At 37.7% G+C, this 144179-nt stretch overlaps 7 protein-coding genes across 13 annotated transcripts in view; 4 read left to right on the top strand and 3 right to left on the bottom strand.

Moving 5' to 3' along the window:
* Nucleotides 1–6054, top strand: part of hapln4 (hyaluronan and proteoglycan link protein 4) — a 7370-nt gene extending 1316 nt beyond the window's left edge. Inside the window, exons 2-5 of the mRNA XM_060864592.1 lie at nucleotides 1–23; nucleotides 1012–1374; nucleotides 2297–2599; nucleotides 4822–6054. The exon at nucleotides 1–23 is cut by the window's left edge and continues 95 nt beyond it. Coding sequence (XP_060720575.1) covers nucleotides 1–23; nucleotides 1012–1374; nucleotides 2297–2599; nucleotides 4822–5177 — 1045 coding nt within the window. The 3' untranslated portion in view covers nucleotides 5178–6054. The remainder of the gene's footprint in view (nucleotides 24–1011; nucleotides 1375–2296; nucleotides 2600–4821) is intronic.
* A 7546-nt stretch (nucleotides 6055–13600) lies between these two features.
* ncanb (neurocan b) lies at nucleotides 13601–106653 on the bottom strand. 2 transcript variants are annotated; one of them, XM_060880076.1, is made up of 15 exons: nucleotides 106477–106653; nucleotides 84739–84812; nucleotides 75510–75911; nucleotides 73485–73659; nucleotides 73235–73362; nucleotides 71767–72060; nucleotides 70514–71254; nucleotides 64614–65669; nucleotides 49786–49899; nucleotides 35279–35392; nucleotides 27432–27590; nucleotides 22388–22470; nucleotides 21738–21882; nucleotides 17541–17723; nucleotides 13601–17341 (listed from the first exon to the last, which is right to left on the bottom strand). In XM_060880076.1, exons 2-15 carry the CDS (start codon nucleotides 84809–84811, stop codon nucleotides 17223–17225), a joined length of 3786 nt encoding a protein of 1261 aa, XP_060736059.1. In that variant the 5' UTR covers nucleotide 84812; nucleotides 106477–106653; the 3' UTR covers nucleotides 13601–17222. The 2 variants fall into 2 exon arrangements, with proteins under 2 accessions (XP_060736059.1, XP_060736051.1); XM_060880068.1 differs by having other exon boundaries at nucleotides 49786–49902.
* Nucleotides 106654–125286: 18633 nt separating this feature from the next.
* nr2c2ap (nuclear receptor 2C2-associated protein) lies at nucleotides 125287–127793 on the top strand. Its single transcript, XM_060880138.1, has 5 exons — nucleotides 125287–125366; nucleotides 125446–125536; nucleotides 126437–126542; nucleotides 127033–127100; nucleotides 127470–127793. Exons 1-5 carry the CDS (start codon nucleotides 125314–125316, stop codon nucleotides 127590–127592), a joined length of 441 nt encoding a protein of 146 aa, XP_060736121.1. The 5' UTR covers nucleotides 125287–125313; the 3' UTR covers nucleotides 127593–127793.
* A 12-nt stretch (nucleotides 127794–127805) lies between these two features.
* Nucleotides 127806–132039, bottom strand: rfxank (regulatory factor X-associated ankyrin-containing protein). Of its 4 annotated transcripts, none has more exons than XM_060880120.1 (8): nucleotides 131900–132039; nucleotides 131489–131607; nucleotides 129351–129416; nucleotides 129165–129265; nucleotides 128960–129085; nucleotides 128805–128871; nucleotides 128227–128307; nucleotides 127806–127945 (listed from the first exon to the last, which is right to left on the bottom strand). In XM_060880120.1, the coding sequence occupies exons 2-8, from the start codon at nucleotides 131586–131588 to the stop codon at nucleotides 127902–127904; spliced, it is 585 nt and encodes a 194-aa protein (XP_060736103.1). In that variant the 5' UTR covers nucleotides 131589–131607; nucleotides 131900–132039; the 3' UTR covers nucleotides 127806–127901. The 4 variants fall into 4 exon arrangements, with proteins under 4 accessions (XP_060736103.1, XP_060736094.1, XP_060736086.1 ...); XM_060880111.1 differs by having other exon boundaries at nucleotides 131489–131610; nucleotides 131900–132035; XM_060880103.1 differs by having other exon boundaries at nucleotides 131489–131610; nucleotides 131812–131951.
* A 65-nt stretch (nucleotides 132040–132104) lies between these two features.
* borcs8 (BLOC-1 related complex subunit 8) lies at nucleotides 132105–137145 on the top strand. Of its 3 annotated transcripts, none has more exons than XM_060880152.1 (6): nucleotides 132105–132246; nucleotides 132453–132565; nucleotides 133532–133596; nucleotides 133690–133797; nucleotides 134104–134189; nucleotides 136064–137145. In XM_060880152.1, exons 1-5 carry the CDS (start codon nucleotides 132210–132212, stop codon nucleotides 134165–134167), a joined length of 387 nt encoding a protein of 128 aa, XP_060736135.1. In that variant the 5' UTR covers nucleotides 132105–132209; the 3' UTR covers nucleotides 134168–134189; nucleotides 136064–137145. The 3 variants fall into 3 exon arrangements, with proteins under 3 accessions (XP_060736135.1, XP_060736144.1, XP_060736153.1); XM_060880161.1 differs by having other exon boundaries at nucleotides 134131–134189; XM_060880170.1 differs by lacking the exon at nucleotides 134104–134189.
* tmem221 (transmembrane protein 221) lies at nucleotides 135113–137844 on the bottom strand. Its single transcript, XM_060880088.1, has 3 exons — nucleotides 137488–137844; nucleotides 136543–136628; nucleotides 135113–135943 (listed from the first exon to the last, which is right to left on the bottom strand). The coding sequence occupies exons 1-3, from the start codon at nucleotides 137754–137756 to the stop codon at nucleotides 135480–135482; spliced, it is 819 nt and encodes a 272-aa protein (XP_060736071.1). The 5' UTR covers nucleotides 137757–137844; the 3' UTR covers nucleotides 135113–135479.
* Nucleotides 137845–141424: 3580 nt separating this feature from the next.
* The window catches only part of mef2b (myocyte enhancer factor 2b), an 11502-nt gene continuing 8747 nt past the window's right edge, over nucleotides 141425–144179 (top strand). Inside the window, exon 1 of the mRNA XM_060880194.1 lies at nucleotides 141425–141562. The gene's annotated coding sequence lies outside the window, so the exon portion shown is untranslated. The remainder of the gene's footprint in view (nucleotides 141563–144179) is intronic.

Here is a 144179-nt window from a genome sequence, read left to right on the forward strand (position 1 = left end):
AAGGAAAGTAGTGCATGTGTTGGGTAAGATGCTTCTCTCTGAATAACAGCGTACACACATTGAGATTTCACTTAGACTGCATACTAAAAGTCTACAAAGGGAGGAGAAAAAAATGTCATGTCATGGTATGATATGGATTTAGTGCTGTTCAGTTTTTTTAGGGCTTGTAATCTTTAAGACCCTGGGTAGTGCATGTGTGTGTTTTTGGAAACTGAGAATAATTTTCAATCAGTTCTGCCTGTATAAATGAAGTTAGTTTGTACTGTCCTTTGCTGTCCCAATTTTCATGCTGTCATATACAGTGAAACAGCACTGAAGATCCCATCAGCGTGCCAGACTCATTCTGTGAATTACTCTGAATTGAGTCACTGGTTGCCATGACACTGCTTTTCATTTATGTCTCTTTTCCCCAAACACATCTGTGACTCTTTAGATGTCAGAAACTGAATTAATGCAGGATCACTTTACCATTAGGCTTTTGTTCAGCTAGTGTAAGTTAGTGACAACATTTCAGACAAGCATTCAATGGAGTGTTTTAATGAGCAGATGTCAGCGCTGGTTTTACTTTCACTGATCAGGACTGAAAAGCTGAGACGGTATTAAACTGATGCTTTGTTGAGCTGCCCAGACCATTCAGGCTGAGGGATGGAGAGGCCAGTAGCGTGTCTGTATGAAATCCAGCTCCCAGGCAACTCCAAAAGCTCTAAAAAATCTCCCAAAAGACAACAAGCCATAGTCCATTCAATGAACAAGACAGTGAAGCATGCAGGCTTGCTTAAATAAGATTAGCCACCAATCTTCTATTTACTAATGCTAAACTTCAACTGGACAGACAGGACTGAAAAACACTAGATCTTCATGCTATTATAACTGGTCCAAACACTAGGATGAGAATTTCACTGACTTCAATAATATAAAAATTCTCACTTTTTTCAAGAAAGAAGCAGGTCATGATGTGGATAATTTTGGAAATAACACTGAGTAACTTGGCTTCACTTTGCTCTGCTTTAGAGGACGATACTGGAGCAGTGATCGTACAGACAGCTCCGGGTAAAGTAGTTACGCATCGGGGTGCCACCATTACTCTGCCTTGCCGCTACCACCATGAGCCGGAGAATGTGGATCCGGACCGCATCCGTATCAAATGGACCAAGGTGACGGACAATTTCCAGTTTGAAGATGTGTTTGTGGCATTGGGCCTGCAGCAGCGGACGTTCGGTCTCTACCGCGGTCGTGTAGAACTGGAGCAGACAGGACCAGGCGACGCCTCCATCATCATCCACAACGTCACACTGCAGGACTACGGCCGCTATGAGTGCGAGGTCACCAACGACATGGAAGATGACACAGGATTTGTCAATCTAGACCTTGAAGGTTTGGTCCTTGTTGATGACTGGTTGATGATATACATCAGTTATGGTTGTCATGGTAACTGTAGTACTATGGGACCACAGGTTATGAGAATTTATTTGGTAATATGTACATAACTGTCAGTACCGTTTGGGCTGTTGACAGGGAAACAGAACAGTAAATGGTAGCATGATATGATACGGGCCAGTTTCTCTTATTAATCATTATTATAATATAATAATCAGATTTGAATATGTCCTGTACAACAGATACGCTATTATAATGGAACCATTTAATTTTATTCAGAAACATTCATTTATAGGATAAAGGACAACTGAACACCTGCACATTATCCATTCAGCCAATCACTGGAAAAAAGAGCAGGCAATTTCAATTTAAACTGTCCAGTTTTTATGAGTCTGTGACCTCTGTAGCCTTTGATTCCTGTTCTTGCCTGACAGAATTAAACCTGATACTGTCTGCTGTTGTAGCTCATCCACCTCAATGTAAATCTACCTTAAGGCAAAAAGATGCCTTTCTGCTCATATTAGAATTACCATAGCCTTACGGTCAGCTTGAACCAGTCTGGCCATTCTTCTCTAACATTGATTTTTGCAGAACTGCTGTTCAGTGGATGATTTTTGTTTTTTTACTCCATTCTTGTTTTTATTGAGTGTAAACTCTAGAGATTGCTGTGTATGCATATTTCCAGGAGATTTAACAGTTTTTTGAAATACTCAAATCAGTGCTATGTACAGTCACTTAACAGTTATGCACTTATCTGTGGCTCTTGACCTCATCTATCACATGATTGGCTGTCAGTGTAATTGTATGAATGTGCATTTGTACAGTTGTTCCTAATAGATCTAAGGAGAAGTAAGTAGATGTAAATGTAAATTGTAACAACTGTAAATGTGAAATCACATTTCTATTGTAAAATTCACAGGTGTTGTCTTCCCGTATTACCCTCGACTGGGTCGCTACAAACTAAACTATCATGAGGCTGAAGATGCATGCAAGCAACAGGATGCCATCTTGGCATCTCATGCCCAACTGCACAAAGCCTGGAGGGATGGATTAGACTGGTGCAATGCAGGCTGGTTGGAGGACGGCTCAGTGCAATACCCCATCTCTCATCCTCGTGAACAGTGCGGCCATAAAGACACTCCTGCCGGAGTTCGCAATTATGGCTACCGACACAAAGAGGACGAGCGCTACGATGCCTTCTGCTTCACCTCAAAACTCAATGGTGAGTGCGGATGCATCACAGGCTAAAGATGCTCTCTGTTCTGCCACTGTGATCACCTCAGGCCAGAGGACATGCACTTTTTTTGTTCATTAGTCCCTTCTGTGTCTGCTTTCTTCACTTTGAAGTCCAGGCTGCTGCAGGCAAACACTGATTAAAGATCCTGAAGGAACATCATACACCAAACGTGGCTTTGACAGAATGATGCATTTGTTACAGCAATGTTCTCCAAATCAAATTTGGGATGAAAATATGATTTATTATGGTGGCCTAAGGTACAGAGTCAAATCAGCAGAAAATAGTGTAAACACATAAGAGAGCAAAACTGGTTTCACATTTTGGATGTATTATTGGTGTGTGTGGGGGCTTTATTTTAACATTTGAAGTGCTGTAATATCAAAATGGCTACATCATCCTTTTTTTTTTTTGGTCCATTCACAATTCTAGGAGCTAACAGACTTTTCTATACAGCACCAACTTAGCTATTACTGAAATCATAGTCCAAGACTGACCAGCTGGAGGACCTTTAGAGAAAGTCTTTAGGGAAATATGGACGGATTCAGACAATATCCCAACTAATTGATAGAGCAGCCATGCTTATAAACAGAGCACTGATGACTGGGGAAGAGAAAAGCTATTTTCTTCCATTCTCTCAATTATTTGCTTCTATTAATTTCCCAGATTCCTTAATCAGCAACTTCTAATCAAACGTTGAGCTGAGCTGATGAGGATTAAAGCAGGAGTAAACATTCCTAAATGAATTAGCTTGTCCAGTGGGTAAAGATTCTGTTTATTCCTATGTTTTTGGCCTAGAAACCAAATCTCACTTATAAGCAATAGCTGACATAATTTAACTAAGTAAGACAAGCTAGTTAAGTAGTTAATATGCATATAGGGATGCATTTGAGTAGTAAATGTGTGATCACTAATATCCTTGGGAACAGACAACGCTGTAGTTATAGTCCTAATGACTCTGAGGCATATTGTGTTTGTGCATCCAAAAAAACTATGGACTATTACTTTAGCACTCTTTTAAACAAATGTCACAACATTTTATGGTTTTATGGTCTCGTGTTTATTGTTGGATTTTGTGTTGAATATACCAATACAATTCTCCCAACTGGTCAGACTCAGTGATAAAGTTTGACTCGGTGAGTTCATCAGCAACAACCTTTCAACAATGGATCTTGGATCAACAATGGATCTTGTAATCTGTGCGATTATTGGTAGATTCTCATATTTTTGGTTTCCTAAATCAAACACAGTTCAGAGATAATATTGATAATGTTTGATTCACTGATGAGGGCACGGTGGCTTAGTGGTTAGCACGTTCGCCTCACACCTCCAGGGTTGGGGGTTCGATTCCCGCCTCTTCCTTGTGTGTGTGGAGTTTGCATGTTCTCCCCGTGCCTCGGGGGTTTCCTCCGGGTACTCCGGTTTCCTCCCCCGGTCCAAAGATATGCATGGTAGGTTGATTGGCATCTCTGGAAATTGTCCGTAGTGTGTGATTGCGTGAGTGAATGAGAGTGTGTGTGTGCCCTGTGATGGGTTGGCACTCTGTCCAGGGTGTATCCTGCCTTGATGCCCGATGACACCTGAGATAGGCACAGGCTCCCTGTGACCCGAGGTAGTTCGGATATGCGGTAGAAAATGAGTGAGAGTGAGTGAGTGATTTACTGATCGTCGATCCTGTAATTTCTGACTTGTGTGTGAATTCACTATTCATGGCTCAGGGAAGGAACAGAGCTTTTTCAGACAGATTTATTGTTAAATTGTGCTGAAGATCTCAAACCAATAACCTAAACATTGCTTAGTCACCATGTAATGATTGATTCAAGTGTATTTCTAAATCAAATTCATTAAAAAGAATCCTGTAAAAAATGATGTTTTAATGATTCAGACAACTCACCATCTTCTGGTTAGCAGAACAGCACCTTAAATATTGAGCTACCCTATAAGACTGCATATATTTTAGTAGAGTCCAATTTAATGATCCCATTTTTTCCACAACATAAAAAAATTGACAAAAGTGCTAGAAAATGTGAAACATTTGATAGTCATTTCACTGAAAAGCTCTTGACTCACATAGATAAGGATGAATACTTTCACTGTGGTATAACTGGAAATTCTGTGCATTTATTTATTTATTTATTTTTCCTGTCTATCATACAGAGGAATGGATAACTATCTTCTCACACTCTAAGTCTTCTTTGTGTTTATTTTAGGCAAGGTCTACTTCCTCAAGCGCTTCAAGAAGGTGAATTATGCCGAGGCAGTGAAAGCGTGTCAGCACGATGGTGCCGCAATAGCGAAGGTTGGTCAGCTCTATGCAGCCTGGAAGTTTCAGCTGTTGGACCGATGTGATGCAGGCTGGGTGGATGATGGCAGCATACGTTACCCAATAGTCAACCCTCGTGCTCGTTGTGGTGGCTCTGATCCCGGTGTCCGAACCATCGGCTTCCCTGATAAAAAGTTCCGTCTCTTTGGGGTCTACTGCTTCCGCAAGGATTCCGGCAGCACCAAAGCTCAGCCCACACAGGCTCCAGTTCCCAGAACCACATCATTCACTGGGAGCATTTGAGGTTGCAGTTGCACTGCATTACTAGCACAGCTTTTGTAGCTTTGCCAAATTGACTGACAGATAATGCTATATTAGTAGCTATGCTAGCTGAAGGGTGTCTTTAAGCCAACATTATTTCCTTCGCTTGCCTGAAATGAGATGTCAGTCATATCTGAGGAGACAATTGCAGTCATCTGACGTGCTATGAGTCGCTAGCTAAACTCATTAGCTTCTTTTCTTTAGTGTGCTTCATATGTAGCATGGACAGCTAATGAGGATTTATTTTCTGTTGTTTATTTTGTCAACAAGAGAAATGATTCAGATGAACCCCAGACACTGCGCTAATTAGAACAGGAGTCTGTTGGAGTTCTAATTTAGTTCACGTCAAAATGTATTTTTTGCCATTAGGCAGGGAACCTCCTGGCCTGACAATGATGGCATTGAGAAAAGTGAAGAGCTCTGCTTGGCATGACATGCTCATAGTGTGGCACTTCTTTTTGCCGTTGCACTTAGTAGCAGATATAAACATGCCATTTACTAAGCAGACAATAGCCAGCTGTGGAAACAATTACCTTTTACAAGCATCATTTAGATGAGCATGCCTCAATAGCAATAACTTGATAAGCATGTCTTTGGTAGTTGAACATACAAGCGAGTGAGTTTTATGTCGCCGCTGCTTTACTACCTCATTAGTGGTTAAAATTGCACTATTCATCAGACTGTGACATGGCACAATGTTACCTTGAGTAATGCACTTTAGATTAAAAATATTTTACCTGTTCATGTATATCTCTCTGCTCTTTGTTGGCACTTAGTCATGTAGTATATAGTCAACAGCAGTTGATTGTTAGTAACCATGACGATGGCTGATTCTGTCTCCTGCAACCTCCCTCATCCATTTGGCTCTTTTTCCTGGAAATATTTCCTGGCAACTCAAAGTTGAGTGTCTAGCCGCCTGGATGACGCTTGAGAAAACATTAGCTTGAAGAGAAAAACAATAAAAGTGCATTTTCATGAAATACAAACATGAATTACATCTGTAATTTGTTAACTCTTCATAAATAAGAAACAGTTGCTGTTATATTTATCTTTTCTTTAATACTTATTCCAGACAAATGTCAGTACTGAGATCAAATGAATAAAATATACTCAAAATCATTAAGCTACAGACAATTTATAGTACAAACCTACAGGGTCCTCTGATCATACATCACTTTACAAAGCAAATAGCTTTCCATCAAAATCAAAAGCGTCATTGCTATTTAAAATCGGGGAAAATTTCTTTCTTGGGTAGGAAGATCACATACTTGACTTACACACCCGAGAGGCTTTGGCAGTATTTCAGCCATATTAACCTGTGATCCCAATTCATATTAGGAACAAAGAGAACAGCAGAAAAGCAACACTGAGTGTGAGCCAATGTGACATATTGCTCTTGAGTGTGTGCTTTTTTTTATTTCATTTGATCCTTGCCTTTTTTCCTCTCAGCATAAAGTGAAATTAGGTGACCTTTGAGTGATTGAGCAGAGCCCAAGGGTAAGTAGAGCTGAAGCAGAAGAGCCTCCATATGTGTCCCATTTCTCATTACTGACAGGAGGCTAGAAAAAAAAACTCAAACATGGTGAGATATACAAGCTCAGAGGGAGCAATACAGAAGAGTAAAATTACAAAGACATGTGGGTGATGCCTGAAACCAGTGATTGGTTTAGATACGATTGGAATATACACCAAAAAGGAAGAAACCAGAAAAGTCAGAGATAACTCATAAAGACATGGGAATAACATGTATTTTGATTTCAGGATTGAATCAGGGATGCTAGAGCTGCGATGCTCTCTACTGCACCATTCCACCCACCATTCTACAGTATATTAAAACAGCTACACAGCGACATAATGTGTTCGCATGATTCAAATTGTTTGAAAAGTTAATGATGAAGGTGAGAAGCAGGCTTTTTTGCTCTTTAAAATGTCTGAGACCAGATTGGTATTATTGCATGAATAGATCTTTTACCCTTGTTAACTTGTTAATCGCTGTTAAGCTAACTAACTAGCTAAATAGCTAGCATGCTTAATCTTAATAGGTAGCTAGAAGTTCTAAAAGTCACCAGTTAAAAACAGAAATGCTAGCTGGCCAGATAAACTTTATGACTTAAAAAAAGTGCATTTTAAAGACAAAATACTTTACAGACAAAACCCTTTTCAGCATCTAGAAAAAAAACTGTGTTCAAATAGATAACATAGTACAAAGTACACATCTATTTATTTTTTATTAGTACTTATTTTATTACTTATTATATTCCTGGTAAATACATTCAAGTGCAAAAGTTTCATGTTTTTTTGGTTGAAAAAGAGACAAATGCAATCAACTATACAATATTCTGATATCTGGCATTAATAAAACTATTAAAACATACATGACTTATATACATAACGTATTTGTAAAACACACAGTGAAGTACAATTTTTCCAAGGTGTATACAATATTTTGCACTTGAATGTAATTGTTAATTATGTGATCATTGTGATAACTAAATACAAACGATCAAGAACAATCAACACAAAATAAATTTGACTTGTGATTATGTTTGTCGTCATTGTTTGATGCGGGGGAAAAAATAAAGATGCGGAAATTGTTACAGTACCTCAGCAGGGAGTCTTCATTTATTCTGCAAAACACAAATAATTCTCATTCAACCAACGATGACACAACTGAGTTAATAATATCATACTTCATACAAACACTGAGCAGAGAATAAAGATACGAAATAAATAATGAATAAGAAGCAACCACAGAATTAGCTCAGTTGTTTAAAGAAGAATCCTTTAACTTCAGGAGTAATATGAAGTGTTTAACATCTACAAAAGTGTTTAGATAATGAATGTGCACACATCAAACTTCTTTGTAAATTCTTCCAACAGAGCGAGTTCATTCTTTGTTTACACTGTGTGTTTGTGAAGCAGGAATCCAGCTGTTTAGTTGTGATTGTTAGCTGTCAGGAGCACAAATTAAGAATAGGCGCTGCACAGCGACTGAAACTGAAGCGGAAATAAATAGTGCAGCGTTAATAAAAGTGTTCAGAGAAGAAGCATGAGGAACAAGGTAATCAAATCTCTATTTAAAAAAGAAAGAAAGAAATGTTTGTGCATGTGTGAATCCCTTTCATGCCATTTAACCATTGAAACAGTTTAACATTGTGTCCAGGGACATTTTTCTTATATGCAATAAAAAGTAAATCATTCCATCTCTTAAGATGGTTTATTTACTGCAGCAACTAAAATTTGTTGTTAAAAGAAAAAAAATAATAATTTGTGCGACAAGGTTAAATGTTTAAAAAGTGATGTTATGAGTTAATAGGACAGTGTCATAAATAAAATAAAGGAAAAAAAAAAGATTAAGTGAACTTACTTTTCTCCTTCCCAGGATCTGATGTCACTTTCTGTTTGACTTCTGCAATGTTTGAAATCTTTTACAGGGGTTAATGTTCTGGCACTAAAATGTGAAAAAGGCATTTTAAACATGAGATCGGATTATTATTGCAAAACAAAAAAGATTTTTTTAAATATTTAATAATAGTATTCCAAGCTAACATGTAGCTACAGTAGACCAGGACAGGAAGAACACTATTTTAGAGGTTTTTTAAATGTATTTTTATTTTTTCAGTAAGTTCATTCATTCATTCATCTTCTACCGCTTATCCGAACTACCTCGGGTCACGGGGAGCCTGTGCCTATCTCAGGCGTCATCGGGCATCAAGGCAGGATACACCCTGAACGGAGTGCCAACCCATCGCAGGGCACACACACTCTCATTCACTCACGCAATCACACACTAGGGACAATTTTCCAGAGATGCCAATCAACCTACCATGCATGTCTTTGGACCGGGGGAGGAAACCGGAGTACCCGGAGGAAACCCCCGAGGCACGGGGAGAACATGCAAACTCCACACACACAAGGTGGAGGCGGGAATCGAACCCCGACCCTGGAGGTGTGAGGCAAACATGCTAACCACTAAGCCACCGTGCCCCCTTTTCAGTAAGTTGTTTGTCTGAAATATTTACATAGGTTGTTGTGAAGGACACTTTATCTGTGTTTACCTGATACCCAAACTATGGAAATCAACATCTTCTATCAAATGTCATGGTGAAAAGAATAATCACTGACATTCAGTTGAAGAAGTCAGGAAGCCATGCACTAGGCATGCATTTTGTCTGAACTGCATATCCAGAAAAAAGGCTGATTTGTAACATCTGCATATGTCAACTGTAGCTATGAAGGTTAGTCATTCACCTGGAGGATTTATGGAAATCAGCAGTGAAAGGAAAAAGGAAAACAGTGCACTTGACAGATTCTCTGGTCGTCCCTGTAGCCAGTGAGGCATGATAATCCCTTCGTATGGAGGATACACTAAGCTGCTTAATGAAGGAAATTTCCGGATCATCAGCCATGGACCTAGAATAACAGTATGCAGGGAACATGTAGAACACACAAGCTTGTGCCAGCCTATAATGGAATAGCAGAACAACACTCTGGATTTATCTATTGCCTGTATATTTTGTTGTTGCTGTTCTTGCTTGTTTTGCATGCCATGAAATTTTAAAAGCTATTAGAGGCTGCAAACTCACCATCTGCACAATCATTAGCCTGTTGAAGGCAGTTGCACTTGCAGGAATTAGTGTACTTGCTCTATTCATCAGGGTTTCTGTTACAATGATAAATGGCTTTAAAAACCTGTATTAACCTTTAGGTAGCACTGAATCACATGGTGTTTATGACACACTGTTTGATTATGTTGCACAGCTGAGGAGATATGGAGTCCTCACGGGTTTTGTGATTTTATACTTAAATGCACAGCTGTCTCACCAACTAGTTGTTCATCCCTCAGTTTATTAGCCGAATGGCACTAAAGCCAAATATATGCACTTATCTACTGTATAATCTGTAAGTGTTTAAATGGCAGTAACAAGTTAAATCATAGGGCTAAAATCTGCACTTACAAAAGGTTCCCCAAGGGTTCTTTGGGTAGTTAAATGTTCTTAGCTTCCTGAACATCTCCTAATTGGACCTCTTAACCTTTGATAAAGTTGCCATAAATTTAAAAGTTAACCTTTTTTTTTTTTGAGTGTACACGGCTCTTGTAGAATAAAATACAACCAAAAAATAGAAAGCATGACAAACAAGCCTCTTTTTGAGTTGACTTTTGTAGGCTTAAATAAATGTACAATACCGCACAACAAAAGTACATTAATATGGTTTTAAGCGAAACTTCTAATCTGATCTAATCTGGGATTTTTCTAGAACTCTCTATTGTAGAGTTCTACAAAAAATCTAAACAATAAAAGAACTAACTTTTAATCTGTTAAAGAACGCATGCAACGCAGCTGTTACACAAAGTGCTGACACTGGAGACTCCTTTAATTAATGATAAATAAATATCTCCATCTACAGGCAAACACCACCAGTTCTTATTCTAATCAAGCACATAGTAATAACATTCTTAACAAACTATTATTCATTCAAAACAGTATCAACAACAATATTAAAAATCAATATTACAAGGCTTACGATATATCAAATCCCCTGTGAAAGAAAACATCTGCAAATTCTCAAAAGTTTATTTCTGAATGATTTTTTCACAAGTCACTTTCAGTGCACTAAATAGATTGAGTCCTGCTATTTTATCCAGTAGAGTGAAACATTGCAATCTCTTTTCTATCAGTGTTAACCCACCTCCACTATAATTTTTTCTACATTTAATGAGGATGGAGTGTCCTTGAAACCTGCAGAGCCGAGCACACATCAATCACCATCAGTTTCTCTCCTATAGCTCTGAAAAACTGCATGTGCTGGGTATTTGTGCCAGACACAAATATCCACAGTTAATGAAATTGTTTCCCTGTTTTCCCAAAGAGAAATGTTGCTCTGAAAACTCTGGAGTGAATGAATTTCACAAGATTCCTTTGAGATTCTGGTCCATGTTAACATGATTTCCTCACTCAGTTTTTGTATGTATTTCAGGTGCACTTGCATGCTTCATGTCCTGTTCTACCAAGCCACGAGAAAATGGTTAAAGTGTGGCCATGATGGCAAGCACATGTCCGGCAACAATACTGAAATAGGCTGCGGCATTGAAGTGATGATTGATTATTATTAACAGGCCCAATGTTTGCCAGGAAAACATTCCCCACACTATTATTCCACCTCCACCAGTCTGGACTGGGTCCATGGATTCATCCTGTTGGCACCAAATTCTGATCCTGTCGTCTATCTCAGTAAAAACTGAGATTCATCAGACCAGGTTAAATTTTAAAGTCTTCAGCTGTTCAGTTTTGGTGACCATACTGTATGTCCACTGCAGCCTCAGATTTCTGTTATTCTCTGAGAGATTTGGAACACAGTGTACTCTTCTGCTGCTGTTGTAGTGTATCTGCCTCAATGTTGGACGTGTCAAGCATTCTGAGATGCTTTCCCTCTCACACAGAGTCTTTTTCTTAGGTACAATAGCCTTTCAACATTGTCCGTTGCCATTGTCCATTGAGCTCTATCATCAACAAGGCGTTTCCATGAGCACAGCTCTAAATACTGCTGTGCTGAAAATCCCAGGAGATCAGCAGTTATGTAGAAATACTCAAATCAGCTCGACTTTCACCATCATTCCATGATCAAAATCGTTGTGATTTTTCCCAAATTTTCCCCATTCTGATGACTGATGTTATTAGATGATTGGTGAATAAGTAGGTGTACAGGTTTTCCTAATAAAATGTTCAGTAAGTGTTTTTCTTACCCTGTTTCCTATGTACGGTATGCTGGAGTACAGTGTACATGCAATTTGTATTAGTATCAAGATTGACTTTTGCCATTTTAAGATTTTGCCTCCAGCATAAACAAAATCTACGGAGAGTGGTGTATTAGTTTGTGACATCAGTGTTGACCTGGCATGAATACTGGAGCCCTGGAGTCTGATATGGAGAAATAAATATTGGTATTCAGAGCTGCTTGCTGAAAGAATTTTTCACTGAGGAGCATTTAGGTGATAATATGCTAAAATTACTTAAATGCAAAGACATTAAAATTGAAAACAAATATTATAATGAATATACAGTACATCTAACCCAATAAATTTCATCTGTACATTTAAAAACAAACTATTTCAATCTATGAAGTAAATAATCATAAATAAATATGTTCTTAACCGCTAGCTCACATCTACAGGGTTTGATCCGTAGCTCAGGTTACTGTCTGTGTAGAGTTTGCACATTTGCCCCATGCCAGTTTGGGCTGCCTATGGGTTCTCAACTTTTCTCCCACCTTAAATAAAACATGAAATTTGTCTATGCCGAATTCCCGTTAGCAGTGACTACAGTATGTGTGCGCATGGTGCCCTGAAATGAACTGCCATTCCCTCCAATGTACATAGTCCCAGACAGGATAAATAGGTACTGAAGATCAATGAATAAATGATTGGGAGCCCTCTGTGACTTCCTACATATTGTAGTCTTTTTAATGGTTTTAAGGGTTTCACTTTTAAACCTTTTGAAAAAACCTCCAAAAAAATAGTCAGCTAAACAAAAAGCTACTCCAAAGAGTTCTTTGTATTTAAAAATGGCTCTTCGGTTCAATATCCTATACTATTTAGTTCTTCAAACATTCTTTGGAAATTTTTCTAAAGATGTTCTCTGAAAAGGAAGCTCCTTGTTCCACTTTTTTTTTTTTGAAGCACTTTTATAACAGTTCCCTCAAATGGACAAACCAAAGAAACTTTTGGGTGCAAGAAGTTTAGTTAGTTTAGTTTTTTTAAAAGCCCTTAATTCTTAATCATAATGCAATGACTGCTTGAAGAATGTTTTTATTCTTTTTATTCATTACATTACTACAATTTTAGGAAGCCTTTGAGGGAACCCTTAAAGACTATTCTGCAAGTAGAATTACAATAGAGGGTTCTAAAGAATCATTTTTTTTCGAAGGTTCTAATTAGAACCTGTTTAGAAAATGTTAATGTATGACAACAAATGAATTTGTTGATTGACAACAAATCAACAAACATATTTAGAGGATTAAATAAGCTTATATGGCTACAGATCGTCCATCTATATCAAAGCTTCTATGTAGGTTCTGTTTCAGAGAGAGTTCCAAATAGAACCTATTAAAGATGCTATGCAAGAACATTTGAAAAACCGAAGAAGGGTTATTTTTTTCTAAGACTGTTGTATTCTGGTGTTCTCCATGTGGTGCTGCGCTGTTATGAAAGTGTTAAGAAACTAAGAAATCTAAAGGTTTTTACCTGGAACAATTTCCGATGATACGGAGAAAGACAACACACTGGTTTACAACACACTGTTTACAAACTTCAAGGGCTTTCCAGGACAGATGAGCAAAGGACACATTGGGGTTTAGAATTTTCCAAGAAGCAGGTAAATAATTGAAACCAAAACAACACGTAAGAGCTGTACTGATCCAGCCAAATGATTTTAATCGATCATTTGTCAGATAAAGAATGTGATACAACGACAGGACTAGAATTCATCAGAACACCTAAATACTGATCAATACACACAGAGCACATTCACACAGCCTGACTCAACGTCAGTAGCTAGAACAGAGAAATAACACTACTGAAAAAGGAAACCTGTTTCAAGAGGTTAAATGTTTCTCTCTGCTAAGTTACTTTAAAATTGTCCCCAGTTTATTCATTAAGTTTACACTGGGTGGTAGGTCAGGCTGTATGACTGTGATCCAGAACTCTAAGTAATAAACACATCCAGATTTCATTAGAAAAAACAGAAATGACCGAAAATGAAAAGTACAAAGATACAGTTTATGTACAACACAGAGGTGAGGAAAGGTGCAGCAGAGCTTTATACATCATCAGAACGGTGGCTGGTGTTTCAACTAAACTCATGCTTGAGCCAAACCTTCTCTTTTCAGAAAAAAGCTTCTAAAAACTAATTTACTAAATTGTTCTACATGTGGATTAAGACAAAACTTTGCATGGGTTAAAAAACCAATCAGAGCACCTCACTGAAAAATTTGCATGATTCCAAAGAGAACATAAGCTAATGTAAAGAGTCATTTGAGACTAAAGCTGATACTGACGAAATGAACCAAGTCTTGAAGTCAAATATGTACAATAACTAAAAGCAAAATTTAAATCTGTGCTTTGATTAACAACCTTTACACTCATCTGCGTGAGATGGGGATTAGTCAACTAGCAGTGCTGAGTCTGTGCTTGCACAGTCTCTCTGACAGTCTGAGAGATCTGTCGCAAAGCACACAATGCATATGCCAATTATAATACTGCTAAAGAGTTTGCCTATGATTCTTCTGCTTAGTATTGGGCAAATTCCAAAAATAAACATGACAAACATTTGGAATTAACTGTGCCATTTAGGTTTCACTCCTCTTCCTCATCATGTAACATCCCCCTTTATAAAATCATAGATCCAAAAACCCCAAACATAATATAATGAGAAGGAGATAAGCTCCATACACTGCTCATTCCAAGTGGCATAGTAGGCAGATGATAGATGTGCAACTCTAACGTGGAGTCTAGACCGAATAAAGGACACCCCAATTCCCCTAGCTCGCTCCTGCCCTCCTTTTAAACACCTACAATATAAATACAAAAAGGTACATGTCTTACAGTGTGCACTTTTGGACATTTTGATAGCAAATATTAAACTAAGACCTTTGAAAAAGCTGCTGTCTGTTTATGCATGGTTTAATATCATATTTCATGGGAAACAAATGTTCCTTAAATGGGGCCATGATCCAGAAACCTAACTAGTTTGTGATGCTGCCCCAGAACCATCTGGGATTTCGATGGCTCCGTAGTAATTAGTCAGAAGTGTTGCCCCAGGAAGCCTCAGCTAAATCTTAGAGCTTTGAAAAACACTCTCCAACAAACAGCTATGAGCATCCTCCATTTAGAGACTCATTTTCATAATTATGAGTCACACTTCAGCCTGCTGTTAATCATCTGACTCGCCTTTATGGTTCTATAAAGAGTTTAAAGCTATTTATATGACACAATGTGAAGGAAATGTAAATTGACAAATTTCTATAGAACCAGAATCTTAAAAATTCTGTATGTGGTATAATTCATTCTACGTAATGGCTTTGAGAATGTCAGGTTTAGAATCGTCAAATGCAAGGCTGATATTTCCCCAAAACATATCATGAACTAACATCTAAAAGTCACTGGAATGAGCCACTGTTTAAATGTCCATTACGCCATCATTTAAAAACAGATAATGAAAAGATAAGCACTAATTAAGCATGCCTGAGAATGAAAAAGCATGCTTTTTTCATCACCCTGCACACATCCTTTTCACAGACAAGCTGAATAAAGGCAGCCATGTAGACTTGAGCAAAGAGAACGCAAAGTAGAAAGTCTAATCTCTAGAGGAATTGAGTTAGGACAGAGGGGGAGAGATAAGCACAAACAGTGCTGGCATACGGGGACAACGTATGAAAGCATGGCCTTTTTCTTTTGTGGTAAGCATGAGAGAAAGACAGAGAGCCGGTGCAGATCTTATTCCAGTCAGCTGCTGCAGCCACGTTTAAAAAACAGGACACGCACCTGGTCCTTAAAAAAGAGCTGAAAAGTTTTCCAAACCACAATGAGCCTCTAGTACGCTTCGATTAGAAACACAAATGTTGAGTCTCTTGTGGCGAGTCTTTTTCCTTACATGCCTCTCTAGACAGCGTTTACTAAATGACCTTAAGTGTAGCTCAGAGTCGAATGATTCCCCTATACAACTGAACAATTAAACCAGAAGCCACTTTGGCATGCATTTGTATCTGGCATGAGATCGTCTGTGTTTACTGCTTTGTAGCGATCTCTTTAATTCAGTCCTGAACTATCTAATTCAAACTGAGGAGCTAATTACAGGTACAGAGGATTACTTAAAGAATGACACAAGTCGGTGGTTAAAATCGGGTACAGTTAAAAGTGTATGTGTTCCAGCAACCTTTCTTTCACTTTTATAACTTTCATGCTTTCATACAACTAGTCAAATAACAATTCTCTAACAATCAGTGGGGAAATCATTTGGCCTTAACTCAACCATAAATTATGAATTATCAATTCACCAAATAGTATAATTGCTATATTGGAAGTGTCTCACCTCAGAACTCAAAATCATCAGGAAATTGATTAGTGTTGTGTGATAAATTCAATAAATTGTTAAGGCAATAAAGGAATGACAGGTTAAAGGCATTGTACTATCACACGATAAATGACCTGTTGCATGAATAATTCTGGTCTGTATACTAAAAGGATCAGAATGTTGGAGCATCACATTAAAACACTCTCTCTACCAGTTAATATGATCTTAACATTTAAATGCTTTTGGTAAATTAGACACTGTCTATTCTTGGTTTATTGAATGTGTCAAATGTGCAGTTTGATTACTTATATCATGCTAATTTTGGCTAGTACCTATTTAGGAATTATTCAGTACATGTTAAAAAATGTAAATGTTGAATTGTGCAGCTACTGTAATATGACTGCCTTCTGGCCCAACTATCCTTTTATTTATTTAGTTGATCTTTGAATTAGAAAGTTGAAAAAAGATTCCTCTGTGTTGGTAAAAGATTTTAAACACTAAGTCAAAACAATGCTAAGCAATCTTTCCTAATCAAATGAACATAGATCCTCTTAATGAAATCACTACAACCTAATCAGAATTTTTGTTAAGTTGAGATACCTGCTTATGTCAGAGTACTGTACAGAAACCAAAAAGAGTTTTCCACCCCTAGGAGTATGAATGAACTCCCAGTGAGTAGGCATAGTGTAGTTATAGTAAAATAATTGACAGATTATGAGAGTGTAGCTGTCAAAAAAAAATTGAGACAAAAGAATACGATAACAAAAAAAAAAAGCAAACCCAAAAAAACAAAAAACAAACATTGTAGTCATTATAGTCTATGTGGGGTCTAACACTGACCCTCTGATCACAGGTTTGAGCGATAAAGGCTGATGAAGAAAACAGAATGTTTTAGACAGTGCAGGAACTACAGTAGGAGAACCTCACTGGGACATATAGGCATGGGTTTTGTTTTTGCTTAGAAATGGCCATGACCCTCTTGTCTACCCCGATGCCCGCCTGAGCCGTGTTTCTTGTGCTTTCTGCGCTCGTGATGAGACTTGTGATGATGGCGCCTGTAGCGATGGGATCTCCGAGCTGTAGAGAGAGATGGAAAGGGAAAGCAAATTAGCACAGAGTCGCCCAGAAGAACCTGTCTGAACTGCTGGAGCACTTATATTGTAAACTTAAAAAAGTCATATTACTGTATGTTCATGTTTTATGTACATATAAAGACATTTAACATATAAGATATACAGTAAGTTAAGCAAATGTGTAGTTACACATAGTCACTTACATTTTGTGCAGAGGATTTTGGGATGGTCCCATTTACCACTGGCACGGCACTTGGTGGTGGGAATATGGCGCTGGAGAAACCCATCTGCACACTGATAACGCACAACTGAATGGATATCATAGTGTGAACGCTTGCGGCCAATCAGGAAAGCATTGTCCAATAGGGGTGGTGGGCCACACAACACTGCAGTGACAGAAAAAAACAACAATGGTATCTAAAATGTGTGTTATTCTCTCTATTCTATCTATATGGCAATAATAAGAAATATGAAAATTAAGTTTTGAACAAAACTGTCTATATTTTCTGTCTACAACTTACACACATTGACATCTAATTTGAGACAACATACATATATTTTACCAAAATGTATTTGTTTAAGTTGCTTTTAAGCACTGCCTTGGCTATCTGCCTACCTTATTTTGGGTAAGACAGCAGTGTAACACACACAGTGGTGCTTGCAGTCAGTCTGTTAAACGTCTCAAACCTTCCCAGCTATAGGTGATTTCCTCGCATATGATTTTGTTCAAGTTATTGGACTGTTATGTACCATGGTGAATTTAGTGGATTTAATGGAGTGGAATGGATGGTGCTGATTATGCTGATACGTGACTGCACACTTTCCATCATCAACTTATAATTCCTTGATAAACTTCTTATAATCAGTACATGTCTTGCATATCAAATTAAATGCAAATGAAATCACCGAATAGCAGTGCTCTTAGATAGTCTGTGTGTTTGTGGAGATGGAATGGAATATTTAATAGCAAATTTTTTCTATTTTAACTTTTTGTGGTAACCAAAATTTTTAAAAAAATGTTTTAAATTTTGTAGTTTAAATTCCATATAGGGGAAAATGACAAAGGTTTTTTACCAGGTTATCATTATCTTTAATGTGTAGTGTTTATGAACACTACGTGTTTGTAGAAATTGTTAAATACTGCAGAATTTCATTGTAGTAGTCAGAAAATAAAAATAAATAAAGAGAGAAAAAAAGAAATAAACATATAACAATAATAAGAATGAAAAAAGAATAAAAATAAATAAATTAATATATAGAATTAAAGTTTAAAATGAATTGAAAAATATTAATTTAAAATTTAAAATGCTATATATATATATATATATATATATAATATATATATATATATATATATATATATATATATATATATATATATATATCCCTATCCTAATGAGCAAGCAGGAGGCAATGGCGGCAAGGAAAAACTCCCTGAGATGATAAGAGGAAGAAACCAGACTCAGAAGGGAACCGATCCTCATTTGAGTGACACTCTACAGTAAATAATGTAAATGTAAATAATGTCCTTTCTACAACAGTTTATAATAGTGCAACCGAGAGTTCCTGAGGAACTAATGGGTCATCGTAAACTCTGAGTTCAGCGCAGACCTGATTGCCGATAAAGACCAGACCATACAGCTGACTGACACAACAAAGGTATTCATAAGGAATGTGATTCAGGGGCCAGTGACATTATGAAACAAAAATGATGTGCCATATTTCCGGAACAATATTACCTCACCATATTTTCAAAAATTCAAGGACGTTGCAGTTGATTATAATTATTTTTTAAATTATTTTTATAATTTATAGTTATGAATTGTTTATGTTTATGAATGTACAGGATGCAGAAATCCTTTATTTGATACTGAATTTATTGAGAATCATTTTTGATACTGATGAACAACAAAATAAAAAAGGTTCACTTTGATTTCAGCTCTGTAAAATCTTGTAGTTCATTTCTCTTTCCTTAGATGGCAGTCTTGTTGCTTACACTCTGTGTCTCTGTTTACTGAGTCGGCAAAATTAAACTGACCCACGTCTGCCGTGGCGAGAAATGAAGCACCACAGGGAACTCATTTGCAGACAGAACACGTGTTCACTGGTAATTTCCTGACAAATATCCAAACATCTCCTCCAAACATCTTTACAACATTTCCAAGCAAAACACTGAAAATCTACTAAAATCTATGACCGTTAATGCTTTATGTCTATACCGTACAGTATGAACTATTATTGTTTCATGTCTCAGCTGTTTCTTTTGATATAATCTTCCCTTATCAAGCACAGCAACTCTAGATCAACACTAAATGAACACATAAGCTTATATGTTATCCGTCCAGATAATCAGATAGTATGAGATAAAAAACTGATCTGAGATGTTTCATGCCAGTGACTGTTGTCATGCATCATCCAGCAGCTCCTCTAGGTTCTCAAGATTCCACCGCCTGCATTTGTGAACACACTACAAGAGCTTTGTGCCTCTGTGGAGAAGCATGCAGCCAAATGCCATGTAGAAAAACCCTACTGCTGCAGAAAATACATAAGATTGAATCAATATCATTGAGAATGGGCGAGATCAAGTGTCGTTTTTCAGATTCTGCCATTTAGCAAAAACATTACTCTGTTTATCATCCTACCTGGGATGTTATTGCTGGACAAATAACACATTTACACAGAGCTTATTGTGCTAGGATGGTGAATGGTGTCATTCTCCAACTGCTGCTCCTGAATTAAGCTGTAATTTCACAGTTAAAATTAAAATTATAGCAGCAGCTCCAGGGAGATTTTTGGAAAATAATGCTGTAGGGTGCTTTTCAAATGCCTCCAGATCCAAGCAAAACACTTCAGGATATTTCCTGCTGCCTTTATAGTGCTGTCAAATCTTGGAAGGTGATTTAATATTATAGTCACATGTAGGACATTGCCTTACTGACTCAGGTTTTAGTACTGCCTAAGGGCAGACAGAGCTTCTTAACTGCAGCAAAAATCTTGTAGACTGGGTGTTCTGTAAGCTTTATAAGAACACACATTACAATGAACATCATCTGTCTTTTAAGAGAAACTATACTCCAAAAAGTGACATCCTAGCAATTGAAACTATATTGAATATAGCCAAATAAAATAAACCAATAAACAATTTTCCCCCACAAATTTCAAGCATGAAATACTTCATGAAATAGAATCTAGAACGGCCTTATTGATGTATAATTATTTGCTTCACTCACAGAAACACCGGAACAAACTCTTTCATTTAAGCATGAAATTTCTGTTTGAATACAATATACTCATTCTGGTTCATTTATTTCAGAATGGCACATAGCACCTTGACCCTGTGGTGCATGCTAATTTTTACAAATCCCACCACCTGATGCACAATGGCAAACCTGTCATATGATCTGCCTATTGGTATAACAGCAATAATAATAATAATAATAATAATAATAATAATAATAATAATAATAATAATAATAATAATAGCATAACTCAAATGTCATTGTGCATTAAGAGAACTCACAGCCAAAATGTTAGCTAGGACTTTCAGCCTTTTTGTCACAAAAACCTTTTGGTTACATGATGTTATTTATCCCAGGTATTCAGGTCCTGTTTTTTTTTCTATAGTCACACAGTAGAGCTAAAAAATGTTGTGTTGCATTTCAGCCTTGTTAATTTAACCTTTGTGCAAACATACATACTGTACCATGGGCCAGCGACCAGCACATAGGAGCTTTCACTTACCTGGTGGGCTAGCAAATGATTTATAATTTGTCCACTGCTGCATTATTCAGCCATCAGGAAAAAGGGAGCCAGGACTAGTGTAGCAATGCATGAGTGCCATTTGTAAAAAATGTTGTAAGCATCCAGAGTAACCATTCACAGTCCAGCCATGCAGCCAAATATGGCTATTCTGCAGGCTCTGTCTGCTTCATATGCAAATCTTCAGACAAAATGAGTATAATTGGCCCACAAAGGAGTGAACTGAAGTGCCTGTGATACTACAGGAGGACCACAAAAGACTTCATCCTATATTAACGTTTTTAAAAAAGCCCCTCCTGACAAAGCCTATGTCATTCCTTTGCTGATTCCCAGACTGACTTTTATCTGAAGAGGCACAGCTGAAGGTAAAATAAAAAGCACAGGCCACACTCTCCAAGAGGCAGATGAAAGATCAAAGGTGATCGAAGATATAATATATAGTAAGAAAAGACAGGAGTTTGAACTGATGTAAGGAAGTAGCATTAATATAAGTAGACAGCAATGCTGCAAGTATTGCAAAAGTACCTTGAAGGCTCATGGCAGTGTATTAATGTAAGTAAAACATAAATTCGGAAATAAAACACAACACACATATGAGCTACAGCACTTCTTTCCACTCTCTCTCCTTCTCTCTCACACACCTGTGCCTTTCTTGCAGATGTAGGGCAGCTTGTAGTTGCAGGGCACGTCATTCCATTTGCCATTCTCATGGGCGATCATCACCACACAGTCCTCTCCTCCCGCGAAGAAATTATCAGGCTGGTTCTCCCTCCAGTTCTCATATTGCTGCAGGAGGCACAGGGATATTTCAGACACAAACACAATCCCTTGACTTTGCTAGATGTTTAACACATCCTGCCACATACTGAGCATTTTTACAAATTCATGACCAGATACAGCAAATGGATTTAAGGTCTTGGACATAAGCAGGATTTATGGCATTACAAAGTTTGGACAGTGAAATATGTTCTGGCATAACTTGTCTCAAAACATGCACTAACTGAGAGCTGTGCTATTTAAAAAGCCTCTAAATTGCACAAGAACAGAAAAATCCCACCATAGGCAGTTTTTGATTAAACACTGCAGCTGTCTCATGTCTTGACCCAACCTCCTGCTTTCTTTTAAAAAGATTCTGCAGTGTAGCTGTCGTGCTTTTTTCAGTCAGCAGACTACTCATCAAAAAAGGCAGCTGAACAAAAAAAAAAAAAACCCTGACAAAGGAATATGTCAATCAAACAAATTAGATGGAAACATCTACTGGCAGACAAGTGAGCGCATAGTCTCGCCTCACCAGGTCCATGTTATCAGTCCAATGGAAATCTTCCTCCACTGTTCTGTCATTCAGACCAATCCAAGTGTTTTCATGGCTCATACCTGTAATAAAAGTTCAAAATATCAAAAACAAGATCAAACAAAACAACACACAAAGTTAACCAAAAACAGTTTCTCATTTGTTTTTAAATCTTTTTAAAACCCAGTTTCCTCCCAATTAAGTCCTAACCAATTCCCACCCTAGCTTAATCTCTGCTATTGATTGGCTCTGGGAGGTTGAGGGTTTTCTTCCTCTAACACATGTTCAAACAGCAGTGCAAAATAATCGAGAAGCTAAACACGCTTAAGGGGGCTATTATATGTGAGATTGGATAGTATCACTCTGATCAACAAGATAGCAAACAGGGCCAAATTATATCATCTTGGAGGTATCAGGATTCAATCTTGTAATCTCTGAATGAGAAGAAACTGCTGTGAACTCAAGAGCTGAAAACATACCATTTTATGCTGTACTCTATGATAACCCACAAACCCAAACCGCTTCACAAACAGTATCCAGCAATGACTTTTTATTCCCCTACAAAATGTTTGCACTTGCAGACATCATTCAAGACTTAAAGCATGCGTTTCTGCCTGCTCATAACACTGACACTGGCTGGCAATAATACACGAGTTTTACATGCTGATGTTACAATAAGCCAGGTGACCTAGTCTCCTTAAAGTGAATAAGGATACTGCAGAAGAAAGAATAGAATTTCAGTCACAGTGTGGGAGATGAACATCATTATAAGGACCATTCATCTTACTAATGGCTGAGCTTCTTTTATTGAAGGTGTAGATGCTTGTGTTTTCTAGATGATTAAACACATCTTTGGGCTCCCAAATGGTGCAACAGAAAAGCATTTGTCTAGTGCTGGAGAGTTAGCAGATCAAAAAGATGTGGCTGGCCTTACACATCTCAAAAGAAGCAAGTGATAGCCCACTCCTTCACTGGGAGGTAGCTTTATAAAAGCAAAAGTCTAAATTAGCAACAGATTTATGGTCAATCTGCTGAGAAGACAAGAAGTTTTCAAAACTGTTGATCAGAAAGTATCTCTACAGTGTCATAAAATGTCTAAACTTTTATAAACATATATATTGTTCATCCCACTACATTATTGACAGAACATTGTAAGAGTATTAATACACATTATACATATGAATATACATCAGTTTACACCGAAAGCATAGTCATGCACAAATATTTTACCCAGCAATTAAATGCCCAGCAGCTGAGACATGCTGCAAATTTGTTTAAATGTTTTTTTTATGAGCACATAAACTCCAGACATCCACCCAATTCTAGTAAAAAATAACAATACTCTTTAAAAACCAATTTATTTACAAAACCGTCAGCAGTATAAATGCTTTTAGGATACCAACACCATTTGCAATTCTGCATGATCACTTCCTTTTTCACTGTCTTCCATTGATGTTTTATATTTAGCCACTATCTAAAGATAATCTCTAATGCCTTATTAACTATACATTTGCCTGCATATATGGAATAATAAATGATGGACTTTTTTTGGCGTTGTGCTGAAGCTCTCATACAAGGGGCTTTAACTGGAGAATTTCCAGTGATAAAAACACAAACTCTGAATCTTCTGTTAGTTTTGGAAATACATATATATTGTTTAGATGCTCTTTCAGTTGCTGGCCTAGACTACAATTTAGCTTATAACTTGCCTTTTATTATTATTGTTATTATTATTTTGTGTATTTCATTGGCCAGGACTTCAGGTAAACTCTGTTGGATTCCATAAGAATTCCACTTTCCACTTTTGGATTCTACTTTCTACCTTAAGTGAATTAAGTTGCTAGCTATGAATATCACCCAAAAACAGCTAACTTGATTTTATGAATTGTAAAAGGTTTGCATTGACATGTTAGCATTTTTCTAAAACATGTATAAAGTTGTCCGGGGATTGGGTCGCCGAGGCTCCCGCCTTCGACTGCCACCCAATCCACATTGCACCAGCCCCTTACGGTTTCTCCTGCAGGTGGTGGGCCCACTGCAGGTGGTGGGCCCACTGGCTCTAGGGACATGGAATGTCACCTCGCTGGGGGGGAAGGAGCCTGAGCTGGTGCGGGAGGTCGAGAGATACCGACTAGATATAGTTGGGCTCACCTCCACGCACGGCTTGGGCTCTGGAACCCAACTCCTTGAGAGAGGCTGGGCTCTCTACTACTCTGGAGTTGCCCGCGGTGAGAGGCGGCGGGCTGGTGTGGGCTTGCTTATAGCCCCCCAGCTCAGCAGCCATGTGTTGGAGTTCACCCCGGTGAACGAGAGGGTCGTTTCCCTACGCCTTCGGGTCGGGGAGAGGTCTCTCACTGTTATTTGTGCTTACGGGCCAAATGGCAGTGTAGAGTACCCGACCTTCTTGGAGTCTCTGGGAGGGGTGCTGGAAAGTGCTCCGACCGGGGACTCCGTCATTCTACTGGGGGACTTCAACGCTCACGTGGGCAGCGACAGTGACACCTGGAGGGGCGTGATTGGGAGGAACGGCCCCCCCGACCTGAACCCGAGTGGTGTTCTGTTATTGGACTTCTGTGCTAGTCACAGTTTGTCCATAATGAACACCATGTTCAAGCATAAGGGTGTCCATCAGTACACATGGCATCAGGACACCCTAGGTCGGAGGTCGATGATCGACTTTGTGGTTGTTTCATCTGACCTCCGGCCGTATGTCTTGGACACTCGGGTAAAGAGAGGGGCGGAGCTGTCAACTGATCACCACCTGGTGGTGAGTTGGATCCGATGGCCGGGGAGGAAGTTGGACAGACTTGGCAGACCCAAACGTACTGTGAGGGTCCGCTGGGAACGTTTGGCAGAGTCTCCGGTCAGAGAGATCTTCAACTCCCACCTCCGGCAGAGCTTCAACCAGATCCCGAGGGAGGTTGGAGACGTTGAGTCTGAGTGGACCATGTTCTCCACCTCCATTGTCGACGCGGCCACGCGGAGCTGTGGCCGTAAGGTCTCTGGTGCCTGTCGTGGCGGCAATCCCCGAACCCGGTGGTGGACACCGGAAGTAAGGGATGCCGTCAAGCTGAAGAAGGAGTCCTATCGAGCCTGGTTGGCTTGGGGGACTCCGGAGGCAGCTGATAGGTACCGGAGGGCCAAGCGAGCTTCAGCCCAGGTGGTTGCAGAGGCAAAAACTCGGGTCTGGGAAGAGTTCGGTGAGGCCATGGAGAAGGACTATAGGTTGGCCTCGAAGAAATTCTGGCAAACCGTCCGGCGCCTCAGGAAGGGGAAGCAGTGCCCTGCTCACACTGTTTACAGTGAGAGTGGGAATCTGCTGACTTCGACTGGGGACATTCTCGGACGGTGGAAGGAGTACTTCGAGGATCTCCTCAACCCCACCGACATGTCTTCCACTGAGGAAGCAGAGGCAGAGGGCTCAGTTGAGGACTCATCGATCCCCCAAGCTGAGGTCACTGAGGTGGTTGAGAAGCTCCTCAGTGGCAAGGCACCGGGGGTGGATGAGATCCGCCCTGAGTACCTCAAGTCTCTGGATGTTGTGGGGCTGTCTTGGTTGACACGCCTCTGCAACATCGCGTGGCGGCTGGGGACAGTGCCTCTGGACTGGCAGACTGGGGTGGTGGTCCCTCTGTTTAAGAAGGGGGACCGGAGGGTGTGTTCCAACTACAGGGGGATCACACTCCTCAGCCTCCCCGGAAAAGTCTATGCCAGGGTACTGGAGAGGAGAATTCGGCCGATAGTCGAACCTCGGATTCAGGAGGAACAATGTGGGTTTCGTCCCGGTCGTGGAACACTGGACCATCTCTATACCCTCACCAGGTTGCTGGAGGGTTCATGGGAGTTTGCCCAACCAGTCCACATGTGCTTTGTGGATCTGGAGAAGGCATTCGACTGTGTCCCTCGTGGTGATCTGTGGGGGGTGCTCTGGGAGTATGGGGTCCGGGGCCCTTTGCTAAGGGCTGTTCGGTCACTATATGACCGGAGCAGGAGTTTGGTTCGCATTGCCGGCAGTAAGTCAGACTTGTTCCCGGTGCATGTTGGACTCCGGCAGGGCTGCCCTTTGTCACCGGTCCTGTTCATTATTTATATGGACAGGATTTCTAGGCGCAGTCAGGGGCCGGAGGGAGTCCGGTTTGGGGACCACGGGATTTCGTCTCTGCTTTTTGCAGATGATGTTGTCCTGTTGGCTTCTTCAAATCAGGACCTTCAGCGTGCACTGGGACGGTTTGCAGCCGAGTGTGAAGCGGCAGGGATGAGAATCAGCACCTCCAAGTCCGAGGCCATGGTTCTCAGCCGGAAAAGGGTGGCTTGTCCCCTTCGGGTTGGTGGAAAGCTCCTGCCTCAAGTGGAGGAGTTTAAGTATCTTGGGGTCTTGTTCACGAGTGAGGGAAGGATGGAGCGGGAGATCGACAGGCGGATCGGTGTATCTTCTGCAGTGATGCGGTCGATATACCGGTCTGTTGTGGTGAAGAAAGAGCTGAGCCGCAAGGCGAAGCTCTCTATTTACCAGTCGATCTACGTTCCTACCCTTACCTATGGTCATGAGCTTTGGGTCATGACCGAAAGGACAAGATCCCGGATACAGGCGGCCGAAATGAGTTTCCTCCGCAGGGTGGCTGGGCGCTCCCTTAGAGATAGGGTGAGGAGCTCGGTCACTCGGGAGGAGCTCAGAGTAGAGCCGCTGCTCCTCCACATCGAGAGGAGTCAGCTGAGGTGGCTCGGGCATCTGTTCCGGATGCCTCCTGGACGCCTCCCTGGGGAGGTGTTCCGGGCATGTCCAACCGGAAGGAGGCCCCGGGGAAGACCTAGGACACGCTGGAGGGACTATGTCTCTCGGCTGGCCTGGGAACGCCTCGGTATTCCCCCGGAGGAGCTGGAGGAAGTGTCTGGGGAGAGGGAAGTCTGGGTGTCCCTGCTCAGACTGCTGCCCCCGCGACCCGGCCCCGGATAAGCGGTAGAAGATGGATGGATGGATGTATAAAGTTCTAAGGATGTCATGCAAAAGCATTCCACAATTTCTTAAATGAACAGAGTGACTAACTGTTGATAAAATCCTGCTCTTCTCTGGTGTGAATGCTAGCCAGATGGCCATTGTGCTCTCTGCAATCTTTCTCAGCATCTTCCCAGTTGAGTCGGTGAGTAAAGTATCTGTAACAATGACCGTGGAACTTCCTCCAGTTATGATCACAACCCTCAGTGTCTGCAGGATGGGACACAGAGAGAGAGAGAGAGAGAGAAAGAGAGAGAGAGAGAGAGAGAGAGAGAGAGGGAGAGAGAGGGAGAAGAAGAAGGAAGAGTTTAGTTAGTGTCACTCAAAAGCCAAAGTTTCTCTTCATTCTTGTGCCATTAACTCGACTGTCAATCAACTACACTAAAAAGACATGTCTAACTGTTTCATTTCCTCTTTTTGCCATCTATGTTCTCTCTCTAATCCGTGTCTGTACACTTTATGAGTGCACAGATTAGCATTAGCACAAAAGACAGCAATCCAGAGAAATGTCTTCCACTGCTGTGCTCAATGGTTAATTAAGCCCTGTCACATCCTTGTCTGAGCGTCTGAGCAGACTCTCTCCAAACCTCTAGGGCTTTGAGCATCTGTGCAGAAGAGGAAGCATAATCTGCACAGTTTTGTGTGTATTCACACTTGAGAGCATATATGTGGATAAACACATACTGTGTGTCTGTGTAGGCTTTATATGCAAGCCTGCTTCAATAGACAGCTCATCATTTTAGGAAGCTCGGAGCACTGCACCACAGCTTTCTTCTAGCATATCTAAAGCGACACCTGCAAATTGGCCAGTGCAAATTGGGCCGTATGGGCTGTGATTAGCTTGCATGGCTGTAGATACCCGGGCTGAGAGGAAGGTGTTATGAGCCAGAGAACTGTAGAGTAAAAAGGTGAAAGAGACAGGTATTACAATGCGCCTTCATCAGATGATGTAATTTTCTCTGCAGTATTAGTTCTTGTTCTTATTCATAACATATCTGAATACTTCCAAAGAACATTTATACAGTGTGGACATGACAAGGAAGATAAGCTGCCCTTGTTTTACTTCACTAAAGTGTTCAGTAGTGTTCTGCTTGACTTCATTCTCTATTCTTTCTACCATAATGTACAAAAAAAAAAATTATTCTGCAGCGTTAGAATGGGGTCACATGGCATGCTTGCCTCACACTGTTGGGGTTTGTGGTTCAATAAGCCCTGCATTTATTTTGTTTACTTTACCAGTAAACCAGATATGACCAGATATAAAATATACATCATATTTCTGTAGCATGTTAGCTCTATCCCTAGGATGCACAATAGAAAACTGTTTTCATAATACACAGCATTTTGATTCACTTCCTGTAGCTGGGTTGATTGCTGTTCTAATTCACCTTTTTCTCCCTAAATATTATTAAAAACCTGTTAATAATTGTAGTGTAGTGACTAAGAGTCAAGACAGTACCAGTATGCCCTTGCTCATCAGGAGCCTAACAATAACAGAAGGTCTTGTCTCTTGCATTAGGATTTTGGTGGTTAGGAAAAGGTGGCATCACATGCATCCCTCTCTCTTCTCTAGTCCATCACAAACAGTTCACAGCACATCATTTGGTTTATTATTGTCCCGTGGGAGCATGTCCAAATCAGCTGGCTCCAATGGAGCCCAGTCCATTTTCTCTTGCAGCAGGTAGAATACAGATATAAACTACCATAGGCATACAGTGTGAGTCAGTGAGGGAGGGAGTGCAGAGTGCTCCACACTTTTCTCCCTAACTGCCAGGCTTTTCCCAAAGTTATATGGAATTTTACATAGGACTATTCAACATCTCAATTCTCTTTCACTATATATATATATATGTATATATATATATATATATATATATATATATATATATATACGTATATATATATATATATATATATACGTATATATATATATATACGTATATATATATATATATATATACGTATATATATATATATACGTATATATATATCTATATATATAATTAATATTTGCACTGAAAAAGAGCCCTCAAAACAGATCCGAGAATTCCCATGTTCATTTTTTGTCATTAATCAAAGTTTTGAAAACTCACCCAATTAAAAATCAGCACCCCTGCTGACTCGTTACTGTATTTTGTGATTAATATTCATCCACCCGAATGAGCAGTAGTTAAATATAAAATGGGGAAATGCTTCCAAGTGAGTGATTGGGTCATTTATCTCCATCACAAGGTGATATTTTAATGTTTAAGCGTTCAAGACCTGTGATGATAAAAGGCTTAGCAAGGGGGAGGAGGGGTGATTTTAAGGACTTGTCTGTTGATGGCACTCCGTGGAGATTGGTGGCTCACTGCCATCTGTAAGGGAGACAGTCAGCTTTGCTAGCGCTCTGAACATGTTTTTTGTTGCATGCCAAGATAAACAAAAACACATCATTAGCATATTTGTTAGGGATAAAAGGGAACAGGGAAGGCGCTCCAGTCTGTATGATGTACTAATGTCTGTGGATTCTCACATCTCTCTGTAAATAGATATGGTGAAGAAAACTTGTGCCAGGTACATTAAAAAAGTCTGGAGTGCCTGGGGCCATTCGATGTATACAGTAAGAGCAATGGAGGGACATCAGAGCTAGAAGAGAGAGAAAGAGAGTTGGACACATGGGAGAAGTGGCAGAGTTTATAAACAGCACTTGGAAGAGGCAGTGAAGAAGATATAATCTCATGATTTTGTTTAGCATTGGAGGTAGGGTTGCTGTTTAATTATTATGCTCAATTTAAAGGTCTTGGCAAGATGGATGCAAGTCAACCAATTTGTAGAAATGGTATACCTGCACTTCTGCTTTAGTAACTTGGTTACTGTAAAATCTATTAACATCTTGAAGAGTGAAATAAGTGGGAATGGCCAAGTTCACTCCCCAACTCCATAGAGATACTGTGGCGGGATGTTTAGAAAGCTGTGCATTAACAAATGCCCTCAAACATCTTTGAGATCAAAAGAAGCAATGTTGTAAAGAAGAGTGTCCCAGGATTTCCCCAAAACAATGTGAGAGACTGATAAACTCCATCAGAAAATGTTTACTTCTAATGTTACTGTTGCTAAAGGTGGTTCTACATGTTCATAATTATAGGGTGCACTTCTTTATTTCCCCACATGGTTTCTCGTAGGTGTGTATGTGATGCTACATAATAAATCATTCCAGTAGTTGGAATGCTCACACCACTGATGTTTTTGGTCTGAGAAGGTTGCAGTTCTTTTCCAGTGTCCCTCTGCTCCCAGCTGCTGCTCTGCCAAATACGCCTGGTCTTAAACACTCAGCAGTACTCACGCCCAAACCCACCAACAGAAAGCATCCATGTGTGATGAGCCTCTCCCTTGATTAAGTGCAAGATGTGCTCATCTTCCCTCAGTGCACTTGGCACAGATTATACTTTAGCATATGGGCAAGAAGCAAGTCTCTAGTGCAACATTACGACTATGCAAAAGTAATTAGTTCTAGTTCTATTTATGGTGTGAAAAGTTTTAAAACTGATTTGCACTTGTATAAGAAAATGTTCAGGGACAAGGTAATGCTTATAAATGATAAAACAATCATCACCTGCCAAATTCTACTAAATTCACTATGGGGGTTTGTGCTGCTTAATCATCAGTTTATTGACAGACACATTGACAAATAATTATTTAGTTTTAAAATGAAATGAGAAACACTGTGTAAACACGGGCAGTGAATGTGTTCAAGCACCAGCTGTGAGGTTTCTGAGAACAAGCTTATTGATGTGTTTTTAACTCTTACATAGGCTGCCGGATGTGAGAGAGATGGAGCAGTGAGCAGTGAGATGCTAGGTACGGTTGTCTTTTCATTTGCTTGAATGCACCAATAAGTTGTAGCTCTGAAAATGGCCACTTAAAAATTTAAGAGACTAATAAACTGAATAGTAATTCTGAGCCTTACTTCTGCATCCATTCCAGAAGAGTTGCCATACATATTCATAAAAAAACCCAAAAAACACCACATTAATAAACCAATAAAAAAAAGAAATGAACAAAAGTATAAAATAATTGATCTTCTGGTATATTATAAAGCATTGCATTTAACATTTTTTTCTTTTGATAAGGTGTTAACCAAGTGATAATTCCAGCATTTTATCTTCTCCTCCTTCTACAATCACTTAGTCTACTTTCCCAGGATACAGGACCTGAATGTAGCCAATCATGTCACTGATTTTTTTTTTTATAGTGAAACTATCATTCAAGGGTTTCTGCTTGTAAATGAAAAAAAGGAAAATCTGTGGCTTGTCAGTTGATTTGTCTTGTGATGAACTGATTGTTCCGTGGCACAAAGAGGCTCCCATAGTCCACCTTTCTCTACCTGGGAATTCCTCAATGTGATCTGTGTTATTACAATTAAGAAATTTTCATTAGTGTAAATGATGTCTAAGGACTCAAGTGGCTGAAATTAATTTGCTGGTGCCAGAATTTTTGATACAGAACCCCAGTGGAGCTGTCTATCTCAATTATTTGCATATCTGGGTCTCCATCTCAGTCCTGTTCCTTCCAATCTGCTATTCAATCATCGTCTTTTAAACAAACGCACAAAGACAATGGCTTGTATGATGTCATCCAGCATGTGAAGCCAAAACTTTAATTAATGACAGTCCCTTGAAAGGCATTTGAAACTGTAACAGGTGAAATCTTAATGCTGTTAGTGAACTATGCAACTATTTTCCAGAGTGGTGTGTCAACAAACGGCCTGCTAATACACTTAACCATCTTTAATCCTTAAGTCAACAAACACCTGTGCAAAGACTTAAGTAAATAAATCTTTCATCAGCTGTCACTCAAAGTGACACTTTCGTTTATTTTTCTGGATTAAGTGTATATGTTAGCACTGTGTATATGAACCTTATTTAGTAATGAGTACTGTGCTGATACAGTAGACTGTTCTGAGAGCTGAACACATGTACAGAGAACTGAACATGAAAAAATGTACACCTCCTCATTTGTCAAATCAGTCAATCATGTGGCATGATTGTTAATGATCATATCAAACATTCAAATAGGGGGAAAAAGCTGCATTAAAATAGTCTCAAAACTTTACACAGAATGCTGCAAAAAACATACAACAGCAAAAACAGCTTCAAAGGAGAAAGGCCAGTTGTCAGAAAGGCTACGGTAACTCAAAACCTCTTTACAACAGTGGTGAGCAGAAAAGCATCTAAGAATGCACTGATCCTTGAGGTGAATGGAATACAACAGCAGAAAACCACATTGTGGTGGGCAATTGTGGTGATCTGTAATCCATAATGTCCACAATCACACTGAAAATAGACAGGTGAAGATTGGGGAAACATCATCTGAACTGACAAATGGCTGATGTGTCTAATAGCATCATTACATTGCACTGTACTGTATATAAGATTATAGTAAGGATTGCTGAGAATATTCCTTAACATAAACACCCAGGAGATTTGTACCTTGCATATTTATTTAAGCAAACACAAACACACACACGCATGCATGCATGCACACACACACACACACACACACACAAACACACACACACACTTGCCTTCTCTGTATATTGTTTATCCTAACACTTCAACAGTACCTCAAATGCCTATAGGCAATCCTGTTTTCTGAATATGCATGTTTGTGTGGCAGTGAGCATTCAGAAGTCCAGTGTACACAGTGGGAAAGATGGGCTCAGTAAGCCAGAAGCTGAATTAATAACTTATCAGACTCGCATAACAGCACAAAGGGATTTCATACATTTACTCAAGTTCATCTCTTCACTAAATGAATATTGTATTGCAAGAGAGAGAGAGAGAGAGAGAGAGAGAGAGAGAGAGAGAGAGAGAGAGAGGGAGAGGCAGTTTTATCCATAGCATGAAATATGTTTTTGAGAAATAAACAGTATTCATTCAATAGCTTTGGGATTAATTAACTTCTATAGCTGTTTTTCCCCTAACATCCGATTGCTATTTTATTGTATGTGACTAATACCTCTAGGAGCACATAAAATAAATTCTTTGTATTTCCCTGTACTTTTCCTCTAGTAAATTCTTTCAGTTATTGAATTGAATAGTTTATTCTTCATTCGGGTGGTGGGGAGGTAGGGGGTGGGGGTGTGGACAGAATTAGCCAGGTATGCTTTGAGCTGCTACAGAAGTTGCTTTTGCTGAAGTAAGCAAAAGAAAGGAAAAAAAAAAATCACAGCTCATGCCACCAAAAATCCTTCAGGGTATTCCAGCTAGTAAAACAGCAATTTGTGTTTGTGAATGTTCAGTAACATTACGAAAGGACACCTTCTAACTCACCCATTTAACATAATGAATAAATATAAATAAAGTCAGCATTTAGAGTGCGGTTTAAATTTATTACCTCATTGGTCCACACAACATTTCTCATGCGAGTGAGTGTATTTATAGAGCCATGAACACAATATGTTTCCCAAAAGACTGTAATTAAAGCAACACTATCTCACATGTGCTGGGAGCCAGACTGGAGTTAGCTGGCCTCTAAAGCATCGTGGTCACTTGTCAAGTTTGGCAATGGGAAACTTATTGACTCTGGTCTCCATGGAAACTGGAAGGTCTTGCTGAGGGAGGCGTGTTTGAAAAGACCAACGCCATTTGTAAGATAGCAGGCAAGCTTTGAGTCATATTACATGAGAGACCATGGGAGCTAGTAAATTAACCTGACATGGGAACATGGCATCTCTTTGATTATTCTAATCAAAGGGGAATGCCTGTTTGTATATTTAGCACATCACCCATGAAACAACACCAAACTGTTTCTTCTCAGCTCAAATTCCAATGTGTCCAAATAAAATAAAAGTATTGTTCTACATTTTGTTGCACAATAGCAATCTATACATCCAGCAGTTTGGTAACAATTGTGCAGCTTAGCAAGCTTAGTACCAATAAATGTCTGTAAATATTTAGATGAGTATCGTTTTTATACATAAGTATAATATCCATGAGAACTGCTGTACAATAAAGCAATGGGCTTTAAAAGGAGGATAATAATGCATACATTTGCATATTCAAAAACAGCAATCTCAGTCTTGTACATTGTAACACTAACATTTTCTCTTATCCATATTTCTGCTTCTCCTGTACAGCATGTCAGTCTTTAAAAATTCATCAGGCTGCTTTATGAAGGAGGCAGAATGGACATAACCGCCCCCACAATGTCCTGCTGCTCCAACTCAACCATGAAGACTCTACCACAGCAGGCTGCTTTCTAATACAATTTCCAAAAAATGAAGAGTATTTGTGTGTGGGATAGGGACTGCAGTAGGGGTTCTTTCTCCTCTAATCTGTGTTTATACTCCCTGTCTATGTGTGTGAACTGGGGGCCCTGACTTGAATCAAGTAATCAATTAAAGGCACCTTTTTCGACCAAAAGAGTAATCATATGGACCACTATACCGCCTTCCTTTCCATTATACTCATTAACTTTGTCGAAATCTTTCTCTCTTTCTTTGTCTCTCTCCAGAGGAAAATATCACCTCAATGTGCCTAACAATGATGTTGTAGAGTATTTCACACACACACAGAGACACACACACACACAAATACACACATAAATACACACAAACAAAACACACACACAATAACATTTTGCTTTTTTAAAATGAAGAAATAAGCTTGCACTTTTTTATTGCTGTTATAAAATAGAATTGAATGTGTATAACAGAGAATAACAAGAGAATAAAAAGATAAAGAGAATAAATCAATAAAAAGAGAATAACAACTATTCATGTGTGTCAAGAATTGCAATCACTTAGCAAAAGAATTGTAGACAAAGATTTTCTACACAGTAAATATCAGCTATGGACAGTCTCCATGTGTGTTTGCTTGTGTCTTTGAGTGGGAGTGAGTGCACTATTTAATTACCTTTTTCACACGTGGCTCCTCCATAGCTGGGTAAACACAGGCATACAAAAGAGTTGATCTCATCAATGCAGGTGCCTCCATTCTGACATGGATTTGACTGACATTCATCGATATCTGACAAAGAAATGAAAACAAAGAAATCAAAACTTCAGGTAAACGTATTGGATAAAAGACTCTTATAAGTGAATGTGAGTGTACAGACACATAATTTCTTGCTTTTCAGATGACTTTTACTGAACAAACTGTTTACGGATAAAGCGCTTTATTCAGAATTACTTTAATAAATGGACCTGCAGGCCTAAAGGTCTACAATATCTGTGTGCAAAGTAGTCAGTCACTTAAATACAGGAACATTTTTCAGATCCTTCATTAATTCATTAAGTCATGATTGTGGTCCATGATTGCCTAGAACACTTTATATAAGCATTGCACTATCAAGGCTTATTGTTTTGCTCAAGCTGTAATTGCCATTGAAGTTGACATTTTAAGTTTTGCTTTTCAGTCCGTTCATTTAGTGTCTGGAACAATGGCATAAACCTGGGCCTATAATATGTTACTGATTTCATATGATAACAAATGAGTGCCTTATAACAGCAGACTATGACCTCAGGCTTTCTCTCATTTACACTTAATCATGTCAATAAGTGGTACATCAACTAAACAGTAATGAGTGATATCAAAAGCATTTAGATTCAACAATTAGGCATCGATTAAGATTTCTGAGAATAAGTAGGACATAAGATGAATATTATTCATCTCTCTCTTATCTCTAGATTTATAGGTCTATAAATATATTGACCATACTTCTTGGGTAATCTGCAATTTTTTACCCAGAACAATTTCTTTAGATAAATATCTAATCCTATGCCTAATCCTCAATGTACAAAGGAAAACCTTTTAATCTTGCTGTTTACAAATTAATGTTAGCCTTGATTTAATTTATTTTTCTTTATTGATAAGTAAATGGCCACATAATGTCTAATTGTTTAATTATAATGAGCATCAAATTAAATGCAATTTACTCATACACACATTAAAATGAATACATGAACTGTATAAACGAATGAAGGAATACATGAATAAAACAATAACTAACTAACAAACAAACAAAACAAAAAAAACAAAACAAAAAAAAAAAAACATTTTTCCCCCACAATGTAGCTGTGAATGGATTAAAAGGATTTTATTTATTTATATTACATTAAATATAAACCCCACAACTATGCCCGGGACAAAACTGAGAGGTAGTAAATGTAATATACTGTAATAAATCATTAAGGTATATGATGTGAGCTCCAGTGTAATAATCTATCTTAGAGACAGGACTTTCTTAATCCTACTCGTGCAGTTATTATAGCTTTTTTGTACATGCCTGTATTTTTTTAACAAATTTCATTATTATTATTCTTTTTTTTTTTTTTATAAAATGACGAATTAAATCAATTATTACTGATTTAAATCATCACGACTTGGACCTTGCAGTTTTTAAGGAGGATGCATAAACATGGCCTTTGTTTGTCTTGAAAGCTTCACATCTGAATGCTCACATGTCCACATAAAAGATGAAGTCTCCTGCTTGCACAAATCTTTTGCACAGGATTTCATAGGATCTTATTCCTTAGGGCTTGATATACAACACTATTGAAAACTAATGTCCTGTAAACCTTTTTGGCAAGATTAATGATTAATGATCAATAAATATGTAAATATCATCCATTTAGGATGCTAGCTATTCATTTTGAATAGTGTACTCATATTCAATTATGTGAAGGTAAAGGTAAAAAATGAAAAAAATGTAACAGTGTTTGGAAATTTGGTACCCTTTAAGAGATGCCTACCCACACACCCCAAAAGTTCAAATGGTCTGCTTGCCAATAACTGTACTTTTCTTGCGGATTTTAGACCGTAGGGAAAAATCAATTTCAGCACAGCTCGTATATGGGAGCCATTAGCCTACACAACATCTGAAGCTATATCTCATGGGCTGTGAGGTAAAGCCAAAGGTGAAAACCCACTGGATCATCTGTTTTTTTTGCCTGGAGACTGAATTTTCCCTGCTTGTCCAATGAACTTCATATAGTTAAGAGGAATGTGCAAGGATGAAAGCTGTACTCTCTCATAATGGCACGCTGCAGCAGCAGGAGATAGCTGAGAGTCAAAGAACCAGCTAATTTAATGCAGTGCAGGTGTAACATGTCTAGACAGACAATCCATGGATCACGGACAAGGAATTATGCCGCCAATCTACAGTATGTGTGTTCTCTATTTAATCAGAGAACACCATGCAGTGAAAAAGAGCGCATCTTTCATTTCTCCACTGCACCACAACACATCCACATACGAGTTATAAGTTCATAATCACATTCTCAATTCTTAATACAATACAAGACTGCTGAAACACGTTATTCAGTTTTAAACGGTTCTTCTATCATGTGGCAAGTTAGGGTTCTGCAGCGTCACAGCAAATAGAAAGTAAAGATGAAGCCTTTATTTGTCACATATTCATTAAAGCAAATCATTGGAATCAGAGCACAGGGTCAGCAATGATACAGAGCCCCGGGAACAGAGAGGGTTAAGAGCCTTGCTCAAGGGTCCTAAAGTGGCAGCTTGGTAGTCCTAAGGGCTCAAACGTCTGACCTTCTTATTAGCAGCCCTGAGCCTTATACAGTAGTAACGCAATCCTGTTTAGCCACCACTACATCTCATGAAACTCAACCATATTCTGCCATTCTGTTATTTTCAATTTATTTGAGATCTTAGAAATACAGTACAACTAAGATGCATGATTTTACCAGCATTTTACCTATTTGTCAGGGTATTTTCTTTATTAAACATTGGCATATTATGGCTTGTATTTTTTTCTTCATATTTTCCAATGCCAAAACAATGCTACACCAATTTCTGACTTCTAACATCAAGAGTAAGCACTACAAGATCCTGACTGTGTTAAAAATGCAAAATAAAAATAATTGTGTTTATATCAGTGTTTTCCTCTTGCTAGGCAGTCAAAATTTCTTTTAGAATATGCTACTATTTAGAGTTTCACCTAGACAACAAGGTTACATTCAGTTTTCTCCAATATGCTAAACTTCAGCTCTGATTCTGATTTCTGTTCACTGTTGTACATGACACTAAGATGCTTATTTATCTGAAAATAAATATTTTTATATGAACTATTCTGCATAAATCATGTGTCCAGGAATGATATGGAACACTGAAGATTTTAAGATTTTAATGAAGATTTTAACGATCCTGGAAAACCACGATACAACCATGAGATCAAATGGTAAGTAACATACTGTAGGACATTAAAAATAGAATATTTCAAAGCCTTAAAGTCTCTCTGAATGTGTGTGCCATGAGATTAATCTGAGCGGTGGAGAACGATGCGGCACAACCCACGTTATAACATTCTATTTCATAATTAGCTTGCAGTAGCATTTTCTACAATAAGTCTTATATGCAAGAGCTTTAAAATTTTTCTCAGAATTAAATGGTGCAAGAGAAAATGCTTGAACATTTCTATTGTATAAAGGAGTAGGCTAATTATGTAAACATCACTAACACTCCAACTTTACCAAAGAAAATAACAGTGCAGCTTGGAGTAAGACTTCTGTCACAGTGGACATGGTGTATTTTGCATCTATGTGGACATATAATGACAATACACATCCTAGTATAGAATTATGAACATTTTAAACAGTCTTAATAGTGGAATATGATATAAAAAGTGAGTAAATAAATAAATAAATAAATAAATAAACTATATAATAAACTATAAATCAAGATTCCTTACTAAATTCCGTGAACTTAAATGTCTCACTATACACACCTGTGGAAATGTACATCTCTATCTACCATCCTTCAGACCTCATGATGCTCATCTTTACCCACTTTTTTACCACAATTATGTGGTCATGCAAAAAGCACCAACACTGTCACCAAGTTGCTGATGGCATTGCTGCTGTGTGGATGACATTCCATCAGGATGAATTAGCTTGTGGGAACATGGCAACCTGCCTCGTGCCTCATACAACAACAACAATCTTCCAGAATGTTGACATCAACAAAGAACTGATGACAGTTTTTGAAGACAGTAGACATGTTGTCTATTACATTATTGACAGGTATTGAGGAAATAGCACTTACAAACTCATCTATTTTATTTTAGATTCTCTACCTTCCTTGAAATAACGAAGCAATTGTGTGCATCAATTTTTCCAAACCTATCCTCTAAAAGCACTCACATTTCTCTAGAGCCAGTGTAGCAAGCAAATTCACTGACAGTTCCATGGTTTGGTATGGCAGCTACACCATACCAGACTGCAAAGTCCTGCAGAGGGTAATGAAATCAGCCCCTCACATCATTGGGTCACTGCCTCCACTCAGCTCCGACATCTATAAGAAATGCTGTAAGAGGAAGGAGAGCAGTATCATCAATGACCCTTTGCACCCCAGACCAGACCTCTTCTCATTGCTGCCATTCGGCAAATAATAATAGAGTTTTTGGTCAAGTACCAATCAGTAAAAGAACAGTTTCAACCCCAAACCTTCAGAAATCTAAAGCTGCCTCAGATGAATTATTTGCTCTAATATGTCAATTAGCATGTTTTCATATTTCATTATTAAGTGTATTAACTGTATATCCCTTTATGAAGTGTGTGTACTAGTTTCTCTCTTAGTATGGCTTAAACCTTTTTCTTGTTTAATATCCTTTTTTTTACCTTTACCGTTACTGTTTAATCGTTATCAGTGTCTCTTGTAATATACTGTAATATCCTGAAGAAGTGGATTTCATTTCAGTACAAGTCTGTGAAATTAAAGCGAGCTTTGTCTTTTGCGTTTGAGGAAAACAATCTATGATTACTAAATAAACAGACATAGTAATCACCAAAAACTGCTGAAGATGCACAGCCCCTCACTTATGCAACACTTCTCCAGCATCACTACAAGCTGTTCCAAATAAGGGTCTGTTGTAAAAACAAGCTGAGTAAGACATGAAGCATTGTGCAATATAAAGGGAGAAGCACTTCTGGCTGAATATTTAGAAAAACAAGTGTCCTTTACATTAGCTGCAAGTAGCAACAGCTCCAGACAAATTGTGGCCATGATTGGGCTGAAAACATCTGTAGGCACTGCACAAGAGAAATATGTAAAAGCAGCCCTGGCCGTTGAACTACATCCCAGAGAGCAACAGCCTATCATCAACTTTCTGAGCAGGGACACATTTCTCAGTGCCTCATGCAGGTCTTGGTGCCTGAAGTTGGGTCTTTCATTTCACGGTCTTCAGATTTATCCTTTCAATTTCACTGGCTGCCAAGGCACTTGTAAACAAGTAGCCATATAAAATGTAAACAGCCCCCATCTCTACTAAATGAGACCTCAAATGCAATCAAGAATTTCACTGACATTTCTCTACGCAGGATTTCTTCTGGGTTTAGAGTCCACTCGGTGGGTTCTAATAAAGCGCTAAAACTTTGTGAGGCAAAAATAATAGATCAATATGATCACACACACAAAAAAAAATCTTTTGAAAGAACACAGAAAGCTCCATGGGATTACATTCTATCAGCCAGTGCTGCTGGGTTCAAATGCTGATGATTAAAAATGTAAACGCTCCTGACAGAGGCAGGCAGAGCTCACTTGCTATGCAGTGGCTGTCTGCAGTCTTCTCTTGGCTGTCAGCCTTGTCCTACCATCAGTGAAAGCTATCAAAGAGCGTCTCTTCTTGTCCTTCTTATAACACAAGCAACAGTATTGACCACATGGCCTAATGCTGATGTGGGGTGCACTGATTCACCAAAGGTCTTCTCAGGCCATAAAAAAAGAAAAGAGTGGGACAGTAAAAAAAAAAAAATCTTTTCATCTGGACATTTATATTCTATTCCAAACATTTTATAAGTGCCCTTAGAACCTGTGCTGACTGCTCAAACATTTTCTATTGACTTTGGATTTTTAGAACTGCATTTGTAAAGCTGCACATAAAGAGTCAAATAGAATTCTGTAAACATACTAATAAATCAAATCAGGTCGGAAAGATTTGTCAGCAGCGATGGAGTTCTGGGAATGCTCTAAATCCTGACACAGTATTTCTATTATTTAGCATTTATTATTTTGCTTTTGAAGGACAAATTGATCTCTTTGAGGATGGCTCGTGTGTCCCGTTGATGCTGATTGCTTTCAGTGTAATTGCTTTGGCAAGCTGAGAATAGGTTTTTCAATGAAATTGGCTATGAATTTTAGCTAGAATCAGAAGTGTCAGAGGGAGGATGGGATGTGCGAGAGAGGTGACAAGCGCTCAGCGGTGATAGGTCTCATGTTGCGTCTTGCTCAGATGAAATTCTTTGTAAATATTACTATGCAATTAGTGTTCCTCAGTAAACAAGGCACTAAGAATAACTATCGTTCCCGAGTAAAAACAATCATAAACAGTCAAAAACAATCATAAACAAATCGATTCTGCACTAGCCTTCCTGCTGCAGTCTCTGTTCTGAGATTCCTCTTTTATAACACCTGTATGCTTACACTGAGATAACAGAGCAGTAAGGACACTAGGGAACTAGAAGTCAATGCTTCTTGTGACTTGATTAATTAAAGGCCTTAGAAATGCCAGCAATAGAATTCTCACATCACAATGGATGGAAAAAGGGCAAGCCTGAAGTTGAGGATTGAAAGCAGAAGTGTCTCAAAGATCTGCACTCCTGTGATAGACAAAACATTTGTACAGCCACAATCCATTATATTACTTTTATATTGCTTATATTGCTTAACAAAACTGTCGGATACTGTCCAAGTCAAAGACTGATACTCTTGAATCAGAAAAGTTTGATCACTACTTTGATCAGTTACTTACAGAGCTTTATAAAGTGCAAGAGTTTAAAGAGTGCCTAACAAGAGACCTTAAGTTGTAATGTACTGCAATGACAACTATTCACACCTACTCCATTTGGTCGAGGCTGATTGTATTTACTGACATTTGGCTGATTTTAGAAATAAGTTTAGTAGTGAGGCAATAATGCTAAAATTGCACATAGCATTAAGACCTCAAACATAAATACACACTTAAGTGTTGTGAGAATTCTAACAGTCCCTTGAGTTTGTGCTCATGTGGCAGTTTGCCAAAACCAGAGGAATGTCTAAGTTACATGAGATTTTGACCATTTTCCTGATCCTTCTTCTGATTGATTCTTCTTATCTGCTCAAGCATGGAGTCTGTTGCTAACGTGTGACAGCTTGTAACTACAGTTTGTATTGAAATTTGAGCTAAAATAGCCTAAAAAAACTATTGTATGCCATTCAAGGCCTTATAAAAATGCACAAATATAACACTATTAATTAAATCATAGCAGCACCAAGAAACACATAAACATGGATAAGAGGAAAAATGATTTCGTAAAGATGTAAAACCACCCGAAAAACTAGCACAACCCCAGGATTTTAAATTAGGAATTCAGGAATTCTCACAGTTGAAGCAGTGGTCACGCTGGTGTATTGCCCTTCATATGAGAGTCTGAAGGCAAGTGCTGGACAGGTTCCAAGAAATCATTGGCTTCACTCAGAGAGAGCAGCTCTGGAGGTTAGAGCCAACCATGGTTGTGGTTTTAAACCAGACAGGCACAGGATGCTGTTGACATGGCTAGTGCAACAACTCAGGGAGCATTTCAGAGCCTAATGAGCAGACGTGTCACAACTTCTCAAACTGTTGCTTCTCTGATCTGACAGGCCCTCTGTTCTCTGCATGGTAGGGTGAGGTCAAGCTTGCTGACTTTCGTTGCTGTCTTCGTTACTGTCTTCAACAGCATGTGCGTGTTTGAGTGTGTAAAAAAAAAGGGGGGGGTGACGCCAGAGACTGATACAAACACAACATGCCATAAGAGATTTGAAGTGATTTAGGAAGCTATGCTGAAACCAAACAAAACAAATATGAAATCACATGGAAAACAACAAAACATTTTCACTCTTGACAACTTATTTTGAATATAGTTCACTCCTGGGTGTAAGGATTCCAGAGTGTCTTGCCATATAGAAGCTAGGCTATTTATCTAGTCTATTGTACTAGAATAATAATTCTCATGGTTATTTCATGAGAAGAATAACATAACTCAGAAGGCATCATAAGAGCTAATCACAGATTGGGTTCATTCGAGGTGTGCTTAAAATGAGCTATCAGGCAACACTTGTGGGCCTGTAATGTAGAGCAGATAACTGAGGAGTCTGGAGGAGGTACAGCTTCATTGCCCTTTCTACCTCACTAATTATTAACAACGTAATTACAAAAAAGCTGTTTTGTGGCAAACCATTTTGTATCAAACCATTTTTCCCCCTTTCTACGTATTCAGTTGTAATTGAAGCAAAATAATTTTTTTTTACAGAGCCATTATACCATAGCATACATACATATTTTTTACAATGCAGATTAATGCATTTATTAATCTTAGTAAATTACCTTAATACTCTGTGAAAGAAATTTTGGCATTCTTTCCAATTTTTTTATAGAGTCACTAACAGAGTTTGTAATTTACTGAAGGACGGCACAAACAACAGCGGCACTCACTCACTCACTCATTTTCTACCGCTTATCCGAAGTACCTCGGGTCACGGGGAGCCTGTGCCTATCTCAGGCGTCATCGGGCATCAAGGCAGGATACACCCTGGACGGTGTGCCAACCCATCGCGGGGCACACACGCACTCTCATTCACTCACGCAATCACACACTACGGACAATTTTCCAGAGATGCCAATCAACCTACCATGCATGTCTTTGGACCGGGGGAGGAAACCGGAGTACCCGGAGGAAACCCCCGAGGCACGGGGAGAAGATGCAAACTCCACACACACAAGGCGGAGGTGGGAATCAAACCCCCAACCCTGGAGGTGTGAGGCGAACGTGCTAACCACTAAGCCACCGTGCCCCCCCCAACAGCAGCATTCATACATCAAATAATCATAACACTTTTTTTGTTAAGATTATGGAATCCATATTTTCTCCAAGACAGTACAGACACTTGTTGGATAATAAAGACTTCATGGAAACTATGTTTGTCTCCACATACACAGTGTGTGACAATGATTTTTGTTTCATTTATGGTTTATTTAGCTGCCACAGAGATTAAAAACACAAGCATCATCAGAGCACATGTCTTACATTAGGAAAATCTGAGAAACATTGGAACCTTTTCCTTATTGCTGTAGGGAACTTGGGAAGTTCTTAACAGTGCTTCTGCATAAAAAATTCCTTCCACATCCCCAAAACATGTCAGTAATTGGATCAGCTCTGCTACTTAGCCCTTAGGTGTGAATGTGTGTGCAATGAGCCTTGTGATGGATTGCTGTATGATCCATGATGTACTATTTCATCTTCAAGCCCACGTTTCTTAGGATAGGCTCTGAATCCAAAGAGCAGTATAAAGTTCAAAAACTGTTTATTAATACATGAATAAATAAATGAATGACTGAACAATGGCATCAAGGATGATGCAGGGCAAATGATGTGTAGCATCTTTACATTACTAAGTTTGATTTCATGTATAGGAAACTTCATGGACCAGCATGAGAAGAGACACCGCTTATATAAACCATTGTGCTTTCACACATGAAGAAATGGCAGAAAACTCAACAGTTTGAGTTACACATGTTTTCATCCTATAGCAAACGAGGCTTGTTCTTGTCCTTTAATGGTGTCGCTAATAATTTTGCCACTAAATCTGGAATCAGATGATTGTGAGCATTACTCACTTACAGTTGAAGGTATTTTTAGCCCAGAGATTACCAAACAAACTTACTAATAAAGCAGCCTGCATGCATCATTCAAATGAAATTAGGAGACTGGCGTCAGTGCATAGAAGCCAGGGAATGGAGATATGGGAATGGAAATAGCTTCATATTCAGTGCTTCATCTGGAAATCTATAAAATGTGGAGTATATTACCTTATGCTGCCTGTCTATAAATTAATTTTGTGAGTTTACCTGAGAGGTATGACAAGTTAGGGGTGGAAGAAATATACTGTACTCTGGTGAAGGCAATGAAATGAATTTTGCCAGAGAAAAAGACCAGAGAGCCACAGGGCTGCTTTCACCTCATCTGTGCTGCATATAGCAATTTCCATTCAACTTCTGTGCAAAATAACAACAAGCCGGCATGGAAGAGGAGCTGCAAGAAGAAAAGAAAATCGAGTTCTGCAGCAAAAATGAGAAAATGCAGTGAAAGAAGCAGTTTTCCAGCTTAGTAAATGGGCTGAGTTCATATGAGAGATGAGTCATTCTGAAAAGAAACAAACATTCTCAAGCTGATCCTGTTTCAGCATTTAATGAAAACAGTTTAGATTAGATTCACATTAATATTAGACTTAACGAAGAAAAATAGCAAAGAAATGAATAACTTGTGATGAAGTTGGAAATTAAAGAAGTTGGTATTAAAATAGTTCTATCCACATCAGAAACGGTTTGACTACAATGTAGATTATTGTACATTTTTAGATTTTATACTGTGTAAGATAAGATTTTAGAGTGAATATATTTACATTTGTTGTTGCTAAAAAATGACAGTAAAAGTTACATTCAGTGTTTTATAACTGAACAGTCATAACAGTCATACTTATAAACTCTGAGTTGAAAAATATGCTTTGGTGTTTTATGTTGCACACATGCAGTGTAGTTGCCTTGATAAATTATATAAACTTATTGTTTTTTTATTCTATAAGAGGATACAGATTGGGAAGTCCTTGGGAAGATGCTTGGAAGGATTGACTGTTTGAGAAAATTTCTAAGAATGCCCCCAAAAATTGCGTAATGGAGTCAGATAATAAATTTGTACTCAAAAGTGAGGCAAAATCTGAATCTGATTATGCTACACGCAAATATTTGCCTTTAATTACACAATCAAATTATGAGAATCTGTATTAAGTTTGTAATTATCTGTGAGATTTGGATTAGGATAGTGTAAAAGACAAACAGAAATGATAAAGAGAGATAGGGAATGTTAGATGCTAAAGGTGACCCTGCCAACCTTCTCTCAAATACCCCCAGCCCACCTCCCCTCCCAACCCCATTATTGGTGAATGCAGTTAACTACATGAACAAGGCCATCTAATAACATTCCCTGGCTTGTTGCTGACCCAGACCACTGCATAATGACTGTGCATCAGCACCTGTCATTTCCCCTGAAGGCACAGTTAAACTGATGGATAACATCTGCATTTCTTTTTCCATTGTCTCTAAGCACCAATAGGCTTGTTGAGATATTTTTTGGCAGGACAACACAGTAACTCTCAGGTAACTTAATTTGGTTTCCTCTCAGACAACGCTGATTTGTTGACCCAAACTCAATAAATAGTGACTGCAGCTTAACATAGTTTCCTCTGTGAAGTAACAAATGCCATGAGAAGAAGGAGTGTATGTTGGCTTAAATGAGCCATTCTTTAAATTCAGCATATCACTGAGGATTCCTATTCCTGTATATTCCGATTACCTCACGTGTTTCCATCCTGGAATTTTTTACTGTTTTACCGACAGCCTGATCCAGGGGAAACAGGCCCTGTCCCTGTGGACACTGTTTGATTACCTCATAAATATTTCAGCTGCATAGTAGTAAGGTACTTTATGCATTATGCAGGAATCCTAAACACCTCTTCTCAAATAATCGCTGAGCACAACTTAGCAAAACCTAGGGAAATCCCCTGAGAATAGCATGCTTGGTTTAGTGTATTTTACTGTGAAGAAAGAAAGAAATAATGAAGGAAAGAGGGAAAGAAAAAAGAAAGAAAGAAAGTGGAATAAGTGGAATCTCTTACCACTGTCACATCAATTGTGGTCAAGCATTTGTGCTAATATGCAATTAACCTACTTGCTACTCTACCAAGAATCAAGAAAAGCTAATTATAGATTCCAGTAGACATTTTTATCTATCTATCTATCTATCTATCTATCTATCTATTTATCTATCTATCTATCTATCTATCTATCTATCTATCTATCTATCTATCTATCGTATGGGATGGAATATCCTTGGAGGGTCGCATTGAACAACAGTACTCTTAGTGCTGTTCGGTACTAGGATGAAATCAGGAGTCAGTGTGAACTCTGATGCATGACAATACTCAGTCTCATGTGGCCAGAATGTATAGGCAATTTCCCGATGACAAACACATTGAAAGCCATTGACTGGCCCTCACATTCCCCAGGCCTTGAGAACCTTTGGAAAGTTATTTATCAGAGCATCCAAAGACACCACAGTAGCACCACAGATGGTCCAGGAGTTCCCTGATGCCCTAATCCAGGTATGGAAGTAGATCTCTAGCACATCATTTGCCATCAGGAGTGTATGCCCAGATTTTGTCAAGAGTGCATACAGGCAAGTGAGGACTATACACACACTACTGACTTATACTGTGAGCTGCCATGATGAAATTCATGCAAGGTGGATCGGCCTGTAATTTAAAAAATTCACTTTGTTTTTCAGTGTGATTTTGAATCGAGCCCTCAATAGGTTGATGATTTTGGCTTCCATTGACTATTATCGTTTTTAAACAAATGTATTGCAGAATGTTTACAAGTAAAGATTTAGATTTGGAATATTGCATTCATTGAGAAATATATGAGATTTCATTCATATATATCTCACACTTTGAACCATAGATATCAATAAGCCCATACTCTGATTTTCAAATGTCATTTTCAGTGTGAAGTAGTTAGCATAATTAATGGCACACGCAGTTTAATAGATAGAGTGTCCCTTTGGCCTTTATTAGTTAACATAATGTAAGTATTGGTTGTGCAACTGCTGTTTTAAGGGATTGATAATAATCACCCATGATAATGAAGCCTTGGTGCCTTTTGGAGCACAGCTGTGACCTCTGACCTCAAAGCATGTGCACAATTACACATTTACACACATTTTTGCTTCATTTATACTGTGATGTTATGGATTTGCTGAGCTTGAGCTGTGGCAATAATATGCTGTGTGCCTGAGGTCAGTCAGAATATTCTCACTTTTTGTACAAATTAACAGATAAAATGACAACTGTATCAGGTCTTAGGACAAGTTTAGTAGTTATTTCTAATCATGCTATCAAATGACAAAGAATGTTCCTCCTTCTTATTCTATTTCACTGATCCTTTTTGCCAGAACATAAATGATATCAAAATTGACCTTTTTCTTTTTTGTTGCTCATTCATATCACTAGTTGTACTGTGCATAATTCAAAAGCATCAATCATATTATTCGTTGTATTTACTTAATCTTCTGTCAAAATGCAATATCTCTAAACATCGTGTAATGTTTCGGTACATAACCATGCATGCACACGTTAGAACTAATCTAATGTCAAACATCATGAAGTGAACTTTACAAAGAAAAATACGTTCTATTTTTAGATATCCATTTTGGGATTATACCCAGTTTGTATTATCACTGACCAGCTTTAGTCTCATGTTTAATTCTTCCACCAGTTTTCTAACTCAGGAAGTAATGTATATCTTATGGGGGTATGTGGTAGCCTAGTGATTAAGGTGTTGGGCTACCAATCGGAAGGTTGTGAGTTTGATCCCAGGTCCACCCAACTGCCACTGCTGGGCCCCTGAGCAAGCCCCTTAACCCTCAATTGCTCAGTTGTACAAAAATGAGATAATGTAAGTCTCTCTGGATGAGGGCGTCTGCCAAATGATGTAAATGTCAATATCTTTAGAATTAGGTTGGGAATAGTCAGTTTAAAACTAATGTTCCGTAGCATTCACGCTGCACATTAAAAGAATGGGTGGTGTAAGTATAAACAAAAAGAATGAACGAAAAAAGAAATTGATGTTAAGAATCAATATATGATCTTTAACTGTGAACTTGTGCAAGGTGAACATTTGGTTTACAATGAGTTTATATCCATGAATCGACAAGAGACTTAAGACCATTTGATCAGATGTGAGTCCTGTTGATTAATACCATGCCATAGTTCTCTCTAATGACAGCTAGGGGATTACCAAAGAAGATCAATCTATATATCTTATGGGTGTGTAGGTTGCACCACCCTTTCTACACTCTGAACAGCTGTCCATAGTCACAGAGAGACAGCAGTGTTGTATAATGACAGTGTAGTCACTTTGGGGCTTATAAGAGTCATCAAGCCAAAAGAGGATAAAGTTAGTAAAGGATAGAGTTTATGTAAAAGTAAATCTGTTAACCCTTACAGATTCATGTACCTCTTGGGTCCTCACTTTATTTGCCACACACTGATTTTGTCGTTATAATCAATCTCCTGTGATCTAACAAGAAAATTCCAAGTGAAAAGTGCCAAGAGTGAAGAATGGACAAAATAAGCTACTTGCTACATTATCCACTAAAGGTAGCACTGGCTGCATTGTCTGCATTGGTATAATTTGTGTAATTACCAGCATCAGCAGTACTCATCAACATCTCCAGATACCAGACAACACCAGACAACCTTCCTTCAGAGTTTGTTTTTATTTCACTCAACCCCTGACCTTGAATTGTGATCTTTGCACTCATTTGTTCGCTCACCGATCTCACAGCTCTCTCCGTAGTATCCCAGAGGGCAGAGGCAGCTGTAACCTTCTCCTTCTCTCAAGCAGCTCCCCCCATGCAGACACGGGTTCGTCTGGCAAGGCTCCTCCTCTGCTGAAGAGAGAACACAAAGGACAAAAAACATTACAAAGAAAATAATGTGAAGAAATTGCTGAATTGCTTAAATGCTGAATTAGTTTAAAGAATTAAACAATCCTTGCATAAAATCACTGCTTAGCTTAGACGTTTACACATAATCTGCCTTGCACAGAGGCTTTTCTCAAGTACAGATTTTTTTTATTTATATTTGGTTAAAAGATGTATCTGGGAGAGTGTAGGTGTTTTTTGAGCACACTCACCATAACCAAATATATGACTCTCACTCACAATCAAAGGTGAGTCATTTGATTTGCTGTGTTGTTGAGAATATACAGTACTGTAAGTCGCTTTGGCTAAATAATAAGAGGCATGTGTGAAAATACTATGACACTCACATGCTAAAACAGGGGTGTCCTATCTTATCTGAAATCTACTGTTATCTAGTGTCGGTTTAGGTTTCATCACAAACAATCTGCAGTGATGCCTGATTTTACTGACAGCAAAGAGCAACTGAATAAACATGTGAAATCAGGTGCGGAATGGGACAAAACCTGCACTCAAAACGGCCCTTTCTGGATAAGTTCAGAAATCCCTGTTCTAAAATGTAGCTATCTACCTAATAGGGGTGTAACATAATGACACTGTAAGTGTCTGTTTATTGCTCCAATAAGCATGTTGTCTTTAATTTAGACACAAAGTGGGTATGATCTATTATATCATGTGGCAGCTGGTTTCCATAAAAAAACAGCAACAATAAAAACAAACAAACAAACAAAAACACTGACATTTGTAGACATCAACATTAAGTTTTGGCATTTTTCCAGTGTTTCATATTCAATATCAATAAGCATGATCATGGGTATAAGCAGCAGGACTAAGATCTAGCCATACAGGAGAGAAATAGCAGGTCCATACATGTTTTCTCTTTCTGGCATTACTCAGAATGGCAGAGGGGAGTCCAGGCACATGACTTTCAGCATGGTGACAGATCGGCATGAATTTGTTGTCGGCACCCTGCTTATCATGATGGATGCTCCCTGGGGAAGGACAATGTGATCCAGCTCTTCCCACTTCACTGATGTGCTCGACTCTCATAAATTATCCACTCATCGCCTTGTGGTGCCACACACCGCTGTCTGCTTTTATGCTGCAATTTTGAAGTATTCGCATGTGGTGTAACTGTGAAATGGCTGCTTTATGTGTTATATGGGGTCAGCGAATAATGAGAAATGTAACAAATTAATTGTCATAATTATGACCACAATAGGAGGAAACATTACAAGGACAATGGCCCAGTGGATGTCTCGCACACTCTCTCTTGGCTTGTTCTGGAAAATTGATTAAGTGCTGTTGCATAATCCATTTGTAGCCCACACTGCATCTCACACTGCATAGCCTACATTATAATTCCGGGCTCATGTAATGATATATAGCCAGGAGGATAAATCCCAGCATAAACCAGAAAGAACAGTATGCGGCATCTTGCCACAAGCTAAGACATTCAGACTGACCCTGTAAAGAGTTGATCTGCCTGCAAAAATGTGTTCTGTTTTGCTCTTTTTGAAATCGATAAGCTATGAATCTATGAAAAACAAGCAAAACGACATTTTGTTATCACGCAGATGGATTTGGTAACTGACTGTGCAGAAATGGACTGGGTGCACGGGGGAGTCTGATGAGGACAGGAACGAGGTCAAATATCAGCGTGTTCAGACTAAACATATGAACCTAATGTATAAATCTTACACAGTACACACCAATTTGTTGAGCAGGACTAGCATGCAATTTTGTTGGTGTAAAATATCAGTTAAAAAAAAACTTCACCATCCGCTTCATTAGACTCACAGCCGTGTCAATATTTAGCATAACAGCAAGATTGTGAGTATGAGACTGCTTTAATACAACAGTTAAAAAAAAATAAGAAATGAAAAGTGATTAAGCAACATTTCAGACACAATATAGCCAAACATTCTGCTTATTTTTGCTCTGCTAGTTGAAATAGCTCCTGTAGAAGCCGCACTCACTTTATGTCAGCTAGCTCAATCACACAGATTTGTACATTCCTATCAATCAAGCTTCCAGTGAAATTGATGTCCTTTTCATCTGCATCTGATGAGCTTTCAGATTTTAAGTCAAAAGTTACATCAAGAAATGTATCATTTGCCATGTCCAATGATATCACTAACACTATTGCAGTAATCATTTTAAATTAGGAAGTGGAATTTTATTTGGTGAACACAGACAAGCAGAGGGATAAAAACACATCCCAGTGTGCTTAAAAATAAATATCATCACTCATGGACTGCTGTGCAACCATTCAAATTAGTGGACCAGAACTAACTGTTGAAAGTTGTTGAAGATGTGCATTTCAAGTACATAGATGATGGACTTATTCAAGCGAAAAATTGAAGTGTAGAATGTTGGACACTTCATGCACTCAACGGTTGCAGTTTTGCTTAATCTTCAAATAGCCAACACGACTCTGGTAGAAAAGACATCTAACCAATGGCTCAATGGCTTCAGTCCATGTTGTATGATTTTTTTTGTTCAACATTTAAAAAAATTCACCGTATTCTTCTTAAGCTAGTGGCATTGCATTACATCTGTTTGATGTCATTTATCATCGACTGGGAAATTACTTATACTTCTGGCAGATTCCATAAATGGATGGAATGATTTACAGCAGCTTCTAATTGGCCAAATGTCAAAAATAGGACTTAATTTTCCATCATTCAAAGTAAATTCTAGAGACTGTTGTGCAGAAAAATCCTTATAGATCATTAGTTTATGAACTAATTGATTATGTATTATGCTGCTGTCACCTGATTGGTTGAAATGGTAACTACATAAATGTATAAAGGTATTCCTAATAAAAAAGTTGTATGTGATGGTACCTTAAGATGTGTTGGTCCTTAAAACTTATCACTACACTTTGAAGGTTCCCCACTATAAAAGTTATTTGATTCACCCTTAAAAGCCTTTGATTCACAAGTCTGGTGTAGACCTGTTTTGGGATTTTTAACAGGGATTAAGTTGCATTTAGAAATAGTTCTACCCAACAGTGAAAGTGTTATCTCAATCCTAACATTATTTCCCTTTACAATTTTCACAACTGCTTGAAGGCTAGTGTGGTAATATGTGCATATTATAGTCTTTTGTCATATGGATCAATCAATCATTCATCCATTCCACAGTAAATCACTTTGACTCACTCACAATATCCATTTTCACAGCAAAGGTGTTTAGCCATTTATTTTCAAATTGTTCTTTGGGGGAAGAGAATATCATTATAAGAGAAATTTAACAGATGAGCACACAGCTAGTGACACAAAGGTGCCCTGAGGACTTCAGTGAAATAAGCACCAATGCCTTTTATGAAGCAGCAATGATATTCCCTCAAAAGGCAGCTGGCAAATTTGTATTCTAAGAGTAGGTCATAGCCATACTTCTGGTTCACTCTGCCCAGTTTAATGAGTCTTTCCCAGACCTGATCACACACTCCTTCACTCACATAATCATTCTTCTCACAGAGCATGACCACAGTGGCAGAGTTCAAGGGCTTCCTATCATTGTTATGATGAAATAGACTCTTCATTGCCTACTTGAGTGCATTTTTTTTTTCTCCTAAAATCCTGTCAAATGGATAATTCTGTAAGTGGACAGATTGCTCTCAACATTAAGTGGGGTTTGGTGCAAGCTGCAGAGGAATAAGACATTGATTCAATTTTCAAACAATTAGTCATGACTTATTGCTTACAAATGAGATTGGGTTCGGTTCTCTAAGCAGTGGATGATGTGTAAAATACACATATAATCAATATTCCATTAATTAAAACACAAACTAGCTCACTGTATCCCATTAAATAAAATTAACCACGACTGAACCACAGCTCTCTTTTCAAATAAAGATTAGTTGTTAATGAAGAGAAAAGTGATATACTGTATGTGTATCATCGCATACTGTATCATGTAAGAATATAAAAAAAATGAGAAAATAAATATAAATAGGTATAAAATGAAGGTAGCAGAGACAGGAAGATATAACAACAGTGATTTCTGCTTTAGGTCATTGGCTTATTAACTTCACAGTGTTCTTAAAATAATCCTGCTTCAACAATTATGCTATGTCCTTTTATGTTTTATGTTATGTTATGTTATGTTGTCCTTCATTAGTTCTGTGATTTAAACTAACAGCAAAAAGAAATTTCAGTGTATTGCCCATCACTGAATGAAACTTCCAGTAACACAATAATTTGGCTACATAACATTAACTTCAGGGGGGCACGGTGGCTTAGTGGTTAGCACGTTCACCTCACACCTCCAGGGTTGGGGGTTCGATTCCCGCCTCCGCCTTGTGTGTGTGGAGTTTGCATGTTCTCCGCGTGCCTCGGGGGTTTCCTCTGGGTACTCCGGTGTCCTCCCCCAGTCCAAAGACATGCATGGTAGGTTGATTGGCATCTCTGGAAAAATTGTCCGTAGTGTGTGATTGCGTGAGTGAATGAGAGTGTGTGTGTGTGTGCCCTGTGATGGGTTGGCACTCCGTCCAGGGTGAATCCTGCCTTGATGCCTGATGACGCCTGAGATAGGCACAGGCTCCCCGTGACCCGAGGTAGTTCGGATTAGCAGTAGAAGATGAATGAATGAATGAACATTAACTTCAACATTCCCTGTCTATTTAACCAATGGGCATGTGGTAGTGGTTTAGGACTTTTACACTGATTAGATGTGTTATACACAGGTAACCCCAAAAAGCTCCTCTCTACAGACAGATCCCATTTTTCCTACCAGCCTGAATCGTTTTCTGGTCTATAAGTGTGTCACATATGATTTAATGTATCACATTTTATACCACGCTCTCAAATCACAGCACAGGAAGGTATATTTTCTAAGTAAACAGAAATAATAACAAATGAGCCTTTAGAACTAGTATATCTCCTGACTTGCAGCACTTGATGCTCTGATCTGATCTGTGGCTATGAGACTCAAAGTCATATTGGAAACATATTAACAAACTGCTGGTATCAATAGTTAAGACCAAACATTGACATACATCTTGGCTAAAGATATTCAGTTTTTTTTTTTAACATAATTCCACACAATTCATGTTACCACACATTTCTTTTGGCAAATCTGCAAAATTAGGGCATCTACTTTGTTCATCTCAGAGGTCATTTGACAACAATTGATTATAGACAAATGTTTAGTTTGGTTCAGTTTAGTTCAGGTTTAGTTTACTTTATCAGAATCCCAGCTGTTTACACAAATTTGCCTGTATTTTAACAGTTTAAAATTCTGGGAAACTTTTAAATGCTACCGATTGGCTCTCACTCACTCATTTTCTACCGCTTATCCGAACTACCTCGGGTCATGGGGAGCCTGTGCCTATCTCAGGCGTCATCGGGCATCAAGGCAGGATACACCCTGGACGGAGTGCCAACCCATCACAGGGCACACAACACCTACTGATTGGCTAATTGTCATAATTAGTTAATTGGGAGTGCACATGTAAAAGGGCCTACTTTTAGAGACACTGATTTTTGCGCCTTATATAATGGGGATTTCTAATCAACTCAGTCATATGTGCCTCTGTTTTGAATGATGCAGAGTCTGTGCAGTCCCCAGATTTTACTATTTTCATGAAACTGGTTGTACAGTCGAATTGAAAAAAAAATAAATAAAAATAACTAAAAATAAGTGTGTTGAGGTGAGGAGTTACACCATTTCTGTCTGTTGGAATGGAAAATAATTCTAGCAATTGTAAAAAGCTTGTCAATAGCTGTCAAAAGTGTTTGATTCATGTTAAGGCACTATCAGCAAATACTAACAAAGTGTAAGTGTAAATGTTTGACCTACTGAGAATCTAATATAGTAAATAAAGTTGAAACATATTTGTCTCTTAGCTGTTAAAAACTTGAAATAAAAATAGCTTAAATAAAGTAGATACCCTAACTGATTTAACAAGGAAATGCACTTGAAATGTGTGGAGTTTTGAAACATTTGAATATTGTACCTACACTGTGCAAAAATAACATAAATTCATCACTAATTCCACTAACTGCTAGGGCACACATGGTGAACTCCTGATAGCTGCTACATCCTTCCAGACATATAATAAGGTTTCATAAGCAGGAAGCATTTAATGAATTTTTATTTGAAAGATTATTATATCCCACATCTGAAAGTTTTGCGTTAATATACTACAAAATGATATTATTATCCTGTAACATTATACTTTATGCACAGACATTTTCCAAACTGAACTCACTTCGAAGCACAAAAAAGGCAGGCAAAAGCAGTGGTAGTGAAGAAAATTGGTGATAATTATGAATCATTTCTACAAGGGTGAATGCAGATGAAAATGAACTAACTGACTGCACATAAAAATGGCAGTGTCCCAGTTCTACATGCATACTTTATTCTTGAAGATTTTACTGTATATCAATCCCATAAATGTTGATAAGGATAAAAGAATTATATGTCTGATCAGAGCTGAAAAAACAACTGATCAGAAAGTTTCTTTAGAAAAAAAACCTATATTTTACAGCATACACTACAACAAAAAAAGGTTTGAAGCACACGACATATTAAATAATATTAAATATAAATATAAATATATAATATGCACTAATATTAAATGTACCTAAAATGCTGAAAGAAATTCGTCCTAAAACACTTCCCCATAATTCTCTTCACCAGCCTCATTGAGTCATCCATGCCTTGTACTGATATAATTATTATAATTTTAACTTCACCACCTATAACCCTATCATAAAACAGCACTATTAATAATATAGTATATGAGACAGCTCCTCTTGTCTGTGCTGAGTGGAATGCAGCAGCTTTCATATCTCTACATGAAGGCAAAAAAACGTTATCCAGACCTTTTGCTATTGTTATCATCTTGTGAGCCTTTGACAGTATGGTTAATGGAAGATGCTCCATATTGCAGATCTTGGTATAGCTGCTCAAAGCATAGCTAAAAGCTACCCCGCATGTCAGTTCACCTCACCTCTCTCTTCCACTCATCCCTTCACCCCATCTTCTGCTAGGGTGAAAGCCTCCCATGTGCTCTGAGTGCTTCACTCTCTGGCTGGTAATTACCAGAAAATAGTGTCTTAAGTGGGTTCAGGTCTATAGAGTGCTGTGAAGGCTGTCTGACTTGTCTGAATGTGCTTTAAAACACAGCCAAGTCATAACAGTAAGTGAGCGAGCTGACTTCATATCAAGTGCACTTCTGCTACAATATAATAACACATTGTGGTCACATGGTCACATGCAAATTCGAAGATGCTTTAGAGGTTGTGTACACACAGGCAGAGTTAATCATGATTCCAAATGAGAATAGAGAGGCAAAGACAAACAGCAGGAAATACTAGGACCACAGAGGAATCACAGATCTAGGGAACAAGCAGCAAATGACAGAAATAAACCAGGCTTTACAAACTATAAAGTAAACCATATGTGTGTGATTTATTGAGTCTATGGTACAGGTACAGGTGCAGGCGATATATATGTATATATATATATATATATATATATATATATATATATATATATATATATATATATATATATATATATATATATATATATATTATTAAGGTATAGAGAAGGAATAGATGTCAACTCTGTTCATCTCACATAACACAGCACCTGGTGCCACAGCAATAAGGAACCTGAATTCACTCAGACAACCACATACAGTCAAATATTCCATTATACCTTTCTGGAATAGTGTGCACAGAGGCTCACATTGTGTTAGCCAGAATAGGGTAGCTCGTGATTTATCAATCATTTTGTTTTGATTCCCCAAGCATTGAGAATCTTTCACAATATAAACAGCAAAATGAGATGGTTAAAAATGTATAAAATGACTAGATAAAGCTGGTTTTACACTGTGTGATTTCAGCAGTCTTATACAATTATGTGTGTGTGTGTGTGTGTGTGTGTGTGTGTGTGTCATTAATGCTTCTACACTAGCTATCCTGAAAATTTCATACATACATACTGTATGCTTTCTTTCTCTTGGTGGCTTTCCATTGAGTGATGTATCTGCACTTACACTCTCAGATGTAGATCAAATTTCTGACACTGCCTGAACTTCTGCCTACCCATTTTCTCCCTAATTTGGTCAATTGTTACCCACCAGCCGGCTCTCGTACGACAGGTACCAAGCAGGGAGAGTGAAGGCTAACACATGCCTTATCTGAGTACAGGAATCCAGCCAACCAGATCTTTTTGTACTACTGCTCATGCTGTGTCATATGGCAGCATTACACACTCAGACAATGTTCTATCTGCCCTCATTGATATGCATGATTGGCTAGTGTCACTGTGACTGACAGGGTAAAGAGAGTACTCCATCCCTTGCACCCAAAGACTAGGGAAAATTATGCTTTAAGGCACTCATGGCTAAGAATGGTGTCTTTTTGTCTGCAACGGCTCTGAAATTCATACAGCACAATCCAGATTTAAAAGACACAGCAAATAACACACTGCAAGTCAATTATTAATTATTAAAGCACACTCTACAGCATTTACAGACAGTATCTTGTGGACCACACACTGAAATGTGTACAGTAGGTGGTGCCATCAGTAAACAACAATAAACCGTCAGAAGGTGTTATGATGTCTGACAGAGGAGAACTTGGCAGATCTGTCAGCTGAAAGTGCAACATGTAAGATTTCCTGTTAAGAGCAGAACTACCATACCGCACATTCTGTATGATCAAAGACCATATGTAGGACTTTGCTGAGACATTGTAAGTGTTCACACTCACTTTCACACCTCGGGTGAGATCGTTATCTCCCCTGAATCTTGCTTTCAGCACCAGTGTGAAAAACTCAATAGACTCTGCAGGCTGTTGCACATAAAGAAAAGCTCAATCTTGTTCCGCTCAGTTACTCAATTTTTAAGCCAACAGAGGTTAGGGGAAGGGCAGGAAGTCAAACTGCAGTTTTCAGCTTCAAATGTACTCTATTTTGAACCGTATTTGAATCGGTACTCTGCACACACCGATGTGGATCCCTGACCTACCCTGAAGACAGGATCGATATTAAGTCCTGGGGCTCCTGAGTGGCAGAACTGGTTAACCAGTCCTACCATCAGGCCATTAGGTTGAAGTGAAACAAATCTGATTTTCTGCTTTGTGAAACAGATCTGTTTTTTTAAAGACAGAAATGGCATACAAACTGATAACTTGAGCCCCTTTATTATGTGGTTGAAGATTAGATGGCTATCTGATGGCTAATTGAGGACAGCAACAGCAGTGACTATTTAAGTGAAAGAATAGGGAAGACAAATCTAAAGACCGTCTGTTCTATGTGTGGGATGGATGACGTTTCTCTCTCCGTTTATTAGAATACGTCTAGCCGCTGGTTTCTGTGAGCTCATGTTCATAGAAGAATGCAGTTACTGCTTCAAATGCATTTAGCTGCACCAGGATGTTGTAGTTCACATAATGTGGCTTGACTTTACTTGTTAGCCTTCATCATCACCGAATTGTAGCTGTTGTGCGATATAAGAAGAACCAGCTATTGAGACAGAAATACAGAAAAGAGATTGGAGAAAAAATGGATAAAATAAAGAATAACATATCCCACATCTCATAGAGGTTTAATTGCTATTCTTGATACCAATCCTAAGGGGATATTTTTAATCAGGATTGAACCATTTTGTATGAGATCTCAAAACAACATCCATGAGCAGTTCTGCAATTAAACGTTTATTATTGGGTTTTGGTTTTTGGTTGTTGCTCTAAATGTCAAGACTAATAAAGATGCCCAGCATGAACATTTAACTTACTATAAATATAAAACGGAAAACAAGCACTGATAAACCTATTGAGAGAACTCTAAAGCACTAAATATAATTTAAGATCACAACTTTAAATTTCACATAACCATCATGTGTATTTATGGATAACCCTGCAGTGATATTCACAATGCAAACATCTGCCAATTCTTGCTATATTCTCTGAGTTCTCTATCAAAACAAATGCTTCTCACGGTATATATGCTGTTTTTATGCGGATTTTCTAGGATTTGATATGGTGTGAATGATTTAGAAAACATGAGCATTAACAGTATTAAAATCAAGAGAAATTAAATATGATGATGAATATCTGCTTACAATGTATTTCTAAAATAAGACACTAAGGCATTTCTTTAACTCATTTTCTTAAGTGAGCAGAGGTATGTTCATAAACACTCATAAGAAACAAGACATAACAGTGACTAAAAAAATAAGCAGGAGAATGCATTTGAGCATAAACCTGAAAGAGCTGGATATAGCAATAAAGAAAACAGTGCAGAAAATCAATAGCTTCTTCACATAGAATTCAAGCTCTAGTAGGCGTTTAGAAGCAAAAAAAAAAAAAAAAACACCACCAACAACAAAATCCCGGAAAGCAGTTTATGTAAAGCTGTAAAGCCAAGCTAGATTTTCCCTTGCACTGGATTTAGCACACAGATTATATATTTATTGTGTATGACTAGGTGGCCATAAAGATTAGCTGGAAAGTTATAACTCAAAGGTTTTCCATTTTCCATCTGCCGCATTTATTTTCCTGCCAGTGCCGAGAGCACGGGATTCTGACTTCACACAAATTACTTTTCCTTTTGGACCAAAATATATGTGCACACTCAAATTTATCCTGCCCTTGCACGGGATTATGCCCAAAACAGCATACGCACACTTGTAAATGATGTTGTTTCCAAGCATAGTTATGCCTTGACTTTTTTTCTACACACGTTTATATTTCCTATGCTTTACTCTTGTAATTTCAATGCAACAAAAATCATTCACCAATTATTCTAATCAACTCATCAGCTCATTTGCAAAGAAAATTGAAGAGAAGCCCCTGCAGCTCACATCGAAAATTTCTGTTGACAAAAATATAAAGTTAGCAATATTACAAGATCTGCAGACATTTGCTTTTCACAGACAGACACTTAGGAGCTATTTTTTGCTGTGAAAAATAACTGACGATAATTAGTGCCACTTTAGTATCAAGCTGTGAGATCAGAAAAAAGATGACAAGAGAAACAAGATTTAATTTTTTCCAAAATTGGTACAGTATGACAAGGCAAAGCATTAAATCCAAACGATTGGCTTGAACAATTCCTTGGACCAGTGCTATGGCATATGTTGCCCTACATTTTTCTTGGGTGACACAAAAATAAATAAATAAATGAAAATAAATAAAAATAATTAAACTTGGAAAGAGGTAACAGATTGTTGGTGCTTCATATGATTGCAAATAGCTTGTAAAGTTAGTTTACTTCTGCTAATTCCAGAAAAATTAGTATGTAGACAAGCAAACATTTATATAAAACAAACAATTTCATACTTTTTAGTGGATTACTTAATTTGGATTTATTATCTTAAGGAGCTCATTTATAGCTATTAGGTGTTTCAATGTGATGATTTTATTATTTTAAAGGAATTGTTTAACTGAAGTATTTAAAAGATATTTTAAAAATGGCCAGATTAATGTTTGGTTTCTACTTACCATAAGAATGTAGAGCTTTAACATAATTTTACATTTTAAAGCCTCTAACCAATTTTTATTAGTTTACATTATTGCTATTGTAACAAAGAACAACTAAGAATGAGAAAGAAACTGGAGTGCAGGAGTGTAAAGAGTTTCACGAGTGAACAGGGTGAATTTGAGTGTATGCACATGCTTAGGAGAGCAACTTTGTGTGAGAAGCAGTGTAAGTGGGATTGTATGCATAAAATGTGGAATTGGACATGGGATTCAAACTTACAACCTTTAAAATCGGTAGTCCAACACCTCAGCCTCCAGTCTACCACATCCCGATGTAGTACATAAGCAAAGCAAACAGGTGCATGAGCAGCCAGGATAGATTCTTTTTACATTAGAACAAAAGGAAACCACGTGAGAGCCAAATGAATACTGTTCTCAGGTGACGGATTAAGCCACCTTGTTCCTGACGGTTGCCAGTAAAATAAAGCAATACCTATCAGCTACTCCTGGGGAAAAGTCACAGACAGAAAACTGGTGTATGTTTAATTTACTTGACTTAATAAAAACCTGAAAACAAAGTCAAACTCTGAGCTGGACCTGGATACAGTAGAAGTGCACAGTACTATGTGAATTTCCTTCTGGTATTAAGAAAACAAAAGAAATACTGAATATATAATAGTAATTGTTTTTGAAAAATGTCTTGATAATTGTTCCATGTCTCGATTATTCCATCATATCTTGAACACATGTTATTTTGATTGTACGACAGTGATTTGCCAACAAATGTATATATGGCACAGCACACAACTTAACCATTTATAGTAAGATATAATGTTGTGGAATGTCTAGATGAAAAGTTAACTCCTGCTATCGCTTACTTAACGAAAGCTTTAAAGACTCATTGCCTTTACAGTCATTATTTTTTTCTCCCTGTTGAAGTAAATACAACAAAAACCTGCAGCATGTCATATTACAGACTCTTTCCATAAAAATTACAGTAATGTCTCCTAAAAGAAAACTTCACCATATCAACATTGCTCATTTTTTCTTTATCATGTGTTTATTATTAGATTAGCTTAGATTATGTGGAGCAGTTGGCGTTACAAGTCCATGTAAATTAGCTAGAAGAGCTGTCACACCTTCAGTAATTTAGAAACACTGCACACTTTTATGATTCAAGAAATCATCATTGCTATGGTATAACACTGATTCATTCCCAAGAACAGTGTTAGACAGACTCACACTATTTATTTACTGATGAGCCTACCTCCTATTCTCTATTTTAAGTGATTGTCACTTTTAACTAATCATAGTCATTTCTCCTCGGAGGCATGCAGATATATATATATATATATATATATATATATATAGAGAGAGAGAGAGAGAGAGAGAGAGAGACAGAGAGAGAGAGAGACTGAGCTGCTTTTGAACAGAATTAAACTATAGCAAAAATCTGCTAAAAACCTGCAGTGAAATTATCAACAAATGTGATGAAACTGATTTCAATAAAAACTTTACAGCCTAGTATTTTCCAAAAGATTTATGCCATAGCACTGTTGAATCAGAGAATCAGAGGCTGTTGGCTAGGTTTGTAAATGACAAGTTTATATTAAAATGCTTGTGCTTTCATTATACTTTTTCTACATTTTTTGTACTAACAAATTATTCAAAACTTACTTGTATGCTAGCTGTTCCACATAATATAAGCCTTATAATAAACACATGAATGAAAGATGTTGTCATTTCACAGAGGTAAAGACAGAAGGTCTGATACTGTGCCATTTATTATTGTACTGTAACATTCATGGAAGGAATCTCCTGTATGAGTGTTTTATAGCAGTCAGTAGGTTTTCCACTACGGGAGACTTGGTAATGTAAGTCGTACCTTTTTGTTATATTTGTTATTAGAAAAAGAGCAGTTGGTGAAGGAACAAGTGGAAAACAGAATTTTCTCATGGCTGTTGAATAAAGTTTAAATATATCAATAAGTGGTTAAAAAACACAACAATGATCATTAATAATTGCTGTACAATTGCTGCAAGATATCTATGGTATAAGAGAAATACCACACTTTGGGACATGCTTTTATTGGAAAATAATCAACGTCAGGATTGAATGATACCAACTCAGCATGTGTGGCAGTATGTGTGTGTGTGTGTGTGTATGTGTGTTTGTTACACATGTCCTATAGGCACACAACCTAAATACACTATTACTCTATCTACACCTTTAGAGTCCTTGTTATGCTCCTGGCTAATATGTTTTTGTGGGAGAATCCTCTATCCAGTATGTTCTGACTGTGAATCTTTGTATACATCTATCTATGAATATTGATTGACCTTTGAATGTTCACATAGATCCTGATCAAATCAGTGAGCTTGTCAGAATGGCACATGTGAGACGCAGCACCTCTTTATCCTATCACACGATGATGCCTATTTCCAATTAAGAGCCGACGGGTACTGCGCTGCTGTTATGACTGTCATGAAAGCAGCCATTTTTCAAAAATACCCTTCTGTGATGCCTAAAAGGCCTCTTGGGAGAAGCAGATAGCTTAAGTCTCTCCAACAGCAGATCATTGATTAAAAAGGCCAATGAACTTCCACCTGCGCTGCAGGAAAAAGGAGACGATCCAGGCTCTCCCCACTTTACTCAAAGCATCCGGCTGTTTTCATTCATTCCTTTACTTGTCAGGTCCTTTTTCAGTCATGGAGTGTCAACAGTTTTCTCGAATGTACAGCCAAGCTAGAGGGAGCAATGATGAATACAGGATGAGACTGATTCTTTTCAGCTGTGCTAAAAATAATGTCATCGCACAAGATGAATTTTACCAGTGCCCACTGCAATACCCACTGCAGTATGACAATATTAAGAGGAAAATTGGAAAAAGGTCTTAAAACACGTACACATGTCCATAAATTACTGCACTTAATTACTGCACACATCTACTGGCTTCAGTCAGCAGTGATTTGTTAAGGCCTAAGATCTTTGCCTTAGCCAGCTTCTCTAATTCCACTACGTCTGACCTAATTAGATTGCTAGTGCTGCTTCAGTCCAGTGTCATGCTCCTTCTTTGTTTACATTTATCCCTGATGTTGCCAAGAGTGAGAAAGAGAAGGTAAAAACAGGGAACAGGCGAGGCATGACAAATGAGGCTTTCGTGGTGCTCAACAAAGAATAATTGAATCATAACAGTATCCCACAAGCTTCGCAAACAATGTAAAAGAAACTCACCCGATGAAGGTGCAGAGCTGTTTTCATAGTCGACTGCAGTTTTGCTTGTGTTATCTCCACTTGTGCTTCCTGTGGTAGGAGCTGGTTTACTCTCTGCCTGTTGGGATGTTTCCTCCACATGTGTGGTCAGTATAAACGTGTTACTCGTAGTCTCAAGTCTTACATCAGTCACTGTAGACACATGTGTCTGTGGTTCTTGAGTTTCTTCTTGAACCACTGGTATCCAAGTAACAGATATTGTAGGATCTGTAGCGGACACAATATTTCCAGAAGTGCTTGTGTCTGTATTTTGAATATGACCGTTAATGGTTGTCATGGTGCTGGTACCTGGCATTTGGTCAGTTGTACTTGAAGCTTTTGTGGTGAGTTCTGAAGTGATTGCCACATCAGTATAAAGGGTTTCGGATGCACTGGGTGTGTTTGGGTTCATTTTCTTCTTGACCAAAGGCACTTTCATCGTTTTAAAGGGAATGCTCCCAGATTTTTCTGTAGTATGATGCATGTAGAGGATCTCCCCCCTGGCCTCCTCATGACCCATGGTGTCTTTGGAGACACTGGGACTGTGAGAAGGCTGTCTAGATGGTAGAGGTAGGAGCTCCCATTGTACTGTCGTTTGTATGAGAACATTTTGTACTTCAGAGGCCTCTGGAGTACCCTGTTTTGTCGGACTGCTGATGATAAATAATTCATTTCCTCCACTCACCTCAGTATCGTTCTCCTCTTCTGAAATCCCTGGTTGTGGAGAGGACTGTGATGTAGACAACTTTGGCAGTGAGTAACTCTCTTCAATATGATCCTTGCCTTCCCCAGAATAGTTCTCATGGTTGTCCCCGATGACTGGAATGGTCATGATCTCCATTGCCTCTTGTTTAGTCTTGACAGGTCCACTTTTCTGGGTTGTAAGGATACCATTACTGCTTGGGGTAGCATATACGCTCAGAGACTGGAGTGCCCATTCCTGCTGCACTTGCATGGAGCCAAAACTGCTTCTGGAACCCAGGGGACTCGTTGCAGCTGTGGGATTCATCACCTTCATTCGTCCTGTTGCAATTAGTCCTGCAGGAACAACACCATACTGCAATTAACATTGTTAGAAAGAAGAGATTGCTTTAAATGTGTGTTTAATTAGCAACCAAACATGCTGCACCACCAAAACAGCAGCTATTAACTTTATTGCATGCAGCCATGCAAAAGACACCCATTATCGTATCCATCAGACCCCTTCAAATATCCTGACAGCCCTATACTTTAGGTTCTCATGGTATGCATTAAAAATACACAGGCATATTTCAACAAGACTTGCCTGTCATTTAAATGCCAATATTTGCACCAAGTTGATTTTTGCAGCAGTTATGCAATACATTCACAACAATTTCCTGGACTTTGTTTCTTAATTAAGTATAATTCATACTTTAAAATGCAATATCTCATTGTTGTTTCCAGGCTTTGTTCAAGTACAATAATATCTCCCTAAACGGCATTACCTTTCAGGGGCTTGTGTGCACGTACTGCTCTGTGTGTGTGTGTATGTGTGTGTGTCTGTGTATGTGTGACAGACTTAAATAAAATTGTTGAGATACCAGTACCTTTTACTTACTATATTTTTTCAACAAGACAGCATTAAGTAATTCTTTATTAAAAAACATTAAAATAAATATGACGATATGTGTACAAATGGACATTTTTCCTTTTCAGAGTCGATAAAGCAGGATTTAATGTTATAGCAGCTGGCTGCTAACAAACCACGTCATTCAGTGTCATACTGTGCCATGATTGGTGTCATTTTTACTGTCTCCATTGTGTTTAGTACAGCCCTAAAGCACTGCTCTCAGATAAAAAAAATGCATGGTTCATAAATATGTCCATTATTTACTACAAATTAAGACTGCATGGATAACTTGGCACACTAGGTAACATGAGCTGCCCTGAGGGCAACATGCTGTGGGAACACCTCATTAAGAGATATTCACACCACATAGTCTGTGATCGTGATAAAATATTTAATCAATAATGAATTATTCAGTACTCTGTGGTTACAGTGTCACATAATTGTAGGGCAATTTACATGGCCAAGTAGCTGTCCACTTAATGAGTTGAAGAATGAATTAACTTCAATCATACATTTGAAAGGAGATCATATGTTCATCTGACTTCTAAAGCAGTCATATGGTCAATTTACATTTATCAGTGGGAAAAGGATGGAGGAAAACAACATATGAAGTAAAGGCATAAATAATTACCCTCATTGTCTCAACATATATTCAGTGGCATGCTTAATGAAGCTGAAAATGTCATGTTTTTTAAAATAAAAATTCAAGGAACCTTTTTGTGATTACATTATATTAGAAGATTACATTGCAAATAATTCATTTAGATCTTAAATTAATAGAAGGTGTTACAGTAATATATATATATATATATATATATATATATATATATATATATATATATATATATATATATATATATGCATTTTACAGTATTTTTGTAATCACTTGAATATGGTAATATGTATAACATATATTTAACACAACTCTCCAATCTAAAATAGTCTAAATTATATATGTTTATATACGTTATCTTAGCTATGTTAATTAGTTCAGTACCACTATCTGAGGATTAAGTGTTAGCTCATTGGGTTAGCTCTTTTGTTAGGGTCGTTGTTTAAATCTGGTTTGTTTTTCTGTTTAGGTCTTGTTGTCTTATTACCTTGTTAGACATTATTGTTGTGAAGTCAAAGCTAATGACAACAGTTCTAATTCTATAATAATATTTTTTGGCGTATACTCTCATGTGAGTCATGTGGTTTCCCTGGAGTTTTAAGTGCCTAATAATGCACTTGCGACCTGCTTCTTATTGCATGACACAACCTGATAAAATTCATTACCTACTAATAATTCTTCTCCTGTTGACTTGGCATGAGTTCTAAGTCATAATTTGACTTATCAGTATAAAAGTGTTGCTTTCATTACTTAAACATAAACATTCCCTCTTGAGTGGCCATCATATACAGTATGAACTGTCTCCATCTGAGCTTAATAGCACACTAGAGTTCTGGTACTAAACAAATTAATCACTTTATTCCTTGTGACTAGGTGATCCAGTTTAGGGAAGCACATTTTGGAACAGTTTAACAAAAGTGTTATTTGGCTATAGATAGTCTATAACAGTGTCAGAATGCATTCTTAATATTAAGCTTTGCTTATTCCTTATGCTGTCATTTGTAATGAACATCTGTCAGATATCTGTGCATGCGTCTTTCGGTCATAGTGCTGGAATTTTTTTAATGTTTCATGTTATTTTCATTAAATATGATTGAGGTAGATCTATACAGTATGGTTCATGAGGTGTTTTTTTCTTTCATAATGCTTGTATATAATATTCTTTTTATTTGACATAGAACTCTTTACATCGTTTAAGGATGTAAAATAGGTACAGCAAATCTAAACACATGGAAGCTAGTTTTACTTGCTATTTTTTTATGCAGCGCAAAATATAGATTTTTTTTGCCTTACAACTCCAGGGTTGGGGATTTGATTTGTGTGTGAAGTATGCATGTTCTCCCCTCAGGGGTTTCCTCCAGGTAGTCTGGTTTCCTCCCCAAGTCCAAAGCCTTGCATTGTAGGCTGATTGGCATCTTTGTTGGTGTGTGTGTGTGCGTGTGTGCATGATTGTGCCCTGTGAAAGACTGGCATCCTCTTCATAGTCTACTGTGTGTCCTGTTTCTCCAGGCTCCAGGTTTCCGACTACCAAGTAGGATAAGAGTTGTAGAGAATGGATGGAATGAATTGCACTACAGATGTGTGTCTTTTAGTCTAAGAATAAAATGTTGTCTCCTTTTGACCTTTTTGTTTAGACCCCATAGACAGACTTGATAACAAGCAGCTCAGTAAGTGAAGTTTAAACTGTCCATTGTCTCTATTGAATTAAATGCAAAACTATACAAAAGATGAAAGTCAGGCCCAGTGAAGGATAAAATAGCCAAGAAAGCCCAATTTGCTTAAATGGCCGTTGCCTGAGAGAAAGCAAACTGAAGTAGCTCTCCCTGCAAACACTGTTTCAAAGAATTTCTGGCACTTCTTCACACAGTGTATATGAATTTATGTGTGTTTATAAGCTCACACACATTTATATAAAGCCGCATAACTCACATTCTCATTGGAAGAGACCCAGTATGCTTTGGCTGAACTGATGGTCTGGCTATGGTACATTAATTATATTCGGGTGTAAATAATTCATGTTGACTAAAGCTAAATTCTTACCCGGAATTAAATTTTAATGCTCCCCATAGAATATAGCTTGCAGGAGAAGGATAGCTGCATTGATGCTGCCTCAAGTGGGAATACTGTCCCAAAATATTTTACCAATCACAGCTTAATGCTGGAAGCCATTAGTTTTCATGACACAAGATGATTTGCCACATTGGATGGCTATAATGTAAAAAAAGAATGCAGTATCACAGTAATAATGTAACCTCTTTAGCCCCTCCGCTTCTCCCCACATCTTCTCTGAGAATAAACCGATGAGTCTAAGGAGTATACTCTTTTCTGTCTGCCTGGACCACATGCAGTTTTTGAATGCTACACATCCCTAATTTACCATTTACCCTAATAAACCCAGAAGACTTAGTATTGCACACAGGCAATGATTATGTCCAAACATACAAAATAGTGAACTACCTTCATCATCAAGCATCATTTAGTCTCTGTGCAAAATGTTTGCCATATGCAAAGAATATAACTACAGCAAATGAGATGGGGGATGCTAAGCAGATGAACAGAACTTGTGAAATGTTGAACAGAAGTTGAAAAATGAGATATGCTATATGTGTGCTCTCTTGAGAGTATCATCTGCTTGCTTTGCTCAATTCCATTCCTTTTTTGCACGGTTTCGCTCGCCTGAACATCCTAAAATGAGGACTCTGGGAAGACCCAGTAAAAACGAAGACCCAGTAAAAACCAGGAAAAGAAAAATGACTAAATGCTGTACTGTACATGTATTGTTATGCATAACAGCATACTGTTTTGTCTATTAGCACAGGGAGGTTTGTATATTGTTTTTGAATGACCTACTTGGAATGGAAATGGTCTGTTTGTACATTCTGTTGTGGAAACATGCAGGTGAGCAGAAAGTAAGACATTCTCAGGTCTTACAAGTGGCACAACAACAAAAAGTCCAACAGAGAAAAAAACTGCCTGAGCTCTCTGGGTGGAAGAAATGACACATACTCTCTCCACACCTTGGTTACAATAATAACTTATGGGAGCTTGCATGTTTGTGTATTAAGAAGAGGATGGATATTACTTTCCTCTAAGTGTGTTTGGCTGGCTACACAGTAGACAATGTTTTGAGCAATTTTGGGTCAGATAGTGATAGTGGGGGCATGGACTGATTTGAGGCTTGTTGGAACCGATTATTTGTCTAAATAAGTGTCTGGAGTCAATGTGATTATTTTACTGCTCCTGATCAAATTGGAGCAGAAACGTTTAATATTTATAATTCCTGATCAGGGAAAGCTCAGACGGAATACCCACAGTAGCTAATAAGAGCAAGCAACCCCGGAATAGTCACCAAGCCTGTGAAATTGCCAATGTGAAATCGGTATTACAAATGGCATACTGTACTGTATGTGTGGTCTCCTCATCCAGTCAAATTGTCTAGAAAATTTGAAAAATTTGAAGATTTGAAAATCATCTAGTGTGTGGCCAGCCTTACACTGCCCTGTGATCCAGCAGTTTGAAAAGACAGAAAATTCACACCCTATGAGAGAAAATAAGAGAAAACTCCAAAAAGAACTTCTAATTAATAAACGTTAAAATTATGTACAATAACATGACCACCTTAGCCCAATGTTAACAGTACAACATATCCTGACTTTATACATCATATAGTATTTGTACCTCTGTATGCTGTTGGTTGTGAAACTGAAGGTTCAGGGTGTAGTTTGCTAGGATTCTTCAGCTCAATTACTGGTACTGAGAGAACCACCTCTTTCTCCTGCTCTAAAAGTCCTTCCTCTGAATATAGTGTGGATGGATTAGTTGGCATACTCTCAGGCTCCAAGATCGCATTATCAATACTTCCTTTTGTCCCTCTAAGCTCACCCCCTGGCTTCACCCTGGTTGTCTGGAATTCTTCTGATGTCTCCTTCAATACACTTGACACCATTGAAGGGGCAACTGTCTCTCCATTGCCTTTCCAGTATTTCCAGGGCCTCATGATGGAGTCAACTAAGTTAAAGAGCATGTTGTTGCTAGTTTGAGTCTCTGTGGGTGAGGATGCTGTGGTCATTGAGGGCTCAAGAGACAATCTATGGTCCTCAGTCACTTCTCTTTCATCAGATTCCTCTCTTGCTGAACCCCCATTGAGCTCCAGGACATGAAGAGGCTGATCATTGGACACAGGCATTTCCTGACCCACTGGCCTCTCTTTAGACCTGAGATGGATTACCACATGCTCTCCTGATATTTCAGAGGACTCGTTGTCTGCAATAGAATTAAAATCTTCTTTATCCAGGTCCACCAGTCCAGTCCAGGTGGAAGGGTGAGGAAAGCCTCCATTCTGCTGGAGTTGTTCCCAGTCATCTGTGGAGTTTGAGCTTGAAGAAGTCTGCACAAGTGCCATTGCTTCTGGCTGATTCTCTGCAATACACAAAGAGAAATAAGATCTAATCACCACTATATTTGTTGGCTTTTCTTGGCTTGAAAAAAGTGGCATGCTGAAAAACAAACAAAATGACTAAAATAAATATCCAAAATAAAAAAGCAAAACTACAAAGCCAAACTTTAGACTGAAGCAACCTGCATAAAATAATGTAAACAAAAAAAAAAGAAATTAGCCAATTTAATGTGCATGTCACATTTGATATTTGGTCTATTGCCTGTGCTGAAATTGGTAATCTGATTCAAACTCAGTCCAATTTAATAGGAACACCTGTACACCAGTTAATTTATACAATCAGCCAATAATTTAGCAGCAGCACGATGCATATACAGGTAAAAAGCTTTAATACAGGAGATCCTAATTGTGTAATGATTGTATTATTATAATAACTTGCATATGTTGTGAGTGAATTCTATTTATATCTCTGTATCTCTCCAATGGGAATCATAATAATTAGAATAACAAGTCGCTCGTTCAACTTGCAGCATACCTCTGTAGCAGTAGGCATCAAAGCGGCTGGCACTGTCAGGAAATCCAGTGCGGTTAGGGTTATGGTAGAGGGTGCGTACTCCTGGCTCATCGCCTCCACAATTGCGCCGTGGTTGATTGATGGGGTAGCGAACACTACCGTCAGCCAGCCAGCCTGGGTCACAGCGGTCCAGTCCAGCCTGCCAAGCCAAGTAAAGCTGCCCCACTGTGGCTAGCTGAGCGCCTAATGTGTGACAGTGAGTGGAAGCTGTGGACAGACTCAACTTATCTGGTATGCTGGTATGGAACACTTCACCTGAAACAGAGAGGAGAGGAAGAGCAAACAGTCACTATCAGTAATAAAGTAATAAAGAAAAAAGAGAAGAAGGGATTGATGGGACATCAGCATAAAAAATGGAATTCTTGGGGTAATTATTTCAAGTCTTACAATGGATCTAATTAAAAATTATGATGTAAAAAAGTTAAATGATATCAGTACCTTTTTTTTTATCTTCAATACCATTGAAAACCAAACTGAAATATTTCACAGAAAAATATAAAAAATAAAAACAACTTAGAGTCACTTAATTGCACCCCACTGGGATACGGGACCCTTTGGTTTTATTATAACACACGGTCTTTTGGGATAAGTCTGTAAGCTTGGCACATCTTTACTTGGAAATTTTTTTGAAGTCTTCTTTGCAAAAACGTTCCAAATCTGTCATATAGCAAGGGCATCTCCTGTGCACGGCCCTCTTCACCATCACACAGATTTTATATCAGGTTCCTGGCTCTGACTGGGCCATTCCAACACATTAATCTTTTTTTGCTGAAGCCATTTTTTGTTTGGATGTGTGCTTCGGATCATTGTCATGCTGAAAGGTGAAAGCCATCTTCATCCACAGCTTCATAGCAGATGCCAGAATGTTTTGTGCCAAAATTCACAGGTACTGGGAGCTGTTCATAATTCTCTCCTCTTTCAATAAAAAAGTGTGTAGAATTTTTTATCCATTTTATCCATTCAGGTCTAAGTGAAGACACACAAAATATTTTGACACAATTTACATATTGTGAACAATTTGACATATTAGGCTCTTAATCAAAGTTTATCCTCTAAATAGTCCATTAAAGTGGACAGGTTTTTGCCACACTGAATACTAAAACTAAATAGGACTATTTTATATTATTCAGCTTAGAGATTTGTAGCAAGTATTTTCTGGAGGAAAAAAAAAATCTTTGGATCATACAGTCTATGCACCTGTGAGTAGGGCAATCTTGTTCAAATGTACCCATTCAGGCATGAATGGTGGAGCAGAGCAGAAAAGATGGTGACCTAGTTTGACGCACAGTACAAGCAGCTGGGACAGAAGCAGGTGCATGAAACGTGTGTGTCTGGGTCATGACTCACATTTGTTCCTCAGAGAAGAGACTTAAAGAAATAGTTTACAAAGATTGAGCATGGCTAAACTACCCCTGATCACCACTCATACCTCTGAGGCTCTCCGCAAAGCAATACACATCAAACAGCTCATCAGTGTCACGATTGCCATAGTTTCTCACACCAGGTGAGTCTTCCCGGTCTCCAAAGCAGCCAGGCCGTGGAGATTGGATGGGATACCTGTAGAGAGGGCCAAATAAAATAAGAGAACTTCCAATTGAAAGAAACAATAATGAAGAGACAATAATGAGAAATCAGTGTTACTGTATGGAAGTGACAGTTTAACAATCTCTTAACCTCACCTTACAGTCTGGTCAGAGAGCCAGCCTGCGTCACAGTTATCATAACCATCATCAAAAGTAGCCTGCAGCTGCCCAGGTGTTGCGATCACTGCAGAGTTTTCTACACATGCCTGCTTAGCATCAACGAATGACAAGGCATAGCGGTCGTGAGGGGCTCGGTAGTGGAAGACCGTACCTATGAAGGTCATATATTAAAAAGAAAAAAAATGTCTTAAAGTGTATGCCATCCTGTAAAAATAAAACAAAGAGTGAGTAAAAGAAAGAACAAATATTGTGAAAAATGAAGTGTGAGCCAGGCCTCCTGTTGACTATGTGCCGACCTGGCAGTGGATGGGCTTCCACTCTGCTGTGCAGAGAAATAAGAATTGTGATTGTTTTTTGAAGTATCCTTATGCTTTTCCCATCTTGTATCAGCCAGGTACATTACCAATCCCCCACTCTTCTTGACCTTTGTACAAATCACCTCTCCAAGTAAATCCCACCTCCATTCGCAGAAGGACATATAAACATGAAAGGGATGAGTACAAGACGGCCCGGGCTGCATTCTTCTAAATGTTTATTTTATATTCAGGAGCTCAAAATAAAGAAATGAGAAAACTGTCTAGGCTGCAGTAGGATGGGGTGAGGTGTGGAGTAAAGGCGGTGCTATTTCTGGGGGAATGCTTGAGGCATTGCCTAGAAAAAAGAGACCCTATTCCTCAGAGGGGTAGATGCCCCAACACACTTTCCCTTTGGTCTCTATGTCAGTTTTCAACAATAGACTACTTCGAAGACACATGGGATGGAAGCAACTCTTTTATTTTTTTATTCCTACCTTCCAAAAAGTAGTCTGTTTTTTTAAACCTTACCAAAAAGTAAGGTTTAAAAAAAGGGATTGATTGATATTTCATAACATCGTATTTACATAGAAATGGGTGTGTAGTTGTGAGAGACAGCACAGTCTTGTTCTGTTTGTTTTTCAAGTTACAATGTTAGAAGCAAGAGTGTAGGCAGAAATCTAAAACCAAGATACCATTTTTTTGTTTGTTTGTTTTTAGTCAAAGCAATTAGCAGTTCCATTAGTTGTTGCACGTAACTGCTGCAATCATTCTGGAATCAGTGAAAGCAGCAATTGCTGGCTAACCTGTTACTGCTGAAATACATGCAAATGACCAACATAAACCCAAGAACATTGTATAATAGGAACATAAAAATTGACCCAAATGACTATAATACAGATATTGCCTAGTGATATTGATTTTTGTTGATTATTATGTTAGGCTGCCTTTGTGTTCTTTGACTTGTAATTAAGACTAAGCTCTCAGGATTAGAGACGGGGATAACGCCTCTCTTTCCACAGAAGCGGCTTTATGTTTTGTTAATCGATTCCTCGAATGGGTGATCTCTTGAGCTCCTGAGCATCTTAAAATTCAGGGAGCTTCGTACTGTTTAGCTTTTCAGTGCTGAATTTCTAATACCTTGGTGTAGGTTGGGTCACTTTACATTATCCATGTGGTCTCTAAGATTAAGTCAAAAGCCATCTCATATAAAGGCTCTACTAAATTTAGATTTTGCTACAGATCATGCTACTGGTACAGGTTCAACCTATTTTGTGAGCGATGTACCTTCTAAAAATATTCTGGAATGATAGATGACATGAAGCACACATATTGCTGGAAAATATTGTGCAACCGTGGACAAGAAAACAAACCCTTCATGTTGTGCATGATGTACAACATAATTACAGTCATTTTCAAAGATGGAAAAATAACTAGTGGTCACAGAAACAACTGTGAGTTTATTATGCCTTTAGGTGCAATAAATGTTCTTTAGCATAAGCATGTGCCTAATATCAGTTAGGCTAAAACCCAGCCAGTGTTTACAGGCACACACAAACCTCAAAAAGTAGGTCAGAGATAGATAGTACAGTAGAGTACAGATGGTGATAGCTTTCATTTGACCTGAAAGCACCCTATGGCAGAAGGCTCATATTACTTCATGGGCAAGGACAGACACACACATTAGCATTCAATGGCTTTAACTCACCTACGACCTGGAGAGGCACTGTGTCTTGTTCGTCGTTAAGGCCCACCACTACCTCACAGCGGTACATGCCCGAGTCGCTGGATCTCAGGCCTGTCAGAGCCAGGCTGGCATTGTAGCGGTTTTCTGTGTAGCCGGGCAGGGTGACACGTCCCTGAAAGGCTTTCTTCACTTTCACCACGTTGCCTTTTGCCACCAATACAGACTGCTCCCTCTGCAGCCCATCAAGCCCACGGTGGCCCCAGATTTTGGTCCACTTAATGCGTGGAGTGTCATGAGTTTCATGAGATGGGTTGGGCCGTAGAGTAAAGATGCAGGGCAGCAGAGCAGTCTCTGACAGAGGTATCTTTTCTACCTGGTGAGTCACTTTCCGCATGTTTACTACAGTTTCACCCCATACCATATCTAAGTGGGAGGAAAGAGAAAAGCCAATTAAAATGAGTATGCACTCATATCATATTCCAAATCCACACTCCAAGTACATATAAAGGCTGGTATATCAGGTAAAACACAAACAACATCAGACCAACACCAAATGCAAATGAAATTAGGTTTATACTCTGTTAAGCAAGGTGCAAATCTCATGAGAAACTGCTCATACAGGCCTACAGCTGTCACACATCTGCTGCTAGATGACACTACAACTGGCTTTTACAGCTTGCTATAGGTACCAAGGTTTTCATCCCTTCGTTAAATTCACAAACAGCAACAGCTATCGTAGGTGTCTTGACAACTCATAATGGATAGCAGACATTGCACTAGATTATTGGTCATTGATTCAAAACGGCAGGAGGGATATGTGACCTATGAAAGATATACAAAGCTGATTTTCTGCTCAAAGAATGATAAATAATGTATATTTTCTTGCCAGTACTGGGTGCTGTATACACTCAATGAAGTGAAGCCCAGAGACAAACAGCATTATCCGGGATTTTTTTCTTTTTTTCAAATGACATACTTTCCCTTTTACTTTGCCAATGTACATGTTATATTGCATGTTTCTTATATTACAAGGTTTAAAGGAAAAAGATGCCAAGTGAAACAATGACATGCTAATCATCTCAACATTATGCCTAATCCATAATTAATTTTTCCAACAATGTAACGTCCTTATTTTAGCCAAGAAAAGCCTTTTTAATAGTCTGGTAACATTCACTAGTAGCTGTAATAATATAAGGGAAGAATTCATTAGGTGTTCATTAGTTGGGGCACTGACAGAATCACTGTGCCTCGGGCCATCTCAGAATCAGATCTTGTTTCCAGCTGCACTTAAAAGCAATCCTTATTACATACAGTGTCCATTATCACAGATTACAGTTGAAGTCAGAGACCCACTGGATACAGCATCCACAATGATTCATTATATCATATAAACAGGTCCAGGGGTTGAAAAGAAGCTCTGAATCCATTTCCCCCTATCTCACATAAGGAGAGTGAAAATGTAATTTCCAGGCAGATGGAATATGTGAATTATGCCTTGTATAAAAAGAGGGAAAACTGAAATAGGATGAAATGCCGGATGAAAGCATTTCACTCATTAATTTAAATTCATTGGATATGGTTTTGTACCTTTGGTTTACATCTTCACAGAATTTATATATTTTTTTGATTTAAAGTAAAAAGGATGGCTTTAATCACACACTGAAAGAACGGCATGTCTCAAGGTTGTTTCTGTTTAAGGTGCACTGTATCTATATTGGTGCAGTAAAATGTTATCTCCATTGAATTTAACATTTCGTTACATTTGCTATACACGAAGAAACAGCCTAAAATGAAAGTTAAAAATAAGGACAACTTGAATTTAACCTATCCAGTTAAAAAAAAAAATGTACTCATTGTATGAGTGTGTTTGTACCTTTAGTACAGTTGAGGCCAAAATTATTAGCCCCCCAGGAATTTTGGAACATTTTCCTAAAGATCTTTCCAATGTTTGCAGCATTGATAAAACTTGATATAATCAAACATTCGCCAGTGCTATTTAGTAGCTTTTGGTACATTTTGGAATATAAAATACATTTTTAGGCTTGCTTTATAATCAAATATAGTGAAAATGGGGTGGTCAAAAATATTAGCCCCTTGTGAATATTTGCTTTCAAAACACACCCAATTAATCAATCAGCTTTCAAAACACACCTAATTAATCAATCAGCTTTCAAACCACACCTGTGCAGTCAATTGGCTTCCTAACAACACCTGGGCATTCAATCAGCATTAAAGGACTCCAAGGAACAGGGCACTTGAACACATTATTGGGAGAGACTACTTTTACTCACCATGCCAAAGACAAAGGAAATCAGTCTTGAGCTCAGAAAGAAGATAGTGGAGGCTCATGATAAGGGGGAAGGCTATACTGCCATTTCCAAGCTTTTCACAGTGTCTAGAACCGCCGTACGTTGCATCATTGCCAAGTACAAGGAGACAAATTCTGTAAGAAACAAACCTGGGCGTGGTCGTAAGCGCAAGATTTCAAGAACCCTGGAGAGGAAAATAGTCAGAGATATCAGCAAGATGCCCCAGACATCTGCCAAGATGATTGTTGCTGACCTGGCCTCTTCTGGAGTTGATGTTTCAAGGAACACAGTTGTGAGGGCTCTTCATCGTGGTGGGCTTCAGGGCCATCGTCCCAGAAGAACCCCTTTACTCAAACAGCGGCACATCACAGCTAGACTGAGGTTTGCCCGTGAACATTTGAAAGGTAAAGATGAGTTTTGGGAGTCTGTGCTTTGGTCTGATGAGACTAAACTGGAACTGTTTGGGCACATGGATGTTGCTTATGTTTGGCGAAGAAAGGGTGAGGCCTTCAACCCTAAGAACACAGTTCCCACAGTTAAACATGGTGGTGGGAGCATCATGCTGTGGGGCTGTTTTGCAGCTTCAGGCACAGGGAGCCTTGTTCGGGTGCATGGCATCATGAAAAAAGAAAATTATGTTGACATTTTGAGGGATAATATGCAGAAATCTGCTCGTAGTCTAGCCTTAGGTCGTCGCTGGGTCTTCCAACAAGACAATGACCCAAAGCATACATCGAAATTGGTCCAACAGTTCCTGAAGGATACCAAAACAAAGGTCCTGGAGTGGCCCGCACAGAGCCCAGACCTCAATCCTATTGAGAATCTGTGGCGAGTGCTCAAAGTGAATGTCCATGCTCGGAAGCCATGTAATTTGGACCAGCTGGAGCAATTTGCAATGGAAAAATGGGCTAAAATCCCTCAGGAAACCTGTGCCAACCTAGTAAAGAACTACTCTAAGAGGTTGTTGTCAGTTGTGGCTCAGAAAGGGTTCACTATTGACTATTAATGACCGGGGGCTAATAATTTTGGACGTTTCATTTTTGCCCTTTCTTGTTTCAACTCACTATTTCAATTAAATATCCTAATCAAACTTAGTGGAGATTTTGTCTTTGTTATTTTGGAAACAAACACACTATAAAACACTTGTTGTTAATGGTCATTTCCATGGAGAAATCAAGAGTTTTGTCTAATTTCATAAGGGGGCTAATAATTTTGGCCTCAACTGTATATATTTTCTACCTTGGAAAGTGTTTTTGGTGTACCATTAGATCGTTTTAAAGACATGCTCCACCAATCAGCCTTAAAATTAAAATCACATTTCAGGTGAAGCGAATAACATTGATTATCTCATTACAATGTTACTTGTCAAGGGTTGGGATATACGCAGATCAGCCTTTACATGAAAACCACCTGCCAAATACTGCGTAGTTCACCTTCATTCATTCATTCATTTTCTACCGCTTATCCGAACTACCTTGGACTATCTCAGGCGTCATCAGGCATCAAGGCAGGATACACCCTGGACGGAGTGCCAACCCATCGCAGGGCACACACACACTCTCATTCACTCACGCAATCACACACTACGGACAATTTTCCAGAGATACCAATCAACCTACTATGCATGTCTTTGGACCGGGGGAGGAAACTGGAGTACGTGGAGAACATGCAAACTCCACACACACAAGGAGGAGGCAGGAATCGAACCCCCAACCCAGGAGGTGTGAGGCAAACGTGCTAACCACTAAGCCACCGTGCCCCCTCCCGTAGTTCACTTTGTACTGCCAAAAACATCTTTGGCCTGTCAAGACATGGACTCCACAAGACTTCTGAAGGTGCTGTATCTGCCACCGAGACGTTAGCAGCAGATCTATTAAGTCCTATAAGTTGCCAGGTGGGTCCTCCATGTATCAAACCTGTTTGTCCATCCCATGTCACAGAAGCACATTTGGATTTCGATCTCGGGAATTTGGATGCCAATCCACACCTTGAACACTTTGTCATATTTCTCGAACTATTCCTGACCAGTGTTTTTAGTGTGGCAAGATGCATTATCTTGCTGATTAAGGCCTCTGCCATTAGGGAAAAACTTGTCTGGTGTACTTGTCTGCAGCAATGTTTAACTGTGTTATGTATCATTAAATATTAAGTATTAAGTAGGTGGTATGTGTCAAAGTGACATCCACATGAATGCCAGGACCTAAGGATTCCCAGCAAAACAATGCCCGACGTATCCCAATGACTCCTTTGATTTGCCTTCTTCCCATAGAATTGACCCATTTGCACCCAGTCATCCAACTGATGTACATGTGATTCATCAGACCATACTCATGTGCCCGTCAGGGACAGCTGTTCCCTTGCTGGCTAATATATCTTACCCCCCTGACAGGTGCAATTTTGATGGGATAATCAACGTTATTCACTTCACATGTCAGTGCTTTTGATGTAATAGCTGATTGGTATATTCTGCAAATCTGAAGAACAGTGTGCTTCTTCTAACAGATGCCCAAAATTCTGAATGTTAATGGAGAACTGAGCTAATAAATGATAAAAGGCTTTACTTTTAATCGTCAGTTTAAGTCACGGTCACCTAGATGTTTCAGCTAGAGGTATGGTTAGAGATGGTTACATGGATCAATTTCTGTACACTAACACATGCCTCACTATATAGTCAATCATTCCTTAGTATCTGAGAATGCTTTAGATGACCTACTGTAAACAGGTCTTACATGCTTACACCAGCCCCCTGAAGTGCTGAAATATAATGTTGAATATCGCCTTCCTCTGACTGCTGGATACTAATACACATTAATGCAGTTAGTACAGAAAAGGCATTTCTGTCAGGAGTTTAATAACAGCAGCACAACAATGCTGTTGGTATAATACCAACATTTATAGGTTAATGAAAGCATGATCTTGAACCCCTATAGTAGATTTCACCAACAATTTAAAGTCTTATATGCAACAGAATGTCAACTAAAATTGTCTACAGAAAATACAGACTATATGCATTTTATATACCCAAAATTAGCACCCCAGAGGTAAATGTGATCCTATAATGGCATCTGGGATGACATTTCACTATGGCTTGACAGATAATGTGTTTTCAACCACACAGCACTCCATAGGGATAATGGCTCAGCTCATCTTGGGAATGATGATGGCTGCCCACTCCTCTAAGAGCGGCTGAAGTAGCACACTCATCTCCTGTGTTTAAGGAAAGCATTGCCATATACTCTCAGTGCAATAGCTTGGATTCTCACAAAGAGACAGAGCCTGAATTGTATTTTAGTGTTTGATCAGTCTAGAATTTCATCTGACCAGATATATATTGTGCTGTTAAGAAATAAGAAAACTATGATAAAGCACACAAATAGAACTAGATTTGAACCAATCTACGGATGGATGAGTGCAATCCATCCATTAAAATCGCTACGCAGTTCTTCTGAAGAATTTACCCTTTGGCATGACTTATCATAATTACTATTTTAATATAACATAGAACGAAGTAAATTTATGCAGTAAAAGAAAGAACGATTAAACATGCTCTTAGGAATCCGTTCTAGCTCAATGCGATACGTATTTCCCAGTGGCAAAGTGACATTTTACCTTGCAGATGTGTGGTGAACATAAGGCTCTGGGGAGAGAGCACACACACGCACGCATGCACGCACACACACACACACATGCACGCATGCACACACACAACCCCTTTACTATCTCTCTCCTCCCCCAGGCATAACCACGTTTACAACACACCTCTCCACAGAATGTCACACTTGTGTACTGGGACGCATCCTGAAGCCAAATGCAAGGAGCCAAATCTACCTACATATTGCTAAATTTCATGCATGAGATACACAAGCAATCAGTTATTAATTGTACTAAATATAATGCATGGCAATAATTGCCAGAGGTCATCATATATTCTGTAATCAACTGAATACACTGCAAAATCAAAAAAATACTATTTATATACCAACAATAAAGCCTCACACACTGGTGTTATTTTCTGAGAACAGATCGTTCAACATTAAATTAAAAATCAAATTCAGATGCCATCTTTAAAAATCAAATTACGACCCAAAAGAATCTAGCAAAATTGCTTTATTCCCACATGGTTAAATAATGAATGTGTATTGGAGAGCCATGTCATAGCAGATATACCAAATCTGCATTTAGATGGAAATGTTTCAACAAGCCAAACTCCCTTGAGACTCTCCCTTTGTTTGAGAATCTGCTGCTGTTTTTTTTTTTTATCTTTAATAATTCCTTTTTCAAATAAGACACAATCAAAACAACAGTAGTGAAGATACAGTACATTACATAAAAGAGAGACAGATAGAATGAATGAGGAACGAGGGAACGGAACACAGTCAGTGTGTTGTAATTGTCAACTTTTGTCTACTCAACACAATACAACAAGTATCTTTAAAGGCTGTGTATCAGAAACAAAAGCCAAACTCACAACAATACTAAAAGTATCTCAACAATAAGAGAACCATCTTATGTAGAAATATGCTATTCTGTGCTGACTTTGGGTTGGCTAACACCACCTATATCCAGTTACTGTGTTTGTGACTGATCAATAATCGCAAACACATCTGCAGTCAATTCATTCAGCTACTGAATCTGGAGGGTTTTATCTGTGTGGTCTGCCTTTTTATTGTCAGTTGAGAGCTCAGACAAAATAAGTTCTCCCTTTTGAAAGAAATCATTATGGGAAAATATATTTACTGTCCCTCCTGCTCGGTGCTACATCAATATTATGATTAGCAGATATTTGCAGAATACTAAACACGTGACCTTTTATTACAAAAGGAAGACAATAGCCCTTTAACACAATAGACCTCATACCCAGAAACGGGGAGCAGATGTTAGCCCCCTTCTTACACATCCCTTAATCATTTCCATGGCAACAGAGGTATGTATGGCTGGGAGGAGGATAATAAGGGTGTGAGGAAGGGGAGTGAAAGTTTTTTATTATTGTTATATCTCTATAATAACATTAATCCAAGATTTTAAAATGAAAGTATAAAATGTTTTAAAAAAATTATACATTCTGACTGTGTTTTAATCTGCCCTCAATTGTGTTTCTATCTATTTTTTGACTATCCTGGCCAGGGCTGTGTTGCAAAATACATCTGTAACCCACCCAATGCACAAACCCCATCAATTCTAACTGAGGTTGTAGTGAAGCACCACTGCTTTACTCTCACAAGCTCATAAAGACTCAGAGGCTGCAATCATGTCTAATTTCCTCCCTTGTGTTAGGTAATAGCACATTTATCAGACCTAGCAAAGGATTGCTTTGTTCTGTCTGCTTTTTTTCCCCATCAAAATACCAACCCCTTCTGACACCCCCACCCTTCAGCTCCACCATCTTCCCAAAGTCCCCAGTCATCCATTTCCTTATTCATTCCGGCATCGTGGAATGGACATGAGACATTGCCACATCTTTGAGAGTATCTGGAAGCTAGGCATGACTGAAAGCACTTATTTACACTGCAGGCATCCTGTGGTGTGTGTAGATGAGAAGAATGATGAACTGAATTTATTTTCCTTTTTTTTTTTTCATGTCAAGAGAGTTCACACTTCTACCAACATAAAGCAAATTTTTTCCTGTTGAGCCCCAACCGGATTTCACTGTTTAGCCCACCATACGGCCTGCACAATGACTACAGATGGCAGCAGATTTACAGAAAGATAGGGATGGCAACAGTTGCAATTTCTCCCAGCCCTTAGCATGAGAGACTCTCTTCTCACTGTCCTCTGACCCTGCAGATATGGACATTACCCAATGCATAGTCTAAAAATAACAATAACTGTGATAATGTTTACAAGTAGAATTTCTTGATTTTAGAACATAATGCCTTAAAATATTTATTTTGCTCACTGAAAGTCCATTGCAATTACCAACAACTGGATGATTTAGCCTCAGACCTTTGATTCGTCACTGTGAAATAAATTAGGGTTTTAGTTATTATTTTCATGCCACTGCATTCATGTCTCTAATGATGGTTTGTAAATAAATTGATTTGCTCAGGGAAGAGAATGATGTCATCCTCAGATCTCTGAGGTTCTTGGTTAAAAAATGATCACAGACCATGCTGACGGTGCTAGCATTTCTACCTTTCCAGTGTCATGCCCACATCAGGTTAAAATCCAAACAGAGATACAAATATTTATAGAACTAATCCGCTACAAATAAAGATTATGGCATTGTATTACCGACAGATAGATAGACATGATAGATATGTCTGTCAGAAGTCCGTCCACAAAAGTATTACAATTACCTGTAAGTATTAAAATGACCTGTAATCCAGTGTGGTTTTGGCGGAATACTGTATGCTATATACAGAGTGTGTATCATGGTTTTGACCCTCTCTTTCTCTCCGTCTCTGTCTCTCTCTCTCTCTCTCTCTGTCTTTCTCTCATGGCTAGGTAAGCACACTCACAAGGACATAGATGAGTTGAGACAGTTAGCTATAGGCATTATGGTGACTGATGATAAGTCTTTAGGTGGCAATGCCGAGAAATGAGGCTTTCACAGATGAAAGTGTTCCTTGTGCACTCTCTATTTACTGGCCGAGGGCCCAGGGAGGCAGCCTGGGGAAATTTGTCTTTATCCCACCTACTGAAGGTCTACAGTAATTATTATGGTATGAAAGGACAAAAGTAAAACTTTTGCAGCAAGAAATTGAAAACAATGCTGTGCCAGGTGACAACATGGCCTAATATGCTGTGTAGGCTTAATACATAAAAGTTAAGCTACTGTAGAGCCATGATGGTGGACGGAGGATCGGACAGACTGCTATCCAACTCTGCTGAAATCCAGTCCTACAAGTAAAAAGTCCTACTTGGTCAAAAAACTGACCAAGCTCTGGGATAGAAATATCAGTGTGAAAGTACAGAGATCTAAATGAGCAGGAAGATCTTACCTTGTTCCAGAGTGACAAGCAGCAACACAGTCAAGAAAGACTGAAGCCCAGACACACGACACTCTGTCAACATCCTGAGAAAGTAGATAGATAGATAGATAGATAGATAGATAGATAGATAGATAGATAGATAGATAGATAGATAGATAGATAGATTGGGGGGCAGAGAGGGACATAGCTGGTTAGTAAGTTCAGTTCATTTTCTTACTCTGGCTGTAAAATGGCTTGTCTTTGAGAAGGGGAGGAGCTTAATACTGTACTTCTTGTACTAAATGTTCTTAAAGATTATAAGATAATAAACCAATTTTGTTCTATGAATGTAAAACCAATTTATGTCTCTATCTGGAAGAACTGAGTTCAAAAAAATCAATTGATTGATCAATTGAAATTTGTAAAATTATTCACAAAAATCTGTCTAAAACCAAGAGTAATAAAATATTGACACTCATTAAATCAGGCTGCCCCACTTTATAAAGCTTTTCTAAATATAAAGTGAATAATAAAGTATAAAGCGCTACTAGCCAAACAACTCTCTACAGAGTGCCTATTCGCCCAACATCAGACTAATCACATAGACCTGAAATCTTCCTCCTCCTCTAGAAACATAACAAGCGTTACAGAATAATTCTCACCCTCAAATACAACCATATTTGGAAAAAAAAACAACTTAAAATTAGAATTTCTTAACATTAGAAACATAAAAAAAAAGACCTGGAAGTTGAGAAAGGACGACACCACAGAAGCTGAAGGTTGAGAGAGGACAGGCTGTGTAGGCTCTGTCAGTTATTACAGGCAGAAGATGAAACACACTTTCTCCTCCTACTGCATGAAATATGAATCCATCTGAGACACAGTCTTTAAACTATTTGAAATAATTAATAATGCTCTCCCTGTTCTTTGTGACTCAAAGAAGAAGCTGCACAAAGCTCAATCTTTTACAGAACTTCATCAATACAGAAATAGTGCATACACAGTTTCTGTGTGACTTTTTTTTTTGTAAAACCCATTTCCTAAAGATGTGTGATTTTAGGTTTATGGTTAGAATCAGATGGTGACTCCTTCTAAATAATATGCTAATTTTGTCTGTTTCCCAACAGCTCCCTCAGGTATCAAATATTTGCACAAACCCACCAAAAGCCAATAAGGGAGCAAATATAGTCAGCAAATTGATCATGATGAATACCATTGTTCCCATGGCAATTGTTGGGTATGCCATGCCTTGACATTTTAACAGAACTCTTTAAATATCGACAGTGAAAGGGTAAAAATGAACGCCAAAAAAAAGTTCTGTGTGGAAAGGTTTTACTGAAACGTCAGACAAATGTGCAAAGACTAGACCGATCGTCCTTTCTGTATGAAACAGAACAAAGACAATGGGTTTTCATTTTAGCCACTCAAGCAGGGATTTCTATTTATTTTATTTGAGAGGCCAAAGGCAGACAAATGTTTGACAACTCCATTCCACACTGATGAGGGCTTTGGAGTATTTAGCGAGAGCCATGAGCACAAAAACAAAAAGCCTCTCTGTGAATAATAGATGCAGTGGGTTCGTCAAACTGCAGTCAAGGGCAAAACCAGAGCTGTAGGCTGAAAGACTGACCACAGATAGCTGGTGTAAGTTACACCAGCAAAGACAAGCACAAGGACAAACTAAGAGGAAACCATTCAAAAGCACATACATATGACAGTGAGTCAGCATAGTAAAAAAAGTCATGAATGGGAACAGGTAACATAATTTAAATTTACATACATGGGGTGGCAGAGCTCACAGCACTGGGGACGCCAGTTTCTCCTGAACTTGTGTTTCTCTCCATTTGGAATTTTTCCTGTTCATGTATTTTCCTCCAAGCTTTTTGGTTTCCTTACACTGTCCCAAACAAAAATTTCAGCCCGGTGGATTGTATATTCTAATTTGCCCTTATGTTACCACCCCAGTGACAGATATACAGTATATCTTTTACATTCTCCCCATGTATGTACAGTATGATATGAAGACTACACAAAGTGTCATTAGGCTAGAGAAAATACATAGAATAGCCATAGGATACAACTTATCAAGGATTCATCAAGCCATAAAAAGTCAGCTCTATCACTGTTAGGATGTCGGTATCGGATATCTGCTTAAGCACACAAAATTAAGCTGGACTGGTACATCATTCATTATTAAGTTTAACATTTCTTTATGTGATGACCTAATCATTGTTGAAAATCCATTTTCAGTGAAACCAAAGAAAAAAATATCAATATATAATTTATATACAGTAATAGCAATAATATAAAGTAAGGCATGTGCTTAAAGCCAAATTCTCTTCTTTTGGTAAAATGACTTACACCTTTTCACTGAGTGCTGTGTACAAACGAGGTGGTGTCAATTCCCTCTCTCTTGTTGTACCTGTCTCTCGCGTCTCACATGTCAGTGTCTCTCTTTTTCGCCCTCCACTGTCATGCCCCTATCTTCCATCTTTGCCTGTCTCAGCTGGAGGAACTCAGGCTATATCTCTTAATTGTATCTATGAGTTGGACTCATGCTGTTTTTGCTGGCCTTCACAAGCAGAAGACAGCTGAGTGACATGGAGCCTTGGCTAACAGGCAGACAGAAACACAATATACAATCACAAACACATACACTTTAATTTGAGCACTTGTACACCTGCTCATTTATGCAGTTATCCAATCAGACAATCATGTAGCAGCAGTACTGTTTATAAAAACAAGCAGATACAGGACAAGAGCTTCAGGTAATATTCACATCAAACATAAATGTGGCATGGTTGCCAGATGAGCTGTTTTAAGCATTTTAGAAACCGTTGATCTCCTGGTACTTTCACATACAACAGTCTACACAGAATGGTGTAAAAACGATACTGTTATCAAAAAAGATCTGAAGGCTGAAACACCTTGTCGATGAGAGAGATCAGAGGAGAATGACCAGACTTGTCCGAGCTGAAAAGAAGTCTACAGTAACTCAAATAAGCACTCTTTTCAATCATCGTGATCAGAAAAGCACCTCAGATGCACAACCCATCAAATCTATCTATCTATCTATCTATCTATCTATCTATCTATCTATCTATCTATCTATCTATCTATATGATATATAAAACACAAAACAACACAAGCCTTTTGATTGCCTGCTGTTTGTCTATGTGCTATGGCACAGAGTGAACCGCCCACTGTGCTTTGTCTTTGACAGTGACCCTCACCAGCTGATCCAAAATCAACATCAGCCTTAGTCAAGAGCAAAAATGTGTACACTGCTCCCAGGCTGAGACGTTAAGAGAAAATGTTATAAAACATTTCACTGCAGCAGTCATTTGCAGTCCTGTCACTGACTAGTACAAAACATGCTCAGGCTCTCTCAGCCTGTCAACGCAACACACACACAACTGTACCATTTCCACTGGCCAGGATTTACACGCCTCTTCGACACTCCTCTCCCAAGCACTACTCTCTCTCTCTCTCTCAAACACACAAACACGGACACACACGCACACACACGGACACACACGGACAAACACGCGCACACACGCACACACACACACACAAACACACACGCACCCAAGAGAAATAAGAACCATTTGTCCTACCTCTAGTACATACTTACTCATAAAAACCAGTTTGAGTCAAATAAGCAGTCTGCGATTCTGAATTATCCAAAAATGTTTGCTTTTTCATAAACCACCAACAAAACAACATATGACTCACTACCCATCAGTTCTGTTCAGCTTCACAGAATGCCAGTGAGAAAAGAAATGTGATGGAGACAGAAGACAAAAGTCTCAGTCCCCTGTTCATGTGATTTTACATCTAAAACTGTGATATTTGTGATAACTATAAATGGATATTTCTTCAGATATGAGCACTGACATGAAGTGAGACACAATGTAAGCTATATGGTTCATATCATATCCATGATGCTGTATTTGAAATAAAGTATTCAGAGTGGTTGGATTGGCATAAAGTTAGTATGTGTGCATGTATCTAAAAAGACACAATAAAGTGGTGGTCTAGTAGACAGGAGAAAGAGGCTGTGTGACATGTTAGCTTTTCACTGCTTAAAGTGGAGCTTGCTTACACTCACATCCACAGTTGCAAGTGATTTTCACATGGCCTGTTCCCCACTCTCACTGCCCCTGATTGCTTTTAATGGAGCAGGATGTGACCAGGATGTGAATATGAGGATGAGTGCTTGTTTTTCTCTGAGGTTGTGTGACTGTATGTTGCTTTTAATGTCTGTTTTTAAGAGTAAGTCTCTCTCTCTCTCTCTCTCTCTCTCTCTCTCTCTCTCTCTCTCTCTCTTTTCTATTACACTGCTGTGGTAAAAGCAACCTTCTCTTCAGTGTAGCCAAGTGATAAGCAAAGTGGGCCTGGTGCACCACAAGATGCCACTTTCCATATCCTAGCATACAGTCCAAATGTATTCTGATGTGAAACAAAATTCATGAGTAAAAATCATGAGTAAAAACTATGCTGGTACTTACACCTGTGCGTATGTTTCACAAAGCAGTTCATGTTTTCAAAGCCATTTCATATACAAAAGTAAAAGTTCCACAATGCAGCAGGCATCAAAGGATAGTAGACTGTGTGAAATGCATTCAAGACACAGATAGAAAAACAACACCTACAGGACCTCCCCACAATCTAATCAAGGCTGAAATCGGCTGAAAAACAGCTTCCTTTTCTATCTTTACAATTCACAGGACCATCCTGCCAATAAAACATGTCCTGGCAATGACAACTAAGCGCCCGTCTCCTAAAGACTCTCAAACATATTGTTTTTATTCGCCAACTCTTTTCAACAACTTAAAGAATGAAACCCTTGCTATAGACCCTTGCTTTGAAATATAAAGTGACAAAAAGCTTATTCTGTGTGAGCCAGGCCACTGACAGCACCAAATGTGTGTCTGCTTTTCTCAACTGAGTGCTGCGGCACAGGAAAATCTTGCTGCTGTGACATATCAAGTTTTTTTCAACCAGGATTTTTTTTTAAATCCATGATTTGCAGGAATATTCAGACAGCAATCTTATAATATGTATGTGTCTATCCGACTTTCTACTTTATACCAATTGCTACAAAACAATAACAAAAAAGTCCACTGGGAAACTGCAGTTGTTGCAAGAAAGCTGGGTTCAGAAGCAGAACAAAATGAAAACCACATTCATAAACAGTGTCAGGGCAAATTACCAGAACATGAGCGGTGGCTTTTGTCCGGGGGGCCTGGACACCATGTCATCACTTAATTATTTTGCCTGGTCTCTGCAGCCTCCATGTGCTATATTTCATGCCATCCTCCATCCCCTGGCTGCTCCAGCCTCTCGGCAAATGAACAATCCTGGCAGAGGATAAATCTAACCTTCGCTGACTGGGAACTGTTAAGATCCCCAACACTTAATCAAAGTTACCATCATGCTATCTGTGCACTGTGACCTGCATGTATGGTCTTTGAGGATGCTGTATTTCTGAACTATGCTGCCAGACCTGATCTGTTAATTTGCATGACTTGAGGATCTGCTCTTGTCTCTAAAATAAAAGTTATTTCATCAAAATCAGTGGTAATGCCAAGTTAGCACTGCTTCAGGGATTAAGAAAATTAAAGCACAAGATCAAGATGAACCCTAGGCATTGGCTAAACCTGAACAAACAGGAACATGGTTTTGGCTCAAAGCCCTTTTTGTTTCTCATTAAGAAAAGTTATACAAGATGGGTGTGCTGTCCCAGTGCTGAGGCCTGTCCTGGAAAAAGAAGAGAAACAGGTGGGAAGAGACAGAAAATAATGCTTGAGTCTCACCAGGTTGGGCAGGAGAGAAGCAGTGTTCTGCCAACAGCCATGTTATAATAAGGCTTCCTGCTCTTTGCCTCTCATGAATTGTTTTCTAGTATCATTTGGAAATATACAAAGCATTATCTTGCATAGAATGCCAAAGCCAATGTGTGTCAGACTGAAGCAATGTATTATGCAAACTGAAAGAGATAAAGCAAAAGTAGATGCAATTTGTGTGTGTGTGTGTGTGTGTGTATGTGTGAGTTTGTGTGTGTGTTCCTGACCATAGAAAAATATGCAAATGTGCTAAAGTCTCAGACCAGATGTCATACCAACCTCTGGTGCTCAGTCCCAGCCCACTGACTCTGATCCCTTTATAAAAACACAGCTAGCTCAATTATCCCTCAACCATTATCTACATTGTGAGGTATGAAACATATGCTGCCTCTACAGATGTCGATCCTTCAAACCACAAAGACTCGTGCTCTTCACACATCTGTTTTAAAACACTGCCTCACATCAGAATTATAAGTGGATATCATTAATCAACGGAAACACAATGGACTTCCCTTCTAACGTATTATAAACGCGCACCCAAACACCCGCAGACTGTCAGAAACAGGTAAGGATGAAGCAACTATGACAAGTTCTGCTTTTGATGAATGACATTATAGGATATAGGATTTGTATTCCTTTCTTTGGTGCAAATAGATTTTCATACCCATTTCTGGAAAACCAAATTAAACATCAGAAAGCAAACATGATGCAATTTTAATATCACAGTATAAGACTTGTTTAATAAGAAATTGATACTTAAAGTGGATTGAACGTACTTGTCATGCCTAAATTTAATTATTTAGACATCACTATATCTGTAATTCTACGGTATGACGTGTAGGACTTAAAACATTCAATCAATTGATCAAGCAGTCAGGCAGACTGATAAAGACAATGAGGGAATTAGATTAGAAAATAAAAGAAAACAGAAATTATTCAGCTACAAACTGCAGAAAAACAACCAACCAAACAAACAATAAGCAGGAGAAATAATTTCATACGAATGTAATGGACAAAGGGGGGTTTGAACTGCATAGTTCCTTCAGGATGTGCATGACAATCTGAGGCATCTACAGGAAACTGAACATACTGTATAATGCATACATACACATGTGTTAATTAAATAGTCACACTCAAAGAATTTAAGGAGTCATAAAAAAAAATCTGTGGATGTTTCCAGCACACTCTTTTTCTAAAGGACAACACCGGTTTAGAGATGGTGATAAAGTGAGAGAGGAACCAATTAAAGAGAGTGTGAAACAAGAACAGAAAAAAAGAGAGATAAGAAAAAGAAGAAATGGATGGACGAAATGTAACATTATTCAAGGGTCACAATGATTCTTTGTCTTACACATATAAAGAAACCCTGGTGCCATATTGATTTGGTGCTTCAGTTTAAAAAAATATTCTGCAAGCCGATGCGTGCTATTTGTTTTAATCTACATCTATTGTGGTTTTAAGTAAAGCCAAATTATCAGCATAACAAAGTGCATCTCCAACTAAACCAACCAAAACCAACTAATCCTTTCCAAGAAATTTTATTTTACTTGTTAACAATATTTATTTCATACCTGCCATGTTTCGTGTTTTGTTTGTTGGCGCTGACCCAGCGATGGACAGATCATGTACATACTGTGTCCAAAATTATTTGGTCAGTGATACAGATTTGCGTCTGCAAATCAATACAATGCATATGAAATTAAGCAGCTGGGATGTGATTGATGTGTAGAATTTTAGCTTTAATTTTCAGAATACCACAGAAGACAACTAAAGTGTATGTTGGCAGATTTCTTTCTTTGGTGAACAAAAATGCCCTTCATGACATCTAGACAAGTCAAGAACACACACATGGCTACAATAAAAAAAAATGCCTTCATGAATGTGAATACATAGGTTTTACAAACACTCAAGAACATAAAGGTCAGATTAGACTTTATTTTGCTAGAAAAACATCTAAAAAAAAAAAAAAAGCCTGCCCAGTTCTGGGACAAGATTCTTTGGGTAGATGAAACCAGGATTAATATGTAGCAGAATGATGGGAAGAGAAGTGTATGGAGATAGAAAGAAAAAAAGGGCTCATGATCCAGTACATACCACATCTGTCAAATATGGTGAAGACGGTGTTATAGCTGCCAATGGAACTGGGTCACTGATGTGTCTGCTGATAGAAGTACAGTAGCAGGGTTAAATTCTGTATAGAGCTGTACTTTCTGCTCGTATTCAGTCAGATGCTGCAAAACCTATAGGACATTTCCTCACAATACAGCTGGATAATGATCCAAAACATACCATGAACAGCATCTTACCCAAGAGAAATAACAGTTCTTAAATGGCTAAGTCACCTGACCTCAACCAAACTGAGCATGCAGAAGAAAAATGGAAGTTTCTAAAACCCACAAACAACAGCAGATGAAGGAAGCTGCTGCAAAGGTTTGACAAAAGCATCTCAAGAAAGGAAACTGCATTTGCTGAAGTTTATGGGTTTCAGACTGAAAATGATTTGCATCCAAACACTAATAATCCTTATTTTATGTTAGTTTGTACGATTACTTAGGAGCCTGTGAAAATGGAGGGACTGTATAAAAAAAGGCTACTATTCCTAAATATTCTTAATTCACTATTATTTGAAAGTCTACACTTCAAACACATATTGCCTACTTCACTTCAAATCTGTAGGGATAGTGTATAGAGGCACTACTAATGCACTAGGCACTAATATATAAGACACTGATATATAAACTGCAACACTGTCCAAATATTTATGTACCCGACTGTATTTCTTCGCTTCACTGGCAAGCAAAAGCCTCTGAGTGCTCTTCAGACCCAAACTTTGGTTACAGCTACAGTTACAGTATCAAGGTGTATTGCACTACCTTAAAGCACATTACGGATATAATGGGTTAGTTTTGCAACAGAGTATTTGTTTTTCTTCTCAGGTTTGTTAAGCCTACTTGTCTCCCTAGGAACCATGAATAAAAAAAAGCATTGAATCTGCTAGTCCTTGGGGCCTAAGCTACTGATTTATCGACTCATATGTGATCACGGACAAAATGTACAATTCATCCTGCTCAACTTTCAAATACTGTGTTTGGTTTAATTCAGTGCCTAAATGAAGCTTGACACAATCTGCCAGACAGCCACAGTGTTTTTCATGGTCTGCTGTCTTAAACCATGACAGCTCTACTCTATGATTGTTTGTTGAAACTCTTTTAGTCTTTAAAATAAATACATATATACTGTATGTAGCTATAGATTGGGTATAATTATGTAAGCCAATGGATTGCTTATTCTCTCAAAAAAAACCTGAAGTTTTATCAAGAAGGCTTCTTAGCCTGCATCTTCTTTAATGTGGAATTTTCTATTTTTGATCTTTTCTGCATAAAGAAGCCATTTCCTCTTCTTTTTCACTTCACCAACTGCACGGTGTAACCAACACAAGTGCTTTGGTAATTGGATTTAAACTCATAGTTCAAAATGTCAGCACCAGATAATTATAAATGGGAAAACCTCTGATGCAACATCCCATTCATTAATCATCCTCCTCTGGACCAACTCAGGTCCAAGGGGACTGATGGGACATTTTAAAAAGGGGGTAACAACAAAATCGGAGCAGAAGCAGTATTAAAGGGAACTTATAGAGAGAATGACCATTTAACTTCCTGTATCATAGGAAACGTTGCTGTGCGGTTCATCTAACCTTTAGAAATAATGAATATTCTAAATAATCGCTTTATACATTTAGTTATAATTCTTAAATAAAGTAAACTAAACATTTGCAGCAGCTGTACCTGACCTCAGTTAATCTCTAATAAAACAAGATATAACTAAAGTCCTGTATTTTACATACTGACCGTATGAATTTAATGTAAATGTGTGCATTGGTTTGTCTTCTCCATCATCAATACATTTTTCTTTCTCTCCTTTACCCCTATAATTTAATTATATAAATTAAGGGATGTCTCTGTAGTAAATCTTAACTGGACATTAGTTCACTAATATAGAATGGATTTGTATCCATAAAAACCTAAGATCAACTATAAAAGTGAAAGTAATCTCAAATCTGATTAATTGTAAGAACATAAAACTATATGAAGTGACAAGTAGAGGGCAATAAAGAAGGGCTTTAGTTTAGCACCAGCATTTCCAAATATGTAAAAAAAAAAAAAAAAAAAAAAGAAATATTAAGGAAACTAAAAAAGGAACATTTTTATGAGGCAGTTTCCATATATTCATTGAATCCTCAAATTCATAAGATATTGCCTGCAGAAATAAATCAAGCACCAGGCCGCTTTAAATGTGGTAAATGCACAGCAAGAGCGCACATTTACTGGGTCTTCAGTCTTGAAAATATTAAGAGCTATAATTGGACCACTCTCATAAGAGCATTTCAAGTACCAGTATTAGTGCCACAGTGACTCATAATCTGCCACCATATAAAATCCCTTAATTTTAACATTCAGCATGTGCAGAGCAAGGGGCAAAACCACACATCTCTGATAAAATACTAGCTTACTGCTGTTCAGTAGATAAGTGAAATAGGGTTGACATCAACGTCGTAATTTGTTGAAATGTTTATGAATCCCAGTGTTAGAATTCTTCAGGATTATAAATAGTTTATTCATCAAATAACTATTCTTAGTTAACACTTTCAAAATATTCTTGATTCTTTAATGTGGTACAGTAAAACCATTCTCAATAAGACCAGCGGAATAAAGATAGATTTTCCAAGACAACGTTAACAGAATCCAAGCATGAATACACATCATTAGTCGTTCCATAACGATAAATCATACTATTAAATCTTTTTCTTTTTTGGTAATTTTTTGGTAAAATATTTTACAGGAAGATTGAAAGTTATTAATCCAGTAACTCAAATGAATAACTTATAGGTTATAACTTAAGGGAGGAATGTCTACTGGTGTTGGTGGAAATGGAGTCTCTTTCTATTTAATTTTGTGATTTCAAAAAACAGGTTTGTGAAATTATCAACATTTTCTTTGAGGTCTTGCTCAAGTGCCTAGCAGTAGCAGCTTTGCAGCACTGAGATTTAAACTCATGACCTTAATAGTGAAGTAGTAGTAAAGTGTAACCTTTTTTATTGCTTAGAAACCATAACATTAAGAAATGTTATACAACAATATTAACTGGTCAATGAAACAAATAAATTAACAATAAATTAAGGAACAGGAACAGTTTTGTCACCATATTCTGAGAATGAATCAGCAACAGTCGCATGACTGTAAATTCAGAAGAATTCACATTACTGTTATTATAATAACACAGTAATTATGGTTTAGTGGAGAAGCAAGGTTAAGCCTCAATGCATCTGCTATACATTCACTCATGTAAAATTCAGCAAATCCATTTTAGCTCACTAGAATTCTGCATGGCATGGAGCTGATAAAGTACTATTGTGAACAAATACTGGGTTAAGAGATGCCAAGCTCAGTTGGAGTGGCTGGAACATTGAAGCCTAACATTAACAGAAAACTGAAGGAGCTGCGTATCTCAAAATGGCACACAGGCAGTAAGCATTCAGTGGAGCAGTGATATTAATGACTAACAGGCCCGACAATTCCACTCACATTGTTGCTGCTGCTTGGTCCCACAACATGCATGCTTAGAGCTAATAAGATTTCAAAACAACTGTAAATTTTATTAGCCATTCCTTAGCCATTCCAATAGGAAATACCAAAAGATATTGAACCAAAAATAACTTTTGTACTAATAATGTTCAGTGGCTTGTATGCGTATTCACCATCCTTTAACGTTTTGAGATTTTGTTGTATTTCAATCTGAAACTGAAATGGATATAGCTAAGAATTGTACAATGAAGTGTCACATGCTCTTAATATAAATACCCCTGTTCTTGTTCCTGAGAGTAACTAATGCTATTAAATGTTACCTCTGTACCTCTCTAGTGCTTTTTAACTTCTCGTGGTCTTCTAATTTCTTTCTTTCTTTCTCTCTCCCACTGCTGGTTCTCTGTTCTGTACAGCAATGTGGCTACTTGATGGATAAACTTTGCAAACTTTGCCTTCGACTGCCAACTACTGTGTTCACCTCAGCATCTGGTCTTCCCGAGAGAGAGCAAGCGAGCAAGAAAGACAGAGAGATGCTTTAAGCATAAATGGAGCAGTATTTTTTCCAGCAGAAAGGAAGATAAAGGTCAAATGATATCTATCGGAGGTACTCTAAACACCTCTCCTTCACTATCACACAGTTCTAATCCTCTGGATCGGCTTCATTTGTCATAACCTTGCATATAAAGATAGCAAAGAGTTACTTGTATTCAGTTAGTGAAAGATACACATTATTATTTTGCAGCACTCTGATAGTATCTTTTTTTAAAGAAAGATTACATTCATTGGTTTTGAAGGCCAAAAGACAAAAATTTATCTATACACTGCCAAAAATTAACAGCACTATCTTGCTGGAAAAACACCGATTGGATACAACTCAACATCTTGCTCTACACCGAACATCTTGCTCTACACCGATTGGATACAACTCAAGCTGATTGAAAGAAACAGTACAAGAAAGTATAATAATCCTCTTTCAAGAATTCCCACTTCTACGTTGAGTTCCACAAACATCTCATCTGAGGTTAAGGAGCATGATTTTGCTCCAATACAGTGGCAAACTGAAAGCAATCCAGCACTAACAGGTGTGATAAATGCCATCCTGTCAGAGATACCAACTGTTACAGACCCTTATGGGAGTATCTCAAATTTTTACTGACGCCTCAAATTTGGCCAATTAATTCATGTTTTTCTTCTTTCCACCATTCTCCTGACTGCCTAGAGAAAGAGAGGAAGAGAATGGGGCTGGAGAAAGAGCAAGTGAGAATTTCTATTACATGTAACTGTAGCTACATTGACTAAAGACCATTTTTAACAAGCTCATAATCCATTCGCACTTTTAGTCACAGTTCAGCATAAGCATGCACACAGACATAATGAGCATGCACTGGGATGTTCACCTAAGTGTTGACTAAAAACATTCATCCATTAAGTCACAGCAAACAGCAAGCAGTAGAGTACAGACATCAACTACCCAGCACTTTATAAGCTCATAACTGGGCTGTTATTTATTTATCATACTGTATGAGCTGCTGCACCCATATATACAGTGCATGATTAAATAAGCGAGAACATCTCTCCTCCCAACATGATGATACATAATCCAGGTTAGAGCAGTGAAGATACCACTACTTACTGCAGCATAATTTAACACAAAGAGATGAATGTCTAGGACATGGAGGCACAAATGAGGTATGTGGAGGAAAGAGAAAGGCATGGACCCGTTAGGACACAGATATAAAATGTATATCCTGACCTTGTATGCATATCGATAACAACACAGGAACTAGTGAAACACAGCTGAGTTCAAACAATCCCACTCATAACAAAATCCCACTCTGTCATGACCTTTTCAAATCAGAATCCTGATAATCAAACATACTTTATTCACAAATGCGAAATGTGAAAGCTGACACATTTTGCCATGAACTTAGTCTAAAATTCAACAGACATAAGGTGGGTGAACAAATGTTAAAATTATAATAATGTTAAAATATTTGTTCTAATTCATGTTGTTTGTACAAGCGGTGATGTCCTGACGAGTGGCCCTTAATAGCATTACTAATTGAAACAAAATTCATAAAATTAATGGTACTTTCCACATGATGGTGAGCATTTAATACACAAAAATGACTCTGCTTTGATTTCAAGAAGCCACTGGTGAGAAGAGTGGCCTTGAGGTTCTGATTATGAATGCCAGTGCAATCAAGCAGAATGATTGCATTTCAGATAATAAACACAACATTAAGTGTGGTTTGACCCTCTTGCCTACACTGAAATAACAATAGAGAAGGGAAAGGCCATGTCTTTTTTCTTAGCCATGTTACAGAAGTAATAAGATCGCTAAACACCAAAATGATAATCTGTTAAATACTGTAAATTATGAACATGTCAGGAAGACAAGACGTCGAGGTCTTTTTTTAAGGATTTTTGCCACAGAAATTACCACAAAGTAGGTTTATATACAACAGATGCTATACAACCAGATTTACCACAATTTACACATCAATTAAACATAGATAAACACAAGTGCATCTTTACAAAAACATTCATTTAAAGTGCTGGTCACTGCAACAAAAGCCCATGTAATCAGGTGCCATGTACCTGTCCAAAAACGTACTTTGGAGAAAAGATGTTTTGCTGTGTCCTGACTGCAGACAAGGTTGACACAGACAAATAGATGAGCAGCCAAGATCACTCTTTTCCTACCCCAACACCACAGAGCAAGCCTGAGACATGGTTACAGCTCAACATGAAGCCTGTGTTCTACAACTGAACCTACAACTAATCTGCAAAAAATATAAATGTAAAAAAAATGCATCCACTGGGTTTACATGCACTTAAGTAATCTGATAATGGACTCCCAACAGAATAATGTTTGCTCACATCCATGGCCAGGAGCCAGAGTTGCATAATTGGCTCTACACTCTGGATGGGAGGTATGGTGTGTTCCTCTCTCTCTCAACAATGGCAATTTTAGCTGATTCTGCCTTTTATGTGTATAAGGAAGAGGGTAGATGCTGCTTTTCTCCAAGGGTGATACAATTCCCTTATGATGCAGTATTAACAGGAGGTGACCAAACTGAAGACAGTATCCTAATCATTAAAAAGGTACTGGATAAACTTCATGTCTATTTCAGTCAGTAATGGGGTTTAATCTGACATACATGCACGTATGCAACATCCCAACAAATCCACCCATGAAGGACGTGTAGTTAAATGCAAACATTTTTTTTTTTTTTTTTTGTGGAGCAAAACTTTTACTGGTAATTTACAAAATTATGGTTTCAAACTGCTCACAGAGTTGTTCTTCAAGCTGTTTTGTCAATGGTGTTTACTGCTTCTCCTGTGGAAAATCAGCATATCAAATTAATGTTATACTTGTGCTGAATAGCTCACTTATTCTTCTACTCCTGGTGGCTCAAATCGTCTTTAAACTGATGTAAACTATCACTCACAGCCTAGAATTTGCATAACTATTTAAATAATTATTTGGCAGCTGCAGTAATCAGATAAAGCTCATATTATTAATGTGCATATAAATGCACTCATTGGCTTTGACACAGAGTAAAGCACTGGTATCTGCAAAAGTTGCAGGGGGATTGTTCATAATGTTTTACACTTATTTGTTGTTCTACTGTTTTGTTTACTTTTTAATGTTCGTTTATAATTATTTTGCCAGTAAAAATTTTAAGACAATCTAAAAGGATTTTAATCTGTTATAAAGGTCTTCTGTTGCAATGTTAAAGCTGTAATTAATGCCACGGGTGTTAACATCATCTGCCTCTCTCATTCTTATTCATGACACCAGTTAGTGGTTAGCTAAGAGTGACACACAACAGTGGAAAAAAAAAATCCACTTAAAGTGTCGCACTGCAGCAGGATTTAGATGTAACCTGACTAAAAACCAGTCCTTGTGGGCTTCACATTGTTTTAATCAGTGGAGGTGGATGCCCAAGTACACTTGAGTAATGCGCATCCAGCTGTATAAACTCATGAGGTAAAATATAATGAGTTTGAATATTGCTTGATACCAGGGAATAGTAGAAGGGTGTGAAAAACAATCCAGTTGAAGGATCATGGACTTCATTGTATTATAGTAAAATATCTACACATTCAAGTGTTTGGCTGAAGGCCAATATCTCCCACATAACCAACAACAAATACATTTCAGCCACAGTTGCTTGTTCTGAGTCCCTAATTACCACTCATCAAAACTCATTCATTTCTCTGTGGAAATATTTCGCTGTCTTTCAAACTTTTTAAACTTTTTTCAAACGTTTCTCCATTTTATATTTATTGCACAAAATGACAGTTAATTACAGAGGGGAACTGCTTACAGCCCCAACTTTTAAGTCTTATTGCAGCAAACAAAATAGAAAGGCAATTTCAAAGGAAGATTTGCACATAGACGTCCTCTGTCAAGCTGCTCAATGCCAATTGTTAAACTGACTGCTGTCAAAGATGGCATGGGAATGCATCACTTAAACATTCATGTTGTTTTCACCAGCATCGCTCCCATCTCAAGTGTTATCTGTCGATATATTGTTTATATATATACAGTTTATATAGGTTCTTCTTTTGCCTCGAGATAAATGTAACCGTTGCAAAACAAATTTCTTCCTGAATTTTTAGCTGCAATAACATTTTATCAGCATGATGACCTGTTATCTCTCTCTTTAAGCTGGTGTTTTAGCTTTTGCTAATTATTTCACCAGGGTAGAGCCCTAGTGTGACTGGTTTCTAAAGAAAGCTAAATGGTTCAGTAATTAACCTCAGCCAGCTGACTACTTTGTGAAATGATAATAATAAACTTCCTTCTTGTCAATGTTTTAGAAATCTGTAATTCCCACTCTGTACTTGTTTTCTATAGGTCTACACTTTAAAAATTGGTAGATTCAGTAGTTTAAAGTTCATCGATTTGAAATTGCGCAAAGTGAAATCGAAGTAGGTGGATGCAAATATCAGAAAATAATTGATTTTTATATAAGATTTTATTATATATATTATACATTTTATACATCACTGACAACAAAGTCAAACAATTTACTGTAGAAAGCCCAATTTTCTCCTTAAATAACTATCAAGAAAGCTATAAAAACACAACCATTTTAAGACCATTTCATTTTTTCATCACTGCTGGACACCAATTCCAAAAAATGACACTAATTTTTACAAAAGAGGACTATAACTCATTTCTCTTTGTACAGCCACTTTAGTCTGCCAATAAAAATTTCATTACAGGTTATACAGAACCAGAGAATAAAGTTTTCTGCAAGGACATCTGACCTGTGACAAACCGAACTGAATTGAGAGACTCAAAAAAGCAATCACCAGAGTCTGCTTTGGCTCAGAACAGATGTCTGGTGTGTGTGGTGCTTGTGCTGATCCGGGGAAAACTGCTGTGATCCAGTTCAACAGAAAGGTTGAGAGGATTGAGTATAAGCTCCTCACCTGTATCATCTCATTCGGCTGCCCTTTGCACAGTTCAGATGCACCTTATAACAGGACCACCTGTTGTGGAGCAAGGCATACTTTGTACAGAGCCTGCAAGGCTGCAGATCCATCTGACTTAGTACCAGGGAATCACAACCAAACTCAGCAAAATTGGTTACAAGCTGGTGTGTTAGGGTGTGTCCGAAACTTTCGGTTTTCCACAAAGATTCATTGAACTTCTGCTTTATGTACCCAGTGTTGCTACTGGGGTTTGGAAATACACCCATAATGGGGTACCATGCACACACACTCATTCACACTTATTCATACCTATGGGCAATTCAGTGTAGCTTAAGACAGTGTGGTGAGAGGAAACAAGAGGATCAGGAGGAAACCCTCAGTGACACAGGGAAAACATGTGAGGAGAAATTCACAACAGAAAGAAGCTTGAGCCGAGGATCAAACCAGGGACCCTGGTTTTGACCCAGGTAGCAACATGTGTCACAGTGCTGCCCAATCCCAAATCATGGTACAATAAAACATGCTAAACATAACTGTTAAAGCTTTAATGACAAAATTTTTGCTTAATGAAATTAGGATGGCAGAGACCCCTAATAATTTCTCTCACCATATAAATTTAAATGATTTGCTGAGAGAAAGCAATATCTCATAATGCAATATTACATTTGCAAAGACCGTGAAGGGAAACTGAAATAGACCCCTGTGAAAAATAGAAGGATTTGTAGAAATGAATTACACTATGTTACCTTCAGTACCCTTATAAGCCTTAGTGGTTCTTTCTCCGACTCTTTCTCTGTCTCCCAGGATATGGGTGATAGTTATAAGATTAGTGGAGGTTTCTTTTAATATCAATCACATAGAACAGAGGATTAATGAAGAAACTCTTAGGAGGATTTGGCTGGATGGAGGGGTGTGGGAAATGTGGGAAGTAATTTGCCGCCCATGTGATTCAGTTTCTAACCCTTCTTTTGAATTAGCCTACAGCAAGCGCAACTTTAAATGGTACAGTAACATTTATGTAGTAAATATTTCTGCCTCACCTCACACTGATGAGAGGATAATCACAGGCAACATGGAGCTTTTTCAACTCAATAATTTAACCAATAAATGAAACCCAAACAAGTCATATACATGTCATTTTGAGCCATACAAGCTGGAAATGGCATTTCTTCTGATTTGGAAAAGATGTAACTCATATATTTTTGCAGGTTCGACCAAACAGACTGGAAAGATATTGAATGTGAGGGAACTGTCCAGTGCTGAATTTTAATGGACCAATTAATAAATCCTTATTTAGTGTTTTTCAAGCTGCAATAATCATACAATTTCAAAATGATCTAAGAAAAAATCAATCCACAATACTGCCTTAAAATGAATCTGGATAATTTATTTGTTTCAGCTATCAACTTTTCAGCATAAAAATTCCACCCGAGCCCAATCAGAGACAATTGCTCAGCTCTAACACTTTTCTTAAAGTCAACCTTTGAAGCCTGCACCCTTCGATGGGTTGGCACTCCGTCCAGGGTGTATCCTGCCTTGATGCCCAATGACGCTTGAGATAGGCACGGGCTCCCCGTGACCCGAGGTAGTTCGGATAAGCGGTAGAAGATGAATGAATGAATGAATGAACTTTTGAAGCCTGCATAGCATATTCATATTTATTTATTTGTTTGTTTATTTATTTTTTGTATTTACAAGTTTCCTTCTATAAAACTAGGAGTATCCCAATGATCTCAGAATATATTTTAAAAAATCTTTGTTACAATAGACTTCACAAAAAAATAAAAACCTTTTTATTAATGTATCTTTCAAATACTGCAATCTAACCAATTCTTTAAAGCTTTTGAAGAGAAGGAAACTCTGTCTTGAATAATGAAGCCAATCTCACGTCTGATCAATATTCATGGTGGACACCCACACAGAGACTGACTGATTTGTGTGTGGTCCAAGAGGGCAGACTAAATGTGCACTCATTCAGGGTCATAAGGTTAAACAAACAGTAAAAAATATATACAGTATCCAATAGAGGTCATGTATGTCTAGAGCCCAACACATTTGAGAAAATCCCACTTTGCACACACACACAAACACACACGCAGACACACACACACACACACACACACACACACACACACACAGGTATAAGGAAAATTGAAAATTCTGAAATCTGAAGAGAAGTTATCCTAAGATACTATATTCAATAGTGTGCTGAAAAAGACCTTGTATAAAACAGAGACACACAGCCTTGCTGTGTGAATGAGTATATACCAACACAATTAGATTTATGAATCCTGGTGGAAGCAACTTTGGTTCTGCAATGAGGAAATACATTATATGGTACAGGCTTAGTAGCAAGCACTATGAACATCATTTTCACTATGTTGTGCTCAGCTTAGGCTTCCTGAGTAATTTCAGTCATCCGCACAGTAGACTCGGCCCATTAAGCTCTTTGCATGATAATTTATGACAAGGACATTATCTCCTGGAATCTGAAGACATTGGGCTGTTTGGATGCTTTTCAAGTACAAATTTAATTCCACCTGTCAACATTCTTCTCCTTACAAGTGTTGATGCTAAGCTTTGTGCAGCGAGGAGGAAATACATTACTGAAATAAGTGAGAATCAATCAGGACCTTGCTAAAAACAGCATAATACAACAGGGTTGCTTTGCCAAAGCAATTTCGTCCTCGCTTTTAATGACAATATAAGGATGCACTTTTGGCATTTGTGTGTGCTGAAGAAGTAGTTTAGATCTAGTGCAGACAAGGAATTTTGCTGTTGAGCCAGTGTAGATGAACGTCTGGCAGCATATTGCCAAGCCACCTTGAAGTTAAATACAGATGCACTGTTAGTGACATTGACAGGATTACAGAGGCGTGTTGTTTATCAGAGGTCTGATGAATCACAAGGTTCCCACGTCCTGATAAAACGTCAGTGACAGTGAATTTACAAGCACTCGCCGCATTTTTTCAAGTGATGTCAAAATGTACATGTTGTCAAACAAATGATGAATAATGCAGGTGCTGAGAGGTGTTTGATCTCACCAGAGTGGGGGAAGAGAGAGAGAGAGAGAGAGAGAGAGAGAGAGAGAGAGAGAGAGAGAGAGAGAGAGAGAGACAGACAGACAGACAGACAGACAGACAGACAGAGACAGACTGAGAGAGAGAGAGACATGGCAAACAGGGAGAGAGAGACTGCTTCGATCACAACATTGTGATAAATACTACTGCTGAATGTAAAAGCAGTTCTAACACATGTTAAAGCAAACTGCAAAACAGAAAGGATGGGCATGAATGGGTTTGGGTGTGAGGAAGATTGGGATGTGGTGAAGACAGATATAGTCAAACAAGAAAAAAAGCAGAGCTAGAGCAAAAAGACATGAGAGACACTGAAAGAACCAGCAAGCAATTTGCTACAAACAGCTGCTTGAAATTTCCCCAGGGCTCCTATAAACACAATACGCTGCCACTCTCTATTTCAGATGCACTTTGACAAATAACAAGGGAACACACGCATGCGACATGCACACAACATGGACAGATGATTATATTGTATACAACCACTTTTTGTAAAATACTAAGACATGTTCCAGACTGATGGCCCAAATGCTAGTGAGTGCTGTGCGCCTCTTTCTTCAGCCCTCAAGCCTCCTGAGTCTGACTCATATAGAAAAGACGAAACCGCACAGACAGGCACGACAGCGTGCCATCATGGATCAACTCTGCCTTCTTCTCCCACCAGCGATCCACTGTCACTGCGACAAGCTTTAAAGCGATCGTGCTCACCACTTGTCAAACTTCACATAACCTAAAGCATCACAAAGCATGCAACCTTCTAAATAGGATATAAAGTGACTGGAGAGCCTCATGAGGTTTCTCCCTGACTGCCAGTGACATGGTAGAAAGGCGAAAGCTGTTTAAAAGTTGTTGTTTTTTATCAAGCTGGAATTACAAGTGGCTTTTCAAACAGGGCAGAAGATGACGTTTTCTGGCAGTATGACACAAAGCAAACAGACAAGTCAATTTAAGGACACCTCAGCTTTATTGTTTTATTGTACACCCTTGGGGAATAAAACTGTATTTTTTCTTTGCTGCTGTAGTGGTACCTAAATATTGTTTACCATCAATATGTAACTTTCTGCTGGAAACATGTATACAGTGTAAATTAAAATAAATAATAAATTACATTTTACTGCATGCAGGTTTGTCTGTAAAAGACAACGGTGCCATGGCAGCAATAAGAAATGGTACTGTTTAAAACTCTTTTTAGAGTATAGAGGTGTGCAGTATGACAATACTACATTCATATTATCATAAATTATTTCACAGTACACTTTTTTGGGATGTCACGGCCAATCTCAGTACAGTTATACCACTGACCATCTCTAATATTTTCCACTTTTTAAATATTTTCTATTTGTCTCATATTATTGATGCTAGAAAGTCTTTTTCGCATGTTTATTGTGCTGCTATATATAGCCAAATATCCTAATCCTGGTGCATATGTATTGTGAAATCGCGAAATCCAACTCAACCATTTTTTTTGGAACCATTGAAAAACATCATTTTTGTCAAACATCTACATTTTAACATCACATCTGTTTCCAGCTCGTAATGACTTTCAAGACCAATATTTAACTCTTCTATGCAAGAGGTTTAATCTGCACTCGCACAGCAAGTGTAAACTAATGAACTCTTGTACTGTTCATGCATAAACAGTAAACACTGTTCCTGTTAATTAAACACTAGGAAACGTTTCATTGTCCGTTGTCGCCTTTTACATCTTACCGGTTATTCATTCAGGGCTTTATTTTCAGCCTGGAGTTTGCTCTGGAGACTCGGGTTCTATATAATGAATATTTAAGAGCAAATTCCTCTCACCTTGTTTCCTAGATTCCCAGCGTTTTAAAGTGCACAGGAATGTGAGCTAGCCGACGAAGCTAGCAGACTGAGCGCCGGTTCCCGGTGCAGACGCTCCGTCGTTGTTCCGTCACTGAGGTGAAAAAAAAAAAGAAATAAAAATAACATCAATTTAAAAAAAACGCGGCGGCTTCTGAAGCTGTGGATAGTTATAGTTTCGCTGTAAAAAAAAAAAAACGGGAAAAACGCGTGTATGTGTTTGACTTTTACGTCTTAGTGATCCGCGCGCGAGAGACAAAAAAGAAGAGCGTGGAATAAAAACAAGCGGCGCGCGCGTTCCGCTGGTCGCGAGGAGACAGAAGTGAACAAAAGCGCGCGCGGAGGTTCAGCGCCTTCAGTGTCCCCTCCTCCTGCTTAAATTAAAAAAAAAAAACCAGCAGATTTTAGTCCAAACTGTAGCGACTGTTCCACCTCAGACCAGCCACCATTATACCGGGGGTTATAGACAAGAGTATCTACGAGCCCTGTAGCGCAGTTCGTGGGCGTTTTGTGTGTTTTACATGGCGGATCGTGGGGTGACTTCTTTTACACACAGCTGTACTCATATTTCTTATTACAGTGGGTCACAAAGCGGGCTCAGTGAATCATAGACAACAGAATCTGTGATGTTACATCTTGTGCAGTTATTAGTAGTTATTATTCATTTGTGTTGTTATTTCTGTCTTATCATTTGAACTAATCCAAAATTCAATAAAGCAAAAACTAGTATATATAGATATAGATATAGATATATACTATGTTTATAGTGATTGGACCTCATGCGTTTTATGAATGAATAAAATCATGAATAAAAAGCTTCATGGCACAAACCAATACCGTCCCTTCTGAAAGTATTGGGATGGAATATAAGGCTTTTGGTTTGCTATGGCGTAAAGATATTTGGGATTGAGATCAATATGACATGATATATCATTAATTTCCTCATGTTAAACAATTTAGAACATTTACATTTACATTTACAGCATTTGGCAGACACCCTTATCCAGAGCGACGTACATAAGTGCTTAAATCTCTACACCTTTGTATATAAATAATAATATATAAATAACACTTGATGTTTGGTTGCATATCTCTTTCTTGTAATAACTGCATAAAGACAGCAGTAAACTGACATCACCAGGCTCTTACATTCTTCTTTTGTGTTTCAGGTTTTTCACATCTTCTTTCAGTTGTCATGTGTTTTAGGGGATTTTTGTCTTCTGTCTCATCTATTTTTAATATATGAGATTTTTTAAGTGATCACATGTAAACAATGGCTTAATTTGCATCATACTGCCTGTTTTCACACACTGCCAAGTGCATTATGGGTGTTCTGCATCACCACTGTATTTATTGTAGCATTGTACTCAATGTATAGTATGCTTTCGAATTGTGTAGTGCAGTATGCCATATGGTTGGAAATGTGTGTTATTTTGTATTAGTGTCCTTATTCATTTGAATGTGAAATATTTGGTGATATACAGGGTGGAAATGACACATTTGTGGGGTACTGTACGTCCTCATCCTTTGCTCTCTGTAACAGGCATTTGCTCAGCAAAAGGGATTTTTGTCTTCTGTCTCATCTTCAGGAGGAGAAATCTATGCTCAGTTTATTTAAAATCTATTAATTGACTTGGCTAGTCTAAAACGTTCAGATTTTATCCCCTTATGAAGTTCTTTGTTGTGATGTCAGTGTGTTTTGATTATCTTGCTGCATGATGGAGTTCTTCCCAATTAGATTGAATGGATTTCTTTATATACTGACAGACAGAATGTTTCTCTAGGCTTCTGAATTCATTCTGCTGCTACCATGAGTTATATCATCAATAAAGATCAGTGAGCTCATTAGAGAAGCAGCCGTGCAAGCCCAAGCCATGACACTACCTCCACTGTGCTTGACCGATGAGTTTGTATGTTTTGGATCATGAGCAGATCCTTCATTTCTCCACACTTCTTCTTTCTACTTGTTTGCTTTTTCCTCATTTCCTTCCCTAAACTTGGTTTCAGAACTTTTAGGCCCCTCCATATATTTCTTTGCGAGTTCCCAGCTTGCCTTTCAATTTTTACTTCTGATTAATGGATTTCATCTTGTGGTACAGCCCATATACTCTGCAAGTCTTCTTTGAACTGTGAATTGTGATACATTCAGCCCTGCCCTGTGAATGTTGTTAGTGGTGTCAATGACTGGTGTTTTTGGGTCTTCTTCACAGCTCTTCACAACTACTGATGTTTTTCTTGGCTGGCTCAGTCCATATCTTGTTGTTATTACACCAGTATGATTTCTTTCTTTTCAGGACATTCCAAATTTGTTGTACTGGCTATTCCTAATGCGTGTGCAATGTCTCTGGGAACGGAGCATTTTCCCACTTTTCTCAGCTTCAAAATTCATTGTTTTTCTCCTACAGACAGCTCTCTGGTTTTCATTTATCAGTGTATAATTGTTGATGTACAGCAAAATACTATTCTATAGATATAGCAATTTACAATGTATAGCAAAATGTGAAATATTTGCCCTTTCCATCATTTTAACTGCCATACTTATCAGATTATTATTGCACACATTTTATTTAGCCTAATATTTGAAAATTAGTCTCACAAAATAAACCTGTTCTGAGGGGATTTGTTTGGTATTTGTTCAGATTAGTATTAATTTATTTTGCAATTAAAGCTTTCACAGGCATAAAAACTCTGAGTTTAACTTGATTTAAGTCTTAAGTCGATTTAAACACGTAAACCTTGAGAAAACCCATGCAAACACTGGGAAAGCATGTGAAACTTAAAAAACAAACAGTAGTCCAAGTTCAGCATCAAATCAGGGACCCTGCCCTGGAGCTGAGACATGGGTACAGTGGATACTGCAACACCAAAGTGTTATTTTTAGTATGTGATTTTTTACGTGATCACATGAAACAATGGCTTAATTTGCATCATACTGCCTGTTTTCACACACTTCCAAGTGCATTATGGGTGTTCTGCATCACCACTGTATTTATTGTAGCATTGTACTCAATGTATAGTATGCTTTCGAATTGTGTAGTGCAGTATGCCATATGGTTGGAAATGTGTGTTATTTTGTATTAGTGTCCTTATTCATTTGAATGTGAAATATTTGGTGATATACAGGGTGGAAATGACACATTTGTGGGGTACTGTATGTCCTCATCCTTTGCTCTCTGTAACAGGCATCATATTTGCTCTGCAAAAGGCAAAGAGTGGAAGTAACCTAAAATTTGCATCTGACGGAAATTTTGTGGATTTTAACTTTGTGGTGTTGAACTTTCTGTGCTGTTTATTTGGTTGTGTATTTTTCTGATATACAAAAAAAAAAAAATACTTTCCACAGATGCACATGCCCTAAGGCTAGAGGCTGACCTGCTCGCTTTCTTTACTCCAGAATAATGATGTCCCAGGAGATGGAGAAGGATAGTGATATGGCCCACTGACACACATTTCATATGACACACAAACGCCCACCTCAGTCTCTTTCACTTATTTATAGCTACACATACTAATTCTCTTGTTCCCCCTGTAAAATCTGTTTCTTTCAGATTTATTTTGGCTGTAATGATCTTTCATTCATTTTTTCTCTTTATCACAACCTGCTAAATGAAGATGGCCAGCTAACTGTGATTTCTGGGGGTTGGGATTGGTTTTCTCAGAAGAGATTTAACACAATTTAACAAATATAACAGATTGTGATCATTATGAACTTGCATTTGAAGTTCTGAGGCTGATAAAATAGGCAGAAAATTATTTGAAATATTAAATTTTGTTTTTTTTCTGCATCTTTTACACAACCACTCTTCTGAAGAGAGCCTTAAAGCACTTTATCATAATAGGGGTCCTTTCATAGGACATAAGTAAACAATAGGGCTAATGTTTGGAATGTTAACTGCCAAGATGAACTTTTAGACACAGTTATCCATACTGTAACTAGCTAACATAGTTATGTAACTGCATGACAAGATGTATTGCAATATAAAATCTGATATTGCAGTTGATTATCATTTGAAATCAACATGAATCTTCTCGGTAAAGCAGAAAACAAAGCTGATGCAGACATTCTTGTACTCATTGTTCATAATAGCAGCAATTAAACAGTGTGATGCCACATGAAACTTAAAGTTATTCAATGTTAAAGTCAGTGTTGATGTCGGTTTCCTATTATTGTTATCCTAACAATAAATAGCTAAGAAATCATACCCATACCCACACAGACCCTTTGCTTTGGCATGAAAATGGCCATTTCTGAGTGAAAAGGTATGCCTGCCAGAGTTCCAAATGTGTACCTCCTGTTTATAGTGAAATACTCAAGAGGTACATATTACATATTATCGTTTACTAGCTTACGGCAGTATTGTATGTTGGGTGAAGTGTTTGGCTCAAGTCACAAACGTGCACATGCGCAAAATACCACCCCATCATTAGTGGAGCCTCATTAACGTGTGGCTTTGACAGTTTTACAGAAGCTCTGTCCATGGTGCTGAAATGTGACTGCCCTATAACAGACCTATTGATATTTGGCCATCATGTATCTTAATTAACCATGCTCATTAGGGCATTACACATTTTTCAAGCTATTTTTTATATATAAAATTAAATCGCAGAGGGTTTAAACAAGTCAGAAGCTTTGGTAATTTAATGTGGCTGTAGACTGGAATTTAAAGAGTCAATTAGCACCATACAGAATGCATTCTCCAATTAACAATAAATGCTTTTTTTTTTCAAAAAATAATTATATAACTATATTCTAAAACATGTGCTTTTAGCTTGTGACGTTTTATGATGGACAACACTTTCAGAAATGTAGACTGCCTGTGTCTGTCACAAGAGTCTGTCAAAATAACATAGCGTTAAGGTACATTAACCAAGACACCATAAACAGTCAACCATGGATCCATTACTCTAGCTGATGACAAAGCAAATGATTAAATGTCAATGGTCCCTCACATAAATGAAGACCAGGACAGAACCCAGAAAACCTTTACTGTGTCCACAGACATTGCTCTGAACAAAATATTTAGCACATCTTTTTCAACATTCACAATATATCTTCACTCTCAATGATTTATGAATAGAATCAAAATTTCTCTCTGAGGATATGTACACCTTATTAAAATTCAGAGGGGACTAGCATGTTGAGATTCTTAAATAAGTGCAGTCTAACAACAGAAAGGTCTTTACTTTCATCTGTGTAGTGAGGAGTATTGATTACCTCACTGCAAACAGTAGCATGCTTACTTAGAAATCTAAACATGCACCTTGATTTTACACATATGCCACTTGAACTGATGCATATTGTTACATTTACACTGTATGAAACACAGTGAAACAACCAATATATAAAATATAATAAACTTACAACTGACCCTATTGGGGAGTGTGGGATATTTCCTTGGCTTGGGCTGCAGAAGCAAATAAGATACGATTATGTTCTAAGTGCAATAACACACACCTTATAATCCTTTATATGTTGCGGTTGGTGTGGTGTAACCATAGACCCTTGGGCTTTGCAGTTCTTTCCTTTTCACAACCTTGACACCACTGCTAGAGACTGAAGATGCTCTGGCATGAGGCCAGTCCTGCTTCCTGACCCAGAAACAACTGACACAAGCACTTAAAGGCAATTGGCCATCCTCTCTTGGCCATTTGCCATTCCTGTGTATGTGTGAAAGTGGGCTTGAATTATGCAAGGAGAAAATTTGACCTGTGAAGGGAGGGGGGATGGGGGTGACACAGCTGAGGTAATGATGCTGTGCTTGGTTAAAGGGCTTTGTGTGAGCCATGGCGGGACCATTGAGCACAGAGAAAATACATGAATCAGCAAGGGATCTAAATGAATGTGAAATGAAGACACTCAGGTGAAGTCCCAGCTGTTCTATAATAGAGGGACCATCATACCACATAAAGAATTGGTCCTCAGTCTAAAACTATAAAGCCACGCCACACCACAGATCATCTTTGGAGTAAACTCAATCTAAAACAGAAAAGCTGTTGACCATTGTGAGAAGAGAATATCAGTATGCTTGGTATTATTATCCTTTTCATTCAAATAGATAATAAGCAGTATCACTGAGGTGTTAGACCAAAATGCAAAGTTGATCTATATTTCATATTCCTTTGGTAATCAAGTATAGCATTATAAAAAAAAAAGTGAAAATGGAATTTTCTACATACCTTCTGGCACCACAATGCAGCTGCCATGGTAATTGATCATTACACGGATGTAGAGAACCAATTAGTAATAATAGTAATGGGAACTATAGTGGTAAGTTCAGTGTAATAATGTGGTTGCAAATCCACTAGGACATTAAGGTTGAATAAGCATGTACTTAATTAAGCATTCAGTGCTCACATAATGGTGCAAAAAACACCTAGTAATTGGTGCATGGTCCGGAGAAAACATTACTGGACTTTTGAATGCTGAAACTAACAACTAAAGCAAAAATATTTGACAATCAACACTGAAAAAAATTGTATCTAATCTGCAACCACAGCCTGTTGGAAATAACATTCAAATTGTTTAAACAAAGTCTGTGTATATATAATGATTACAATATGCATGCTGCTTTAAAATATTTTTGTTATTCTTGTTTCATCTGTAGTCATAGCAGAAGAACAGTAATTAAAGGAAATGTTTCAAATAACACTCTCACAGATCTTATTAGGAAAAAACACATAACAAACAAAAGCATTGTGCTAATCCTGCTAGTGTTGGCAAGGTGTTAATTGTGTAGTATGAACAGTAGGGGTGTAGAAATCAATAGATAGATATCAGTTGGTAAAAATGACTTCTGGTAGAGTGCTTTGCTATAACACGATTGTATCTACCTAGTGCAGAAGGCATTCAATTTCACCAATATGTCACGGAGGGGGTGGAAGTCATTGTCCATGATTGGTATCAATTCGGTCCCCATTCTCCATTCCATCATTTCCAGGGAAACCGGGAAGCCATTATTTTGAAGCAGACCCACCAATCTCAACACTGTAAGAAACATAAAGTAATGAAAGATGAAACTGATCTCAAATCCAGTAATCATCATAAAAAAAAATTTAAAAAAAATCTAGGCAACCACGGGTGCAATGAAGTAAGAATTTAGTTCAAGTGAGGATCAGCTCTGGTTACTGATACAAATAGAAACCCAATTCAGACTTGTGTATGTCAACCTGGAACACCAGAACTGACAGAGGCTGCACTATAAACTTAATTTCTCACTATAGCTGCAGGCTGAGATGATGTTAAGTTCAAAGAGTGTCTTGGGACTGGGGTATCACACACAAACACACAAAAGGAAAAACAAATGCTAGGTTTTTAATGTCCAAATAGTAAAAATGCAACCTGTAAGATGACATCTGACTTAAACCTAAGTAATATTTCTCCCTAGAAAACCATCCACTATCAAAAATATTAAAATACTAAAAATGCCGCCACTACATTTTGAGTTTTGAAGCTTGAGTTAGGGGCTATTGCCACCATGAGGACAATGTCAGCCATACCCAACTTAAACCCACATCTGCTGAACACATACTGTCCATGGTAATACTATATCAGTGATCAATGTGTGGTGCATATAATAACTATAAACAAAATTACATGCAATAAATACATTTTTGAAATGGTATACTTTACAGCCTGCCAAGGTCTTACCTGAGGCAGCCATAGCTCTGTGGTAAAGATTCAGCACTAGTGGCCAGAAGATAAGCAATAGACATTGTTACAAAGCTGATTTCCAGATATATGGATTTAAATTGGGATCATAAATGAGCAGAAATATGGAAGAAGTGGAACTAGGTTCAAAAAGGGAACCTATACTCTTTTGGGTGACACCAGACATTGGAATAATAAATTGTTACACTATGCCGTCATATAGAAACCAGTAAACTATAGAAAATGGCATAGTTTTCATTATGCTTTGGGTACAAATAAAGAGCCTGCACCTTTTGATCAAAACAAACATTACAGATCACCAAATGTTCTTTCAAATATTGTGGTTCAAGATCATGCAGTGCTCTATAGGTAAATAGTAATATTTAATAATTAATGCAGATAAACTGGGATCAAATATAGTATGAATTGGGGCAAATTGATCAGAATTTCTGGTTCATGTATTCATTCTGGACTAGAACCTATATATGAACCTACAATTATGCGTAGGATAACCTATACGTCCTACAATTCTTTATTTTTATTAATGTGTTATTTATAAACAATAAACAAGGTGACATTCAGAAACAAGGTGGGAAAAATATGTACACCATTTCTACTTCCACAGTCATTAGTGTAGTAATTAGCAGTCAGGAGATTCTAATGAAGGATTAGTTCATTACTGAGAAGACTGACTGCCATGGCGATGTTATATAAGGATATTAAGAGAGCATAAGAGTACATAAACAAAAACCCTCAAACTTCAATGTTTTGAAGAAGTATTGTAAAGAAAAAGGGGTCAGAGACTGGTTAAAAATTATTTTTATTGTTGCAATGTCAATTCTAAATATTTTATATATTTTTATATTTTATATATTTTATATATTCTATATATATATATATATATATATATATATATATATATATATATATATATATATATATACATATATATATATATATATATATATATATATATATTGAAATTCATTGTTGTTGTTTATAGGGGTTGGTGTTGAAAACACTATTATTATTTTGGGCCTGTTAAATAAAAACATATAATTGAAAGAGACTGTACTTTCTTATTCCCATTACTGAATAAGCCTCAAATGAGAGGTCATTAATCACAAGAAGGTCTTTAACTGCTACAAATAAAGCAACTAAAAGACAATGAAAAGTGCTCCTATATAATAATTGTGTGCTCTGTCTAAATTATACCTCATGCTCTACCTTTGTAACTACATGAAAATGTACATAAAAAGACCCTTACACCTAATCATTTCATTAATTAAATAATGCATAATGCCAAATGATCCATACGTTAGTGGAAATCATGCATATATATTTTGAGAATATCCTCTCCATATAAGAGCAAGTAATCAGAGCATGGTGGTATTTTATAAGGCAGGTTCAACAGCTTTTGGGTTTTAAGAAGGATGTTTGTTGGGTTTCCTCCAGTATTGTAGCACTATAGTTAGCTTTGTCAGGGCACAGAAAAAACAATCACTTGACACAAGATGAGGGATGATTCATTCTCCTCGGAAAGTCCATTTTCTTTGCCTGGACTTTGTAATCAAGACCAAATATCCAATCCTGTTTTAGGAGCAAAGAAATTGTATAAAAGCCATCTCTGCCACTGTAGTACCACTTGAGGGCTTTCTAGTACCCACACTTGAACACAATCTGGAGTCATTTTACCATCTGAAGGCAGTGAATTTTCTTTGCCTGCTACTCATTTTGATTGCTATATTTACCTGACTGTTTTTGTTTGGAGCACAATTTTCACTCGGCAATCAGACAACACTAAACACTAATTGATTCTGTCTCCATGCTAAACATCAATAATACTCTCACAGCACAGAAAGAGAGAAAATAAATAACTTGATCATGACTCCTTCAGCTAAGAGATATTAGATGAATAATGAAGCAAAATGTGAAAACCAGTTGGGAAATTACGTTAGGATGAATATTCATTAACCAAAAATGGTTAGCATGCAGGAGAGTGGAAATCTCAGAAAGGTGACCTAAAGCTGGAGGAGGATTTCTGCCTTGTTTTCACCAAAACTATTCTGATTACACAAAATTGCCTTGAATTGTTAACTACCAAATACGTGCAGAGATAAATCCAGGACAATAATTTCAGCATTAATGATAATTGCTAGCTGAAAGCAGTTAAAGCATTGAAAACCAGCTTATAATATTTTGTATGTAATTTAGAAGGAACTGCAGTCAAAATAAATCAAGATAATCTGCAACAGTACTGGGGAAAAGCAAACATTTAGTCTAATTACAATTTTTACAGTAACCCTCTCTTGACTATAAACAATAAATCTCTGTGCAACAGAACACATTACTTACAATATAACCTTATCTTTTACAATTTATTTATTCATCACTTTTTCTGGACAGATTTCTTTTAAACACCTGCTGTTACCAGAGAAGACAATTAAGTGTGTATGTGACTTTGAACCATGCTTTCGCAAGCTCAGTGTGCAGCTTTGTTTCTGACTAATCAAAAAGAATCTCAGAGACGAGAGATTACATGGTCTCAGGGGATTTATTTAGTTCTTTAATAGCGGAGAGGTGGACACAGCCTTTGCACCTCAGCAGCTTGTGTTTGGTCTAAATTGTGTCTCTTTGAAGGAAAAGACAGTCTGCCATATCAAAAGCCAGAGAGTTGGGCTCATCCATTAATTAGAGCCTTGCGCTTGAAGCATATGTCCTTTCTGTGCCTGACCCATTACCCAGAAAGCCATAGTTATCCCTGTCACAAAATAGCTCAAAAGCATGACATTTACAGCCCTGAACCCAGTTTAATTTGCACACAGTGCACCAAAGAAGCTGAGAGACCATTTTTTTGAAGAGGAGAGCTGATTCAAAGTGCTTCCAGAGCAATATGTGGCAATGCAGCTACATCCACCATTCAAGAAAGTTGCAAACATAGGGATTTACATATACCCATACTGTATGTTACCCCATATACGTAGAGCTGATCAAATTCCACTGCCATGAACATTTCTGTAAAGCCACCTGCTGTTTTGTTCATGCAAGTGTAAAATATCTTTTTTAAATCATGCTGGACGTCCTATCTAGCAGAATATATAAATGTTAGAACTGAAATTAGCAGTGACCTATCTTAATAGATTATGATTGCTTTCCATTTCCTAGAAGTAAGAAACGCCATTCAGATGTCTGACATCTGTTCACCAAAGCTTTACTCTACTGCAGATAGACTTTTAAACATCTTGGTGTAGAAATGAAGGTAAAGCTGACTCACTGCATCACACTAAATGATAATCAAATCAAATAATTTTTTATTTGTCACATACACGTACATACAGAGTACGGCATGCAGTGAAATGCTTTTTACGTCTGTCCGGTATTCAAGCATAAAAAGGAATGGAATTAAGGATAAAAATAAAACCAAGAGGAGGTAGATAAAAGTTAAAAATTATATAAAATATGAAAATATATGTGAAAAATATATGTATATACATAAATGCGTATGGATTTATTGATTGTCCTTAAAGTGTCTATGTGCTGTATGGTGTGTGTATAAGGTGTATAAAGTGGCACTGTGCTGTGCAAGTACCGAGCTAAAGTGACAGTCCAGAGTTAAAGTGTCATAGTGCAAAAAAGGATGTGCAGAAAAAATAGTGAAGATGGAGAGAGAGGTCCAGTACTGGATCCTGGGTGTTTCCTGGTTTAAACTCTGAATGGCCTGCGGGAAGAAGCTTCTCCTCATTTTGTCTGTATTTGCTTTCAAGGAGCGGAAGCGTTTCCTTGAATGCAACAAAAAGTTGGAGGCCAATTCTTAGGTACTGCTCTTGTGTGGGAATACAGTTTAATGTGGTTTGATGCATGTGTGTGTGCGTGTGTGTGTGTGTGTGTGTGTGTGTGTGTGTGTGTGTGTGTGTGTGTGTGTGTGTGTGTGTGTGTGTTTTTATGAACAGAACTGTCTATAGTCTCTTTTCCCTCTGCCTATCTACAAATAAAGACCAAGTTAACAACTCAGCTATTTACCCAAACTCAATATCAACTTTAAATGCACTACTACATTAAACTGTATTCCCACACAAGAGCAGTACCTAAGAATTGGCCTCCAACTTTTTAATCTCAAGCCCATACCTTTAAATGATCAAAACCCTAATTACAGTGCCTTATGCAGAATTTCCAGATGAAACCCTGCTCAAACACATTTTACAGATAAACACAACCACCATCTTAAAGAATCTCTGCTACAGACTAATGCATTTAGCTTACATAGAACTGATTATCATACAGTATGAAACTGCTAAATTCATTAATGATTCTTAAAATTCATGGGTGGTCGTGTTTATCTATAAAATATGCTTGAGCAGCATTTCATCTTCATAAAGTATGATACTTTATGCTAATACCAGCACTTGACACTGGGTTGATCACTTCAAGAATACATATTTTAAACCTTTTGAATGTTCATACTGTGTAGCCACTGTCTATACATGTGCCCCCAAGCGTAGTATACTAGTAAATAAATAGTAAAAAAATCACTTTAAATAAGTTTATAGTAGTATTTTCTTTAGCACAATCAATATGCCTAGATTAGTGACCATGCAGTTTTGAGAAATGTATGATATAATTCATCATAAAATGCAACATTATTATTAAAATATCAATTTTGCATTAATTATAAAAAATAATTGGTGAACAATCTACTCATTTAGATTCGTATAATTACAAATTGTATATAAGTTTTAATGGTAAACTCATTTTTCCGGGTGAAAGTATACAGTTTAGGTTAAAAAACAAAGCAAAACAGCCCCAGCATCCGGCAGTGATTCAGTTGTGTACTTTTTCCCAAATAATGCAAAAAACACCCTTAGATTTAGTTTAAAATGCTCATAGGCTGAACTGTTCATAGTTTTTCTCACAATTCAGGCAATTTAGAATGCCTTTGGAGATCAGGATGGAATTATCTTATATTACTGGAGGCATTTCATCACTCAGCCAGGAGGTTTCATCAGTTGTACTTATATAATAAAAATCCAGTGGCCTTGAGTTCCTGCTAAAAGCATTCAAAATTACTGCAATCATGGAAAATCTTATAAAAGGCTCACATTAGTAAAACAATACAAATAAACCTTTCTTATTGTGAAAATGCAATAAAGATGCTTTAAAACTGTACTCTTATGCTGAACAAAAGAGACTGTTCTCCAGAGATATAAAGGCACCCTGAGGCGCAGACAGAGGGACTTCTAAAATTAATTACAAAGACAGAGAAAGAGAACAGCATGACTTCTCTCACATTCAGAAGAGAGAGAAAGAGAGAGAGAGAGAGAGAGAGAGAGAGAGAGAGAGAGAGAGAGAGATATTATGGGTTGGACCTACTGATCATTCTCTTACCTTCATATGCCAGTTCTCCAGGCAGTGACATTTCCACGCCAATAATCCATCTAGTTTATTCCAAATGTCAGCAGCAGTTTAAATGGCTGGGTTAACACAGGGACATGGTCTCAAAAGTACATGTTATTAAAGCTCACTCCAACTAATTCTCCAAACAGCACAACAGATTTACACACGAAGAGCACGTTTACACTAATTGGGAGAGCATGCAAAGATGTGCAAATTACAGGACATTTTGTTTTGGGGTTTCTCAATAGCTACCAAAGCAGACAGACTGTAAACTTTTACCCTTAAAAGTCCATTACCATTTTAACTATTTATCCTGATTGTGAAATCTCAGAGAGTTCTCTAAAGTGTGTCAAAACAGTTTTTGAGAATGTTAACCTTTTCATTATTTGAGACCACACAATCAAATGTACTCTGAGTGGCATATAACTGCTTCATGCTCCCTATAAGAGAAGGTGCTATGAGACGCTGCTACTGTAGCTCCCTTTATGTAAGGGAGAGTAAGGCAATTAGTCTTAAAGTGAAGCTAGGCTTGTATCGTAACTTAATGATTTATTGAGTGGAATCAGCAGATATATTGTGAGTGATATCACTTAAAATGGACAATTTTGAGGTAAAAAGTAACTGAATGCACTGAAGCTATGATACCGTCCCTATAACACCCTCCAACCCCCACCCAGAACACATACACACACACACGCACACACACACACACACACACACACACACACACACACACACACACTCACACACACACACACAATTGGTCTCTTAAAGCCCAATTATAGTGGTTTTTATACCCTAGAGCTTTAATACCATGGTCTAACAACTAATAAAGCATAACAAAATGCCCACAGTGAGGAACACATCTAGAACACCTTACAGACAGTGCCCCCACTGTTACAGTCAGTGTAAATGAGCACTAATGAGATTCAATCCTCCTAATTAGGGCTTCTATTTTGTCATAATAGCCGTAAATGCAATTAACAGGGTTAAGCAGAGACAGGGCCCTAGACTTGAAAATGTTCTGAACTGTTTTTTATTTTATTTAGTAGCCAACTTTGAACAAACAACCTACCTTTTACCAATACTCACATAATTTAAAGACCGGTGAAGTACTGGTGAAGAAAACAGAAGCCTGAATATATGGCCATGAAAACTAAAATATAAAAATATATTTTTAAAAAGTTTTTTTTTTCCATTTAGTATTCTGTGTTGTTATTCAGTTATGTTTATAATTTCTATTTCACAGTGCCAAATCAGGACATAATAAGGTAGCAGCACTAGATGTAAAGCATATTACTGTATGACAGGATAGTATGTTTCATTTTTAGCTAATGAAAAGGTTGCAAACTGTAGCTAATGAAAATGAAAAGGTTGCAAACTGTAGTAGTTTTAGCAGGGTTTTACAAATCTACAGTAACATTACAGAGCCTATAGAGTCATTCTACCATGTTTGCTTGTTGTAATAAGTAAGGAATTAAACTGAATGGGGTGTGATTTTATAAAAAGAATATCTATAACACAGTGTGTGTGCCACGATAGCAGATGCATGTATGCACGTATGGATGCAGATGCAGGTATAGCAAGCTTTATAGAGAGCAGCAAACAAATCTAATACATATTGCAGTCCAAACAAGGCTCAGGCGTTCACAAGCAACATGAACTAGGGCAGGCAAGAACAAAATAAGTGAGCTCGATCAATAGACCAGAGAGACAATCACAAACCAAAAGTCTTGGTATTGACTGGTTTGAAGACACAGATCTTACACCTCACAATGAGTGGAGTGACTGAGAGTCCTTATATACAGTACTGTGGTTGTGTGATTGGGTCCAGGCTTGTAACCACAATCGAGTGAGTTTGAATTGGTGTGTCAGGAATTGGAGTCCTTGGTGGCCATGTTTGTAGCTATGCTGTTCACTGGGAACTGAATGTTTGATGCTTTTTCTGGCATTACCTGTTATTATTATATGTTTCTGTCATCACCTACGTACTATACATCCATGTATAGTAGAGTTATTTAATGTTGTCTGTAAAACATCTCCTGTTAACACTTACTACAGCAGCTCTAATCTGTCAATCTGTCATTTGCTTACTTTCTTTTGAAGTTTTGAAAACTGCAGCATATTCCAAATAAATCACTAAACACAAAGTCCTCTGTCCTTAAACTTTCCACTTGTTTAATCCCTCATTTGTAAGCCTCAAGGAAAGAAAAGACAATGAAGAATGGACAGATGGTCATAAATACAAAATACAGCAATACCTCAATTTGGATTTTATCCAGTACAGTATTATTTTTTTCCTTATGCAAAGTAAATTAGCTCTTACTCAGACTACCTGGCTTATTACTGCAATTACAAGCACTTATCTAAATAGTTAATTTTAGAAATTGTTTAATTAATATCTATTCTTAATATACATATAAGATGTATGCAATTATACAGCTGTATAATAAAGATATGTGCCAATACAATACAAATACTGTATACAGTATACAATACAATATACAATACAATACAAATATAACGAATTTATACAAATGTCTTCTCATATGCCAGAGGTTAAGATTGTTACTGAATATCCTCGGGCTTAAAAAGGCTATTTACTTCACTTAATAGATTTTAGCCCAAGCAAATTCTTTAACAAGTTGCCTCTTTGACAGTTTGTAAGTCACACTGGTGCACTTCTAAGTGGGACCAGTCACACTTCATAAACACTGCAGATGCATGTACATTTAACTTTGTAGAACCAATAGCCAAAGGGGTCCATACTCCACAGCACATCATGATGACAAAGATCCTGTGAAATGGAGACCCATCAACATGATTGAAGTGCTCTGGTCAGCTGTATACTGAGCTGCAGTCTCAACCCCTCAGGCTCATGTTTAAGATACTCCTGGATCAAAATCTGGTGGCCTTCCAGCATTTAGAAAATGCAGCAGCCTTATACTTATTACTCATAATATATATTCTAATACCAATCACACAATTAGTACCACTAGCAGAAAGTCTGAACTTACACACGCTAACACTGGAGACAATTACAACACCATAGGTATGTTTCATCTTCCTGTCAATCTTACTTCCTCCATCCATCGCTCTTGGTAGTAAATTAGTGCACAGGCTGACACATCCACTATTCCTTACATTATAGTAAACAGCCTAATGGATGCCCACTCTGCAGCCATAAGCTCAGGGAAAAAGTGTCCTAAAATCTGTTTCTTGCTTCTTGTCAATGAATAAATTACAACTGATTGTGCTCTGTAATGGAGGCAGCCAAGCATACTGTGTGAACAATTTGCTTCTTAATGACTTAATTAGAAAGCACATTCAAAAGCAAGCAGAACTTTTCAGAGCCAGGGGCATGCATGTGTCATGCCAAGTTGGATTTGTTGGACATATCACAACACCTCTAATCAAACAGCATGGAACACTGTACACAATGTCAGATCAGCAACTGAATAATATATTAGAAACATGAGTTCTGTATAAATTTTGCAAACAAAGAATGTAATATAAGAAGCCATATGGTCTGGCTTTATTTATAAAGCTGCTTTGTTTCACAGAAGCCAGTGTAATTTTCCAGCTGGTCAGTAGTGATGGAAGCTGCTCTGCCAGCATGGTTTAAAGGTTGTGTTAGCCAGACAGTTTAATCTTCCTGAAAACCAAAACTGGCTAAACATTTGCTGTTTCAAAACACACAATGTTACTAGCAAGCCATTTGATCCCTTTTTTTTTTTTTTTTTTTTTTTTTACCTAAAGTGTTGTGGAGGACACAGGGGACTCATTTACAGAGTTCCAAAATCACAGACCAAATTACATGCAAATATGTTTTCGTACTTCTGGAGCATTAAAGCTAAATATTTTGTATCGCTTTATCATTTTTTGCAGTAAGACCATTTGGTTCACCGGCTATTCCAAGGTAAGAGTGAAAATTTTAAATTTACAAAACTACAACTAAACTAATGTGTGATGTCACATCATTCACCCTCTACAGACTCTGAGCCTTGGACCCTAGGACTGTGTTGTAGGGCTTTGAATCTTCTTTATGATAACTGAAAGGCATCCAAGTTTGAGTTGAATACAGAATGCATTAAACAATGTTAAACCCACAACAGTGCTCAAATCAGTAGAAGCTCAACCACACTGAGGGAAGCTTTTGCTGTACTACACAATTTCACTTCTTTAACACACCAATTCTGAAGTGTTAAAAAGTTTGGTAATGAGCTGATAGGTTGAGTACACTGAGTGTATTAAAGAAGGGAAGCAAACTATACTGTGCAGTGTAGCATTACCTCAGAAGCATTTAGGAACTAATGTGTTGATCGCCTCCAGTCCTGGGGGACTACAATATTGCAATTCCATTTTCTTGCTCAATCAAACTTCAATCAACTACTGCCAAATTAGTTGAATAACGTTTGTTAGTGTAAGCATGTGGGAACAGCTATAGTAGGTTTAAATTACAGTGCTTGGGTATTTCTTGTTTTTTTTTCCAGTGTGCCAACTATAGCTGATCCTTCACAAGATTTGTTTGTATACTCAACACTGTGGTACAGTGTTTTTATTTGAGTTTCCATAACCTTCCTCTCAGCTCTAACCAGTCTGGCTATTCTCCTCTGACCTCTCTCATCACCACAAGCCATTTCCAGACACCAAATTGCCTTTCAGTAAATACGTAACTAGTAGATCTTCATCAGTGTCAGTTCCTAACCAAATGCCTGCGGTCTGATCATAACTCTATTAACATATTTTTTATGCTCGCCTGACTAGTAACTATTATATATAATCTCACAAGATGGCTGAAAAGCATTCTTTTGCATAACATCAAAACCGTCTGGGAACAGGAGTTAGGCTTAGCCCTAATGGATGCCATTCTCTGACAGTTGCACTCCTCCACCATGTCTGTTTGTCACTCTACACTCCGAATTAAAGTAGCAATCTAAAAATACACCCAGAAATAAGTCATTACTGTGACAAATGTAAGTTCATGAAGCCAAAGAGATGCATACAGTACCGTCTGACTATGATTAGAGCAGTTTAGTAAAATTTTAAAAAACAGCCCACGAACACCAACCGCACTAGGGACGAAAACCTTCCCTACAATTTGGCAATCAATTTAAAGATCAGATAAAAGAAATAGGGAATACAAAAAAATGTTTTTTATTAAAACATTAATGGTTTTAAAATGGTAATATTGTGGCACAATGGGAAGCATTACCAGGTCACAGCTCCAGGTTCCTTGATATGATATGGAGATCATGGTACTGTCTGTGTGGAATTGTGCATGTTCTATTGTGTTTGATTAAGTTTCCTCCAGGGTCCCTGATTTACTTCCACCACCAGAAACATGTTCATTAGATGGATTGGATACACTATATTACCTCTATTACTGAATGCATGCATGATGCCCTGTGATGGATATGTGCTCTGGGTCCACAATGCCTCTGACCAGGACAAATTAGTTACTAAGTTGTGGGGGAAGTCGTGGGCTAATGGTTAGAGAGTTTGACTCCTAACCCTAAGGTTGTGGGTTCGAGTCTCGGGCTGGCAATACCACGACTGAGGTGCCCTTGAACACCCAGTGTTCACTGCTGTGTGTGTGCACTTTTGATGGGTTAAATGCAGAGAACGAATACTGAGTATGGGTCTCCATACTTAGCTGTATGTCACTTCACGTCACTAAGCAGTCAACAAATGTGCAACACTGCCATCTAGTGGTTAGATGTAAAAAATGGTTATAATGTCGTAAAAAAAAATGCAACCCTGGTTTTCGGCAGTTGGGAATGTATGATTTCAATATGGCTGTATCACTGATATGCAGTAACACACAGAGCAGGTAAAGCCATGGCTCGTTAATGATCAACGTTTCAGTACAATAATGTGTGTTCTAAAACGGTGTGGTTTGTGTTTGACAGGGTAAGCTCCGTTTTAAACAGAGATGTCAAACAGTTTGGGAAAAAGTTCATGTTTGATGGCAGTGAAGAGACCTGCTGGAATTCTGACCAGGTAATGAAGCACATAATCTAATTGTCTCTGTTATTTACACTGAATGATCTATATGTTGTTTTAGGTTTGTAGATTCATTTCTTTCCATCCCCATTAATACAAAGTTTACTGGGTTCCATGACAGTTTGGTGCTTTTAAAGGAAAACATCATCCTGAAACCCTGAAACATTTGTGATATGTTTAACAATTCTGATGCTTTGAAAGCTGATCGGGTTAAGCAGATTATACAACAGATGAGGACGTGATAGATAGAACAGATGAGGACGTGACAGATGAGGACGTGATGGATAGAACAGATGAGGACGTGACAGATCAGGACGTGATGGATAGAATAGATGAGGACGTGATAGATAGAACAGATGAGGATGTGATGAATAGAACAGATGAGGACATGATCTATATTTTGACAATCTAAAACCCATTGCTGCAGCACTTTCTTAACATAAAAGCATTCTGAGAGCACTCATTTATTGAATTCCCATTGCACCTTCGTCAGCACATAAACATACACTTAAAACATACACAAAAACAGACCAACCTACAGTCTACAGAATTTCTTAAAAAAAAAAAAAAAAAACAACCCAAAAAGATTTCAGTATTCAAAGATTTTCAAAAATGTGTTCAGTCATTTAGGTTGTCTTTTTCCTTTCATAATTTTCCTGTCTTTTTGTGAACTGTCACTCTCATTTACAATAAGCACTGCACAGAGGTCCTTGCATATACAGTAGTAAGTTTTTATAATAAAGCTCGAGACTAAATGAACAAATAATTTTGTTCTGTCTTTGTTCTCATGTCTCATCTAATTAAAATCAAAGGCACAAATCTAAGATTGAGTTATGTGGTCATTCAGAATACACATTAATGATTGTGTTTTTGTCATTTTCGTCTTCTCTTCCACAGGGAGAGTGTCAGTGGGTGCTCCTGGAGTTTCCCGTGTCTGTCAGAATGTCTGAGCTTAAACTGCAGTTCCAGGGAGGATTTTCAGGCAAATCTTGCAAGTTAGAAGGTCTCCATTAGAATTCTTTAAATTTACTACAAAACATTTAATAGTCTAATCACATACTAAGTGTTCCGACACACCAGATTTGACACATGATTACTTTGGACATGAGCAGTTAAAGTCTCAGAAGTTGCAGCACTGCATTTGAAATACATATTTCTACATAGGGACGAAATTATACGAATTCACAGTGTGATGATAATACAACTCAAAATTGTTGTTTTTAGTACCATTTAATAGTGTACCACATGTGCCTTGAATGTTTTCCCAGTAGGACAAATAGTTTTTCCAATAGTATATTAAGTATGGAATAATTATTATTTATCAGTAAACAGTTTCTCTCTCTTGGTGTTAAAAAAGACAAAAAGTACAGACAGAGAAAGCACAAAGCCCCCCCAGTTAAACCCTGCTGGACTCTATACATGTACTTGTGCTTTCCAGAAATATTTAAAGTTTAGTGTTGTTTTTTTTGTCTGTCTCACTGTCTCTGTCCCAGGCTGTATTAAAAATGAGAATCTGGAACACATTATGGACTTCTATCCAGAAGACAACAACTCTTTGCAAATATCCTTTTAAAAATGTTTGAGTAAAGAGAAATGTAAAGAGATCTCTTCTCATACTTCGATGAAAGTGTATCCATGTATATTTGAAGGTCATTTTCAACTTGTGTGAAGGTGTGAGGTGGATGAAACTTTCATTACTTGATATCTACATACTGTACGGTTCAAAAGAGCTGAACTGTTCCTTTAACCACATGCTTACTACTTTAAATATATAATGTTAATATAGATCATCACCATGAAAGTTAAGCAGTGCTAATGAGTAGAAACAGAAAATAGAATTTTGCCCAGTTGCTGATGTTGGTTTATTGCCAGAGATTGCACATCTTTCACTCGTCCCATGCTGATATTATGCCCTTAATTCCTCACCCACATCTTTCCCATTCAAAATGCCCCACTGGTGCAGAAGCTTAAAATAGTGTTTGAAAACAGTACAGACTTTTTTGGAAGAATAATAGTTTACTCTTTGGATGTCCTGGGAGAACGAGCTTCTTGATGTTTGGAAAAGAAATCCAAAGAGAGACCCGGAATGCAAAAAAAAAGAGCAAACAGGCAACAGGTCGCTGTGAGGAACAGATCACCTGACTCTTCTACTGTACACTCTTTCTTTGAGCACAGATGGACTTGGTATTAACTTTTATCCATTGGGGATCAAGTGTATGTATCTGCTCACCAATAGGTTTTTCATTTTTAAATAAATGGCTTTGAATAAGAGGTTTATAATGACATTTTATTATAAAGGTACAGTACACAAAGAGCGGCTTTCAAAAAGTTTGTAGTGACTCTTAAATGTTGTCATGTCTGATCATCGAAGCAGCTGCAGTATGTGATCCTCAAGCAGCTTTTGCACTGAAAATGATATTTAAAGAAATGCTAGTAAGGTTACAAACAGGCCAACAATATATATATACACACACACACATATATACACAGATAGATAGATAGATAGATAGATAGATAGATAGATAGATAGATAGATAGATATACATAATATAAATATAAATATATATATATATCTATATAAATATATCTATAGAGAGAGAGAGAGAGAGAGAGAGAGAGAGAGAGAGAGAGAGAGAGAAAATATCTATTAAGTATATAGATGAATTGCAGACATTAAGGATACTTACTTTTTTTGTAGCCAAGAGCAATAGCAAGTGCCACTGGACTGTATCCGGAGTCTGCTTCAAATGTAATATCAGCTCCATGTCCTAAACACACAGTTGTGCTTGTATTAGTGTGAATATAATAATGAATTATTATTAGAATATTTTTTTATATATATCAATATACTATATAAATATAATACAATCAAAATCTATGGAAAAGGATTCTATTAAGAGCTCTTTTATGTTTCCCAATGGTGTGTGTGTGTGTATGCTCTGGTTGGAGTGTAGATAAGACTATATTTTTGGTTCTGATTCAGAAACGCAGGTCATTAAAACTTTTTTCCACAATGTTGTTCAAAATGACCCTGAACGTCAACTCGGATATAAATATGATTATAAAACAATGGCATAGGTCACTTTGGCCTGAACTAAACACCAGAGTTAAATAGTAAAAAGTGCTACTGGGAACCTATAGCAGGAGTAATAAATGAAATGTATATGAACTACAAGGAAAAAAAGAAAGGTGATAGTGTTGAGTGAACAAAGATTATAAAAGGTATACATATTGTTTTAAAAACAATATATAACTATAAACTTACTTAATAGAGCTCGCACACATTTGATATGATTGCCACGAACTGCATAAAGAAGAGGCGTTCCTCCATTCTGTGACAAAAATGAACAGTTAATAAGGTTGTCTATGTGGAGATTCAACAGTATACTTTAATGCCATTTTGTTTCATTTTATTCTCACCCAGTCATAGGAATCGACATTGACATCATGTTTTAAAATCATATTGACGATGTCAGCGTATCCCCCAGCGCTGGCTAAGGATAAAGCACTCTCACGCTCCCATGCGAACATTTTTGGATCAGCTCCCTGATTTAAGACACAACCGGATTTGTAACATGTCCAACACAAGAGACTGGTATTCTATTCACCATGTAGCTTTTCTTACCTTCTCTAGTAGAAACTGGACCATTTCAATCTCTCCAAACGCTGCAGCCCACATCAGTGGCGTGAATCCTCGTTCATCCTGACTGTTCAGTAGTGCACTGTCTATAAAAAAAGGCATGTCTTAAATTTGAGCATTCATTGTCTGGAAGTGTATCTAGAAACACCACCAGTACACTATAATGCTTACCACTGGCAAGTTGTGTCTTCACTTTAGAGATTTCGCCATGTGCGGCCAGTTGGTGAATGGACAAATCTAAGAAATCAAGGAAGTTAAAATCATGTAAACTGATAATGAACGATGGTGTGATGGTATAGTTTAAATTATGGGACTATACTGAGGTGTTTATTTTCATAGCACACAAATACTTGTGTTACATTAAGGAGTAGAATCATAAGCAATTCGTATGTCTGTGTTAGCCAGCGCTAATAGGTGTGTCTTCTCATTTTAGTTCAAAGCAATATTAGTTCACTGGTTATAATGAAAATCAATGGTTACATTAAAACTTATAATCCTTTTTACACGTCCGTTATTGAAAAATCACATACACACATCATCCACTTTATTAGGGATGCCGTTACACCTGCACATTCATGCAGTTATCTAATCATGTGGCAATGCAAAAAAAAATCATAGAGCAAGTACAGATCAAGAGCTTAAGATAATATTCACGTTAAACACCAGAATGTGGGGAAAAATGTTATCTTGGTGACTTTAACTGTGACATGGATGTTAATACCAGGTGGGCTGGTTTGAATATTTCAAAAAATCTCTGAGATTTTCACATTCAACCGTTTCTAAAGTTGGTGTGAAAAACAAATAACGTTTGGTGTGCGACAGCTCTCTATATTCTCATATAAGGTCATGTTTTCCACATGTGTATAAAAGTATATCAGTAATGTGATCGCATGGGAAAATATGATTCTGCATTAAATCCTATACATAACACAATCATCTGAAAAAAACGTAAATTAAAATATATAATCGCTGGAAATATTGCATGTGCAAAATTCTGTATGTATTGCATGTTAAAAATGTGTGAAACATATTGTCTGAAACACGTGTGTGGGGCATGTGGTGTAACTGGTAGTGGACTAGAATTACTGCCTAGCTATGAACTCAGGTTACTGCATGCATGCGTTTCTGTTGTTGTTCTCCTGGGTTCTCCGGTTTCCTCCAAATTCTGAAGAAAGCCCAATATTTGGACTGGCTATACTAACTTGACCATAGGTGTGTGCATGGTGTCCTGCAAAGGACTAAAGTCCCATCCAGGTGTGCCCCTGCTTAGTGTTGTTTTCCTGTTCAAAAAAAGAATGAATGGTTGTATATCGTCATGTGTATGTGACTTTATTCTGGCAGGTCTACCTATGAACGCAATTCGTCCTCTGCAAATGATCCAAAATGCAGCTGCACGGCTTGTTTTCAACCTGCCTAAGTTCTCACACACCACCCTGCTGGTGTGACCCTCCGCTGGCTTCTGGTAGCTGCATCCATCAGATTCAGTACACTGATGCTGACCTACAAAGCCAAAAACAGACCAGCTCCCTCTCACCTCAAAGCCCTCATCGCTCCTCGCATTGCACCTCTCACCCTCAGATCTACAGTACCAGAACTGCTCGACTGGTTCCACCATAGGTAATTCAATTCAATTCAAGTTAATTTGTATAGTGCTTTTTCAATTGACATTGTCTCAAAGCAGCTTTACAGAACATAAACTTATAAAAGGTTAATAAAAAGAATAATATAAAGATGAATAGAATACAAAATTCAAGATTAATTTTAGATATATTTAGTTCACAATGTGTATGTATTTATCCCCAATGACAAAGTCTGAGGTGACTCAAGCAGCAGTGGCAAGGAAAAACTCCCTCAGATGGTAAAGGAAGAAACCTTGAGAGGAACCAGAGTCAAAGGGGAACCTCATCCTCATATGGGTGACACTGGAGGGTGTGCTTATAAATATACAAGAGGTAAGTATACCTCTTTTCTGTTCTGGCTACCCCTATGGGTCCGGACAGCTGAGTCACTGGCTATCTTCAAACGGCGGTTGAAGACCTACTTATTCATGAAACACTTCAACTAGCACTTCATTCCCTGTTTGTTGCATATGATTATTAATAAGAAAGAAAAAAAAAAAAAACTTTGAACAATGTTTTAGACTCATGGTATCTTAAGTATGTAACCTAGTGAACCCAATGAGTTAATGTATCCAAAAAGAGAGACTTAAGCACTTCTGTACGTCGCTCTGGATAAGAGCGTCTGCCAAATGCTGTAAATGTAAATGTTTATTGTATTGCATGTGGATCCTGGTTATAAGCAGGTCTTACTGTCTAGAGTTGCAGGTCTGACTGTGAGCTCGTTCCCGCGCTGTTTGTTAGTGAGGGTGGTGGAGTGGTGAAGCGCGCTCCCGTCACTTAGCATCTCCATTACAGGTTTATCATCACTTCTGCTTCAGTAATAAAGTACACACCATTACATCCTACACATTTGCTCCTCGACTAGTTACAAAACCGTCATCTGCATCGTATACAAAATTAATTAAGAAATATAAACCTTAAAAAAAAACTAATTCAAACATGAACATAACACAACGAAAGAGTAAGATTATCTTATCAGAACTTAAAGAGTATTATCAGAATTATATCTTTACCAGAATCGAAGCTCCAGTTTCAGCACTTAAAGTAATTCCTGTTTATTTCCTGATTTCTAGCTAACAAAAGTGAAACTAAATTTTATACCTCGGGGTTCCAAAGCGGGTCGATTTTTGAAGTGAAGGATCACAGATCACACTCGAATCACGTTTTGTTTAAAATAACAAACATAAAGTCATTTTTAAATTGGGTAAAATTTAGACGGATTTCTTTTCATCTTGCGATAAACGCGCTATTCCCAAATGCCTAGGAACTATTTGTCAGGATCGATGTTGTAAGCCGTGCGAAATTTCCGGTGCACACTACGCAATAGCGCTAACAAACCGAACTGTATGGATGTAAATAAACTGTAAACATTTATTTTCACTAAATTAAAAAAAGCTGCGTTCTGTTTAACATGGACGACCAGGAAATGCAGTTGAAAGTAAAGCGAGGTAAAAAAAAAAAAAAAACGGTCGTACTTCCTATTTGATTGTGTAAAGAGATGAAGTTAGTTTGTTCCTGGTTTATTAATGTAAACAATGTTTCCCTATCAGGTGCTAGGTTATAAAACCAGGCGATGGCTTGTTTTTGACAATTGTCTGAGCTGTTAAAATACGTGACCTATATAAAAATAAAGCATTAATTTTGTGTGTGGCAGTGACGGATAAGTTCACGGAGAGTATGTACGTGTTGGCTAATGAACCATCTATAGCACTGTATCGACTACAGGAGCACGTGAGGAGGTCTCTGCCTGAACTGGTACAACATAAGGTCAGGGGCTTTTTTTTTTACATGTCTTTTTATTTTATTCGACAGGTCGTATCAATGGGCTAGGAGGTCTAAATAATAAAAATAATAGACATCAATATATGGTGTAATATTTGCTCTTACTAGATACAGCCAATAAAATGCACAGAATTGTGAATCAGAATCAGGTTTATTGGCCAAGTGTGTTGACACACAAGGAATTCTGACCAGGAATTCACACAAGGAGTTCCAACTGTTTGTGATTCTCAAAAGTACAGACAATAGGAAACTAGGAGTGATTTGTTTCTACACCATACCCCTTTTCCACCAAAAAGAACCGGGTGCTGGTTCAGAGCTAGTGCTTTACCTTTCCACCGGCTAGAGAGCCATCACACAGAGCCGAGTCTGACGTCACTGTATACGTGTCACGTGTGCCAGCAACGTTAGCGCCGCAGCGACAAACACAAACACATCAACAACAGCGGATGTTGCTTTACTGTTAATGCTCATGGCTTTGCGAACCTACATTGCGGTTCTTAAGTGTAGACCAGCAACGTTTTGGTGCTACTTAAGAACCACTTTTCCTGGTTCAGAGCCGGTGCTTTGGCTGTCGAAAAAGAAAGAACTGGTTCTAAATTAGGCTCTGGCTCTGAACCAGCACTCAAACTGCCTCGGTGGAAAAGGGGCATTAGTTGAAATCCTTTTTTTAGAACTTTTAAGACCATGGCTGAGAATATCTGAGTAGAGTTTAGTTAGTGTTTTGTACTTGATACAGCACTCCATCTATTAAAACAGCTGCTGGTTATGAGAGCTGAAAGAGCAGGTATGGTCAGCTCATCACCAGCATGTAAAACCTGACTGAGCTGCATTCAACCAATCACTGATCATCACTGCTTTCTTTAATGTAAATCTGATCACCAGGGAACTCCATGACTACACCTAAACTGTTGTTTTATGTTACTTAACAGTTTGTCACTCAATTGTTTACAGACAGACATGCAGAGCTGGGAAGAACAGAGCCAAGGTGCAATTTATACTGTAGAGTATGCCTGCAGGTAAGAGATTTATCACCCAAAGATTATGAAAATGTAAATAAAGTTCATTAACAACACATTTTGTCAAACGTTGTTTGCTTGTTTTTATTCTAGTGCTGTGAAAAGCATGGCAAACAGCAGCCTCTGTTTTAAAAATATTGATGGACTGCTGAAGCAAGCTATTGCAACGAAGGAACACATCAGCGGCACACAAGGACGCAGGTAGTTTGTGTTCTCTGTGGCTTATTGAAATAACAATTGATGTAATTGCACCATTTCACCATAACCCACATATGTTTCGCAATTATTTGCTTGTTTTTGTTCCTTAAAGAAAGTCAGCAGTGTTGGTTTTATTTTTTAGTATTCTGCTACTTATTTAGTAATTATAGCAATTATTATGCTGTTTGTCATGTTCGCTCCTTCTGTCACAGTATCATTTGATTTTATTATGCTTTTTATGTTTCTTTTTTTGACAATAAAGCCTTGAGTTGCATAATTTTCTTTTTTGACCAATGCATGCTGCTTTAGTGGTGTGAAATCTGTACCTAATCACAGTGACCCTCCACCACACGACCCTTCCTCATCATCATGACGTATGGAAAACCATAAGCAAGGTTAGTGCTGCCTCCTATGAAATCGCATCAGTTACATTCAGTGTAAAGTAAGCTCACAGTATGATGTAGTGTTGAATTAGTCCAACTGTTTCCTTTTTTGTAAATCAAAGTAAGTTCTAGAGATTGTATCGTTACTCTGCAAAAAGTCAGGGATTCATGATTAATTTAGTCGGTGTTTGGTTGATCTTTTTGATATTATGCCAAAATCAAAATTACAACTGCAAGCTTTAGGCAGACCTTCCCTGTCTAAGTATTTTGCATCAGAGATATAACAAAAGAGTGTTCGCTTTTTTCCTGCCAATAAAAAGGGCAGATGAGCCAGTTGACATGAATCTAAAATGACTGATATAGAAGTGCGTCACATTAGTAACCAGTCCGCTCGTGTCCCCGTTGTTTCCTACTTGTAATGTACACTGATCTAACGCTTCTCCTTTCACTGTAAATGAAAAATGTTTTGCGTTCATTATTGTAAAATGAAATTTATCAACATGTGTGTAAGTATGTTGTTAACATAAGTTAACTAAAATTATTAGAAATAACACTGAAACTGTAATCAGGGAGCAGTCAGGATTAGGCATATTTAACATGTTACACATAATTGTTAAGGGCGATGTTAGATTTTAACTGTTTATTGTTTGTTCAAGTTTTTTATGAATATGTCTCCAGTTTATAGATAAATTAGTGCTGTTATTTTTAGGCTTGAAAACTAATTTAAATGAGTAGTAAGATATTCAGTTTTGATTCAGGTTGCTACAATCCAATAATTAATAAATTCTTTTGGAATTGAAAAACAAAAAAAAACAAACAAAAAAAAAACTATAGCATACATTAGGATTAGGACTATTATAAAATCCACTTAACTGGAGATTGACAGAATAAAAAAAATCTACAAAGCATTATAAAAAAAAAAAAAACATTCAAGATAAAATCCAAAACATCTAACAACAATTACTTTTCCTAAGATTAAAACATTTTAAATCTAGTTACACTTCAGTAGATGTTATAGGCATTACCTTTTGCATTATTTTGTCATTTGTAGGAACTGAAAAAGACAGGGCAGAAAGTAAATATTTAAAAATAAAAGTGACAAGACCTACAAGCACAATCTGTATATAGTAAGTGTCTACACAATTTTGTAATTGTAGGATGAAGCTTTAGTGTTTTATATGTTAAGTCGGTATTCTTAATGCTCGATTATCATGACACTGTGGTGAAGTGTACAGGAAAAAGTCTGTAGCAAAAAATAGTAAAAGGATCAGTTTCACTGAAAGTCTCTCGCAGTAATGGTGCTTACACTAATGTGGAGTCTTTGCCTGTGGCTTTGCGAGTCAGCACAGTTCTCATCTCATTGTTGACGCCTTTCCAGGGCTTTGTGTGTGTCTGGAGGAGGCCGGATTCAGTAGACAGGGTCCTATGTATGCGTCCACTCACACCATAAGCCTCTCTTTCACTAGAGTATTGTTTGGGCTCCGTGTTGGTAAACAGGTGGTTCATGCCATCTTCACTGCGTTGTCTCGTGGTCTTTTCCCTGATGCTAAGCTCTGATGCAACTGTGCAGATGCCAGGGCTTATCTCGGGGTCATTCTGATACACTGTATTGACGTGTTGGTTGTAAAAGTGTCTGGATGTGCATGCGACACGGACAAGAGTATGAGCCACTAGAACTAGCAGCACCAGTATACCAGAGGAGAGCACACACACACTGGCTATTCCTGTCTCAATCTCAAAGACCAGCAGCATGTAAATGGACAAGCCTGTAAATGTACAGAGAAAACAGAAACATTTACAGCGAAAACAGACCAAACAAGAAAATTCTTTACTACATAGTTGTCTTCTTTTGAATGCTAATGTGTGTGTTTCTTTGGTTTGTGCAGGAGAAGAACTGTGGATCCTGGTGTAATGAGAGAAATTTGTGAAAAGCAGAATTCTGGGATATGAATTATAGTTCTGAGTCTCCTGAATGGACTCCATTCCAGAGGTGACCCTCGCTCAGTCTGTGTGACGGCCTCTTGAATTGTGACTTTGGCAACTCGACAGAGCCTTGAGAGGAGTGAATGCAATTGCTCTGCCAGTTTCTCCATTACAGTGCTTTATCAAGTGTGTGAAAGAAAGGATTATTCTCAGTCGTATGTAAATATATTCAAGTAGCTTTAAACTCTACTGTGCTCTTGTATTACAATGAGCTACTTTTTTTTTTTTTAATGAATTTTAATGGATTTCTTTTTTAATGGATTTCTTTGAAGACATTACATGTAAATGTAGTATTAAAATCTGATCAAATCATTGCTTTCAATTATTGTGACTAAAAATTTTATTGTTGTTGAGCTTTAGCTTTAGCACTGATGCCACTTACCACCCAGGTAAAAAGAAATCCCAGCACAAAACAAGCCAATAGCAACATGCCGGATGACCCTGCTGTCTGACAGGAACCACTCAGCCCTGACGGAATAACAAACAGAGGTCAACTGCAAAAGATTTCACTTTGGGTGAAAAATGAAAATTTTATTTTCTTTATTAAACAATTATATAATTTTGAAAATTCATGGAAGTTAAAAAATAACATCCTGAAATAATACAGCAATCCAAAACATTAGGCAAAGTTAACAGAAAAATAATTTCATCATGATTTCATCAACATATCAACATCCACTGGTATATTTTATTTTACTTGCTAATGAAGGAACATTTGTTAAACTCATCCTAAATATCATGGTGAAAATAAACTTCTCAGTTGTCTGTTAAATAATATATTTTTTATGCTGTTCCCCACTGAGTGTGTATCTTTGTTTCTCTAGTATATGTGTTTTAGCTGGGAAATGAACATATATCTAAATAGCTTTAAACTTCATCAGTGTTCCTAAAATATACCATAAATATTTTAGCATGTAAAAGTCTGATCCTAAAAGTGCAAATGATGTACACTTGGTGGTACCCAGAAAGAATACTGTTTCAAAGGTGTGTCTTTTATTTTTTTATTTTTATTTATTTATTGTTTTTTTTTTTTTGCATTACTGTAATAGTGTTTTATTTCTTTTAAATAAAATAAGAATAATAACTTAGTAACAATAAATGAGTGTCTCTGTGTTTTTGCCTATAGTTGTAAATAGTTTGCACAATGAGGGTTTCCAGGGTGCAATGTTTAATCCTGCAGGAATCCAGTTGTTGTTTGTGGGAGATTTTGTGCCTCTATAAATGATCTGAAACCAGATCAGAACCACATAATAGATCTGAAAACATTGGAAACCCTGATGTAGGGCGCAGTCGGAAAAATGTGTGTGTACAGTACCTGTACCTGTACCTGTGTGTGTGTTCTCTCCACATCTCTGCGGTGAAGTGTGAATGCAGCAAACATATAATGGCCGAGCTGGAGTTGAGAGTAAGAGAGAGCGCAGAAAGTACAGCAGAGAGCGGCTTTAACACGGTCCACATTTCCCCCGGCACCGCGGATCCAGACTCCTTCAACCCGGCATTCAGCTGGAAAATCAAACTCGCCGACATTAGCGACATGATCGCTGACAAAACCCCCAACAGTGCCAGGACGAGGAGAGCTCGCTGGCTGTAGCTCATTGCCTTAATGTTGGAACAAAATGGAGTGTAAGCGAGTTCTTCACGGTGATTTAAAAAAAAAAAAAAAATCAATCCTGGGGTTGTTATCAGAGCAACTAGTTCCCTACCCGTTGCGCACTTTCTCTGTCCCAGCGCGCACACTGCTCAAGCGATGTCTCCTTAAAAACACCCAGATTAAAAAAAAAACCCAGCCTGAAACAATGCACTTTTCAGTCGCATTCCTTCTAAACAGTGCAGCTAATCACCAGGTCGAACAAAAGTAACAAAGAAGTCTGCACCCCTGTTTAAACCCCTCACTAGTGCACCCAAACACTGAAGCAAACATACAGTAGTACACAAACTACTGCGACGTTTTATTTCAGCAAACTTTTTACCAAGTGTAGGTTCATTCGTAGCTGGGAACTAACATGGTATTCACAAACTGGGCTCTTACCCTGGCAGGTGCAAAACAGTCTCCCACTATATCCCTAACACCCCACCCACCATCCTCTGGAAAGAAAATCAATGTAAGGCGTGAGAAAACGTATTGTGCTTTTATTTTATTTTCTATTTTTTTTTTTTTTTTTTGTATCACCGAGTACATGCAGCTTATTTTGTCTTACTGAAATGAGAATTGAACAGCTGAAATACCACAAATACAAAAATATCTGTGGTTATTCCCCACTTGGCTTTTATAATAACCTCCATTCTACTGGAAAGGCTTTCCATGGTTTATGAGCGTGACTGAAGATGTGTGAACATTCAGCCACAAGTGCATTATTGAGTTCAGGCACTGATGAGTGAGGAGTCCTGGCACACAGTCAATGCTTCAATTCATCCCAAAAGGTGTACACTGAGGTTGAGTTCAAAGCTCTGTAGAGACCACTCAAGTTCTTACCTTCCAACCTTGACAAACCATGTCTTTATTGAGCTCTTTTTATGCACAGCTGTAGCAGTTTGTTGTAGCAGAAAATACTGCATATCAAATTCTAATTTTATTTGTCACATAAAAATTATACACAGTATGACATGTAGTTAAATGCTTTTTACAACTCTCCTTGATATAAAGGAATATAAGGTAAAGGAATACAAATAAGACACAAATTACATACAATAAATTAGAAATAGAACATCTAGGACATATAGGGCAAATATGGTGTAAAGTTGTCCCCACATTTAGAAATATAAATAGCAAAAACAGAGAGTATATATCTGAATCTTTATTTGAATATGTTACAGTGATGCGTATGAATATGAACATAAAATGTATATATCATTTTTAATTTTAAAGTGCATATGGGTATGACAAACATTTGGCCATGTGATTTTTTTTTTTGCATGTTTGTTTTTAAAACGATCTTGTATCAGAACCATTTCTGAAAAACTGTTTAACAAGAATATAGTCAGAAATAATTTGGGCTGATGTTTCAACAGGTTATGATGCTACGATATAGGCATAGAAGTATAAATACAAATAAAAAAAACATGATACATTTCATTTGTTTCCATGTAATAATAAGTACAAGCATTTACTGTACACATGTGTTTAATATTTCAAAGAAATGAATCAGTATCCTGCGTATCCTGTACTGTGGAGACATAACAGTTTCAACTCAGCTCCACTAGTTCTCTTTATTACACTCCAGTGATCAGCAAAATGCAGCTGGAGAAAGATTTATTGCATACTTTTATTTTTGTTTGCATGCATGATTTTTTTCTTGCTTCCATTTTTGCATGCATGCATGGATTCTTGCCTTCTTTCCTGTTTTCTGAATGAAGTATTTTTAGTATATTCGTCTTATTTGCCAAGAATCACATTTAATCAATTTCAATTTCTTAAAAAATGTGATCTCATGCTTTTATATGTTAATATATTACATATTATATGTTAATATTAATATATTATAACTATAGTTTTAATACATTAACATGTACATACAATATATTGTAAAAGTCTCTTGAGTCTTTTTTCCTTCTTGAACTTAATTACAATTTAATTACAATTAAATTACATTTTACATCAAATATAGTATATTTAGTATACACAATATTACATTTTACATTAAATAGTATATACAATATTACATTTGATCACATTATCTTACTATGCCTGAACATCTGTATTTATTATGATTCTAGGTTTAAGCCAATGAAAACTCTCTTACAAAAAACCCAGAGGCAAAATTGCATATGACATAAATTTCCCTTATGCTGCAATGTTTGTTTTTTTTTTTAAATAAATAAAGTAAATTTCTGGATATACTGTCTGCTGTTATATATGTGATAAATACACATTGCATAAATTATACACTGTACAGGTGCCCTTGTTCCTCAGTGCCTTGTCTGTATGTTTCTTAAAAAAAATGTAGCTTGCAGAGTCAGTCCGCAAGTATAATACTTTAACCTCGATGGTGGGAACTTGCAAACTACCTTTGCACTGTTCGGAGCAAGACAAGTCTGATACTAAAAAAAAGTATACACAACGAAGAATCGCTTGAACATATGCATACTGGCCAGAGAAGCTATTTCTAAATTCAGCAAGCCTACCACTTGCTCACATACATCAAAGCCACTGATGTTGTTAAAAGCAGAAGTGAGAAGTTTCAGGAAAAAAAAAACATTTTTCCAAAGGTTCCCTCACTCAGTGTGGGGCCTAGTGTAACTGTAATTTCTTTGTGTGGTGACAAACAAATGCTTATAAAGTGTCAAATCTTTCTAAACCATGTAAAAATTTAGGGTATGAATATTCGGGCAGTGCTGTTTTGTTTTTCCTTCCAGGAACCAGATTTTTCCCGTATGAAGCTGATTACAGGCAAGAATCCTCTAGTGTCGATTCGCTACTGGACTGAAGGGAATCCAGATGTGTGCAGCATAGACCTGTTCCTTTGGGTTTTTTTAGCAGGAGGTTGCTACTTCTTGCATCAGTCAAATAACCCCATTTCCCTAGAGAGAGCCCTCCTCACTGAATTCATGTAAGAGAGAAAGTGGAAAGCTCAATGTGCTTGTCACCTTTTCATATAAAATATTGAAACAGGGAGGCCCTTTTTTGCTATGTTGTTTATATTAGTGTCTATTTTAATATTATTAGATTACAAATAAAAACTCTTTCATAGTCACTTTTCACTTTCATTTTCTTCTCAGCTGAGTATAAATTATAAGAACAAATTCATTCAGAAACCAGTGACCTCATGACCATTTGAATGTGTATGTGAGATATATTTCCCACTGGCATTTCCATCCTCCCACAATCTTTCTTTAACAGGGTTTTCAACAGTATTTTCAAGTCTTGTTTGTGATTAATGTCTACAGTATTCTTTCAAGACATCATTTGAAATCCGCGTGTGTTTGGATCTAAAGTTGGATACCCTGTTGACCAAGCGTCTCATTTCCAGTTTTAACTTTATTAAAGTCTTTTTTCCCTGCTAGATATGATGACATATGTTTAAATAATAACAATAATAATAATAATAATAATAATAATAATAATAATAATAATAATCTGCAGCATGTGCTGGTTCCCCTAACTTATCTAAACACTTTACTAATTTATGTGTATGAATGAAAATATCTGGACAAATTGATCAACTTGTAACTGTTTCTGTCTTCTGTCAGACCAAAGAGTGCATCAGAGTGGAACCAAGAGTGCGTCAGAGTGGCGCATGAGTGAAGTCGCTTTCAACCAATGCTGTGGCCAGTAGGCGGAGCTATGGTGATATCTCTTTAAAGCAGATGCAAGTGTATTAACAGCTGGAGGATGAAACATAGTAAAGCATCGCGAAGACACAAAGCTGGTGACGATCCTGTGCTGTTCATCATTTTAACATCAGGTAAGATTTATACTGATTCGACTGATTACATGTCTGTAAATTAGCAACATAGGCAGAACATGACATTTGCATATGACTATCAATATCTCTATATCCTAAATCCTAAATCAACCATAGCCAAACAAAATCTATACTCATCATTTTCTAAAAATGAATGGAGCTCAGGTTTGTAATGTCTTAGTCTTGAAATGCATTAAAGCTACTTATTTTAGAGCCATGTGTAATGTTGGCACCTTCCAGACTGTAATACAGAGTTCACCAGACTTGATGCAGACTTTCTTTTCTTTGATACAGTGTCTGCCCACCAGTTGGTTTTGGTTCAGTCTGGTTTTCTGGCTGTTATTGTTAAAGAAAATACAACTGAAATTAGATTCAGGTTGTAAAAATGTCAGATGTAACCATAACAAGCAAAAAAGTAAATATATAAATATGTGTGTGTATATGTGTGTAGTGTCTTGTATACAGTATCGTCTTCCATTGACTAATGTTCCCCATGACATTGTATGAATCTCAAATAGAATTTGGGTAATCACACTAAACACTATATTGAAGCATATTACTGATTAACTTCTATGAGCTAAAATTAAACTGATAGAAAAGGTATTCTGAATGGGCAAATGTATTTGGACACCTGACCATCATACCAATCTGTGCCCACTCAAAACAATGTGCACCGATTGGTATGATGGGCATTAACAATGGGCATTAACTCAGAGTTGGTTCCCCATATCTGTTATAGCAGCCTCCGCTCTTCTGAGAAGGCTTTCCACTAGGTTTTGTAACACAGTCATGGGGATTCAGCCATAAGAACATTGCCATGATCAGGCACTGATGTTGGGCAAGTAGGCCTGGTGCAAAGATGCTCTGAGGTCAGGGCTCTGGCTGTTGGGGTTTTTCCACTCCACCCTTGGCAAACCATGTTAACTTGGGGCACAAGAGCATTGTCATTCTGGAACAGGTTTGGACATCTTAGTTCTACTGAAGGGAAACTGTGATTCTACAGCATACAAAGCCATTCTATATAATTGTGTGCTTCCAACTTTGTAGCAACAGTTTTAGGGCGGAACAACATATTGGTGTGATAGTCAGGTATCTGCAAACCTTTAGCCATACAGTGTACTTTTGTAGTGCTCCCATTAGGTTCAAGTGTTTATCTCATTCTCCTCTCTGTCTCAGTAATTTTTCTGCAATAGCATTGTGGATGCATGCATTTCATATGCAAATGGCAGTCTAGGTTACTATTTCTGGCCAAGTTTAGTTTCTCATCTCATCTCAAAAGTCTCTGAGGACTTGAACGTTTGATAACAGAAATTAGCTATCTGTCTAAGTTCAAATGACAGACACAAATTATTCTATTTTACAAAAGCAACAGTTGTACATAAAATTAGACTAATCAACCCACTGATCCTGTATTTAATAATATACAAGAACCTACAAAAACATTCGCTAATATTATTCAGGACAAAACCTTCCATTGTAGAACTTTATATAATAATTATTGGTTAATGATTAATCTCTATAACCAATTATTTTCTTGTGTATACTGTACTTTCACCACAGCATTAGTTTATGAGCTGCATGAGCTGTAGTAGAGGCCATGATGAAACATTGTTTTTTTTTTTTTTTTGCCACTAAGGCAGTATTATTCCTATGACAGTCTTAGTAATTAGTCTCCTCCATCCCCAATGGGAGAGAAATGCTGTAGAGCTGAAGCTCCTCTATGTTTGCACGTCTTCTTTTCCACCATCTGACCTTTGGGAGGTCTTCACAGGAAGCTGTTCTGCTAAAGACAAAGCAGAGGCAAACAAAAAAGTGCAAGGTTTGAATAGCTGGGTGATAAAATAATCAAATATAGATTTAGATATGTAGTGAGATTGTTGTTTGGACTTCTGCATTGGTGTTTCCACTGCTTTCATTAAAGTGTGTCTTTCAAAGTCATTAAAGCCGCATACGGAATTTCTGTTAAAAAAGTTTCATTTTATTTCAATTTGAATCTTTGCTGTTGGGGATATATTTGTCTTGAAATTTATTTGTGTTCTTTATTTTCTAAAGGGGCTTGAAGCTGTCTTTCTTAGATCACACTGCAGTTTGGCTCTATAGAACCATTAAATGCTCTTGCTGAGGAACAAGTGAAAGAACCTTAATAAATATTAAGTGTTAATAATAATTAGTGTTACAACATGCTACATTATCATGTCTTACTAATTGATTATGTCTTTTTTACGTTTAACACATTTATTTCTTCAAATTCAAAATGCAATTCATTGGTAAACTGTTTGAAAATAAAAACTGTCTCCATTCACAGATCAACTTTGTTAAGACAGCTATCTATTAGGAATTCAAGATATGTTACAAAATCTCAATATTGAGCTGCACTTGAACCAATGTATAGCTCTGATTATTAGTGTAGACATTTGCTGATGCATTAGCAAATATGAGGAACTAGGATTTAAAGCAACAGATGTGGAGGTTTGTGATAGAGATCTCTTGCCATAAAGACCACTTCCCTGCATTTCTATTCATATCCGTGCACAATAACTGTCCGGTGTGAACACACTGTCACCTGTGAAATGAACAGGCATGAACATTTAGGCTCTACACAGCATAGGCCAGCATC

Source organism: Tachysurus vachellii, chromosome 1 (assembly GCF_030014155.1).
Source record: "Tachysurus vachellii isolate PV-2020 chromosome 1, HZAU_Pvac_v1, whole genome shotgun sequence".
NCBI classification, from domain to species: domain Eukaryota; kingdom Metazoa; phylum Chordata; class Actinopteri; order Siluriformes; family Bagridae; genus Tachysurus; species Tachysurus vachellii.

Bases quoted from the DNA above. Each gene is read 5' to 3' on its own strand.
- ncanb (XM_060880068.1), bottom strand. From the start codon at position 84,811: ATGTTGACAGAGTGTCGTGTGTCTGGGCTTCAGTCTTTCTTGACTGTG. The intron at 75,912-84,738 runs GTAAGATCTTCC...CCTCCCACTTAG, and splicing joins GCTTGTCACTCTGGAACAAG to ATATGGTATGGGGTGAAACT. The intron at 35,393-49,785 runs GTGAGCGAACAA...TTTCTTTGTCAG, and splicing joins CGGAGAGAGCTGTGAGATCG to ATATCGATGAATGTCAGTCA.
- nr2c2ap (XM_060880138.1), top strand. From the start codon at position 125,314: ATGTATGATTTCAATATGGCTGTATCACTGATATGCAGTAACACACAG. The intron at 125,367-125,445 runs GTAAAGCCATGG...TGTGTTTGACAG, and splicing joins TGCAGTAACACACAGAGCAG to GGTAAGCTCCGTTTTAAACA. The intron at 125,537-126,436 runs GTAATGAAGCAC...TCTCTTCCACAG, and splicing joins CCTGCTGGAATTCTGACCAG to GGAGAGTGTCAGTGGGTGCT.
- rfxank (XM_060880120.1), bottom strand. From the start codon at position 131,588: ATGGAGATGCTAAGTGACGGGAGCGCGCTTCACCACTCCACCACCCTC. The intron at 129,086-129,164 runs GTAAGAAAAGCT...GTCTTAAATCAG, and splicing joins TCCAGTTTCTACTAGAGAAG to GGAGCTGATCCAAAAATGTT. The intron at 128,308-128,804 runs GTAAGTTTATAG...CTGTGTGTTTAG, and splicing joins ATGTGTGCGAGCTCTATTAA to GACATGGAGCTGATATTACA.
- borcs8 (XM_060880152.1), top strand. From the start codon at position 132,210: ATGGACGACCAGGAAATGCAGTTGAAAGTAAAGCGAG. The intron at 132,247-132,452 runs GTAAAAAAAAAA...TGTGTGTGGCAG, and splicing joins GCAGTTGAAAGTAAAGCGAG to TGACGGATAAGTTCACGGAG. The intron at 133,798-134,103 runs GTAGTTTGTGTT...ATGCTGCTTTAG, and splicing joins AGCGGCACACAAGGACGCAG to TGGTGTGAAATCTGTACCTA.
- tmem221 (XM_060880088.1), bottom strand. From the start codon at position 137,756: ATGAGCTACAGCCAGCGAGCTCTCCTCGTCCTGGCACTGTTGGGGGTT. The intron at 136,629-137,487 runs GTACAGGTACAG...TTATTCCGTCAG, and splicing joins TGGAGAGAACACACACACAG to GGCTGAGTGGTTCCTGTCAG. The intron at 135,944-136,542 runs GTAAGTGGCATC...GTACATTTACAG, and splicing joins GATTTCTTTTTACCTGGGTG to GCTTGTCCATTTACATGCTG.